The following is a 120,659-nucleotide window of genomic DNA, read 5'->3' as shown; positions in this document are numbered from 1 at the left end:
ACACCACTGTCACTGCCCCCATGGTTCGTGGGGCAGGATGCAGAGGACCCCGGGATGCTTGGAGAGAGGCACATGAGCTGGAATGAAATCATGGAGGGCAAAGCTGGTCATCAGCATGGAGGGCTACGTAAAGGAATGAGCTGGGAGTTGGGTGGGTTCAGCAGTAGAGGACAATTCGTGAATTCACTAAGCTGCATAACATTTAGCCTCTAGGTCCCTCTCCCCACAAAGAGGAAATGGGTTCGACGTTTTTTTACAGGGATGTCTGATCCTTTGGGAGTGGGGTGGCCAGGCTGTTTTAGGAGGAGAAGGTGGCCCTGGAGGAGAGGGCAGGCCCTTCACCTGGGTGCCGGGTAAAGTTTTAGCGACGTCAGAGACCACTAAGGAATGGCCAGGTGTCAGCATAACCAGCAAGAGTCCTCTGTTTGCCTTGCAATGAAACAGCCTCTATATTAAAACCGACTGTTTGCATGAGTCCTGACTAAACGTCAGGACTCCCTGGTCTTCCTTCTCCTACCTTACCCAAGCCCAGCGAGCCATCTAGGGGTGGGAGCGGTGCTTGCCCTCTCCAGGGCAGAATACCCCAGCGGACGCACTTATTCCATCCACTCTCAACCCCCTCACTCCCGGGGCACCCCCGGTACCCTCCCCACCTCACCCCACTCAGTGTTGTGGGCCCAAGAGTTGGTTCAGTCATTACCAGACTTGAAGGATGCACAAAGACTGAAGATTTTCTTTTTGTGTTTGAAGACTAGGGCATTTAAAAGAAACTGGAGTCACTAAATATTTGGTGAGTTTCCTCTCTGTGCTGGCACTTGGCCAGGAACTCAGATGGTCCCGAGAGGATGGAAGAAGTCGGGGACAATATTGGTCCTTGTAGACCTAATGCCCTTAACAGGGAGTTGAGATGTGCAAAGCCCATGCCTTGCTCCCCACTGTTCTCCAACCTACCACATCCCTCAAGCTTCTGGTTCCTGCACATGCCATTCTGGGCAATTCGTACTCTGAAGTCAATGTCTCTGTAAAGCCCTCCCAAGCCGGGAACTACCTATTCTTTCCCTCCTATGAGTTCCCCAAGCCCCCTGAACATTCCTCCATGACACTTAACATACGATGTTCCAATTCCGTTTCTCTCAAGTACACAGACCACATCCTATTCATCTTTAGCCCAGTGCCACTGCTAGTGCTTGCCCGGTGAGAGGTCCTTGGAGAGTATTTTGACAAAGGACTCACACTTCCTGTCCTCCAGGAGTCTCTGTCTCTAGAGAGCCACACTTCACACAAGCACTTGAAATAAATAATAGCAGTTACCGCTTCTGGAACGCCTATCCTGTAGTTCTTGGACTGTGTGTGTCCCAATGCTGAACTCTTCACCTACTGCCCCAAGGCCATTCCTCACTGTGGTGGGCAATCCCGCAAATGGTGCTTCCCTGTACTCTGCTGCTCCAGCTAGAAACCTGGGAATTACCCTACGCTCCCCACATGGAATATAGAAGCCCTGGTTCTTGGTTTCTCCAAATTCATCTCCAATTCCTACCCCCTCCACTACCACCCTTAATACAAACCAGTCTGGCTTTGCCCGGAAGGAGGAAGCCCCGGGAGACTTCCTTGCTTCCCATCTTATTGCCAGACCTGGCCCATCCATTCTTCACTGGGAGCCCGAGCTTTTAAAATGAGAAATTGGGTCATGCCATCCCCTGCTGGCCACAGTTCAGCTTCTTGGGATAAACCTGACAGTCTCATGAAGGCCTCCAAGGCCCTGTGTTCTCAGGTCCTTCCCCCTCCAGCCAGGCTTTCTTGAAGGCCCTCACATACACACAAAGGACCCCCTTATACTGGGGTCTGTCCCTAGGCATCCCCACTGTCTGAACGCTGCCGCCATCCCTTCACTCCTCCTTGGACTAATTCCTCATTGTTTTTTGTTGTTGTTTTCAAGATTTTATTTTTTATTTATTTGACAGAGATCACAAGCAGGCAGAGAGAAAAGGAAACAGGCTCCCTGCTGAGCAGAGAGCCAGATGCGGGGCTCGATCCCATGACCCTGAGATCATGACCTGGGCTAAAGGCAGAGGCTTTAACCCACTGAGCCACCCAGGAGCCCCATTCATCATTGTTCAAGTCCTAAAATACAGGCCCTTCCTCAGGCAGGGTCCCCTCTAGTTCTGCTCACACAACTTGTCCTTTTCCCTTCGTGGCACTGATCACAATTAGAAATCACATGTATTGGTATCTGTCTCCTCCAGAATGCAAGGTCCACATCTTTTTTGTACAAATAAGCATTGGGTACACAAATCAGGCATTCTGCAAGGCAGATTTCCTTCCACAATTATTATCCACCCCCTGCGATGATAAGCCATGTGCTCAAAGTTATACAGGAAATGGCAGAGCCAGGATCTGAGCCCAGGTGCCTTCATGCCAACACCCAACCTCTCCGTGCTTTACTTGGTCTACACCATGATCACACAGACAAGTCTCAGGCAGAATTAAGACTTCACAAGGAATTCCAAGGGGCGTGTGGGTGGCTCAGTCAGTTAAGCCTCTGCCTTCCACTGAGGTCATGATCCCAGTGTCCTTTGATGAAGCCCTACGTTGGGCTCCCTACTCAATGGGAAGCCCAATTCTCCCTCTGCCTGCCGCTCAGCCTACTTGTGCTATCTCTGTTGAGTAAACAAAATCTTAAAAAATAAAAAGAAAAAACTTCACAAGGAATTCCTTTTTAGTGGGGCCAAATGAGTTGGTAGGAAGGAAATTTCCGAGAACCTGCCTCCATTGTACCAGTCGTCTGGGAGGCTCCTTCCAGAGATCATTTTAGGAAATGTTACTGTCTTCCTCTAGGAAAACTCCCACAGGGAGGATGTTTTGAGAAGCTCTGAGGTCAAGAAACATACTGATACTTTTTAACTTAGTGTCTTCCAAGTTCTAGGACTACAGTATCCTTTTTGCCCATACTATTGTGTTCAATGCAGCACACTTGGGGGTAGGGGTGCTATTGGAAGTGTTGGATTTCCCAGCAAAAACAGGAAAGGGGACAGATGAAGGCAGCTGCACTTTGAGACTAGGTATCGTGGAGTGATGAAAGCTAGGTAGGCGGAGTCCACTTATGGACAGACTTGAAAGCCAGGATCTGGGACCTTAATGCAAGAAGCACTAGGGGGGCAGGGTGCCTGGGTGTCTCAGTGCGTTAAGCCTCTGCCTTGGGCTCTGGTCGTGCTCTGAGTGTCCTGGGATCGAGCCCCTCATTGGGCTCTCTGCTTGGCCGGGAGCCTGCTTCTCCCTCTCTCTGCCTGCTGTTCTGCCTACTTGTGATCTCTGTCAAATAAAATCTTAAAAAAAAAAAAAAAAAGGCAGCACTGGGAAGCTGTGTGGTTGAGCAGGGGTGATGAGCCAGGTCTAGAGGGCAGTATATCCTTCTCTTTTCTGATCCACTTCTGTAAGAAGTAGCTAAGATTCCCAGGCCAGGCAGGGACTTTAGAAGCAATCTGAGTGACAGTGAGACAAGCTGAATGGCCAAACAGGGCTGGAATGGGTTCCCAGGCTCCCATTGTATGGAGTAGGAAGAGCGCCCCCTGGAGTTACACAGGGTAGTGGCCCTCGCCCACCCATTTGGTTCCCAGTCACATGCAATCAGCTGACAGAACCTCTGGGGCCAAACTGAATTCCAGCTCTTTCGTTTCAAAAGTTCTCCTCCTGCATTTCCCCATTGCTGTGCATGGAGCCATCCCCAAACAATGAACGGCTTACAACAGTCTTTCTCACAATTGCGAGGTTGGCAGGACTCAGCTGCATTTCTTTAGCTAACTGTGGGGTCAGCAGGGGTCACCGCTGAGGCCGCACTCAGTGGGGAGAGGTCTGGGATTCGGGTGCTATCGTCTGCAGCTTCTTGGTCCTCTCCCTCGTGGTCTTTCTTACACAGCCCTCACTGTTCACAATAGCTCAAACTTCTGCTTTCGAAAACATTTCTGGTTTCCAACAGCCAAAGTGGAAGCTTGCCTGAGTATCACATTCTATTAATCACTCGATTAATCAAAACAAGTGAAAAGTCCAGCCCATCCTCAAGAAGGAAAAAAGTCTTACTGGGAGGAGCAGAACACATACCCAGAAACGGGAGAAATTGCTGGTGGCCTGCTCTGGAGAGGACCTACCACACCAAGTTTGTGTGAGTGTGAGTGTGTAGCTTTCTAATAACTCTGGAATACACACACAGTGCTGTTCCCAGAAACCAGCACCTGGTTAAGAGTAGCTTCTTGGACTGAACCAGACTTGTAGAGGATAAAGGTGTTTACATCTCACGGAGAGGATATGGGAGGGGCCCCTAAGCTAATGTTGCACAAGAGGCATGTTATTTTCTCCACTTCTGGGCACAAATAAACAAACCCCCCAGCCCCCAAAGGGTAGCAGCAGGACCTACATGGACAGGGACTGCATAAGGCAGGAGAGACAACCAGCACCTGGGACATTTGTCACCACCGGGGAGTCCTTTGTCTCCTTCTCGGTGACATTCATTGGCATTTTGTTGGAAGATGCCACAAAGGAAGTGGGCAATTACACTGCCCCCAGCAGCAGGAAACAGTCTGGAAGAGGCGGTCAGAAAAGTCTGTAGCAGACAGTTCTGGGGTAAAACCTGTGGGTCTAGTACTAGCATTCCAGGATCCCCGTAAAGAGCAAGATAGTTTCTAGGATTCCTAAAACACACCATACATTCAGCAAAGGAGGTTTCACTTTATTCTAATAACATGCAGAACCCTGGGCTGCATTTTGTATATACACACACTTGTCAGGCCGTGGGAGGAAGTGGAGAGCCAGGGAGTCAGGCCTGCTCCCCTGGTGGTCACTTGGCTTCACTAGAGGGGACCTGTCATTTCAGCCTGCACATATAAGCCCATTCAGGGCCTTGGGGTGAGCTAAGGCAGGGATCATACCTGCTCATGATCACTTTCTGTTTCAAACCAAAGTTTCTTTTTTTTTTAGAGAGTGCGACAGCAGACTCCTCACTGAGCAGGGAGCCTGTGACTAGGTCCCAGGACCCTGGGATCATGACCTGAGCCAAAGAAGTCACTTAACCGAGCCACCCAGGTACCCCAAACCAAGGTTTCTTATATGACCCCAGTGTAGGAATGGACTTCAAAGGCTCAATTTTCTGAACAAATCTGTGCCTATTTGCCTCATGTGTGTTCAAGAAGATCCAATGCTAAGGCTCTTCTCAGAAGTTCAGAAGAAAAAAAAAGGTAGAAAGGATCACTGCCGAGAGCTACACTGCTTGATCTGGGCACCGCTCACACAAACCCTGCTTTTGGAATGCCTTTCGGCTTATCGATTGCTCTTCAAATACAGACAGGTTTAAAACTTCCCTTGAAGTTACTAATATACCTCTAAGATGCGCTCCACTCCACTCCGTCTTCCAGAAGGAACGTGTACTAGAAGCAAGCTGTGGTGTTTTCTACTAGCCTTTCACATGGAGCCCCAACCTTGACCTGAACCAACTGCCTTCACATCGATGCCATTCAAGGCCGTTCCTAACTGGAGGCAAGCAATCTGCCCAGAACTGCAGGGACAAAACAAAGCCAAGTCAAAAGCGTCCTCCTGCTCCATAAAGGGCAAACCATCTTGTTAAATAATTCCTTGCCTCCCTATTCTGCCTCGAGAGACATGGAAAACACAGCAGCGTCAGAGGCCTCATTACAGCATCATGAATGGGTTTGGAACCTGAGTCAGGGCCGGCTTTCCATAACCCAGAGGCAAGACCTCTGGGCCTCCAGCTTTTCCATGACTTAGACGCAGAGAATACCCACCTTACAGAGGTGTGGGGAGGAGAGGAACCGGTCAAGCGACAGTGCTTACTGAACTGCTTATTCCTGAATCAGCAGCAGTGTCAGAATGGGGAACAGTGGCTGCTTCCTGGGTCTCTGGTCCCCCCAGTGCTACTTACAGGATGGACTAAAATCTTTCATTTGAAAGCTTCCACCAGTTTCATCATTCCCCTGGTAATGGAAGCCTCTAAAAGCACAGGGGCCTGTGGCTGAAACCAGGAAATCTAACTAAAAAGGAAAGGATGATTCATCACTACAGAACTAAAGTAGAGAAAGCAAAGAACAGAGAGGACGGTGAAGTGCTCAGGGAGGACAGACCAAAGGGAGTTCTCGGCCCTCACTGCTGTCACCTTAGGCTCCCGGCCTCCCCGTGCCACTCCAGTGCGTTTCCACCGCGCCGGGGCTGACATGAGGGTCAGAGGCAGTGGGAAGGCACCCAGCATGCCAAGCATACAGGAAGTGACCAGCACATGCCAGGGTCCCCTTCTTCCTCCAAATACAGAGTAGGCATTTCTACTTCAAGGGTTTCAGAAACTCCACCAGGAATAGCTCTGGACCTGCTCTAAGGAAGGAGGGCTGCTCTCCTGCAGGTAGTCAGTTACTTGCTACGGAAGTAAACACTCTGTTCCCATACCTGAGGGATTTAAACCAGAGAAACCTTCCTTTTATTTTTCGGTAAGTAAAGTCGGATGGCAACAGGGGGTCTTGGGGGCCCGATGCACAAAACTTCAGGTGCCCTGACCTCTCAGCACCCAGTCGCATGGTTAAGATCACCTAGCCCGATGTTTTTGAAACATGAGGCAGAATTTCCCTTTGATACAAGTATGCAGAAGAGGGAGATCTGGGCATACATCAACCTCACAGTGTAAAAAGGGTCTTTTTGTAACCTCATGCTTCTCTTCAACCTGGTCTCTGCCCCTAGTACATGGCATACAGGACTCTAAACTTACAAAAGAGAAACTTTATTCACTGGGATGGGTTCTCAACCCTTCCATGGTGAGCAAAAACCACCCCGGCAAATCCAACTTCCAGTGTCCAGATAAGTGCTGGCCCCAACTGCCTGCCCTGGGTAAGTGCCACAAGACAAGGGGTCTTTCAGAAATCCTCTCAAGCAAAGAATCCATGACTGGAGGGGACAATGCTCACCTAATGGCAAATGAACTCGGAGACAGGGATAAAACAGCCTGCACCCCATCCCAAGTATCCGCTGTACTCCGTCTATCCTAACTTCCTGCTGTGCCTATGCCCTTGAAATCACATGAAAATGAGCTCAAGATTGAGTAACAAACACAGAGGTGTGAGGCTGGCTCAGTCGGAGGCACATGCGACTCGATCTTGGGGTTGTGAGTTCAAGTCCCATGTTGGGCATAAAGATTAAAAAAAAAAAAAAAAAAGGAATATGGTCTTGTCAATGCTATGTGTACCTCTTAGCTGCAACCAAGCAAGGCAGAGAGAATTCATCCCACCAACTAGACAAGTTAAGAGTATTGCTCTCTATAGCCTGCATCAGAGCAAAATTCCACAGCCACAAACCACATCCGTCAACAGCCAGCTCACTGCTGGGGAAGACAAACGCCAAGCATGCTTGCCATCAGCAGCACGTTGGCTGCCCCATTTCCAGACTTAAGGAAGAGCTCCCGAGTGCAAAAGGCTTGAGCAGAGAACATGCTTTATTGAGGAGTAGATAGAGAACAGCACATTCTACCACATGTGGGGAAGGGTTAGCTTCGGTCAAAGACCTTTACCCCTTAAGAAAACCCGCAGTGAAGTTGCTTTTGGATAAACGTTAACAGTGACACTGAAACTGGCGGGGAGCTGCCACCGAACATGCTTAAAAGGAGCTCCCCGCAACCCACAGTGAGTATAAGTAGTGTACAGAGAGGACAAGAGAAAGGCACAAATGACCAGAGTCGGGACCGTGGGGAGGGCTCCACACTCGGACAGCAGTGTTGGAGGAGACCAAGTCGGGAAGGGGAGCACATGTCCTACATCCAGAGCTGCCCCAAGATAGCGGGTTATAATGAGCTGGAGAAATTAGAGGGAGCGGCTCTTCCTTTGCTTGAGACCAAAAATAGGAGAGCAGAGACCCGGGCGGGGAACGGTGTCAAATCCCAAAAAGGAAATGGAGTTCTTGGAAGGGCAGGAGCACTTCGGTTCAAGGGAGGGCGAGGCGCGGTGGGAGAAGCAAATGCTGGGTGGGGGTGGGGGGTGGCTGTGGCACTCTGCCTTGCGGAGTCAAGGGCTGAGAGGAGAGCCGGAAGTCAGGTGCAATCATTTCCTACTTCTCTGAGGAGGTTCGGGCAAAAATCAATGCAACTGAGGCAGAAATACAGGTGTGCCAGATCCAAGCGACAGGTATGGGGGGTGGTGCGGGGAGGGGCAGTTTCTGCAGTCTAATGAACCCGTTAGCATGCAGCATGAGAGGGAGAACCAGACACTGTTTGGCCCCTGCAAATGACAAAAGGGGCAGGGGATCTCAAGAGAGGAAAACACTTAGGGCTGGGCACTTTCTGGTGAGGCAAAAAAGGACTCGTTCCCTTCCACCAACACGCAGCCCACCGGTAAACTCAAATCAAAGTACAGAATCACCACCTGTCAATTCTCCTCTCCATTTCATTAGGATAAATTATGTGCAGTTGCCAAGACGAGTCCCTGGGAGAGGCTAAAAAAATACTGGTCTCTTGTAAGCTTGACACTGATCAAAACCCGGACTCTTTCAATAAAAATGGTGGAAAAAAAATTTAAAGTGAGCTAAACTCCGAAGGGAATGGACCCCTCCCAGTACACAGAGTCAGAAATGTTATCTCTTCCCTGCTCTCCCCCCACCCCCCAAAAAACCACATGTAAGGAGGAACTGGAAAGGTCCTGGTGGTGGCAAACCATGGTCTGGAAGTCTGGTGACCCGGCAGCAAGAAGCACTAGTACAAAGTTTAGAAGACACAACACAACCTCGTGGGGCTAGAGGACATGAGGAGAACCAGTGACTGGACAGGTACAGTACCAAACAGAACACCTTGGGTCAGTGCTACGAGGGATCTGCTCTCAAGTCTAACAGAGATCCCATCCAGGCAACCTCACTGAGGCCGAAACAGCAGTTCCTCAGAACCAGCGTCTGCAGTGAACACGAGGGTCGGAGCCAGGACAGTCCTGAGGGGGATGGCCTTCCCAAAGGATACTGTACTTGCCAATCACAAGAGCAACAGAAATGACAGACAGATCCCTAGGGTACGGATTCCTACTGCTGGGGTTCGCTGGCTCAGAGTAACAGGTCACTTTAAGTGCCCTTGGGAGGGGTCCATTTTAAGCAGCTTGGATCCATGGTTTTATTGGAGTTGGATCTTTTGGCCTCTTTGGCTATCCACTCGTCAATCAGGTCCTGCGGGAGAACAGGAAAAATGACTTTACACATTCAACGAAAATGTCTTTATATACGGATTCCAAAATGCCTGTTAGTGAAGGAGGAATCTCCAAAGGCTTAACGATACACTATGGAGGGAAACAGGTATAAAAAATTATCTTTTGATTTAGAAAATGCTTTCCTACAAATAAATACCCATTGCTGCCGACTCTGTCCTCAGAAAAAACTGAAATTATTCACCTTTCCTTATAGGTTTGTCAACTAAAACAAATTAAAAGCACTTACATGAGGGACACCGGGGAGGCTCAGGAGGCTGGGCAGCTGACTTTTAGTTTCGGCTCAGGTGGTGACCTCAGGGCTGTGAGATCAAGCCCAGCATCAGGCTTCATGCTCAGATTATATATATATATTTTATATATATATATATATTTCAAGTGCACTTCCACAAAGATATTTTAAAATATTTTAAAGTGCACAAGCCCTGGAGTTTGTGAGGATTCCCTTCAAACAGGTGGGGAATTTGCTCCAATCTAAGAAAATCTTTAGGACAAAAGTGCTGTGTGACACAAAGCTGCTTAACTGAGCTGCTTTGCTTGTGTCATCCAAATCGGAGACAGGAGCTTACTCAAAGCTTCAGATAAAGGGTAAGATAAGAAGTAAGCCCAACAGGCATCACTGCATGCTCAAAAAAAAAAAAAAGAGAGAGACCCTATAAAAGGTACATGTAGGCAAATTCCATTAAGAGAAGGCTAGGGACACCTGGGTGGCTCAGCTGGTAAAGTGCCTTCAGCTCAGGTCACGGTCCCAGGGTCCTGGGATCGAGTCCTGCTTCTGGCTTCCTGCTCAGCGGGAAGCCTGCTTCTCCCTTTGCCTGCTGCTCCCCTTGCTTGTTCTCTCTGACAAATAACTAAATAAAACCTTAAAACAAACAAACAAACAAACAAAAGAGAGAGAGAGAGAGAGAGAGAGAAGGCTACTTTTAGGGTATTAAGGCCCAATTTTGCTCTGCTACGTCTCAAGAGACATTCAGCACTGAGCCAGCAGCTGACAAAAAAACTTTACCTGTCTCTTTAAAACTAGGTGTTTTCCTTTCCAGTACTTGAGCATCTGAAGGGCTTGCAGAGTGCTGACAATGTCCACAGGATTCACAGCTGTCTCCTGGCTAATTTCTGAAACAGAAGTGCTACTGAGAACCAGGCCAAAGTACAGACCCACACCTCCACTGACCCCCACCAACCCAAGCCCCTCACCCCGCTTAGAGGAAATCCAGATGATTGGAGTCATATACTTAACCCAACCTGCTCAGAAAAAGCTTACAAAGCACTTATTTGACGGATCCTAAGAACTATGAAAGAGAAACCCAACAGCAAGAAATCACTCTGACCCGTACAGAAATCAAGGTCAAAAACAGACCTACTTTCTTCCACCCTTACATAAATAATACAGGCATATCTTATCAGGTCCTACATTTCCCAAAGAATTGGGAAAAAAAAATTCACATTCTTCTTCCTTCTGGACTTTCATTTAAGAACTAGTGTTAACCACTCCAGGTTTGTGAAACCAAAATCATATGGCCATTCCCAAAGGGCCAAATGCTCTGGAATCCTTTGGCACTTTTGGGAGGGTCTCTGCAGTGGCCTGCATCCAGGGGTCATCTGTTCTCCTGTTCAGATGAAGCACTGAAGGGAAGCTTTCTCTTTGCAGGTGACCAAGCCGACCAGGGCCAAGGAAAAAAGCTGGAATGTCCAGTGCCATTAACATCTTGGGTACCAATGATCCTCAAGAGCCAAAAACCAACCTTTGATAGAAATCTCTTTGCCTTGGAAATTATGCAGGTAACGGAGAAGCACTTCTTTCCAGTAACTGCGATAACTTATGAGCCCCAGGTCGGAGAGGGGACGTTCCGGGGAGCCAACTTTTTCTTCCACTTTGGAAAGCAAATAACCTACCGAGGAACAAAATGCAGACACTGTATTTCATCCTAATGGCAAACACTGCTACGCCAACACAGAAAGCTTAAGGACAAGCTGCTTCATGGTACCAACTAGGGGTCAGACATTCAAGCTGGGACAGTGACGTAACAGAGTGCTGCCTTGGGCTAAGCCAAAAGGGAAGAATGGTGTGTTCGCATTTAGCTGTAATAGACATTAAGAAAACTCTGGAAGGCTTCACAAGATAAAAATGTTAATAACAACAGTAATAGGTAGGTGTGCGCTGGAACAGAGATGGGGAGCCATTTCATTAAGTCACTTTTTATGTATTTTGAAATTTTTCAATTTTAAGAATAGATTATCTCAGTACTGAGTATCCTGCAGCCTCTGGCTCTAATATCTGAACGTCTAACATTACATATTATGGAGACGCAGTCCGCAAAATGCATGCTCTGCAAAATGCTCGTGGAAAACTAATGGGCTTTTGATAAATAAATAGGAAAGAAATACAAGAGATGGGAGTGGGAACTTTTCAGATTAAAAGGGATTTACAAGCTACATCTATCAATCCCAATGTATCACTCTACTTGGAGCTTAGTAAAAATAATTACATGTGCGTTTTCTTTAAAAGGAAAAATCACAAAATTGGGATAATTTGAACACTGTAACTTCGGCTATTAAGTAACTTGGGGAGGTTTGGATTTTTTTTTTTTAACATGAAATAGAACTTATCTTTTAGAGATGTGAAAGTAACAGGTTGAGAATAGAAGTAAAACAAGACTGACCATGAAACGTTAATCATGCGTTACAAGGGCTTTTATTATCTAACTATTCCACATTTTTTTTTTAAAGATTTTTATTTATTTATTTGACAGACAGAGATCACAAGTAGGCAGAGAGGCGGGCAGAGGAAGCAGCAGGCTCCCTGTTGAGCAGAGAGCCCAATGCAGGGCTCGATCCCAGGACCCTGTGATCATGACCTGAGCTGAAGGCAGAGGCTTTAACCCACTGAGCCACCCAGGTGCCCCTATTCCACACTTTTATGTATGTTTGAAAATCTACATAAAATCAGGTTTATAAAATAGGCGTCACCTGTTCCAAGATATAGGGCCCCCCTCCTCCGTAGGCTGTGTCACTTCCTGATTTCATCACTTCTCGCAGCTGGAAGGCAATGGACTGGAAGACTAACTCTAAGAATTATAATTCTGACTAGAGTGTTGTAGGACAGGGAACACTGAACAAAATACAGTTGACTCGCATCATTTATACAGGTGTTACGTTCTGCAAAGTCATGGCAAGCACTGAGTTAGCGAACACTGAACCACTGCTCCTAAGGGAACCCGTCATTATGGTTACCTTGTCTTAGGTGTTTCTGTTTAACAATACCTTTTAAAATATACACGGTTGACTCATTAGCATCGAACTCCCAACCAACAGCACAACAACCTGTCGTTCTGGCACTACACCTAGAGGCCATTTAAAATTAGCAACAAGGGACTCCTGGGTGGCTCAGTCAGTTAAGCATCTGCCTTCAGCTCAGGTCATGATCCCAGGGTCCTGGGATGGAGTCCCACTTCGAGTCCCTGCTCGGCACGCAGTCTGCTTCTCCCTCTCTGCCTGATGTTTCCCCCTGCTTTGTGCTCTCTCTCTGACAAATAAATAAAATCTTTAAAAATTATTTAAGTAAGTAAGTAAATAAATAAATAAATAAATAAAATCAGGAACAAGGGCACCTGGGTGGCTCAGTCTGTTAAGTGTCTGCCCTCAGCTCAGATCATGGTCCCGGGGTTGTAGGATCAAGTCCCACACTGGGCTCAAGTCCCACACTTCCCTGCTCAGTGGGGAGTCTGCTTCTCCCCCTCCCTCCTCCCTCCCCCACCCTGCCTCATGCTGTTTCTGTCTCAAATAAATAAAATCCTTTAAAAATTAAAGGGGCACCTCCACAGCTCAGTGGGTTAAGCTTCCACCTTTGGCTCAGGTCATGATCTCAGGGTCCTGGGATCGAGCCCCGAATCAGATTCTTTGCTCAGCAGGGAGCCTGTTTCCCCCTCTCTCTGCCTGCCTCTCTGCCTACTTGTGATCTCTCTCTGTGACAAATAAATAAGATCTTTAAAAAAAAAATAAAATAAAATCAGCAAAAAAATGGACAAAAATATGAAAAGCATGGCACTAACACACTGAAAAAAAACATGTGTTTACATGGAGAGCCAAAACAAGGCACCTGCTTGTTTGACCAGAGCAGAGAAAATGTGGGGACTTCCTTTTTGCAGCTGTATGCACGTCCACAAGTGACTGTAGACGTGCCAAGAGTACAGATTTGGGGATTAAAAATAAATTCAAGTAGGCAAATTCCCAAATACAGAATACACTACTAAAGAGGCCCAAGGCCTTTATCAGATCCATGGATTGCCACTGGACTAGTCCTTACAAAACTGAAATCCCTAATCCAGGAACAGATTTGAAGCCTTCAGCATACATGTGCTGCTCCTGGTCTCAAATGGGGACAACCTTCTGTCCTATCCCCTACATGCCCCACCATCTGGTAGCGACTGAGGCCTGCATTCACTGAAGGTTCCAGGTATACCAGCTGACCCGGGACCTTCAGATTCTGTCCACACATTTGTCCTCTTGCTGCGTGCCAGGAACCAGAGACCCAATTGCTCTCATCACTCCCGCGGCTTGCGGAGCTCAGGCCGCAGCAGTCGAACTTACTGAAATCGATGAGCATCTTGCCATAGCCCTGTCTCATGTACTGAGGCATGGTGAGGATACACGACACGTTGTAGTTGAGGAATGAATTCTTTTCCTATAGTCAAGAGCAAAACAGATGAGAGAACGTTAGGAGAGCTTGGAACCCAAGTTGTCAGGAGTCCCACAAACAGAAAATAAGGCTGCTGGCAAACTCTCTGGTCAAGGAAACCAGGGAAGTGGCTGTCACACTCACAGCTGTTCCACCCACACTGGTTACAACAATGGCCAAAGCCAGCCATGCCAGGCTCCCCCTTGCTCAGAGACCAGTATCAATTTAAGGGGGGCTGACGGAGTTCTTTCTAGTCAGAGCAAGGCCAGGAGGGGCTGACTGTGGAGTCGGTCAGGGCATCCCTCCGTAAATGTAATTTTTCAAAAGGGGACTGGCTAGTGCTAAAGAGAGGGATCCCCACCAGGAAGCCTCCAGTTTGCAAGGGAGTGAACAAACACTCCCATCACATACTGTCCAGTTCCGTTTATGGAAAATGTTCATGACAGGCAAACTCCTAGAGCCAGGGGGCTGGCGGGGGCTGGCAGCGGCTGAGGGGCAATGGGCCGGCCTGCTTGATGGGGTAAAGAAAACAGAGCAGGGGGCTCTGCGTTGTTGCTGCGCTATTCTGGCAATACAAAAGCCACTGAGGTACAGGCTTTAAATGAGTGAAGTGTGTGGCATGTGAATCAGATTTCAACAAAGTTCCTACTAAAAAGTCAAAAGCAAAACCTGGCCTTCAGCTTTCAAAAGCAGAGTGGTGTTATCACAGAATAAGCCCAGCTAGAAAACCAGGCAAAAGGAATATATTCCTGGTTTTAGGCTAATAACAGAGAGCAAAGCCAGGAGCGTTGGCCTGACTACAAAATGTGGGCTTCGGGGTTAGTAGGCAGGGCCTTGGCTGGTAATTAATAGGCAGCTCTAAGCCACAAGTCCAGAAAGGAATAAACCAGAAGCTTTTAATAAAGAATTGCATACTTCCATTAAACAATCTTTGATACATAGATTTCTGTGACACCTTCCCACCCAGTCCTTAAGAGAGGGCTGTCATCATTGCCCAGGGTCCGGCCTCTTCCTGTCAGTGATCTGTGTCCCCAAATGCCAACATCAATCACCCTTCTGGGGCCAGTAGCTTCTTAATCTCCAGATCCTGCTGACCTTGGAAAAATATCCAATCAGGTGACAGCCGGTGTTGTCCGCTTCTGTCATAACATAAAACAGGAAGGGTTCCACATCATAATATAATGTCTTGTGGTCCAGAAAAAGCTTGGCCAACAGGCACAGGTTTTGGCAGTAGATCTGGAAGCAGAGAAAGAGAATTCATGCATGGGCCAGTGATTCCTCAACTTATCAGATAAAGGCCTAAACCTAAAGATCCTATCATCGTTGTTGATGAGGCAGAAAGTGTGCTTTGGTCAACAGCAGAGTCTTATCACCTCTACAAGGGGGAGATGCGAGGTGGAACAAACTGCTGCTGGGACCTGTGAATATACACCCTTCACCACCGCACCTGCTTACCTTGTTTTTCTTGCCGTCCACTTCAAACACGGAGATGGAGCCTTTCCGATAGATCTCATCGCCAGGTGGGTGTTTCCACACACATTTAGCCTGCAAGAGAATGGAATTCGTATCAGGGGAAAAAGCCTTCCCCAACAAGACTGCTGCTTAAATGGAAAAATGAATCAAAGGTCAAATTTAGTTAGCAGAGATGACAGACAACTGGACACACTTGAGAACGTACGCAAGGTTTTTTTTTTTTTTTTTTTTTTGGTAAAACAATTAACAGCTTCTAAAGTCATAGGAATGTGTTTACAGTATTTTTATAGCAGTTTAGAACAAGTTTTCTAGATCATACTCTGGCCCTGTTTCAACCCAGGAGATTAAAATCATCTACTAAGTAAAAGCCAGATAAATAAAAAATACCCTCGATTCTAAAACGCTCTGTGCCAAGAGGAAATTCTTGAGCAGCTTATTTCCAGCAGCTTAAGAATTGCTAAGCAAAGGCAGGAACACTTCATGTTCGCCTTTACTAGTAAACTTTGCAACCGCCTCACCGTCAATCTTTTCTTCCGATTAGAAAAGACACCCACGACAATAAAGACTAACCCCCACACCTAAGTTATCCCTTTGTTATATAAGGAAGATGAGGACGCCCTTCCGTGGCTTAAAAAACAGGCAAGGTAGCTGGTTCCAGAGCAAGAAAGTGTGGAGGTGGGTGGACAGCTGGCCACAAGGGGGCACAAATTCCCCCTTTCTTCACCCTCATTTGCGAAAGGATTTAATGCAGCCAGTCAGCCCTTGCTGTAAATATGTGAATTCTTTTAAGGTTTTATGCAAACACATTAAAAAACATCATTTAAGAAGCATATGTATATGGAACATTTTCTACTAAGTTTTATTCTGACTTCTGGTCAACACAAGAAAGGCCCCATTGCTACCTGTAAATCAAAACGCTAACTGGAATCGCTTCAAGAAAGCTCTGACCCCAGTTTGTGGCTGGATCCACCTGCTTACTCATGCTGGCTCTTTCCAACAACAACCCAACTAATGCAACAATTGTTTAGAAACAGAAGCCAAGGGGCGCTTGAGTGTCTCAGTGGGTTGAGCCGCTCAGGTCATGATCTCAGGGTCCTGGGATCGAGTCACGCATCGGGCTCTCTGCTGAGCAGGGAGCCCTCTTCCCTCTCTCTCTCTGCCTGCCTCTCCACCTACTTGTGATCCCGCTCTCTTTGTCAAATAAATATATAAATAAATCTTAAAAAGAAACAGAAGCCAAAAATGGCCCATTTCAGCGATTACTCATGAAGCAATGGGAATCAGAAGTGTAGACGAAAAAAACGGGTTACCATTACCTGAAAATCGATTTTTGTACCTCCCCCTAATACAGATCCTCCAATATTCAAAATGTTTACTTGACCCTCAGATTTATCCAAACCCTCCGTTTCCCCACCTACTACTATGACTTGCCCTTTTGGGCTATTACATTGGTTAGTGCCACTAAGTAACCCGAAACAAAAAGCAAAACCTAAATAAATGGTCAGCAGTTCACATCAGTCAAAATACCTTTCACATAGAAGAACTAGATTTTAGTTTATCTCCATGGTTTACCATCACGGAGACCAGTCCTCTGCTACCCTCACCCCTGTGGCCCCGCCAGTCCTCCATCCATTCATCCATTGGGGCGCCCTGCCCCCAGGCAATTGTGCAGGAGTCTGGAAGGCTGAACTCAGCGGCGAGTTCTAGGCTGCAACACTACATTGTGTGTGTTCCAGAGAACACAAAATGCAGTTATCCTCCAAACCAACTGGGGACAAGAGGAGAAGGACATGGGGCGCCCGGGTGGCTCAGTCATTAAGCATCTGCCTTCAGCTCAGGTCATGATCAAGCCCGCATTGGGCTCCTTGCTCGGTGGGAAGCCTACTTTTCCCTCTCCTACTCCCCCTGCTTGTGCTCCCTCTTCTCACTGTGTCTGTCAAATAAATAAAATCTTTAAGAAAAAAAAAAGGGGGGGGGGGAAAGGATGGGAACTCTGGGAAAGCCTGGGCCGCAGAAGCTCAGCACACAGAAAACCTGGGAAATAAAAGTGGAAGGGGATGGAAGGAGGTACACCCTAAAAGGTCTTAGAGCCAATTACGCTGGGACGACAGAAATAGGAAAATGAAGGTGCCTGCTGAAACGCTCCTTCCTCTACCCCATCCCTGCTCCCAGAAATTCCCTTATTTAGGATGAGATTTTTCACTCTACAGCTAGGCAACAAAAAAATGGCTTAAAACTACAAAATACCTAGTGAGCATATATATATGGACAATAAAAGAAGTCTTTCTTCCTATCTGAACAAGAAGGACAACATTCAGGAACCAGAAAACACTAAACTTGGGAGAAGGCACCAAAGGAGCCATTTTGTTAATTCAGTATTTTGTCTCCTTTAAATACGCATTCATTCAGCAGTTACAGGGCACTTCCTGCCCCCACTGGTTGCTAGGGATATGAAGTGAGTCACGTCCTTGCCCGGTCTAATGAAGTCCACTTTTTTTTTTTTGAGTTGGGGACACATAAAAACTGTGGGCAGAGGTAATTCGTATCCCAGGGAGAAACGGTACCAGGCAGTAAGAAAAAAAGACAAGGCAGTGTGTGTGACAGGATGTGCCCCCCACCGCCAGGCCCCACCTTGAAATGGGCTTGCCCTTTCCTATGCCTCTGTGCCATTCCTATGGACCACTGAGAGAGGCTTAGAGGTGGAGGACATCCAGGTAGAGGTCAACATCCAGAGCTCCACCGTGACGATCGCAGAACCCCAAGATGGCATACCATGTGTCGACGGAGTATCGTTTGGCTCTTCATGTACTTCAAACAGAATTCGCACATGTAGAGCCGTCCCAGGCGCGCGTATTCTTCGGGATAGGGAGAGTGGTACCACGTATCGAGCTCATAACGACCAAAAGCAATTGTTTTAATCATGTTGCTCCCCTCTGTGATTTGGCCTTGCAGCCTTAGCTTCTCCTATTGTAGAGAAGAAATCAGAAAGTCAGAGGATTAAGACTGATCATCATTATTTTCAAAAAGTCTCTAGTATGCTTGTTCGCATGTCACCATGCTAGGCTAGGAGAAAAAAACAGAACTGACTCTAGGGGCGCCTGGGTGGCTCACTGGATTAAGGCCTCTGCCTTTGGCTCAGGTTATGATCTCAAGGTCTGGGATTGAGCCCTGCATCCAGCTCTCTGCTCAGCAGGGAGCCTGCTTCTCTCTCTCTCTGCCTACTTGTGATCTCTGTCAAGTAAATAAATAAAATCTTAAAAAAAAAAGAAGAACTGACTTTTAATGCATGAAAAACTTGCACTGAAACGGGCTGCCCACCTGGACACAGATAGTCAGGATGGCTTCTAGAAAACTCACAATCTACACTGCCTGGAAGTGTAGGTCTCAACAGACCGCAGCTTTCCTCTGCTCCCTACCATGCTGTGGGTGGGCCTCACCTCCAGAACTTCAGTACCAAGTCCTTGGTAAAATTTTGTTTCTCATCAGCTGGCACCAAACCACTTGATAAAGGCAATCTACCACAAAGAAAAATGCCCCGCCCTTACCAGACATTTAAAACCAACCAGGAAAGATGATCTAGAATGTGCTTTACTATCTGCCTCTAAAGCTGTATGGATCTGTGTGACGTAAATCCACAGGTATACGGGGCCAGCCTGTCAAAGCAGTCCCTGAAAACATTTTTGAAACATGGACAGTGCTGTAGTACTGGACTCTACTCCAGATGAGGCAGAAAATATCTCTGGATATCACTCCCCAGTGGTTAGGACCTGACTATAGGACAATTTTTCAAGCCTAACCAGGTAGAGAGCTGTGACAGGAAATACTCGGCTACAGAACAGGAAGGAGAAAAGCAACTACCAAACCCTGCCCCCTCCAAGGTTCCAATAAGTCTCTCTGAGGATTTGTGAATCAAGTACTTGACATAATTTTTTAAAAAAGGTAAAGAGGATATTCACTCTACAAGCTAAGTTTCCTTCAACACATTTCGTCTGTTAAATCACAGGTACCACAATTTTTTTTAAAGCAATCTTGTTAAAAATTCTGCCTAGGGTATGAAAACCGAGTGAAACTAACTGTAAATAAAAATCAGAATAGTAAATCACCTTCATAGACAAAACATGGCTAAGTCAAAGATTAATTTCCTTTATAAAACGTCTGACCACAGCCTTTTCCATTACTCCTCTATGCTTTTCTCTTAATTCTTTTGAAGTTAGAATGGAGGGCCAAGCAAAGCCTGCAAAGGCTAGCTCCTGGGAGGGGGGCGTTAAGAGAATAAGAGAGGCTTAGCCACCAATAAGAGGCTCTCAGAATTGCAAATTGCCCGACTGAGACCGAGGGGCACCTATTGTCTAACCCAGGCCTCAACACTCCCACCAAACAAGTCCTTCTGGGAGAGGAGATGGAGGGAAAAGTGGTCAGGAAAAAGAAAGGGAGGAGGGGAAATTATGTTTAAATATGAATGGGAAGCAAGATCAAAGATCATTCTGATAAAGGGTAGCTGTGGGAAGGTAAAGAGATTTTCATTATTTCCCATCAACTGATCGATCACTATCACTTTTCTGGGAAGTTTACAAGACTTTCACAAGCAGTCCATAAGCTTGAAGATCTTAATACTCACCAAATCCTCTGAAGCCCGGGCTTGTGCTCTTCGGAAAAGATCCAAGTCATACTCGCTAGTCAGGTTTTCCAAGAGAGGTTCCCGAGTGTTCCCATAGGTCTGTCTGTGTTCCTAGGAAAATAATCAGAACGTGAGTCTTACTGCTTCTAAGAACTTAATCTATTTTATTTCAGTCAATGCCAACCAGAGGGCCAAACACAACTATAAGCTATTTATTTAGTGCCTACTATATGCCAGGCATTATACTAGGCACTGGGGACTGAGCATAAGACACACTATTACCAGGTTAATGCCAAAACAACCATTATCCACCCTAGTGAATCTGGAAAGAAAATGCTCCTACACCTTCAAAAGGGAGTTTCATTCTTCTCTCTCTAAATGAGCTCCTCGAGGGTCAGAATTCTATGACTCCATTTCTTCATCTGAAAATGTGCATGACAATACAAATAAATAAAATGTAACAAAGCCAAAGGCACTACAAATCCTAGAATCTTGAAATCTGGAAGGAACCTCGGTGGATACTCCCGTGTTTAAAAGCAAAACAAAGCAGAACAAAACAAAATACACAAAATCTCTTGAGACTTATAGAGTCTCACATTTTAGATGGAAAGGAAAAGTCTCAACGAGGAAGGGGTATCCACACTGAGTGGTCCTTGCTAAGTTCCTTCCCCGAAGTCGCTGCGCCCCTGACGCTCTTCAGCCCAAGGCCTGAAGCTACCACCTGGGATCTCCAGCCCTGGCGCATGGGAAACACAGGCTGGCCCCTTTAAAAAACACTGTGCTAAATATTAAGCAAGGAGGAGGAGACAATACTCAGAAAATCAGAAGCATAAAAGTAAGCCAGTTCTCAGTAAGTATCAAATCTTACCATGGCAGTCTTAACAAATATCCTGGCACCGGAAAGAAAGGCCACAAGGGAAACTTCCCTTTTAAAACCTCTGATTTTAGCCCTTCCCACTCCATCCCAGACTCCACCTCCCACCCAGAGAATAGAAGATAATGGTTGTGGATGGCTCATCCCCGGGAGAACATTACAGAATTCGCATGTATATTATCATATGAAAAAACTATTCACCAGTACCTCAACCCCTATTACAATCTCTTCCGGTTCCTCTGGGCCCATCTGACCTGTACCTTTTGCATCTAAGATTCAGGTTCTTAAATATGAAGTTTTTTCTTCTAGTTTCATAATCATTTTTTTAAGCTTATAAAAAATATCCTAGCCAGCATTTTTAACAGGAAGGTTGGGTCCAAATAACCTAGCTCCAATTTTGGAAAGCAGATGTTTGTAAACTCAATTTCAGGAGCTTTTACTTCAGACATTCTTTCTAACCCCCATATGATTTCTGGGCAAGTTACTTCTCGAAACCTCCGTCTTCTTATCTATGAAATAGTTAAGACACCGCCCATGACAAAGAGTTGTCAGAAAAATGATGGGAACAACATAACCATGCCTAGTGCCTACGCACATAAGCACTCAGTAAATGCCACTATCATGTTTACTCCTTCCACATCTACCTAATTTGTAGATAGAAACACTGAACAAGGCACAGGGAGGCATACAACTTTGCACCTGGCAATCCACTACTAGAACCCTCCCCTCTACAAACCCAACAGTCTGGTGTAGGCGGTTAGCTAGGTTAGCTACCGATCCACCCACCACCCGTTTCCTGCTGGGCCATATCCATCTCATTCATAATATTATCATTTTCAAGGCAGTGAGGATGACCAAAAAAGTAAATACATGGTTTGGTATATTCTTGCCTTAGTGCAGTTGTGCTAAATATCCACAAGCCATACATTAAATAACTTAACGCCTAAATAAACCAATATTCCAATTCCTTGAAAGGATAAAAATATGCATCAGGAAAAGCCTGAGAGATCTCAGCAAAACACGCAGCACGGGAAGGGGCTTCTTATCTCAGAGGGTGATTTTTATTGGAATTTTTCTTCTCTAATATTTTTGGTATTTTCATTAGGAAGCATTTAACACATTTATAAATATGAGTCACACATATTTATAAATCATGTTTACAATAAATCTTTACTTAACAGTTAAATTTTATGCAAAAATTTCTTGAATTTTTATGAAATGAGGAAATTACAATTCAAGTTATTTAAGTGAAAACACAGAATCCAAAGCTGTGCTTACAGTAAAATCCAAATTACATAAATTAGGCATTTGTAAAAAGCTAAGAAGAAATATCCCCAAATGCTAACATGGCTACTTTTTAGGTAGTAGGACTGATGCTTATTTCTGTATACTTCTCTTTGTGTTCTGCATTTCCTACTACAAATGTGCATTACTTTGGGGATACCTGGGTGGCTCAGTCAGTTAAGCATCTGACTTTGGCTCAGGTCCTGGGATCAAGCCCAGCATCGCTGGGCTTCCTGCTTGGGGGTGGGAATGGGAGGATTCTGCTTCTCCCTCTCCCTTTCCCCTAGCTCATGAGCTCTCTCTCTCAAATAAATAAAATCTTAAAAAAAAAAATCATTATTTTTAAAACTAGAAAAAAAGTTAAAATACTACCCAAAAAATCTTCCTATAGAATATATCACCCAATACTTTATACTATGCAGAAATTTTGTTTTCCCATTAAAATATACAGACCATCACTTAGTTTGAATACTTTCCCTTACACAGACATCTCCGACATCCTGCTATTTGTTCGAGTGGCTAAATTTAACCCTTTACAACTAAAGTGAGGTTTACAAACAAGTACAGGACTGAATTTTTTTTCATCTAAATTCTAATGGCATTTTGTCTTTCGAAGCCTCCTGTTTCCACTCTTAACAACCCAATCTGGGGGTGAGGGGTGATTATGGCAAACTCTAAGGGCCAGAGGTGGGCCCTTCCAGGGTATTCTCAAAGGCAGGGCTTAGAAACCAAAAGCAATCAAATGCGAATGCAAGAATTCGTCTTAACTATTTAACTTTTTCTCACCATGTATTTCTCTTTCTGCTCTTTGCTCAGCCCAGAATTCCTTTTCTTCCTGAGTTCAGCCACCTTTTCCTTATATCGCAGCTGCCTCTCTGTTGGTGCCTGAAAGGCAAGAAGAGGACACTGAAAAGCTACCTGGAAAATGCATTATGTCATTCAGTTTCAAGATGAAAAGTAACAACACAAGACAAACCACAACCTGGTCAGGGAAGGAAAACATGCCCAATGTGTGACAGCCACCCCGTGTACTATGGCGATTTTAAAATCCCAAACTGGGTTCCCGGGCCACCACGGTTACAGTCAGTTAATATGGCTTCAGGAATGTACTTATTTTAGTATTAAACCAAACAGAACATAAATTAAGGAGGGATGTCACCACCAAAGGGGCAGGAATAAAATAAAGGTGTGTCAATTCAATAAGCATTTCTTGAATGTTTACTGTTTTCCAAGCACTGATACAAGAATGAATAAGACTTTTAAACTGAGTCAGACTAGAAGCCCAGATAGACCATGAAAATAAGAGCAGCTACAACTTACGGCAAGCTTATTACCTGCCAAGTACCAGGGAAGGGGATTTTGTGGGTGACTACCATACTACGTAGTTATTATTCACTCCTTGTTATGAACAAGGAAATAAAGTTAAAGGAGGGTAGCTGACCTGTCCTAGACCACACAGCTAGTATCACAGAATCACAGTATTCAAATCCAGATCTGTTTCGCTCCAAATCCCAACCTCTCCCTCCTCACCAGGCTTCCTCTGCTAGCTACCTATAATCTAACCACAAAAACAGACACCGCATGATGAGCTACGTATATATAAGATGAAGACAAGGGCTAAACCAGCATCCTGAGAACATTACAACAGAACACCTATAGAAGAACTGCCTCAATGGTAGGAGGTCTGAGAAGAATTTCTACAACAGCTGAGAAGTACAGGGATTGAAGGCCTTGAAGGAGAAATACAATCCCTTCTTGGCACAGAGTTAGGCAGAAAAACGGCAAGAGCAAAGACCCAAGGCAGTCACGAAGGAACAAGAAATTAAGCGTCATCAATGAGCAGGAATATTCAGAGAAGCAGAAAGATTAGGGCCAAACAGCATCTTGGAATCCAAGGCAAGAGAGAAGTTGAAGAAAAACGACACCATCCCCGTGTCAAATGCTAATAGCACAAGTCACTGGCGACCTTGGAACCATGCCAGCACAGCGAGGGGGTTTGAAAGTAACAAAAGGTTAAAAAGGAGATGCGACATGGAGCAGCAAGTGCCATCTCAGAAATCATTAGGATTGCGTGCGATAGATAACCAGTATTTTCATAAACACCACGATTTCTTCATTTATGAGGCAGAAGTGCTCGTTTCATGAAATTTTACTATCTGGAAAGCAAATATGCTCCTGAGTATACAACTGAAGGCGAGTTAAGACGAGTTACTCAGAAATACCACGGGGAACAAGAGACTTGGAGAGACCTAACGCCCGCTCCTGGGCCGAGGAGAGCCAAGACTTGGCCCCCAGGCTGCGAGCGGCCGGAGCTTGAGCGAGGCCCGTACCTGGTGCCTGGTTGCGTGCCTGTTGTCATCTTGCCTGTGGGACAGCGTTCTCTCTTCTATCTGCTTATCCCGGCTCTGTGCTCTCACCTGCAACCATCAACAACGTCAATAAATCCACCTGCTTCTAAGACTAGGTTTATGTAAAAGAATAAGAATATCATGGAAATCCCCTGAATTCACGCTGCGGTTTTACTTTCAAAGAGTCTTCACGTTTATTATCACCATCTCTCCAAGAATGAGGAAGGCAGGCTTCACCGTCTGCTTTCTCGGCCACTAACTGAGAATCAGAGAAGTGCACTCCTCGGGGCTACGTGGTGACAAGGCGAAGATTTTAATGAAGTCTGGGGACTCGGAGACTGGACCCTTCCCGCCGCACAATGGGTAAGAAACAAAAAACCGTGAGCAAGTGCAAGAACGGGGTGAAGATGTGCACAGGCAAAGGTGGATAGCTGGAGGGTCAAGTCTCCAGGGAAACTGGAGGCAGTTATGCGTTCTTAAGGCAAACCACATCAGCTCTCCCAACAATTTCCGCTTCACCTTCTGGAAGTGAGGGCTCACATCTAACCGCCTGTTCCGCTTCACACCAAAACTCAGCACGGCCAAAACACGATGACTGGTATTCTCCCACAGATCTGCAACTCCCAAACATTCCCTCTGTCGACAGACAGTAACACTTTCTAAACAACTCATCAGGTCAAAAACTTGAAGGTCGTCCTTGCTGCTTCTCTTTCTCTCTCCTCATGACATCCATCAGCAAGTCGATCAGGCTGCTTCCGAGATACATCCTGAATCCGATCAACTCCTACTATCTCCGAGGATATGACGCTAGTCTGGGCCACCAGCCACTGCCTGAGCCTTGGAGCACCCTTCCAACCAGTTGGCCTGCATCAAACTCTTGCCTCCAACCAGTCCACTCTCCATACACAACAGTTGTGATTTTTAAAAAGCATTTAAGAAATTATATTACACCTCTGCTAAAAGCCCTCCAAGTGCTTCCCACCATCATCACATTAAAGACACACTCCTTGTGCCAAGGCCTACAGGTCTTTTGGGATCTGGATCCTCCTTCCTCATTTCCCATTATGCGCCAGTCACACTGGCCTACTTCTGGCCCCTCCAACCCAGCAGCTGATCTCTACCTCACAGCCTTTGTGCCTGCCCATCCTTCCACCTACAACTCTTCTCCTAGATCAGGACACAACAGTCTCTTTGCCCTCAGCCACGACTCAGGTCAAACACCAACTCCTCTGGAAGGTCTTCCTTAAGGACCTGCACAAAAGCAGTGCCGTACCCATCACCCCCCCCAAAACAGCCATCACCCCACAAAACAGCCACTCTGTATCTTTTTTTGTTGTTGTTTCTCACAGCATTTATTACTGCATGAAATTCTTCTCTACTTATTCATCTGTATGTGCTCTGCCTCCCCCCATGAGAAAGTCAGCTCATTGAATGCAGTCTTTTTATCTCATTCAGAGAATCCTCAGATACCTGTCACGGTATGTAGTCATGGCAATCTGTAACGGAATGAAAATGGCAATATCCTTGACTGCAAACATTTACCAGGAAACTCAAGGGTAATCACATATATGCAAGTAAATTAAAAATTACAGAGCTTTCAGTAAATGCAGGAATTAGTCTAATTTTTCCATTTGGGATTCTAAATGTTAATAAAAATATAGATCTTTCAGAAATTCCCCAGAGCCACCAGGTTCCAGCAGTAGAGATGGATTATGTGGAGCCTCACTGCTCCCGTGAAGAAGAAAGCATAACAAAGGAAAGACTCAAGAAATGCTTTCCTTTTTTTTCAGAATTTTCTTCCCCAAACTGAATTCTTTCTTCCTCTTTTTTAAAAATAAATTGCTTAACTTGTTCACATTGCCACAAGCCAACAATTTACAAGTTGTACTTCAGGAAGACTTCTCTGTGAGACTATCCACAGTATCCCATCATGATACTTAAAGACAAGAGGCAGAGGACAACTCTCAAAAAGAGATCATGGTTCATTTCAGAGAAAGAAAGACCTAGTGCCTTGTCGGCATCTGATGCAGATGTTGGCCAAGCTGTTCCTGTCTTGATCAGGTCTCAGGCAAATGGCAAGATAATGGGAAGACCTACCACTCGTTCTTACACGGAGCAAAAGAAATGACCTTCCTTACACAAGAGATTTGGAATGAAGAAAAATAAGAATGTTTTCATTAACCTTAAAATCCATATAAGCATTCAAAGTACACTACTTTGCTGAAAGAGTAAACACATCAAGAAATGTCCCATAGTGTGGTCTAGTTGTGAATAAGAAACCAAATTCCTGACTCAGAAAGAACTAATGTTGGCTAGGGATTCTAATTTTTCATAGGATGAAACTGGCTCAGGCAGGAATAAATCTGTGACCTTGGCATTGTCAGAAAATAACAGCCACAAGAACGACAGTTAATACTTTGATCCAATGAGCTTGGATAACCTATCCAAATACTACCCACGCAAACAATTTAATTAAGAACATTTCGACTCTTGCTTCCCTATTATTAGTTCCATCCTTGGTAGCAGCAACCCATACAGGAACATGTAAAAGAGGATCCTGGGCTCTCCCCCAAAGCCATTACCCCAAATTCCAAAGGTTATTTAGGACTATAGTCCTCAAGAATTTAAAACAAGAATTAGCCAAGAGTAGGCATGACTGAGAATAACAAAAAAGGGAAAATATTCCACGGAAACAGAGAAATAGGAAAATAATTCTGAAAAACTTTAAAGAGCAAAATGTCTTCACAGATTCATGAGAAGAGAACCTAAATCATAAATATTGAGATCACATATTTATGCAAATTAGTTCCTAATGAAAAAGGTGCCTGGTAGTCGCTGAAGTCTATTTTCAAAGCAAAGTATCAAGGCACTAGAAGATGATACTCCAAATATTCCATATATAATCTCCCTATTAATTCCCTTCAAAGCATTCATTACCTCATAGAATTCTTTTACATTTAACTATTTTTTTTAACTGTATTTTTATTATGTTTCCTCCACTAGAATATAAGAAAAAGGACTTTGCCTATTTTGTTCACACTGGATCCCCAGGGTTTAGCCAAGTGCCTGGCAAACCTTACGACAGCACTCACTGGGTAAGTACACGTCAAGTAATGACTACAATTACCTTGCATTCATCTGCTGAGAGGTTATGATAGAGCGGGCATCCTGAGATGGAGAAATGTCTCTCGTGTTTTCCTGTAAGATGTCCTGTTAAAAGAGGGAAAAACTCAATCGCAAGATAAAAGATTTAAGCTCATCAAATGATAGTTTTCTGTACATCAACCATGTTATTTTGCTGTATCTTTTTTATCCAATATGTATCTGATCACAGATTGAATCCACCAAAGAGGTAAATGACGGGCCATAACTTGCACCCATAATAAATTCTTTTCTTCCACAGGATGGATCTGGCAATCTTTGAACATACTTGTATATGTTCAGTATCAACTGTAGTTCCTTCTGTTCTTCTGATAATGTATTTCTCAAATTCCAAAAAAGTCATAAAGCCATACATTTATAATAAAGGAACAAAAAAAATGAACATTTCCTTTCAGTGAAATCTAACTTTCCTATGCTAAATTTTCAAGTTATATGTATACTAAGTGTTCCTTCTTTTCTATTATGCAATGCTATCCAATCTGAACTGAGTTCTCAATAATCAAAAGAAACTTATGGAAAATAAAGAAAATGGACTCCTCTAATCTACAAATAAGCATATTTTGATAATTCTGAACCAGATTAAATATATTTATTTTCTTGGCGGGGGACTGATTTTGTTTAAAGATTCAGGCTTCTTGGGCACCTGGGTGGCTCAGTGGGTTCAAGCCTCTGCCTTCGGCTCATGTCATGATACCAGGGTCCTGGGATCGAGGCTCACATCGGGCTCTCTGCTCAGCAGGGAGCCTGCTTCCTCCTCTCTCTCTGCCTGCCTCTCTGCCTACTTGTGATCTCTGTCTGTCAAATAAATAAATAAATAATCTTAAAAAAAATTTATAAAGATTCAGGCTTCTTCTGTAATCAGACTTTTAAATAGGCAGTTAGTATTTTCAATAGCCAAGATATAAAAGCAACTCGGGTGTCTATTCATAGACAAACGGATAAAGAAAAAGGTGTTCTCTACACACACACACACACACACACACACACACAGTGGATTATTTGGCCACAAAAAAGAATGAGATCTTGCCATTTGTGATACGGATGGACCTAGAGGGTATTATGCTAAGTGAAATAAGTCAGTCAGAGAAAGACAAATATCATATGATGTCACTCACATGTGGAATGTAAGAAACAAAACAAAGGAAAAAGCAAAGAAAAAACAAAACCCGACTCTTAAATATAGGAAACTGGCAGCTGCCAAAGCAGGGAGGGGAGAAAGGGGTAAAATAGATAGAGGGGATCAAGAGTACACTTATGTTGATGAGCACTGGTTCATATATGAAATGCCGAATCACTACTATATACCTGAAACTAATCTAACACTGTAATAAATAAATGGGAAGTTAGCACAAGGCACTCTTATGAGTGGACAATGTTAGTAAATAACAATACAAAAAGCTCATTTTATCTAACGGGTCATCTCACTTTTCTATTTTTCATGTGGCTTTGGGAAACACACAGGGAACTGAATGTCACTTCCTTTTTACACATCTCTTTAACCAAAAGGTTTAAAAAGCCTTTGGGTAATAGAGACATTGGCATTTAAAAAATCATACATGATTTATGGAGTAAGCTTTACAGGATGAAATTAATCCAAGTACTGGGGGAGAGAGGAATTAACATATGATATGCAGGCTGCCATTTCTCCAGGACTGTATTATTAAAAAATATGATTTTAGAGATCCATTCAATTTATCTTGCACAGAAAAAACTACCCTCAGTGATCAAACACCATGTATAAAATGTAAAGCATCGATACTACAGAAAGCCTTCTTTCTATAGATATTTCTTAAAAAAAATACTTCTATAAGTATTTCTAAGATATTATGCATCTATAACTTCTGGGTAAATTATTCAAGTCATGTCTTATTCTGGAATATATAAACTGAAACCGATCTAATGTGTCTATATCAAAAGTGTTAAAAAGGATAACCAGTCTATTAGTCTAGCAGTTCTACTGCTACAAATTTATTCCTACAGGTTTTCTTAGGAAGATACAAAAATACACACATACAAGGCTATCCACTACAGTATTATTCAAAATAAATAAAATGAGAAATAATCTCAAGATCAATCCATACGGGACAATGTAAAAAATTTATATAAACTATCAATATAATAAAATTCTCTGTATTCTTTAATATTTTTTAAAAAAGATTTTCTTTATTTATTTGACAGACAGAGATCACAAGTAAACAGAGAGGCAGGCAGAGAGAGAGGAGGAAGCAGGCTCCCCACGGAGCAGAGAGCCCATTGTGGGGCTCGATCCCAGCACCCTGGGATCATGACCTGAGCCAAAGGCAGAGGCTTTAACCCACTGAGCTACCCAGGCGCCCCTCTTTGTATTCTTTAAACAGATGAAACTCTGAGAAAGGTAAAATATCCAAGATGCCAAACCATCGTACTTTCCCTTTTGTGGATAACAAAATAGAAATATATGTGTATATACATGTGTATGTGCTCGCATGTACACACAAACTTACTGAAAGCATTCATAAAAAGCTACAAGAGGGGCACCTGGGTGGCTCAATGGGTTAAGCCTCTGCCTTTGGCTCAGATCATGATCTCAGGGTCCTGGGATCAAGCCCTGAATTGGGTTCTCTGCTCAGCAGGGAGCCTTGCTTCCGCCGCTATCTCTCTGCCTGCCTCTCTGCCTACTTGAGATACCTCTCGCTCTGTCAAATAAATAAAATCTTTAAAAAAAAAAACAAAAAAAACCTACCAAGAATAGTTTTATATCCAGGGATATGAGTGAAGGAAACCTTTATGCATTTCAAGGCTCTTGCAGGGTTTTAAGTTTTCACGAGCACAGACTACTTTTATACCAAAATTATTTTAAAAAATTAATGATGTTATTTTGCTGAACAGAAAAAGAGTAGGACAGGATCAAAAATAATTTCAGCAATTTTTTTTTAACTAATCTCTATGTCCAACATGAGACTTGAACTTACAATGCCACGATGAAGAGTCACGGGCTCCACTGAGCCAGCCAGGTACCCCCTTATCAAAAATAATTTTGGAAGCTCAGGTTCGTACCTTTCAAACTTTGCCAGTACATTAACACCGAAAGTCAAAGTAAACTTTCCTCTGATGCAACAGATTTACATTTATCCTCTCATCTACCCCACTAAGGGGGGTTAAGTACTGAGCATAAATAACATACAGTTAGGCCCGACTCTGACCTCGTCTCCTTGTGCCCATTCTGGTTGCTCTGCCCTAGGTATACTGGCCTGTAAGTGTGTCTCAAACTGCTTAAACATTCTCTTGCCCCACAGCCTTAGCACTTGGCTGTGTGAGAGTGAATGAGTGTGTGTGTGTGTGTGTGTGTGTGTGTGTGTGTGTCTGTGTGGTTGTATATATGCACAATACCTTACCCTCTCAGCACTCCCTAATCTTCCTTCAAGGAAATATCTCTAGTTGACGTATTACATATCCACCTGGTTTGCCTTCCCCAGTTAAGACTATAAGCTCCAGAGGGTAGAAACTTGGACATGTTCCCAGCTACACCCCCAGAACCTAAAACAGTGTCTGGCATGTGGCAAACAGAGCACATGAAAGTAACAATTTAGGGAAGCAGGGAGAGTGACAAGTAGGGCCTGAGTCTCTCTGCCATCTGGCGAGTAGATCCCCTCACCCTCTTGAAGCATTAGCTAGCACTCAAATACCAGTGTTTACATGATGATGTCTATGCTTAGTTTTTCCACCATTTACCCAAGAAAACTCATTTAGGCTAAAATGATTAGCTTCTTCAAGTGATGACTGGTGTGATGTTCAGGGGAACTTATGCTCTAGGCATTCTGAGGAGTTGAGATTATCAGAGATACTGGTCCTAAGACCAGGAAAAGATCCAAATACATTAAATGCTAGGGAAAACATACTGTGGGCCTGTAAAGCAACAGCTTACTCTGTTCTACCTTTTTTGGGAACCTGATAGCCCTGCTGAAAAGTTCACCAATTTGAGAGGTAGACCCAGTGGAGAAAAGTCTGTAATCTCCATGAGCACCTTCTAGCTCTAAACGAAAGCTTAATCCCAACGTCTGCACAGAAGCTTGCCTTAAGGACCACTGGTTTAAACAATTATAAGAATCTGCCAGTAGAGGTAAAGGTCGTAAGAAAACACTGAGATATTCTTCTATCTGAGAAGAGATACTTGTCCGGTTTATACTTATCAAGTATACAAAGCCTAAAACCACTGAAGTCACAAAAGTCCAGCATCTTATCTGCGCCCTTTTACGTTCACGACCACGCAATAAGAACTCTGTTTTTCTCATTTTCTTAGCAGCTCTGGCCACACAAGCAGTACTTTGCATTAGTTACACTCCTCATGAAGCACGAACTGTGCACCACACAATGAGCCATTTAGAGACAACGGTCTTCCGTTTTGTATCTGCAGGAAAAAGGAGGAATCTTATCGCAGGGAGAAACTCGCAGGAAACTGATTGGTGCATCACACTTCTTGTCCTTGCAACCAAGAAGCAAAAATACTCTCTACTCGAGTGGGCAACTCAGTGATGCTCTCAGCGCCACCGAAGAAGCCAAGAAGCTAAATCACAGGAGAACACAGAACATCTCCTCATGATCCTAATTCCAGAGGGCGAGAACCATGGAACACAGGTGTTATGAAGCCAGTCACACTCACCTAGAGAGTTACAGCCTGGAGTAGGACACTTCATATTGAAATTGTAGCTTTCGTGGAAGCGACGGCGCTTGGGGCGATGAGAGAGATCGCTGCCTGAGTCCTTCAGGGACATGTCCTTGGCAATGCTCTCATCATGAGACACGTTGGGGCTAGAGATGTCTATATCAGACTCAGAAGAAGGGGCATTTCCAGTTGGAGTTCGAGGTGGAGACTCATCATGATCAGCTGTATTTTTAGTTTCTAAAGCAAAAGCAATTGGTAGAAGCTCATAAGTGGGGTTCTTTTATTTAGAGGTTTACTATTTGGAAGAGTTTATGGGCTTCTCAGATCCTCTATCATTTAACCAGTGACTTTTAGTCACTTATCTGCTGTAAAGCTACAAGGAAAATGAAAAGAAACTAACAATTACTTTGTGTGACTTTACATTCTGAGTAAAATTCAGTTTGGGATTTATCCTAGTACATTTCACTTATCTGTGTTTCTCATAAGCCCCCCATCATGGGTAATCAAAACTGGACAGAAGAAATCTTTCTTTAAAATGACCATCCAGGGGGGCGCCTGGGTGGCTCAGTGGGTTAAGCCGCTGCCTTCGGCTCAGGTCATGATCTTAGGGTCCTGGGATCAAGTCCCGCGTCGGGCTCTCTGCTTGGCAGGGGGCCTGCTTCCCTCTCTCTCTCTGCCTGCCTCTCCATCTACTTGTGATTTCTCTCTGTCAAATAAATAAATAAAATCTTTAAAAAAAAATAAAATAAAATAAAATAAAATGACCATCCAGGGCGCCTGGGTGGCTTAGTGGGTTAAAGCCTCTGCCTTCGGCCTAGGTCATGATCCCAGGGTCCTAGGATCCAGCTCCGCATTGAGCTCTCTGCTCAGTAGGGAGCCTGCTTCCTCCTCTCTGCCTGCCTCTCTGTCTACTTGTGATCTGTATCTGTCAAATAATATATAAAATCTTAAAATATATATATATAAAAAATAAAATGACCATCCATGGGGCACCTGGGTGGCTCCGTGGGTTAAGCCTCTGCCTTTGGCTCAGGTCATGATCTTAGGGTCCTGGGATCGAGCCCTGAATGGGGCTCTTTGCTCAGCAGGGAGCCTGCTTCTTCCTCTCTCTCTGCCTGCTTCTCTGCCTACTTGTGATCTCTGTCAAATAAATAAAATATTTAAAAAATAATAATAATAAAATAAAATGAACATCCAGGGGTGCCTGGGTGGCTCAGTGGGTTAAATATAGCCTCTGCCTTTGGCTCAGGTCATGATCCCTTGATCCTGGGATCCTGAGCCTGCATCGGGCTCTCTGCTTGGCTGGGAGCCTGTTTCCCTTCCTCTCTCTCTGCCTGTCTCTCTGCTAACTTGTGATCTCTGTCTGTCAAATAAATAAATAAAATCTTTTAAAAAAAAATAATAATAGAATAAAATAAAATAACCATCCATAGGGTGCCTGGGTGGCTCAGTTGGTTAAGTGTCTGCCTTTGGTTCAGGTCATGATCCCAGGGGTCTGGGGTTGAGCCCCACTTCGGGCTCCCTGCTCAGGAACGAGTCCACTTCCCCCTCTCCCTCTGCCCCTCACTAACACTTGTGTGGTCTCTCCCTCCCCCCCTCAAATAAATGAATAAAATCTTTAAAATAAAATGACCATCTAACTTTCCTTCCAGGAAACACACAGAATGGAAGATTAATAAAAATGGGTGTCCTTCTGGATGATATACTTGGTGTGAGTGTGTGAATGAACTTGACTCCCAAGCTAACCTGTTAGTAATCTAACAATTCAGATTATAAATCATGGGTTGTATGCCAAATTCGTACAAGGGCTGAGCAAGGCCAAATCGAGAGCTGACTGTCCACCTCAAGACAACTACTGGGGCACCTGGGTGGCTCAGTCATTAAGCGTCTGCCTTTGGCTCAGGTCATGATCCCAGGGTCCTGAGATCGAGCCCCACATCAGGCTCCCTGCTTAGTGGGAAGGCTGCTTCTCTCTCTCCCACTCCCCTTGCTTGTGTTCCCTCTCTCGCTGTGTCTCTCTCTGTCAAATAAATAAATAAAACCTTAAAAAAAAAAAAAAGAAGAAGAAAACAACTACTCTTCCAATTCAGTCAATACAGTGAGTGAATGACCACCTCATGTTCTCAGAGCTTTCCAGGATTTATTTGTTTTGTTTTGTTTTTTAAGATTTTATTTATTTATTTGACAAAGATAACAAGTAGGTATAGAGAGAGGAGGAAGCAGGCTTCCCTGCTGAGCGGAGAGCCCGATGTGGGGCTCGATCCCAGGAACCTGGGATCATGACCTGAGCTGAAGGCAGAGGCTTTAACCTACTGAGCCACCCAGGCATCCCAGAGCTTTCCAGTTTTTAAAAGAAACTAGTAACCCAGGTTTTCTTCATTTTGTATGAAATTCTGTATTTCCAAATACTGGCAACAAACTTTTAAACATGTAAACACTGGGGCACCTGAGTGGCACAGTCAGTTAAAAGTGTCTCTTAGTTTCAACACAGGTTGTGACCTTGGGAATCCTGAGATCAAGCCTGGCGAGTCTGCTTGTCACTCTCCCTCCCCCTCTGCTTCCCCACTCTCTCTCTATAAAATAAATAAATGAATCTTTAAAAATAAAAATAAAAAAAGGTAAACACTATGCAAGCAAACCAACAGAGCATGTTGGCAGGCTGGGTGCCCTAGTCTATAACCCGTGCTCTAAGGCATCTGATTTGGGCTGGTGAATCACAATCTCAACAGCTCACAACCCCCATTTCCAAGGTCACTCCTCCTCAGAAATTTAGGGGTAAGTGGACTGACAAGCATGACTATAGGAAAATCTGGTGCAAGCTTTCTTCATCTATGGGTAAAAGGTCTCCAGTCCCTTTTGCCTATTATGGGTTCCATCTAATTTATGTGTTACTCTAGACTTTAAGAGTACTCTAGTACAGAACTGTCCTCAGCAACACATTCAAGAAAGGAATCAGGCAAACATCATTTACCTAGCTGAATATTGTCAGTCGTGGGCATCTATCTGCAGTGGCCTCAAGCCTTCCTTAAGAGGGAATTGATGAGATCCTCTCTGTAATTGACCAAATGATCCTATATTCACTCACCTCTATCTGAAAAGTCAACCACTTGCTCAGTTTCTGAGCCAGACGAACGAGTCTGCCGAAGAGGGTATTTTTTCGGAGTCACCGGGGTAGGCTGCTGCTGACTACGGGTCACTCTTCTGGTAGAATAAGCAGGCTCCTCAGTGCCAAAAGATTGCAAATTTCGAACAGGACTGGAATCTGATCCCCAATATTAAAGATAATATTAAAGAGAAAAGAAGAAAATTTGTTTTATTTCTTATCCATATGATTTATTAGCATGCATGCCCTCCTCTTCATACTTCACAAAAATCTAACAAATAGTTAACATATCTATTCTATTAAATAAAGTATAAGCTAAAGAACCTAGATCAGAAGTAGAGGTGCAATACAGTATAGAATTAACAGTTTAGATTCTGGAATCAAGACTGATTCCCATTCCATGCCACTCTACCATACCGCCTAGCTATAGCATCTTGGGCAAGTTCACCTCTTCAAGCCTTTTCCCTGATCTATAAAAAAGGTAAAACACTAGCTGCACGTTCCTCATGTTTACTGTAAGAAGTGAGATACTTCATATAAATTTCATTGAATATGATCCCTGGTACCTAGTCTAGTGCTTTCTAAATGTTAGCTGCATCCTCTCTTTCTTCCCTTAGTCCAACCCACCAAAAAACACATATTTTATTTACTACTAAAGGTATAACAATATACAAATATTTCCTTTCTTTAGGGATCTCTTGTGTTCTTCCTGATCATGCTGATACTCTGAAGCAAAGTTATAATAGGTTTACAAAAAGTGAGGCCAAGAACATGGTTTTGGAATTTTTTAAGATACCGAAACCTATTCTGAAGCATCTGGCAGCCTCGTTACATCTCTAATTTGATGATACTTTAAAAAGAACTAGAGAGGGGTGCCTGGGTGGCTCAGTTGTTAAACGTCTGCCTTCAGCTCAGGTCATGATCCCAGGGTCCTGGGATTGAGCACCGCGTCAGGCTCCCTGCTCAGTGGAGAGCCTGCTTCTCACTCTACCATTCCCACTGCTTGTGTTCCCTCTCTCGCTGTGTCTTTCTCTGTCAAGATAAATAAATAAAATCTTAAAAAAAAAAAAAAACTAGAGAAAGATTCAAAGCTGAGATTAAACCATATTTTAGATGACAAAAGATCTTTAAGGTAATATGTAAATCTCACAGGTTCTCTTAAGAACAAAACTAAAATTCTCAAGCTTTTCAGTAAAAGAATTCTACACAGAGCTAGGCTATCAGCTTGCATACCTTGAGAAGGCTCAATTTATAACAGAGCCTACATTTTGCTTTTGAGAAGGCCACCTTACATAGACTACATTGTGAACAATGCCCCTGGGAGTTGTGCAAGTCTCCAGTTATGATGTATAACAACTAGGAAGAGACCCAGGGCCCAGGTATTTCCTAGCTGTTTTGAATATTTACAACTTTTAGGTGTCTGGGGCAATGACCAATTAGAATATTATAAGAATATTATAACCCTTCCTTTGCATATAGTTTCCTCTGCCTAGAATAACATTTTCCCATCTTTCAACTTGTAAAGTCCTATTAGATCTTTTAGGATACACCTTGGAGACCTGTCTCAAATTGCCGGCCCCATCTCTGAGCTTCCAAAATATGCTATGCCAACCTCTCAGAGCCCTTACCACAATGCACGACCATGATCGACTGACATTTCTGTATCTTGCACTAAACTGTGAGCACCTTACGGGCAGGAACTCTGATTTTTCTATCACGGCATTCCAGTACACAGCATAGTATCTGAATTACAGCAGTCATTTATCGCTATTCCCACTGTGCTCAAAAAATAAACACAAACTGAGATTCAAGAGACAACAGCGTGACTTCAACTGAAACGTTAAATTCAAAAATAAAATAAAGAACACCTGTGGAGAATGTTCCCGTTTTCTTGCTTGAAAAACCGTTTTTTCTCTATTTTGCAATGTGCTCATGAAGCAGTGACCAAATGGGTACTATTTAAGTGCTTGAAGCCTATTACAGTTTCCCCCCTTCCCCTTAATCTGTTATCACCTATTGATTACCAGCTTTGTGCATTAACTGCAACCTTCTTCCCTCCCCAGAGAATCCCAGAGCAGAACCAGGAGGGATTCAGGGGTACCCTCCAAATCTAAGCCGAGACAACTCAATTGCACAAGAGAGCCTTCAAACTACCTTCCAACACAGAGATTTTCCATTCTGTACAACCAAAGCGAAATTCTAGGTATTTAACAACTGACAGTTGGGTGTAACTAATTATATCTAATAATTGTGTCTGACTACATTACAGAATTAAATGTAAGTTTTGGAAGTATGGAGAAGTACTGAACCTCCTCAAAAAACAAGTTCAAGAGACTATTCTAAGGCCCTAAGTCTAAACCATTCCAACAGGAAGTGAAGAGACGGCATTCCCATTTTACTGATGGAAAAGCTGTAGTCCAAAAAAAAGTGAAGCGACTTAAGACATCCATGTGTCACATAGCCATTACATCAGACATAGTTCCTTTGGGTCTACAGATTAGACAATACCCCCAATAGAACCAATTTTTAAAGACATGATACTTCTGCAGTCATTCACTCTGCATTTTACCAGATTCTGTCACCTACACCACGCCAATGGACCAGTTTCCATATTAACACAATAATATGATGACCAGTGAGCAGGCTGTGAGGTATGGTCAGGAAGAATGAATTCTTATACCTTGGGAACTCTGGCTCAGCCGGGCTGAAGAGCGAGTAACTCGGGCAGATCGCCGGGATGTGCCATCACTCTCTGAACTGTCTGTGTGCTCGAGATCTGTAGAAAAATCGGAATCTTCGGTTCCATCTGAACTACTGCCTGCATTCCTCTGTAACACCATAGATCCAGACATTAGCACAGAAGCAATTATTCTGTGGGTTTGTGTTAACACTGGAAATAAAATGAACCATGATCCCGAAAACACGAAGGAAGGATTCCATCGCCAAATTCCCTTTACTTAAGGCATTTAAACGGAACAACCTACAAATAATGCACTTTTCTTAAATGAATGAAAGAGAGCATTCTTACTTCATTAACACTAATTCTGACACAAGGCCATTTATCGGTCAGCACTACAAACTGGAAATAAAAGTACCAATTCAAAATGGTCTGGCCGACAGTACTAGGCACTTAAAGTCCATGGTGGTAGGAAAAATATCAGTGCTAGTCTCCTTTTAACTTTAGAGTAGTTTTTGTTCAAAGTCTCCACGAAAGGCCATCATGTTTTTTTAAACCATATACTATTTCTAAATACCATGATCCACAACTCTGATCCCAAGAGAACTTAAAGAAGAAGACTAAAATTCTTCTTTCTTATGTTATCTACCCATGAAGTTTCTCCACATGTACCAAATGTGCTTTAAAAAAAAAAAAAAAAAAAGTAGCTTGCACATGAAGACTTGTAGATTTTTAAGAACAGAGATTTTTATCATCTCTTCAATTAATAATTATTTGTCAATTATTAGCTTCCTGAAGCATGACTAGTCATACAGACAACTTTTAACGATTGAACATTAACACTATACCCTTCCCTAAGCCAGAAAGGGGAAGAGTATTTGCTTAGAAAACCCTACAAAACTTCAAGCTAGAAACCCCCTCGTTTTTTTTTAAATTCAAAACCCTTAGGGCCAGTTGTGTCTGAAATTCGTAACTTTTTGGAAAGGGAACATTTTGCATATATCCCGCAAGAAACACACATCATCAAACACATTAATATTTCTACAGCAGAATATATAAACAATCACCCAATGAGACACACAGAAACTGTAAGTAGGCTCAGGATAGTTTAAGACAGGTTTTGCCAACCAAATAAGTTACTAAAAACACTTAAATTTTCAAAAGCTCTTTGTATTTGGGAACTGCAGAAAAGGGACTATGGACCTATTCCAAGGCACCAGTACTATTCCAGCATTTGGTGAGCCTTAACATAAATACTACCTATGAGTGTAGGCCATTTTAGGAGAAAACAAAAGGTACAAATGTTTGAACACCTCTGTGAAAAGAAAGATTTCTGCAGAAATGAGCAAGAATACCACACAGCTTTCCAAATATTTCAAGCGTAATCTGCCCAGAAAAGAGCAGAGGCTCCAGTCATAGAAATTCCACAGGATGAAGAGGGAGTCTTAAAGGTCGTCTAGTCCATTACCCAGATACTCGAATCCCTGTCCATTCCCTCCTGGTCTGACTCTGGAATTCAGCTCTCCTCTCTAGCTTTCACCATCTACTCCCCATCTTACTCCACAGCAGACTTAATTGCTCCCTGACTTCCCTCCCACAATACTTAGCATATACCCCGGAGTAGAGAATTTACTAGCTCCTTCTAGTTATTTATATGTCTGTTTTCCCCATCTGACTGTGATCTTCTTAAGCCAGGGATCGTGTCTAATTAATTCGTGAATCTCCAGCAACTAGCACAGTAGCGAGTAGTTAATAAACATGTGTTGAATCGAATTAGATTTGCTTTGCAGTCCTGGCTCCATTATTGCCTAATGGGAATGGCTTGGGGCACTCCATTACATCTCTGTTTGTTCAGCTGCAAAGAAAAGGAATGGGGGTGTCCCTAGGTGACCTTACAAATCCTATCTAGCTCTGGAAAGTTTTAGCCTTTTGGAACGCATTTTCTGTCCGCTGTCCAATTGGGCAAATAAGGAAAAATTACAGCTTAGATGCAACAGGCCTGAGTGGGATCCCTAGGGAGTGGGCGCTGGTTCCCAACCACCCAGTCCTCTGCTTTGTTGTGCCCCCCGCCTGGAAAGGAAGGATGCTCCAAAACCCCGCCTATGCACCTATCAGCATCACCGGCCGGAAGGGCGGGGATTCGTGCCACCCAATGGCGCTACTGCTACACCGCGCCCCCACGGGACAGACTGCCAAGCCTAGCCAATCAAGAGAGGAGGGATCGTTCTCCACAGCCAGTCGCAGAGCCGTAGGGCCCGGCCCCGACACCGCCCCCGCACGCGGGGAGGTGACCGTTGGACCCAAATGGGCGGTGCCACCAGCCAATCAATACGCTTCTAGGTGTTCCAGCGACCAATTAACGAGAAGAACGCCTCCGAGCCAGGCAAGCAGAGGGCGGGAATAGTTGCAAGCATAGGCCGAGGCCAGGATTGGGCCCACATTTTTCTGTTGGGTATGGACAGAAGAGAAGGCTGCTGAGCTAGGTTCGGGGGAGCGGGAAGTTGGAACCCAACCACTGTGAGGCGTGGCCAACTGCGTCACGTTGCTCAATCGACTGCCCTTAGACACCCGCCATCCCTTCTGTCCCGTTCCTCTCACCTTCCTTCGCGGCATTGCCGGCGGCTGCGGCCCGACAGTTCCGACTCGGGCAGCGGCAGCAGCAGCAGTAGGAACGGTGGCTCCGGCGGGCTCCGTGGCGGCCTCTGTAGCAGTCCCAATCCTGCGGACGATCCCAAGTGCCTCCTGCTTCACAGCGTCTAGACCCTTCTGCGCAGGCGCCGCGGGCTGAGGCGCTTTTTCCTTCACTTCCGGCTGGGGCTCGCGTCACCTGACGTTGAGGGCCAGAGAGGATGCTGGGAGGTTAGCTCCTCCTGGTGAGGCTAGTGGGCGCCATTTTGGAACTGGGCAGGTAGTAGCACAGTTGTGGAAATCCGGGCCAGCCATTTTTAGTTAGGGGATTGGCACCTTTTGTGGACGTGGGCAGCCATTCTTGTTTGGGGCTGAAGCCTGACAATTGAAGTTAGCCGTTCTCATTTTTACCTTGGGCAAAATTTCCCTTCCCGGTCGTTTTAATTTCTGAAGTCGAGGAAGGAAACCCCCAGAATCCATCAGGTGGCTGAGGTTTAACCCCTTCGTTGCCTAATTGGCTAAAGGACATTTCTGTTTATCGTATAAATTCCAAGTTGGGAAGGGATATTTTGCACAAGAAATTGTATCTTGAAAGCCATTCTGTATCTCAAAGTGGTGGGAATGGGGCTTGTAAAAGGAACTAAAGGGTAGCGTCCATTATCAGGAAGTTCGTTTGTCTGGTAGAGGAGACATTGTCCTTGCCCTTAGCGAACAGCAAGTAAGTTAGCCGTTCACGTCGCGGAAAGAGGTAAAACCATTCTCCAGAAGCTGTAGCTCCAAAGAATCCCCAGTTTCACTCAACGGTGAGCGCCCACCTCCTTCCCCCGTTCTGTCTGGGTTTGAGAGCCCTGGGTGGCCCGCGGGAGTGGGGTGGGTGCCGGCGCGGTAGCAGAGTCGGAGAAGCAGTGAACTCCATTTAGCCCAAGTGATCTCTGGAAATCAAAATGCTTGAGCCCGGAGTTGGGGGAGGGAAGAAGAGGAAGGAATATTTTTAGTGAAGCTGGCTTTTAAAAAAGGCAATGGGTATTTAAATAATAACAACGACAATAATAATAATGGGGTCGGTTGTGAGAGGAAGGAAAAGCTGGTCAAGGATGTCAGGCTAAAAAAGCCATTTTTAAAAAGCTGAGAAGTGGAGAGCAGGCGTTGAGGATTTAACCTTGCTGGAGGAAATGCTTTCAGAGTCATTAAGTTAGAATCCTGGACCCCAGTTTCACCTGACTTTCCCCCCACCAGCCAAGCTAAAGAACAAAGCAGCAGAAAGTCAACATCTGATTGTTGAGAAAAACAGAGGACTCTGAAGAGTTCAAGTTCCAGACCCTTAGCACTGCCCTTGTCTGGGATATTCTGGGTTAGTGGTAAGACCCGCAGCTTTCAGTATTTAGTATTTAGCTTTAAGTGTTTCATATAAATACCTCTGAATAACCTACCTAAGCTTGAACTGTACATAAGAACTTGTTGGAAAAGGGCTCACGTTTCTTCCTCTTGTATCTCTTCAGCATTTAATTTTTCACTATTACTGTTATTTTGCACTACCTGGTGTGTTCCTGAGGTCAGTCGTGGATGCTCTGGCTCCCAGACTAGGGTAAGAAGATCTTGTGTTAAAACCTTGTCTCAGTTTTGTGTGTCATCCTTAATAGTGTGCCCAGACCATGCTACGCCCACACTAAATGCTTGCCAGTCAATCAGAACATGTTTACTGTTCCACAGTATCTGAATGGATAGCACTCAAAGATGATGAAATATCCCTCCCTGGAAATTAGTATTTTAGAATAAGATCTTATTGGGTCACCTGGGTGGCTCAGTGGATTGAGCCTCTGCCTCCGGCTCAGGTCATGATCTCAGGGTCTGGGGATCAGGCCCCGAATAGGGCTCTCTGCTCAGAGGGGAGCCTGCTTCCCCCCACCACCTATGCCGCCCACCGCTCTGCCTGCTTGTGATCTCTCTCCCTCTCTGTCAAATAAATAAATAAATAAATATCTTTAAAAAAAAAAAAAAAGATCCTATCCTAACTTAACCATTCATCATACAAATACCAGCATTACAGATGTTCAGCATTAATCGCTTACACTGAATTCTCAAACACTACAGCTGATGCCGAAGAATTTACAGTTTCATTTAGACATGGTTCTTGTCCTTGGAAAGTGTGCACTCTGGTGAAAAAATACTAACATCAATAGGATAATAGAGAGATGATCAAAAGGAAAATGTATACTTAAGAGAAAGTAGAACAGCTAGTTATATTTAGAATGGGGAAGAGGGAACCCTAAAAGCTTTTTTTTTCCTTCCTTTCTTTATTTGAATCAAATATAATCTTTACTTTAAAGAACATTTTCATCATGGCGCAATTAGCTCCTGAAGCAGGAACCGATGTTGGTTTCAAAGTTTCTTGGCTAGTTGCCCGGGCCCAGCCTCACCACCAGATTTCACAGGCTGCTCAGCTCCACTGTTTCTCCTGCCTTTACACTTCACACAGGCTTTTTTTTCCTGCCTTGATACGTCTTTCTTGAACATTTACTTTCTTCAGAAAGCTTTTCCTGATTGGGGCACCTTGGCATCTTAGAAGGCTGTGTCTGACTCTTAGTTTCAGTTCAGGTCAGGATCTGGTGGATCCCAGGATAGAGCCTACCACGTCAAACTCTGAGCTCAGCAGGGAGTCTGCATGAAGATTTTCTCCTTCTGCCCCCCCCCACCCCCGCCACTGGCCTCTCTCTCTCCAGCTCTGTCTCTGAAATGGATAGGTAAATCTTAATTAAAAAAAAAAAAAAGTATTTCCTGATGTATTCATTCTAAGGTAGTAGGGCATAGTGATACATTATTTTACATTTACTACTATATTTATACAGTTTATACAGTTTGGTTGATGTTCTGTTCCCCTTTCTCCTTTCCAAACAGATAATAGGAACTCCTATTTATTTTAGTCATAGCTCTACTAGTACCCAGTCCAGGGCTCTGGTGTCAGATCAGGAACTGGCTTTCAGCTCTGCCACTTTCTGTCTGCATTGCTCTCTGACAGGTTTTTTAATTCGTGCCTCAGTTTTCCTATCTGTGAAATGGACACACTGACAGCCGCTTCCTAGGTTATTGTAAGGATTCAAGGAGACAGCTGTCGTAAAGCATTTAGCACAGTTCCTGCTGCAGTAAATACTTTGTAAATGGCTGTCGTTAGTGATATTTATAGTTCAGTCACCATAGCCATGGCTAACATCCTACTGTTAGTGAATATATCTTTACCGGGTCTAGCGATTGTTTGCCTTTGTCTGTTCAACCTCACCTCAGCTCAAGAAACATGGAGTGATAAGCCCGGGAATTCTGTCTCAGGTTTTGGGCCACATCCAATAGGGGCAAAACACCATGTGTCCCCAAGCCAGTAATCTCATGGTCCCCAAATACTGTGGAAAAATAAAAGGACGAGTAAGGGTCAGACCTGGTACAGAGGAGGAAGTAGAGTGTTTTGTCTGGAGGGTAAAGGAAAGGGTTTCTAGAATAGGTGAAAGAATGGGGTTTCATGGGACAGACAACTTTGCCAGCAGGTAAGAAGAGGGGCTTTCAGTGCAAAGGGAGCCAGCAGTGTGCAGGAAAGTGCAGAGGGACAGAGCAGCACAGTATGCGGTGGTGACTGACTGACTTGAGGGCAGGGTGGAGTTGGGTTTGCCAGAGAAGAGGCAGGAATGGTTTTGGCAAAGCTCTGCTGAGGAGCCTGGACTGGAGGTGATGGGACATCTCTGAAGGCCTTTAAGCAGAGTAGTCCCACGATCACACTAGCACTTAAGAGATCTCTTTCTACAAGCTGTGAGGGGGACTCATTAGAGGGGCAGGGAGACCAGTGAGAATCCCTCTGTAACAAAAACTAACCATATCCAGAGTTGAGGAACTGAACTGGGCAGGGGGCGGAGGGCTGATCTTTTGTGCATTCTTGCTGTCTTGTCTTTCTTGTATCTATATCTTGTCTCTTCAGTCCCATTTGTAAGCTCCCTAAACGATCCCTCAGTTTCCTGTAAAATGCTCCCCTTGGGGTGCCCGGGTGGCTCAGTCATTAAGTGTCTGCCTTGGGCTCAGGTCTTGATCCCAGGGTGTTGGGATCCAGCCCCGCATCAGGCTCCCTGCTTAGGTATTTCAAATGCAAAGTGGTGTTGTTTGTTGTTTGCTTCAGAGGTCTGGGAGCTTCTGGAGGTTGGGAGCCTTGCCTGGCCGAGTTACCCCCACCTCCCCTAACCCCCAACCCCGTCTCCAGCTTCGCCCTGGCCGCCTGACCTCTTCAAGGGCTTAGGAAATGCAGTGGCCACTGCCAGGTGTTGGCTGGTTAGGTAAGACTTGCCCAGAACCAGCCACCCTCTCTCCTTGAAGCCTGTTTTTGACCAGGGATATGCCCCGGAGGGGTTAGAGATGGTAGTTACTTTGTGTGCAGACCACTATCCTATCTAGCCATCCACCTATAAGGTGGAGAAGACTGCCTTGCCTTTGGGAGTGGCTAGCATAGCCAGGCCAATCTCGTGACTTCTCAGTAGAAGCCTTGGCCTAGTCTCTGGCCCTTTGGGAGACCCTCGGAGGTTGCTGATGGGACCATAATTCATATTCAAATTTTTCCATTCACAGCTGCCTTCAACATGGAGTCAGCACAGTCACTAAGGGTCACTTCTGTCTCGGAGGTGGCCTGGAACTTCTCTTACCTTCTTGGCGCCTTGTGAATTTGGTTTCTCCATCAGCCTTATCTACCACCCACCCCCAACCCCACCCCCGGGGGAAGACATGGGACAGATCCCAGCAGGCTCAGGCACAGCTCCCCGCCTCTGCAGCTGGGGTTATAAATAACCACCAAAACTAAACAGTCAAATAACTACATTTTGAGACTTGCTTAAAAAAAAAAAAAAAAAAAAAAAAAAACCACCCTAATCCTGATTCAATAGCAATTCTCCCTCTCCTGACCTTCACCTCCCCCCTTCCTCCACTTATCTACCTCCCTTCCCTGATCTAAGCTCCCTAGGGAAGTCAGTCTGCGCACAAAGGCTGCGGGTGATAAAGACATCCTTTTCCATATTTGACAGGGCCAAAGCCCTCCAGGGCTGTAGTTATAGTTACATAGTGTTGTTATGGCAGCAAAGGCCTCAGGGCGACATATGTTCCTGGGTGGTAATTGGGTTTGCTTTAGCAGACTGTCTCTCCCTGGGTTCTCCAAGCCCAAATTCACTTATCAAAAAGACAGGGGAATTGTTCTTATGGGTGGGCCTTCATTTTTTTAAAATTTATTTTATTTTAAGTAAGCTCTAAGCCTGGTGTGGGGCTTGAATTCATGACCCCGAGATCAAGAGCTACTTGCTGTACTGACTGAGCCAGCCAGGTGCCCTGCATTCCTTTTTTCCTTTGAGCAAAACCAAATTCTTCTTCACTCCCCAAATGGAACATGCCCAGTGATCCCAGGTTAAGACTTTCTGGACGGCAGGCACTTTCATTTATTCATTCAACAAATATTTACTGAACCTCTGATAAGTGCTAGGATTGGGCTGGGAGCTGAGTGCAACCATGGATAAGCAGATGTGGTCCTTCCCCTCCTGGAGCAGAAGATGTAGGACAAGTGTGTATAGAGGGGGCTGGGAGAGTATGACTTTCACCTGCGCTAACCCCTCCACCTTTTCAAACATTAACACAACAGAAATACAGTAAATAAGGTGCTTGAGTATTTTTTTTTTTAAGATTTTATTTATTTCTGAGGGAGTGAGAGAGAGCATGAGCAAGGGGGAGGGGCAAAAGGAGGGGGAGGGGAAGAAGCAGACTAGCTGCTGAGCTGGGAGCCTGACATGGGGCTCAATCCTAGGACCCTGGGATCGTGAACTAAGCTGAAGACAGAGGCCCAACGGACTGAGCCACCCAGGCACCCCAACACTAAATAAGTTGTGAGAGAATAAGACCTTAATCTCGCCGCTGTCACACAGCTAGTTTTCTTTTTCACAGATGACCTTTCACAAATGTGTTCCATCACATGAACACATTTTATTATCGTGCATATTTTTGTATAGATGCACCCATTGTTTACATGAAATTTTATATTTACATATTCTCCACATGCGCCATGTTTCTCTATGGTCTTCATAATTGTAATTATGATCATTGTGTGACGTCACCTTATGGTACTGTGACATATGTGCTTAGTCCCCTGTGTGGGATTACTGAGGATCTTTTACATCAGGTAACGCTGCCTCGAGCGTCTGCATGCCTCTGTAGTTCTCTTTTGTGTTTATGTCTACCCCTTATGTATGTATCACTTTTTCTCTTTCCCCAAAGACTTGCCCAAATGTGAAGTGTCACCATCATCATGTGAGGTGCCAATTTTAAGACATTATTCCCAGAAGTGAGTGTTACCACTTCATAAAATCTTGCAGTTTGGGGTGCCTGGCTGGCTCAGTCTAGAGTGTGCAACTCTTGATCTTGTGGTTGTGAGTTCGAACCCCACCTTGGGTGTAGAGATTACTTAAAAATAAAAATCTTTAAAAAAAAAAAGATCTTGGGCGCCTGGGTGGCTCAGTTGGTTAAGCCTCTGCCTTCAGCTCAGGTCATGATTCCAGGGTCCTAGGATCGAGCCTCGCATTGGGCTCCCTGCCTAGCAGAGAGCCTGCTTCTCCCTCTCCCTCTGCCTGCCGCTCTGCCTACTTGTGCTCTGTATCTCTGTCAAGTAAACAAATAAAATTTTAGAAAAGAAGAAGATCTTGCAATTTTAGTCAAAATGAAAACTGTGCCTCCCTCTGATGTACTTTGGATTTGATTCCTGGTAAGGATTTACTTCCGTCTCTCCCATGTGTTCCTTTACTAGTTCTGTTTCCTCTTCCATGGAATCCTACTCATTACCCCTTTCTCTGCTGGGGTCTTGAGGATTTTCTTTTTGAGTCTGAACAAGGGTCAGATGGATGGATGGATGGATAAATAGATAGGCAGATGCTTTGTGTGAGCCCCGGTTGGTTACGGAGTCAGTGTTATTAAGAACGCAGAACCTTTGCTTTGTAATTCTTGCCCTAGTGTTTTCTCCTGTTTCCCTCTGGCTTGCTTGTGACCTCTAGGGGTAAGTTCCTAGTCAAGTGTGCAGGCTACTGAGAGAGAAGGGCCCCTTGAATGGAGTGTGGAGGTGACAGGCATGAAAGCCGTGAGGAGGCAGTCTCCATTTTTACCTCAGCAAGCGGCAAGGGGCCACTTTAAAAGAACTCTTGCCTTGAGGCACCTGGGTGGCTCAGTGGGTTAAGCCTCTCTCTTTTCGGCTTGGATCATGATCTCAGGGTCCTGGGATCGAGTCCCACATCGGGCTCTCTGCTTGGCAGGGAGCCTGCTTCCTCCTCTCTCTCTGCCTGCCTCTCTGCCTACTTGTGATCCCTCTCTGTCAAATAAATAAATAAAATCTTTAAAATAACTAAATAAATAAAAGTTAGTCTTGCCCATTACAGGAACATTGAAGATGGTTATGTGAACAGCATTTTCCCAGTGACCTAGGAGAAACCGAGTCCCAGGAAGGGGAAAAAAAAATTCCCAAACCAATCAAGCTTCGGGAGGATGAAAAATGACCCCGAATTTTGCCATTTGTAAACTGTGGGTCTTTTTATTTTGTTGGGAGATGCTTTCCCAGGAATGGGGGCTAGGAATGGGTCCCTCTGAGTCATATACACACGCTTACCCAGTCTCCCTTGTGACTAACTGTAGCCAAACATGAACCAACTGGCCAAAGTTAGGGAGGCAAGCTGCAACTAGGAAAAACATTTCTCTGTTTAAGGCAAACCCACACATATACGGTCCAAACCCACAACTGTGGGCTTCTTAGCCTTGCTCTAACCAATATCAAGGGCTTCAGATAATTGGGTTTTTGTTTGTTTGTTTGTTTTTACTAGTCTAGAAATTACTTGAGGATAAGTGGGCATCTATCTGGTCATCAGCTTACCTGCCTTGCTTTGCCAGTAGATGTCACTACACCAAACCACATTCTCCCAAAAATAGTCCAAGAAAGAAGGAGAGGCCTTCCTAAAGGCTAACCATCCAACCATCATGACCCTTTACTCCCAGGACTTCCAGTAATACCAGTGCAAATCTATCAAGGGTATGTAAATATACATGGTTCTAGACAGTGCTGAGGTTGGAACTCAGCAGGTCAGAACCCCAGGTTCTGGGGAATCAAGAGTTCTTATCCAGGGGCCTTCCCCAGATTGGGTGGGAAGAACAGCTGTACAAGAAGGGTGGCAGGGTGAGCAGGCCTTTAAAAGGGGGGGCGTACATGATAGAGTTATCTAGGAACAAGAGTGAAAAGTCTTGGGGCTGTTCCAGATGTCACTGCAGAGCTGATACCTCAGGCAAAGCACTCCACCCACCCTCCACCCTGCTCCTCTGTCCACATGAGCAGGGGCCATCCCTTGCCTGGAGGGCTGCAGGGCTGTGGGGCCGGCTGGTGAGTCCTGGGCCTCCCCAGTACAGAGAGAGCCACACCATGCCAGGACACTGGGAAAATTCTTAGCACTTCAGGCCATTATTACTATTCTCCTTTAAGACAAGTACGAACAGCATCAGTAATCTGGGGAAAACAGCCATTCTTAGCTCTTTTTTTAAAAAAATTAAATAGTTCTGTTTTTTAAGATTTTATTTATTATTTGAGAGATCACAAGTAAGGCAGAGAGGCAGGCAGAGGGAGAGGGGGAAGCAGGCTCCTCACTGAGCAGAGAGCCTGATGTGGGGCTTGATCCCAGGACCCTGAGATCATGACCCGAGCTGAAGGCAGAGGCTTAACCCACTGAGCCACCCAGGTGCACCTCTTAGCTCTTTTGTAGATTTTTGTTTCATGTACTTCTGGAGAATAAAGACTAGAATCCTTACCTGGCAGCTGGAGTCCTCATCTCACACAACCTTATTCTCTGGTTTGTAGCCTCATTGGCCTCCCTGCAATTCTTCTGGAGGGCACTGGTTCCTTCTACCTCAGGACCTTTGCACTTTACTCTGCCTGGAATGTTCTTCCTCATACTCTTCTTCACCTATTTCCACTAATCATTCAGATCTCAGGCCAAATGTCACTTCCTGAGGGAACTGTTTCCTAAAGCTTCCAGACTAGATTCAGGTTCCATTTCTATACCCTTAGGCACCCTGTACGTTTCTTCATAACTCTCGTCTCCGTTTATAGGTACACATTGACTTGTGTGACTTCTGGATTCTTTATCTTCCATCCCCTAACATACACCCCAGACCACAGTATCCTCAGTACCAAGCACCGTGCTTGATAGGCACTCACCCTGTTTCATTCTTGGGTGTTTGAAAGCATGGCCAACAGTTAAATGAAGGAAGTTAGAAAACGTTGTGTTACCCGTGTATATACATGCATATCACATTCGTATACAAAATATAGTGCCTAATTCCTGTCACTTGCCTCCCAAGGAAGACCCATCAGAGTCCAGAGAAAGGTCATGTCAATTATTAGCCAAGGGAAAAGTGGGAAAGTCACCCTATGAGGCAAACTTTAAAAGACTGCGGAAGGAGGGAGGCTGAGGAGTTGAGCCCCACATGTGAAAATGGAAAGCAGTTACCTGCCTTCTGGATTACCAAATCCCAAAGCACAAAGGAAAATCCGTTGAAAACTAGACTGTGGACTCAACAAAGAAGTGAACTATGTGTGTAGTTCACCTCCATCCCCCTAGCACCGAGTGTGATGCCTGGCACATAGTAGGAATTCAAGAAACATGGGTGAACTCTCTTGTTGTTAAAGCTTAAAGGCGGTAGACTCGGGTCTCTGGACAAGGTAGCGTGGAGTTATTCACTTGGGAAACTCCAGAGGCAAGAAAAAGAGAAAAAGTACAGAATAGGGTCAAGAAGGGTTCCTTTACATGTAGAGACAATAGCCGTACAATAGACTGTTTCAGGGACATTAGGGCTATTCAAGGCCCATCCCTTGACCTTTTGAGATCACACTTATGAAGGACATTACCGGGCGCTCTCACGGAAGGCGTCTTCTTCCCACCAGCCAGAACCAAACTGTAAACTATATAAAGCACCTGTCTCATCGTACCCCACATTATCTCCTTCAATGCCCTCCAGACTGTTGGGCACATGCCCTGTGGGTCCCTGGGGCATATTGTGCTCTGGTTTTTCACCAGAGAAGGGAAAGTCCCAGAAGGTGGTGCCCTTCAGTCAGGAGTAAAAATGGCTGCATCTCTCAGGGCAACCAAAGCCTGGGCCTGGCATTCCCAAGCCCACAGCAGGGAGGCCATTAGCCCCGATTCCAAGAATCCCTGCAACCAGCATCTCTGGCTTTTAGCCTTCCATCCCTGGCACTTAACCCCCTGGCCCCTGAAGCAGGGACGTTTCAAATAGTTTTTCTTGGAACCATGGAGGGTTCAAAAGAATTCTTGTACATGAAAAAAGGGAATCCTCTAAAAACAGCTATTGAGCTGCTCGACCTCACAGATTTCTTCTAACCCCGGCAGTGCAAGTCTTACAGAAGAGCCTGCAGATTTAGATGTGGATCCATTAGTTTCATTCTAGCCAGTTCCATGAGTCTCAGCCTAGATGGTACCCAAGCCTTGGGCCCCAGGAGGGGTGTGGGCTCTCTCTGGAAACTGAAGGCACAGGAATCAAGAAAATACTTTGACTCTTGTCCGTGGTGTACTGATGCGTCATGGAAACTAGTCCCAGGGGCTTCCCCTCACAGCTCCCCCCCCCCCTTCCAGCAGCCTATAAATCACAGAGTATTAAATACTGTCTGGAGGACCCTTTTTACCCCACCCCTTTCTGGAGCTCCCTGCCAGGCAGAAGTTTGCAGCAAACTAAGCAGAGAGAAGAGAGAATGGGCACCAGGCAGGGGTGCTCATTATTTATCTGCCAAACACCGCAAGTCGGGTACTGGTCCCCAACACGCTCAGACAGGCTGGACCAGCAGTGCGGCCAGTGTTTTCTGGCCTCGGAGAGCACCTTATTTGGCTGCCCCGCCCCAGAAGTGGGGGAGATAGAGTCAAGGGGTAAGGCCCTTCCTTTTGTGATCACGGTGGTTTCAGAATTAAAACACACTTTCGGTCCTGGATCAGCTCTTGCCTTCTTACCACCCTTCTCTGCCTAGTGTTCCCTAGGGCCTCCTCTTGTTGCCTCTCTTTTGACCCCCACAAAGAGCTTTCTCACTTTACCTGCCATACTGCAGAAATTTCTTGAGTCTTGGCTCCAGAACTCTGGTGGCCCTGCTTAGAGAGCAGCACTAACTAATGCTTCCACCTCCTTTTATTTTCTCTCCTTTCTCCTAATGGAAATCCCCCAGCTTCCCCATCTCTCTTTCTTCCCCCAAGCTAGGAAGCTTGGAGGAAGCAAATGGATTTGATACTAAGCTAGTCTACTGAAGGAAAGACATGCTTTTGCCAAGGAAAAGTTCCAAAAAGTGTTCAACTCCCACACCAGGAACAGCTGGAACCTGCTAGACTCACCTCCATAATTTCTGAGCACTGCTTCCTGCAATATAAACAAAGTCAGAATTCTAGTAAGTTTAGGGCTGGGGAAGTGGCAGAAAGGCAGGGGAGTGGGTGGTCTGATGGGTGGCATGACTGGTCTGGCCTGTATTCCCTACTCCAACCTTTGACCTCTGGGTAAGGGGTGGTGAACCCATGCCCCATAGTGGTTATACGCACAGTCTTTGAAAGCAGGTGGACCTGTCACTTTTAGCCATATAACCTTAAACCCATTTCCTAACCTCTCTGAGCCTCAATTTTCTCACCCGTGAAATGGGGTAATTATACCTTCTGTATAAGGTATAAACTATGAGTATTAAATGAGACTGTGTGTGCAAATTGCATAGCCTATAGTAAGCACCCAGTAAGTGGATGTTTTCTTCTAGTGCTATGTAGCAGGGGTACATGGCCTTTGGCATCCTGATTATATTACTTCCTTCCTGGGGGGCTGATGTTAATGTCTGCACAGGTGGTACAGACTTCTGGGGCATTTTGAGGAATGCAGGCCCATCGCTGGTTCAGGGATCCCAGAATTTCCAATCTGCCTTGGGAAGAATTCAGAGTTGAGTGTATAGGGCCAAGAAGTTGACAGGGCAGTTTCTAAACCCTTGCTTGATATTCTGGGCAAACACCCAGGAGGTCAAAGAATTGGATAGAGCTTCTGGGTGGGACTTCCAAGGAAAGTGCCAACTTGCGTGATATTATCAGAGTGGCATGGAAGAAGCAAGGCCCAACTGCTCCCTACCCCAGCAGAATACAGGCTACTTTGTAGACTACCAGGCCTTTGCCCAAGTTGATTGGAAGCAGGGGTCACAAAGGCCACTGGTGGAATGTATTGGAACATTCCAGGCCCTTCCACTGTACAGGAACACAACTCCTCAAGTCTTTGAGCCATTGGGGGCTTCTAGGATTGAGCACAAGCTCATACCCTCCATGATGCAAGCAGGAGAAACCACCTGCTCTGAAAGGTGAACGGTTCTAAGTGTCATGAAATTACTAAATGGGAAGAGCGTCAACCCAGCCCTTTGGGACTTTCTCATGAGATAGACAGACTTGGCTGCCAAAGCCATTTTGTTGAGCCAGAGCCATCTTGTGGAATGCATGTGTTGGGTATAGGATATCCATAGGAAAACCAGGAATAGGCACCTCATTTAGTCAGGGCTCAAGAGTTGGAAGGGATATAACCAGACTTCATTCTTCCAATCAGAAACAAAGCTTACCATGAAGCTTAATGAACCTTTAAGAGTCTGATCCCCTCCCTTGCACAGAACTCTTCTAGGGCCTTGTACCTAATTCTATAACTTCTTTACTCCTTAACTTAAAGAGGAACCCCAGATGATAAACATGAGTCCTCAGAAAACCTGGAGACTTCCTTCCCTCCTTTCGGTCAGCAGGACTTTTAACCCCAACTTCCAAGAGTGATCAGGAATATTCAGGAGTTCTTGAACATTCAAGAACATTCAATAAGTTGGAGAAACAGTCTTAAATAACCAATACTGACTCACCACTGCCCAGAGCAGTGCTCACATTAGGGGCTGACACGAAATACAAGAGCGGGGGCACCTGGCTAGCTCAGTCATTTAAGCATCTGACTCTTGGTTTTGGCTCAAGTCATGATCTCCCAGTTGGTTGTGGATCAAGCCCTGTGTTGGGTTCTCTGCTCTGTGGAGTCCGCTTCAGGTTCTCTCCCTCTCCCCCTCCACAACCTCGAATAAATAAATTTACAAAAAATATGGCAGCAAATGGTCCCCCTTCCTCCGAACTGGGGAGAAGGGACAAATATATATGAAATGACTTAGCAGACGTAAGAAAGCTACCCGTAAGCTCAGACAAAATAATAGGCAGCAAGTTGAATGCCTAAGTCAATTACCTAAGTGCTGAGGGAATCATTAGCGCCTGACCAGGTTGGCTGAGGAATGTTTGGAGGAAGTGAGGTCTACCTGGAGGTTAAAGCAGATGGTGAAGAAGACAGTATTGCCAAGAGGCAGGCAGGGTCAAGGGCAAACCTCATATACCAGAGAATAAAAGTGAAAAACCTCATATACCAGAGAATAAAAGTGAAAAAAACTGTCTGGTGATAATTCATAGTTATCTATTACAAAAACCCTTTAGAGATAATATTTTGAGCTCTGAAAATAAGCTCTGGAGCCTGTGCCCCGGATCTAAAGGAAATCAGACTGCAAACCAACTTTCTAATCAACTCCTTCCTTCTGTTACATTTACAGTCTTTTTTAGTTGGATCTCGTGATACTTGATGCCTGATTCGGCGCATGGTGGGAGGCAAAGGGAGAGGGATTGGATGTGGAATCAGATAGAGAATGTTTATGGTGATGTAGTTTATTTGCTCCCAGATTTTTGAGGCCAATTTAAGGTAAATGGGAAGGGAAGAGAGAAGTCAAGGGGGCTGAGGAGTGCCTGGCTGGCTCGGTGGGTGGAGTGTGTAACTTTTGATTTCCGAGTTGTGAGTTTGAGCCTCACGGTGGGTATAGAGATGACTTAAAAAAACACAAATCTTTAAAGATATATTTATTTTAGAGAAAGGGAGGAGCAGAGGGAGAGGGAGAATCTTCAGCAGACTCCATGCTGAGCGTGGAGCCTGATGTGGGGCTCGATCTCACAACCTTGAGATCATGACCTGAGCCAAAACTGAAGGTCGGATGCTCAACTGACTGAGCCCCCCAGGTGCCCCCTCCCAAAAATACAAATCTTTAAGAAAATAAAGGGAGCTGAGACTCTGCAGTCTCCTGGAAGTATGCATAACCAAACCTTTTTTTTTTAAGATTTTATTTATTTATTTGACAGACAGAGATCACAGGTAGGCAGAGAGGCAGGCAGAGAGAGAGGAAGGGAAGCAGGCTCCCTGCTGATCCTACCCTGGGATCACAACCTGAGCCAAAGGCAGAGGCTTTTACCCACTGAGCCACCCAGGCACCCCCCCCCCAACCTGTCTTCTTCAAAGACTCTGATCTCTGAGAAGGCCTGGTGGTGGGGGTGGGGGCGGTGGCGCAAACTGTTCCTAGGAAGGCACGGCTCTAGATACCAAATGATTTTCCAAGGCACCTGTGATCAGATGACCTGGCAGAAGCCAAGTTCATTTTTGTGAGACCCTGCGTGCATGTCAGGCCAGCGCTTGCTGAGTAATGAGAGTGATGACCAAGACACACCTGTTCTCCTTAGGAAACTTCTCTAGGTTAGAGAGGAGGACATGTGTAACAAATGAAAAATGCCAGCCTGAGTGTTCCATAGGCCAAAAAGCCAAATCTTATGTCTTTCACAGTGACCTTTTATTTATTTTTCATTTTTTTAAAAGATTTTATTTATTTATTTGACAGAGACATAGCAAGAGAGGGAACACAGTAAGGGGAGTGGGAGAGGGAGAAGCAGGCTTCCCCCCGAGCAGGGAGCCCAATGTGGGGCTCGATGTGGGGCTTGATCCCATGACCCTGGCCTGAGCCGAAGGCAGATGCTTAATGACTGAGCAACCCGGGTACCCCTCACAGTGATCTTTTAAAAGGGAAATAATGAGAGTAGCTCTGTTTGTTTCCCGAGACATTCCCTTAAAAGATGAGCAGGGGTTGCCGCACATCCGAGATCCCTCATTCATACACATATCTAGCTCCTCTTTTTTAGGAAACAGCTTGATTGAGGTATAAATTACATACCACAGAATTGACTTATTATATATTTATAGCCATGGGATTTCCTTTAGTAAGTTTCTAGGTTTGTGCAACCATCACCACATTCCAGTTGTGGGTCCTTTCTGTCCTCCCCAAAAGTTTCACTGTGCCGGTTCAGGTAATCCTGGTTCCTCATCCCAGCCCTAGGCAAGTCCTGATCTCCTTTCTGTCTCTATAAATTTGCCTTTTCTGGACATTTCATATAAGTGGAATCCTATAATACATGGTCTCTTGCATCTGGCTTCTTTCACTTACCATCATGTGTCTGAGGTCTATGTATACTACCGCATATTGCAATAATTGTTCCTTTTCTCTGCTGAATAGTATTCCACCTAAATCTTGTTTTGAGACAACACTGAACAGCATGCAGGAGCCCTGGTCTCTGACCCTGTGTCGGATATCCTGAGTGCCCTCTGACCAGCCCTTCTCTTGTTAGGGCATCCATTTCTCCATCTGTAAAATCAGAGGACTGATCAGGAAGAGTCTCTAACATCTCTCTCAATAATTCTTCTTCTTCTTCTTCTTCTTTTTTTTTTTTAGATTTTATTCATGCATTTGAGAGAAAGAGAAAGAGAGAGAGAGAGCATGAGTAGGTGGAGGGGCAGAGGGAGAGAGAGAAGCGGACTCTCCATGGAGCAGAGAGCCTAATGCAAAGTTCAATCCCAGGACCCCAAGATCATGACCCAAGCCAAAGGCAGATGCTTCAATGACTGAGCCACCCAGGCGTGCCCTCAATTCTTAAAAAAAAAAAAAAAAAAAAAAAAATCTACTTTGTATTTTTCATGGAGTGTCACTAGGACCAGTATTCCAAAATTTTGACGTCTCTGACCCCGCATTTACCCTTTACCTGTTTTAGAACTTCCACCATATCCTATATGGTTAAGGATTAGGAAACTTCGTTTTAAATAGCTTGCCATTTAGCAGGAAAGTTTGATTCCCACTGAGAGGAAGAGTGAAGGAGTGAATGTCATTCAGTCTGAAAGACAGAAAATGAGCACTTGAGAAAAGTATGCCAGAAGACAGGAAGTGGTGGGCCACAGCAGGGGATGATATGTGTCAGAGGCAGCCCCCAAGGTCGAAATCCAGGCCAACGAGTTACCTTGGGAGTAAGAAGGAAGGGAGAGAGGGAGAGAGAGGCCACCACAGTGGGAGAAGTGTTGAGGGCTGGGACCCCTCCCTACTCTGTTCCCATAACCTCATTCATTCCCTCAACCCTCCTTCCCCATCCCTCTCCGGCTGCTCTGCTCCTTCAGTTCTGACCCCATTTCCTCAGGATCTCATTTCCTGAGGAGCCGGGCCTGACATTTCAGACAGAGGCTGAGGAAAGGAGGTAGGTCGGAAAGAGACACAGTGTGTCTGCGTCATCTTATGTTCTGTTTTATTATTTGGGAACCTGAGGCCCAAAGACGTAAGCACTTGGACATTTACCTGAAAGTGCAGAGACAGTCCGCCAGGTACCCAGGAATATCAAGAGCTCTCTATTCTCTGAACAATTGCTATGAAGTGTCAGGTTTTGGAGGGTAAAAATGGTGGTCTGGAATTCCCATGCTTGTTTGTAATTGTGGCACAGAGGAATAGTGTGAGGGTCAGGGTGCCCTGGAAATAGGGCCAGACAGCACCATCAGAACTAGAAACCTTCTCTTGCTTATGAGGACCCCAGCCTTCTCTTAATTCAATAGACAGCAGGATAAGACCTCCTTGCTGATCCTCTGATCTGCTAGAATTCCCTCCAGTCTTTGGTCGTGGTACTCCCTGAGACTCCTGCAAGTTATGGCCATACTTCGTGTATGTAGTCCTCCACTTTTGCTGTTTTTGAGTGCCTGCCTCTGACCCAAACTCTCTGAAGGCAGGAACCAGGTCAGGTCTCAATCAGATAGCATCTAGCCAGGTACCATTTCTGCATACAGGCTTCAAGGCCTGCTGGGTTGTGACTTTCAGCATAGGGACCATGTTTCTGAACATTATTGTCATTCCTTAGTGCCCAGCTCTGTGTCCAGTACCTAGTGATCATTTGAATAAATTTGTACTGAGTGAATTAATAACTATCATGTTGATAAGGATGACAGGGGGAAGATAACAAAGGGTTGTTTTGTTTGTTTGTTTGTTTTGCAAGCTACAAGATGCTTTGTAAGGCAAGGCATCTCCGTTAGCAGCACACAGCCTCCTCAAAGCCATGGTTTTCCTTCAGTGGAGGAAAAAGACAAGGGTTTATCTTCAGATGAGGTCTTTATCCCCACCATCAAGCCCATGGCAGGAGAAGCTATCGGTGATAGAGAAGGGAATAAGAGACAGCTGCTTGGGCATGATACTTGTGTAAGGAGGAGACGGGGATCTCCTATGTAAGCTTGCCTTCTCACTCCGGCTAGGTCAACTTGAGTGTCTCCTGCCAACAACTTATCTGGAAGGACCATGACTCTCTGGACTCAGAAGATCCAATTCTTCAGCTGTGCCATCTCCACTGGTTCTTCTTCCACTGTCCTGGTCCTCAATTCCTGGTGTTTTGGCTTTAGAACAAAATTTAAACACCATGTCCTTGAGACTATCCACGTTAGCCTTCTCTCCAACAGAAGAATGCATCTGCCTACTACTGTGCCATATTATCTTTAGAACCACTCTGTGAGGTTAATGGAGGTGATTTTTGCAGAGAGAAAGGATGCCACCTGCCCAAAGCATTTCAAGATTCATCATTCAGGGCTTTGCCCTCTAACACACACTGTATGGCTTAACCAATAAAAATTACCCATCATCTCCTAAGAGTGCCTGAGAATTTACATGTTGAGGGGTCCTAAAATGGATCTCAGGAAAGAACAGATTTCAAGAGATCAACTAGCCATCCTTTGGCTCTTAGGTAGGCCAATGGTCTAGAAGTTGAGCATTGGTTGGGAAAGTACTTCAATTTGGAGTCAAAAGACCTCGGATATAAATCCTGGGTCTGCCATTTACTGAGTGGATGATTTGGAGGAAGTCACCTAACATCTGTGAGTTAGCCTTCTATAAAACAGGGATAATAATGTCTGCATTTTTTTTTTTTTTACTTTACATACCCATTGTGAAAATTAGATGATGTATATGAAAGTTGTAAAGTACTAGGCAAATGTTCATTTTAACGTCTCAGGCAAATTTGCATCTTTGGAGACTATGTAAAATACAAATAGTAATCCATCTGTGTTCATAACAGAGTTTTACAAAAATAGGAGTTCTGGTCTGGTGCCTGACTGCCTGAATAACCTTGGGCATGTTATTTCTTTCTGAAACCTCATTGAAGAAGTCTCATTGAAGACCATACCATCTCATAGGTGTGGTCATGAGCATTAAATGAGAGAACATACCTGGTGTAAAGAAAGAAGCCAGTTGGGGTGCCTGGGTGGCTCAAAGGGTTAAGCCTCTGCCTTCGGCTCAGGTCATGATCCCAGGTTCCTGGGATTGAGTTCTGCATCTCTCTGCTCAGCAGGGAGCCTGCTTCCCTTCCTCTCTCTCTGCCTGCCTCTCTTCCTGCTTGTGATCTCTGTCTGTCAAATAAATAAAATCTTTGAAAAAAAAAAAAGAAAGAAAGAAACAAACAAACCAGGGAATGTTATAGCTGCTACAATTGCTTATTTTATTCATGGAGAGATGGGGACAGGGTGGTCCAATAAAATCTGATAGAGATCTTTTGATCCTTTTGAGCTAGAAATCAAAAGGACTCACTTTTTTGGGCCTCGGTTTTCCTACTTGCTCTGTAATAAAAGGCTACAATTTTCTTCTTCCAGATTGTCATAAGAGTTTAAAAAAAAGAAAAAGGTATACGAAAGTATATGAAGTATCTGAAGACTTTGAACTGATTGGACTTGAAGTACATTATAAATTGCCAGATTTTTTTTTTTTAATGCTCTATTATTTATTTATTTTATTTTAAAAATTAACATATAATGTTTTATTAGCCCCAGGGGTAAAGGTCTGTGAATCGCCTGGTTTACACACTTCACAGCACTCCCCATAGCACATACCCTCCCCAATGTCCATAGCAAGATTTTTTTTTTAAGAACTGAATTAAGTCTATAAAGGCTTTTACTCTTTATCATCCATCAGTTTTTGTTGATCCCTATCTGCCAGTATTAAAGTCATCCTCTTCATGGAAAAAGAATACAGCATTTCCCAGACAATAAAAAGATTTCAAATGCCAGATTTTTTTTTTAAGATTTTACTTATTTATTTGACAGAGAGAGATCACAAATAGGCAGAGAGGCAGTCAGAGAGAGAGGAGGAAGCAGACTCCCTGCTGAGCAGAGAACCCAATGCAGGGCTCTATGCCAGGACCCTGGGATCATGACCTGAGCCTAAGGCAGAGGCTTAACCCACTGAGCCACTCAGGTAAACCCTTTGAATCTGCTAGAGCACATACACTCTTTGTTCGCAAAGAAAACCATACTTTAGGATGTTCCATTGCCTCACATTTGTTGTGCGTATGTAGGGTGATTTTAATATTCAGCCAATGCTTGAATTTCTGCTTTGGGTATTAAGTGTTTTCAATAGGTAATCACAGAGTGACCTCTCCTTGCCTTGCAGGATGCTCCCAGATTACCTCCTTTTTCTGATTAGTTAGGATGGCTTCAGGGAATACCTTCATTTTAACATTAAAGTGGGCAAAAACAGAAATAGAAAGATAAATCTGTAGCAAGACCAAAAATAGAATTCATAGCTAAATATAAATCTGGAGGGAATTATCCAATTATTTGTATGGTCCCTTATGGCAGAGGATCCAGGGTTGATTGCCTTTTGCTTTTTCCTTATATAGAACAAAATGGTTAATAAATACCAAGAGTAATACTTTTTTTTCCTTTGAAGAGTAATAGTTTTTAATAGTAACTAAAATGTTGTTTTCCTTCCCAAATGTCCTCATATATATTAGAGCATGTGATCTTTTCAACTGCATGCATTCTCTTTGGGGACCATCTCATTGTAGGTCAGAGAGCACTGAACTGGGAAGACCAGGATTTGTTAATGGAGTCACTGTACAAATTTGGGCACGTTTCTCAGTCATTTTGTTCCTAACACTCCGCTGAGCTAGACTTGGAATGGACGGCTCTGAAGGGAAATTCCCTGCTCCTTTTCAGTCTCAATATAATTTACAGGCTAGCGCTGGGTGTTTTTTGGGGGCGGGGGGAGTTGGACCCACACCAGCCAAGGACTTGGAAACGTGGAGAAAGACAAATGTGGGTGTCACATGAGGCACGGTGGCCATTAAGTGCATGAATATAATGCAAATCGCATGCAAATATATGCAAACTTTGCATTAATTTGTAGAATCTTACTTTGGAGCTTGCGAGCAGCACTGAGAGCCTATGAGGACTCACGGCTAATATTTTTAGGTTAAATCAAAAGTAATGCTTTTTGAAGTTACCGCTTTCTCGGTGCTTGCCGGGCTCAACTGCTCAAAGTTTGACACTCTTCTCTACCCCCCATGATGATTTCACTAGTGCTTGATTCCATCTTCCAGCCGGCCCCACCCCCGCTTAGCCTGACGTCACGTGATAGTGTATTTGCATACTACCTGGGACTGGGTGTGACGCTCCCCTTTTCTGCGTCTTCTCATTGGCGGCACCGGAGAACCAGCCCTCTTCCGGACGGGCCAATCAGCGCCCCCTCGGACTGAGGAAAGCGGGAGGGGGCGGGATGAGGGTGGGGTCTTGGGTTGGATCGCTAGGTATATCGGCCAGTCATTCTCCGGAATGGGAAGAACAAGCTAGGGATTGGTTGGGGGGCGGGGTCTGGGACTCTGTAGGCCAATGAGAGTTCTGGGCTGAGGGGGCTGGTCTCCGCCCCGCAGAGCAGATAAGCGGCAGCAGCGGGGGTTGGGGGGCTGTGTGGGGCTCGCTGTGGGGCCGGGGCAGGCAGGCTGTCGGGCGGGCGATGGCGGGGGCCGCAGCGGGCGGCAGAGGCGGAGGTCCTTGGGGGCCGGGGCGCGGAGGGGCCGGGGGGCTCCGGCGGGGCTGCTCTCCCCCAGCCCCCGCCGGCTCCCCCCGGGCTGGGTTGCAGCCGCTCAGGGCCACGGTCCCGTTCCAGCTGCAGCAGCCGCACCAGCGCCGGGACGGGGGTGGCCGCGCAGGTGAGCCGGGCCTGGAGCGGGTACCGGGGGGAGGAGCCGTTGGGGGAGGGGGGGCGCGTGATGGGGGGAGGGGTCCGGGGAGAAGCGTGAGGGGAAAGTGGATGGGAGCGAAGGAAGAAAAAGGGGGTCGCGCAGAGTCTGCGAGGGCGGAGGGAGCGAGAGCAAGGAGCGGTGAACACAGGGTCTCCTGCTGGGACAGAGTGTGCAGGGAGTCGGGGGCCAGGAGCTGAGGGGAGGGACATGGCAGACGGAGGCTGGCTTTGGGGGCGTAACCGAAAAGTGGGCAGAGGTGTCGTGTGGGGGTGAGTGGAAGATGCAGGGGTGGCAGCGAGGTGTGAGGAAGGAGTGAGTGGCGCGTGATGGGGGCGCCCTGTGCCGGCTGGCTGCGGAGCGAGGAGCTGGTGGGCGCTGGAAGTCTGCATGGGGAGGGGGAGGGGCATGGAGGAGAGCCCCGTGGAGCCATGTGTTACTTCTCCAACTTGAGTTTGGCCCCGGCATCCCGCTCTACGGCTCTGGAGTTCATCCCCCTCACTACCCGCTTCACGTGCACTTCCCTATATTGCCACCTTCCGGAGCTGATTTCATCCGAGCCGTTGGAATAAGTTAGTTTAACGGCTTTTACTACGGTACAAACGCTCTGCTCCGATTCCCTACATTCCTCTTGGCTGGCCCAGAAGTTGTATGTTCCCAGATCATTGACCTGCTTAATATGGCTGTCTCATTCCAGCCATCGTGTGCGTGTGTGTGTGTGTGTGTGTGTGTGTGTGTGTGTAGGGCCTGGGCAGTTTGCCCCCGGCCTTTCTCTCCTACCCCAACCCGGGCTATTTAGTCCTCGGCATTGCCAGCCAACGTGGCAGTGGGGTGAGGGCTACAGTCAAGTACACTGTGGCAAATAACCCCACTTTCTGAACAGCCCTGAAACGGCTTCTTAATAGCAGCTTGCCGTGCTGGGTGTGGGGAAACGAGGGAGGAGCAAGATTAACCTTGCTTTCACACTCAAAGCTGCGATGGATCCCCCGCAAAGGCAGGCAGTGAGGAATGGGAAAAGGAACCTACTTGCATGAGGAGGTTGGCAGTAAGTTGAAAGTGAGGCGTGCATTTGATTCACACCAGATGTGAAAAAGATCATTGCACACTTCCAAAGCCTCAGAGCCTACCAAATGTACAAAAGTCATGGTCCCCACCTTCTAATGGTTAATGACATTTTCCACACCAGAATTTCTTGAGCTTTTTGTAATTACTAGGCTTCACTCCCTCCTGAAAGTATAGCTGCTACAGTGCTTTTCTAGGTAGGAATGGGGTTAAGAGGGTCTCTGAAGTAGAAAGGCCAACTCTATCTGGACCTCACTGTAAATGTTAACCTTGCATATTGGAATGCAGAAACTTGGTCAAATCTGGTAGCAAGGTGGTGACCAATTAGTCAAAGTATGCCTAGACTCTGGTGGTGGAGAGCAGAGCAATGCCCAGACTCATGCCTATCATGAGCTATAAAGCAAACCACAAGATTACAAACCTGTTGGTTTTGTTTGGATTTCCTTGGAGTCCAGGGAAGTTTGTAGTAACAGCAAGCACTAGAACCTTAGTCACTTTTAGTAGAAATCAACAGAAAGCCTGCCTATGCGATAGCTGGAAATCTATTTGCAGTCATATATATTTTTTTAACAATTTTATTTATTTATTTGACAGACAGAGATCACAAGCAGGCAGAGAGGGAGGCAGAGAGAGAGGAGGAAGCAGGCTCCCCGCTGAGTATAGAGCCCGATGTGGGGCTCGATCCCAGGACCCTGGGATCATGACCTGAGCTAAAGGCAGAGGCTTGAACCCACTGAGCCACCCAGGTACCCTTAGCAGTCCTATTTTAAGGGCAGTTATTTTATATCTGCTATAGAACCGACATGAAAGGCACAAACAATGGTGGATGCTGTGGAATGGAGAAGAGTGTAGGTTTGGATAACTGAGTTCTTTACATGGCCTCTTCCTTTTTATAGGGACAGGGTCCTGAAGATCCTAGTAAAAACCATAGAAGCTAGAGTTCTACCTAACTTGTTGGATGATTCAGGGCAAGTTGAGTGGTCTCTTGTGTATGAATTGGGCCGAGGGGTGATCCCTCCACCTTTTAGTATCCAAGAGGACTTAATGAGGCACTTACCTGGTGTATATTATCTATTATCTGTAGATTATCTATAGATTTTCAGTGAGGCAGGAGAGGAAAGATAGAAGGAAAGAGTGGTCAGAGCCTGTGGACTTCCTCCTGAGCACGCATTAAGGGAAGGTACCTGGCCTTTGATTTGGGAGCACATCGGGTCTTCTACGCGTTAACTTTACTCCTTGTGTGTTCAGATTGTTTCCATTCCTTGCACTTGAGAAGTGGCAGAAGTGGTTTCCTCTAGGTCAGGGGCGTACTTGATAGGAGGAAACGCGTTACGTTCATAAACCCTTAAGAGAATCCTCCCGGTGTTGGGGACCAGGATTCCTGAATTTCAATTCCAGGCTCTGCCATTTACTAGGTGTGTGGCGTGGAAGAAGTTTCTTAACTTGTGTGTCTCTGTTTCCTTATCTGTTAGAATGTGAATCATAACTATATCCTGAGTTAACAGTTATAAAGCGCCGAGGCACCTAGAAGATGTCATCCGTGTTCACTGCTGCTTACATCTTCTCTCCACCCCGCCAACGTGAGAGAGCATTGTTGGCCAAAACCCATTGCCTTTCAGGCTTCAAAGAGCAAACCCATATTGGTCTGAAACCAGTACTGCAGGTTTTAGAATTTCAAGGCCTCCTCTTGCACTTGTATTCCCTCATCTTTTAAAATGAGCTTTTCTAATCAGGGCTCCAGACCCCAACTGTTTAAAGAGGCATGTGAGCTGGGACTGGGTTTCAGGGACAGTTAGGTGTTGTCACTGTTTCTTTCCCATCCTAAAGTGCCGAAGTGCCCTGGGCCATGCACTTACCTGTACCACATGCCCTGTTACGTTCCTGACAAGATATGTTAGACCTTGTAAAAACAGAGTGATGATGGAAAGAACAGGATTTACCTTCTGTGGCCATTCATCCATGCAGGATGTCTTTATAAAGTGAGGAATGGCTTCATTTTTCTGAGCCTGGGCTAGGGGTGTGGAAGGCAAAAGAGAACAGCTAGAAGAATAAAGGTCAAGTCTAAGAAAGCTAAGATTCCCCCCGTGGGGAGTAGCAACCCAGGATACATTTATTACGGCAGTTCCCCCTTTAATTAAATTCTTGTTTATGTCTTATGTCTGTTGGAGGCTGCTACTAACTTTTATGTTCTAGGATTACTGATGGACAAAACGGGACTGGGAAAATTGTTCTGGGTTCTGGTTTTTGCTATCCTGTCTAGTGTCTCTGTCTCCATACTGCCATACTCCATACTCCATATCTCTAGAAAGAAGATAATGTTTAATTGAGCTTTACAAATTCCTCCCTAGTGGACCAGCCTCCCAGGGGTCAGCTTGGTCCTGGGGGAGCCCCATGTTGCCTCTGTACCTTCTCTACACACCAGAACCTTCTTAGACCCAGGGTTGGCAATTATGGCCTGCAGGCCAAATCTAGGCCTCTGCCTGCTTTTTTAATTAAGATTTTTTTTAATTTTGAAAAAGATTTTTGCTTATTTATTTGACAGAGCACACAAGCAGGGGGAGCTGCAGGCAGAGGGAGAGGAGGAAGCAGGCTCCCTGCTGAGCAGAGAGCCTGATGCTGGGCCCTATCCCAGTACCCTGGGATTATCACCTGAGCCAAAGGCAGACACTAAACCGACTGAGCCACCCAGGCACCCTGTAAATAAAGATCTGTTGAAACACAGCCATGTCCCTTCATTTAGTATGGTCTGTGGCTGCTTTTGCACGACAGTGACAGAGTTGAGTGGTTGTGAAAGAGACCAGAAGGCCATTAAGCTTAAAATATTGACTACCATGGCACTTAACAGGAAAAGTTGGCCTTACCTTGTCTTAAACAGTGTTCCTTCCCATTATTCCTATATAGAGAATGAGTTTCAGTGCGTGTGGCGTACACCTTCTCAGAATATTCTAAGGGGATAAAGAAAAGTAACAAGCCTGTATCCCCACTTCTGTTTTAGGTGAAAAGAGAAGGGGGGGTCATCAGCTTCCAGTCAGTTCTCAGTCTTTGTGGAGGATCAGCACATGTGAATGGAGGCTGCCTCCCTGCCTGCTCCCCAACCCCCAATGTCAGGTGGCATGTGTTCAGTAGACATAAACTAATTTGGATTTACATAAAAGCTTGACTGTTAGGCAAATGTGCACCCTCTCCCCTCATAACCCTTCCCAAACCATCCACAACTGCAGCAAACACATTTCAGATCAGTTGGAAATGGCTTTAGGTTTATGTCCTCTCTGGGATTTTTCTCACTACCTTTTATTTTTCCAAACAGATCACTGACGCCGGCAGTAGTCTTAAAATACTGGCTTCCCCACAGGGATGTAGGATGGGTTTATTTCAAACACGCATTCGATTCTCCAGGATGGCCAATTCAGTGAATATAAGGCAGCATTGCTATTAGCAGTGCTATTGGTAATTATTAAACTCCTTTCCTTGCAATGCTTTGAAAACTTAGTCCTTGGGGGGTGGGTGTTTAGATAGTTCTGGAACCACATAAAGGAGGGCCCTTATTAGGGACTTTGAGAAAAAGCCCTCCTCAAGTCATGGTCCTCTTGGACTCTGGAGCTAGAAGTAGTCCAACTTCTCAATGCCAAGGACCCATCTTGCTATGATGAAGTCTGGGAATGCATTTAAAAGCCTTTAAGAGCTACTACCGTCCTTGAATGCTCTGTGATTGAGGCAGCCTCTGGACTGGGAAGCACTGGACATTGCTTAGCCTGATGTTGCTAGCTTGTTTTTGACAGCTTCGCTTGCCCCAGACACACGTGGTCCCCAGGAGGTACTGCTGAAATCTGTCTTAAAGGTTATCACCAGGGACGGCATCCTTTTGAGTTCCAGAGTACCTAACTGCTTTATCCCGTCGATATCTAAAAGAGCATGGGTCTGTGTGTTCTTCGGTGTTTCGGATAGCAAAGGATTGTAGAGATGGGAAGCTCTCCACTCATGTAACATAGAGCTGGGATATTTTAAACCATCTGAGGTCAGTGGAGGAGGGGTGAGAACAAAAGTGGGTGTGGTGGTAAGAGGACATCATTCTCTCTGATTCCAAATATAGATGGATCTCCAGAAGATTTGGGGCAGGATTACAAAACTTCAGTTACGGTGGCCATGTGAGTGTTGCCAAAGTGGTTGGTGGGCTTATTGGCAGAGAACACTTTACTCATAGTTTTTGGCTAATTTATACTGAATGTGGCACCCACGCCACACTGTTCTTTGATCTTGTTTTTTTTTTAATTACAGTATTATGTTAGTTTCAGTTGTACAGCATAAGGACTTAACGGTTCTGTATTACTCAGTGTATCCCTCGATCTTCATGGAACTGTTAGAAATCAAGTGTCCTCAGGGGCGCCTGGCTGGCTCAGTCAGTAGAGCATGCGACTGATTCTCTAGGTTGTGAGTTCGAGCCCCACGTTGGGAGTAGAGATTACTTTAAAAAAAAAAAAAAGAAAGAAAGAAAAGAAATCAAGCATTCTCCTCTGGATTTTTATACCTCTCACATAGAGCCTTTGTGCCATAAGGATTCACACTTTAGGGTGTGACCCGTTCTGGAGGCAGGTCTGGTTTTGAAACCTCACTGACACTATCTCATTTATCAGTGCTATGTGACACCAAGCTCCAGTCTTGCCTGGGCTTACCCTCACTCTGTAGGCAGTTTGGAGCCCTTTGAAGGGGCTGGAAGGGGAAACCTTGTGTTTCCTTTCCAGTTCAGGATGGAGATGGGTGCCCACCAGCACGTTCGCTAAGTGGGAATGGACAGTCTCTTGCTGGGTTAGTAAGTTTTGGGTTAGTAAGTTTTTTTTTGTTTTTTTTTTAAGATTTTTTTTTTTTTAAATTAGGGAGAGAGCGCGCACAAGTTTAGGGGAGAGGCAGGCAGAGGGAGAGGGAGAAGCAGCCTCCCCTGCTCAGCAGGGGAAGCCCCATATGGGACTCGATCCCAGGATTCCAGGATCACGACCTGAGCCGAAGGCAGTGGCTTAACCAACTGAGCCACCCCGGCGCCCCCTGGGTTAGTAAGTTTTAATCCCACTTCTAAGGGGATAGAAGAGGGGCTGGGAAGAGTGGAAACACGAAAGATGAGTGAGAAACCCGGTCCTCATCCCCGCCGCGCCCCGGCTGAGGGCCGAGTTGAGTCTTCATAGAGGGCTGCACTATTTGCTTTGCAGGGTTATGAATTAACCAAACACCAGCCGAATCTATTCACATTGTTAGGTCGAAAACAAATCCTGATCTCTCAGAGAGAAAAGAGTTTTGGATTCTATTTGAAGTTCTAAATTATCTGTGCACCAGTTCCTCTCCAGCGATGTGGAGCTTGTGAAGGGGCCGTTGTTCTTGGGAACAGCTGGATGGAGGGAGTTTCTCTACAGCTGGCTGCCCACACTCCAGTCTCCAGCTCAGGGTCCCCACCAAACCTCCTGGTTTGGAAGACTCTTCCCGGCACTTGGCTCTCCTCCTCCGCGCATTTTCCTCAGGGTCACTACAAAGTTGCATGCTCAGCTGAGAGCCATTTAAATGTTTATCCTCAGGCCCAAATAAGCCTCAGTGGACTTCTACTGTGTCAGAAAACCATAGCCAGCCAAGGGTGGCTTTAATGAACTTAAAAGAAGGCTGTCGAAGTATTTCATAATAGGGAATCTATTAGCACCAGCCCTTGGGGAACCTGGAATTGAAGTTGGGGCTCTGGACATCTCCCATATGCCCTGCTTGTGCGCCCCAGCCGGCTGATGTTGGGGATGGATGGAGAGCCTTGGGCTCAGCAGTGCCTGTGCACAAGCAGTTTCTACTTCCAGCTCCTTAATGGGTGGAGGTTGGAGAAGGCCTGGGAAGATTCATATTAGGGCTTTGGTTGCTCTGAAGCAGTAGGCCTGTGATCAAGGATGGTAGAGTTTTCTCAGAGGCCGCCTGGATGTGGCTTCTTAGAATATGATTTGGCGGGGCAGAGCTGTAAGTCTGGGATGCCTCTTCTCAGACCCTGAGCTCCCCATCTTAGGAATGAGTGTGGCTTTTCGAGGTGGAGAGAACTATGCCAATATGCATAGGTTTAGTCCCTCCCTAGCTCTGTTACCTGAATCCCCTGTCATCTGATCCTCAATGAAAACATGCAGGGGAGCACTGAGGTCTCACCTCCTTAAGAGAGAAAGGAGGATAAACATAGGACTCCAAAAGCAAATGACTAACACATCCACAAGTGGATAAAATTTAATTCAAGCTGGAGGAGGCATAGAATAAAGGGATATTTATTATTCTTGTGTTAGGTAGGGTTAATTGGAGAATTAACTGGGATATTTCCAGTAAGCTTTTTTTTTTTTTCTTTAATTGGCCAGTGTGTTTTTCTCCCTAAGGTTAAATGAAATTTTGATGAATTCCCTTCCCTTCCCTTTCAAAAGTGGCATATTGGTGTGGCCCTGTCTAGTCAACCATGTTTCTTCACTTTTTCAGCACTCTTGAGTCTCTTCAGCCCGTGCTGCAAATTGTGTGCCTGCCTTTTTAAAAGGTAGGCACCTCATGTTTCAAGTTCAAGTGCAATGGAACTCACGCTGCAGCTTGAACAGATTTGAGTGTTTTTGCAGAGGGAGGGCCAGGGCAGATGGGGAGTGTCGTGCTCAATAAATACTTGTTGGATTGAGTTGCTGGAAAGGCAGCAGGGGTGGGGAGAGCGAGCCACACTTCCCCCAGTCTCCCTTGAGATGGTTTTTCCCACTTCTGGTCCCCACACACTGTGCCCCCTTTATAATCCCCCTCTCTGCAGCTACTTCCAAGGCAACCTTCCCCCACCCCCACTGAAGTGTTAGTGTTCTCTCTCTCTTTAAATCACTGGTCTCCTATTCATCCTGGTCATTGGGCCTGAAGCCCAGCTGGTGGCAAAGATGTGGCATTTCCATGGATGTCATTGCTAGGCCTGTAGGTTCCCTTCCCCTCGCACTTAAAGCCAGAGGGGTGAGCTTGGGCAGTTGGTTACCAGGTTGATCCATGGAAACAGCCAACACCTAGGATTTTGTTAGGATTTTATTTAAAAAAAAAAGCCAGACTCCCTGGCTTTAGGCTTAGAAGTAGATATGGGTGACAGGCCAAGGAAAGCAAGACGAATACTGGGTTTCCTTTCACTCCAGGTAGATTTACAACAAATTCCTAGTAGGGCTAATGTATAGGAAAGGGAAGCAGAAAAATGAAATCTGCATCAGTGATTTTTCTAGGCTAGGGAACAGAACTGTCTATGGGCCTTAGGGGAGGCTTCAGGCTTTCTCCAGAGGTGTGATCAGGCTGGAAGCCCCCTTTCCCAAGCCAGGCACTATCCTGTTTCACCTTCTTTCCCCATACCTGCCCCCCCAACCTCCCCTGCTCCCCCCCAGCAAGTTGGGAAATGCTGGAAAGAGATGCTTATTAGCATTCCCCACCCCCTGAACACATACACTGCCATCCATGGGGCTCACGTTGTCCTGTTGTTTGGGTTGCCAACCACGGACCTGGTAGCTTAGTCAGGTGGTTTTCTGAACCTGCCCAGCTGGAACAGAGTAAAACTGCAATTGAGAAGACGGAAAGAGCTCTTCTCTTACCTTGCCCTCCCTTCTCCTCTTCCCTGCCCCACACACTACCTTCCCTTTAACGAGTTTTCTGTGCTCGGTGTGTGTTTGATCTGTTTGATCGCCCACATCGCTTTGAGAGAACCACGGCTGATAACACGTGCGCTCCCTGCCCCACACCTGCAAGCTGGCGCGGCCTCCATTTAGGGATTGTCTTTGTAACTCATACCCATCAGATAGGACGTGCCAGGGCTGAGGGTGGGGGCTGGATGCCATTTGGCGAGCCCAGGGGGATGCAGCCAGAGAGCTGTCGCAGGATTACGTGGTCCGGGGCAGCGATTGGGAAGATGGCAGTGTGAGCCCCATCCGAGTGGTGCGTGCGCTCCTGACCGCCCAGAGTAGCGCCTGGGCTCTCTGTTACTGGGACCACAGTCCTCGGTAGCTGTGCGTTCACGGGAGAAGGCAAAAACAGCTGCTTCAGTGGAAAGAAAAAGCTTGGGAATCACAACAAATTGTACTTTTCAAGGAAGTTGAGCATATAGATAGCTTTCGTTTTAACAGTGTGTTCCATTCATTTAGCTCTTTGTGGCTCCTGGTGGGAACTCTGGAATGTTTCTCATTTATCCTCCTGACATGCAGCTGCAGGTGGCATGGACTTGTTTTTGCAGAGAAGTTACATGAGGCCTAGGAAGGAAGTGACTTGCCCAAGACCATATGACTCTAGAGCCCTTTTGCTCCCAATCCCAGAGCTCTTCCCACACATGCGGGGCGAGTCTGTTGTGAATGGGCTCCTGAGCTGGCATCGTCTGTGTGCCGGCCCAGCACATGCCCAGCCCGTGTTTCCCTTCTGCTCACATGCCTGGATCCCAGGAGCAAAAAATCATCTGTTCAGTTGACCAGAAGAAAATTGGAAAGGCACATGGGCAGCAGCGAAGTCTGTCGTTCCTTCAGCGCCCTTTAAGTGACTGTTCTCTTGGTGTGGCTAATTGGAAGGTGACGGTTGTTACATTAAATGTGTGACACGGTGGCGGCCCTTGAGTACCTCCCACCAGATTTGAGATACGCAGTTTCCAGGTGGAACAAGAAGCTAACCCCAGGGACAGATAGACCCAAGGAGGGAGGCAGGGTTTTCCTGCTTTTAAGAGGGGAGTCATGGTCATGGTTACTGGGATCGGGGCCATGTCAGGAAGATAACGCCAAGATGGAGCTTATAGGAAGGGGTGTCTCTCTTCTATGTGGAACCCCAAGGAGCATCTGGGGATAAATGTGGGTGGTGCATTCCTCTGACGGGGGTAGGTTCAGGTGGCGTGTCATCTTGATGACAGCTTAGTCTTCCATGTAGGGAACCTGTAGTGCAAACCACCCCCACCCTCCCTGCCACGCTCTGTTTTGAGTATGTCCCCTTTCCTAGCTTTAGGTTAAGTGGAAGTAGAATCACTGTGGTACATGGTAATGCCTTTATGAGACAAGCGTGTGCCTAGTAGAGGGGACTAGCGGGAACTTGAACTCGAGAGAAGGCTCCATCTAGGGACTTGGTATCATGGGGAATTGCTTGGCCTGCTTCACAGAGATTACCTAGCCCTCCTGAGAGGATTCCAGGCAGCTCTTACCCACTTGCCTTTCTTAGAAAATCAGGCTCTGTATAGAATTCTTGAATGTCCTGGTAACCATAGGCTTAGGCACATCCTTTCTTTGCCTGTGACCACTCCACTTCATCAGGTAAAATCCCATTATAACGAACGTTATAAAAAAACAATTCTGTATAATAAAGCTATTTCCATGGTTCATATCAATGCTTTGTTGGTTTTGTTTTGTTTTGTGGCTTTTGTTGTTTAAAGAGAAGAGGAACTAACTTCTTCTGTATCAAGTACTTTCTCTGGTCCCTGTCCATGTGATGTCCATCCCTAAGTCAGGGCCCCCAGCACTAGCCATCTGCCTTGGTGGCAGGGAGGAGGGAGAGGAGCATTGGAGCCATCACCAAGTAGCAAGGTTCCCCCTCTGTTTGCATTTCATCTCAAACCTCCCACCGTCTGGTACATCCTTGTTTTCCAATGGAACACCACACAAAACCCAACAAAGGATGTAAGAGCGTGTGTTTATCTGAATGTGAGTGTGTGTGAGTGTGAGTCTTGAGTGTGAGTGAGCATGTAGGTGCTGAGTGTGAGCATGTGTGTGAAAAAGTGCATGTAAGAGAAAGAAAGCCAGTGACAAAGCAGGTGGGACAAATGTTTGCCTGACGGTGAATCTGGGTAAAGGTTATTATGAGTGTCCCATGTACCGCTCTTGTTCTCGTATCTGGAAGTTGGAAGTTACTTCCAAATAAAAACTTTTAAGTACATGCTAGACTAATTCGATGGTGCCAGGAGTTCTTGAGAGTGTGAGTTCTCTTCTCTTCCTCTTATAACATCTCTTATTCTCCCCATGTAACAGACAACAAAACTGAAGCCCAGAGAAGTCAAGTGACCGAGTTCATGTAGCACCCCGGGGCCGAGGCGGGATGTGGGCCCAGGTACTGACCACTGTGGTAGGCCACCCCTCAGGAGACTAGACTGCTGCTTGCCCGGACTCCCTGAGCTGGACCTGGGGGTGGGGGGCGTCCAGTGCCAGGAACAATTGGGTACCTGCTGCGGTGTGTGCACGCCCTGTGCATGGCCCGTGCTCCCCCAGGAGGGGGTCAGCAGGCGTGCCCCAGTCTGCCAAAGTGTGCCAAGCGCACACAGGATGTCCTGGTACCTTCTGGGGACAGCTGCTTCATTATCCTAAGAAACACTCTTACTCTGCTGTTCACTTGACTCTCTTTGCTTCTGCAACAGCACGAGATGAGAACCCTCTTATGCCAGAACCACAGAGTGCTTCTAGTTTGAGCTTTTATGTCCGAGATGGATGGGTTAAAAGCAGTCGGGTTTGGCATGGAGAGCAAGGCCAGAGTGTGGACCCCGGGCCAGAGAGCTTTCTCGACCGCGCACCCATCCCGTCTGTGGAGGTACAGGAGCCTGAGGGAGGATGTTTATGTGGTTTCTTGTGGCAGATCTTACCAAGGGGTTGGGAGTTACAGCTTCATCCACAGAGGGAGGACTCGTTGTCAGGGAAAACTGCTAACCACAGGTCCCAGGGAGGGATCTGATGGTCCTGCTATGCTGGCGGCGGAAGGAGAGGTTCAAACACGGCTGCTTGTTTCCTGGCCCCTTTTCTCTAACACCAAACCACATGGCCTCCAACTTTCTGTGCTGGAAGGCACTTAAATCGTTCCTGACAGTTTCGCTTACTGATACTTCCCTCCAGCTTCCAGAATTAGGGTTGAGTGAGAGTCTGACTCCGCTTCTTAATAAAACAGTTTTGGGAATCTTAGTTTTAGCAAGTGTCCTTTATCTGCAGTGCCTTCCTAGAGCCATGAGGCTGTGGTTAAGTTGGCTTCAAAGGATTTTTTTCCCCATGGGCTCCAGCCAGTTACGTGAAAGAGACCCGTGAGCATTTACTGTATTATTACCCCTATACTGAGATCACTTGTCTTTAGGCAGTTATCCTGTTTCAGGCTGTCGCCTCTATTCTCTGATTCTTCCTGGTTCTGTTCTGCCCCAGCATAAGTTCTGGGTGGATGTATCTAGGGGCAGAATAGGGTGCAGCAGGATGAGGAAAGGCTGCCTGCCTGATTCCTGATGACTCGTGTGCAGCATGGAGGTGTGCAGATGGCCAGAGCCATCTTTATTTTTTTTTTAAGATTTTATTTATTTGACACACACAGATCACAGGTAGGCAGAGGGGTAGGCAGAGAGAGAGGAAGGGAAGCAAGCTCCCCGCCAAGCAGAGAGCCCCATGTGGGGCTTGATCTCAGGACCCTGGGATCACGACCTGAGTTGAAAGGCAGAGGCTTTAACCCACTGAGCCACCCAGGTGCCCCACAGAGCCATCTTAAGATGGGACGGCTTTGCGTTCTGGTTCTTAGACGTATAGGTAGGATGGATGTCTTGGTGATGAACATCCCTCACTGTTTGCTGGATCGAATTCTCCTTTGTTTCAGGAGCCTCAGCCTTTTCTTTGCCTGACTTACAAAAGAAGAGACTGGTACTGTTAAGCCCTTGATTAAGAGCAGACACAAAGCCCTTCATGTACTTTGTGGAGGGAGTGTAACTTACCCTCTAGTGATGGGTGTTGTCCTGCCCGCCTCTGCCTCTGCAAGCACATGGAGAGAGGTGACCTGACCAGCGTCCTTCTGCTCTGAAGTCCTCCGTGGTCTTGGGTGTACACTGATGGTAGGAAAAACCTTCCCAATGTCATGTCTTTCTAGGCTGTTTCTGGAGGGGGACCATCTGATTGTACTTTTCAGAAGAGGTTTACCCTGGAGGCACTGCATAACCTTTGAGCCTCCCTTAAGAGATTGGAACAACTGGCAAGACCAAGGCTGCCACGAAGGGGCTGCCCCGGAATATTGCCTGGCATGCTTTGGGGTTTTTCCAGTGGTGGGGTGACGGCTCAGGAATTTGCCTGGGATTTGAGGTCAGGCTGGGTCAGGTACGGGATGTCGGAGGCCATGTGGGATGGAGCGGACTTGGATGTCTCTCCCCATTGCAGCCCGGGACACAGTAGAACCTGCGGAAGGAGATGGAGGTAACCAGAGAAGGCTTAATGCAAGTCGGGCAGCATGGTCCACACAGCTTTGTAAGGTGGCCAGGGCTGGGCAGAGTGACCCTAATAGGATTTTAGACCCTGAAGGCAAAGCAGATGCTGTGACTACAACTTCCTGGTCCTGAATAATTGAGCAACTGCTTCTTTTTTTTTTTTTAAAGATTTTATTTATTTATTCGACAGAGAGAGATCAGAAGTAGGCAGAAAGGCAGGCAGAGAGAGAGAGAGAGAGGGAAGCAGGCTCCGTGCTGAGCAGAGAGCCCGATGCGGGACTCGATCCCAGGACCCTGAGATCATGACCTGAGCCGAAGGCAGCGGCCCAACCCACTGAGCCACCCAGGCGTCCCGAGCAACTGCTTCTTATGGAACTCCTCTCCCCAGCCCTCAGCCCCAAGCAAGATGAACCTGAGTCAGTGTTCAGAGCAGAGAGCCTGACAGGTTCCAACCTAGTGAGGTGTAGCCAGTGAGCCAACCCACCCTCTGAGCTCTGATGTCTGCTTGCCCAGTCATGTGATCAGCCTTCTGCCTGTGGCTAGCCACAGGTAAATTGAGTGCTGTTTATACCCTCCTGCTTGGTCTGGGAGCCCACGGCACAGCTGTCTAATCAGCCTAGGTAAGGCAGATATCCTTTTTTTTTTTTTTTTTTTAGATTTTATTTATTTATTTGACAGAGAGAAATCACAAGTAGATGGAGAGGCAGGCAGAGAGAGAGAGAGAGAGGGAAGCAGGCTCTCCGCTGAGCAGAGAGCCCGATGTGGGACTCGATCCCAGGACTCTGAGATCATGACCTGAGCCGAAGGCAGCGGCTTAACCCACTGAGCCACCCAGGCGCTCGGCAGATATCCTTTTGAATTTGTGCCTCCCCCACCTTCCGACTGAACTTCTCTCACCCCAGATAATAGCCCTGAGCTTTCCATTAAGCAGAATTGGCCATCTCTTGTTTACCCTATAATGAGACTTGGGGAATTCTAAGAACTAGAGGAGACTCAGACTCCTCTGCTGTACTTCCCTGCCTTCCCGGGGGGACTACTGAGCCATCTGGGGGGGCGCTTGTCATTTTCGCTCCCCAGAGCTGTTCAGGGCAGACTCTACGTAGTCGCCTTCCTCATCTGACTGGGATCAGCAAGAAGGTCTTCCTTTTATCTAGCTGAATTCTCTCCTAACTGAAGTCTCTTATCTTCCCTTCATTTTTTCATCCATACAGAAGACTGATAAATTCTAAGACCTTCACCTCGTTCCCTGCGACTTACCTACCTACGTTCCTGTCAGCCATGTTTACCCATCTTCCATGAGATCTCACTGCTTTCTCTATTCCTGTGGCCAATGAATGCCCAGTGCTAACTTTGCCAGGCAGAGCCAAGCTCTTGTCCAGTTCAGCTGTGCTTTTGGACCTGCAAGAGCCCTTTCATTCTGCCCACAGTCTTGTGGTCTTGGTCTTGCTACCGGGATCTTGTCACCTTTCTTAATTTATCTTTCTTAATTTATCATCGCCTCCTTCCTTCGGTATCTTTATTCTACCTTGTCCTGATTTACATCTTTCAATTCCTGGCCTCAGATTAAGCTTCATTCAGGGTTTCGTTTCTTCCTGCCTACCTTCCCTTTCCCCAAATTAGAAGTCCAGAGCAGTGACTCAGTTGAATTTGACTACAAATTCTATGACTACAACCTGCCAAGATTGAAACGCTAAAAGGTTTAAATCCTTGCTGAGGAGTGAACTGAATTTCCATCCTTCCAAATTAAGCCGGTTCCTTTTTTTTTTTCCCTCCCTCACAACTTTATTTTGGAAGAAATTCAAACCTACAGAAAAGTTATAAGCACGGTGCATACCCATTTATCTTTCACCTAGACTCACTGATCACTTTTTGCTGCATTTGTCAAATCTCTTTTCTCTCCTTCTGGGGATTACATATGTGTGTGTCTAGACTTACATATGCATCTGTATGTGTGTTTTGTTTATTTGTTTTGAATTGTTTGAAAATAAATTGCACATGTCATGACACTTTTTGCCCTTAGCCACAATGGTATCCGCTGAGAGTAAGGGCATTCTTCTACATAATCATGATAACATTATTACTCTAACGGAATTATCTGTAATCCCGTATCATCTAGTATCCAGTCCATTTTCAAATTGCCCCTCAGATTGCTCTTTTGTTTGTTTGTTTGTTGTTTATTTTTTAAGGTTTTTTTTTTTTTTTTAAGCAATCTCAACATCTGACGTGGGGCTGGAGCATACAACCCCAAGATCAGGAGTCGCATGCTCTACTGATTGAGCTGGTCAGGTGCCCCTTGTTTTTGCCTTTGAGCCAGAATCCAGTAAAGACTCTCGTTTGGTTATATCTTTTTATTTTTATTTATTTATTTTTTAAAGATTTTACTTATTTGAGAGAGTGAGAGAGCACAAGCAGGGGGAGCTGCATGCAGAAGAAGAGGGGGAAACAGGTTCCCTGCCGAGCAGAGAGCCCCACATGGGGCTGGATCCCAGGACCCTTAGATCATGACCTGAGCTGAAGGTAACCGCTTCACCAATTGAGCTACCCAGATGCCCCGGTTATGTCTTTTTAAAAAGTTTATCAAGAATTCCCCTTCCAGGGATGCCTGGGTGGCTCAGTTGGTTAAGCAGCTGCCTTCGGCTCAGGTCATGATCCCAGCGTCCTGGGATCGAGTCCCACATTGGGCTCCTTGCTCCGCAGGGAGCCTGCTTCTCCCTCTGACTCTGCCTTCCACTCTGTCTGCCTGTGCTTGCTCTCGCTCGCTCTCTCTCTGACAAATAAATAAATAAAATCTTAAAAAAAAAAAAAAAAAGAATTCCCCTTCCACTCGTGTTTTTGGTTTTTGGTTTTCAAGGACTTTGAAAAGCATGAACCAGTTCTGCCTTCTAACTCTCCCACATTCTGGATTTTTCTGGCTGTTTTTTTCATGGTGGCATTTAGCTTGTTCCTCTATCCCCTGTATTTCCTGTAACTAGAAAGTTAGGTGTGGGGCCTGATTTGGTTCTGGTAAAACACTCCTGGCAAGAACATTTCATGGGTGAAGTTGGGTACTTTATATCACTTGAGGAGGTATATTAGGTCAGAGTATCCCTTAAGAGTAATGGCTAACCTTGATCACATGAGGTGGTGACCACCAGCAGATTTCCCACTGTAAAAATACATTCTTCTTTTGATAAGTGGCTTTTGATACTTTGGCGTTTATTTAAACATTTTGTTCACTGTAGTGTTTCTCCCAGTGGCTTGGCACCCACTGGTGGCTCTTCCTGGCTAAGAGATTACTTTGAGAGTTGCAGTAAGGCTGGTTCTGAATTAGCACTAATGGACATGCGTATGGACATGAGAAGTTCAAAAGAGGAATAAAATTTTTTTTTATTTTATGGAAATCATAGGTTGGCGGGGGAGGCAACAAAATGGGTTCCATCAAATTCTGTCAAAGACTAGGTGTTTTGTATGGCTTGGTATTGATACTAAATTAAGAAATAGTTGCTTACAACTATTTCTATCTGGCAGTCTCCTTCAGGTCAGGGGAAGGCAGGCTGGATGGAGCTAAAAATAAGTTGGTTCACAAAGCAGAAATTTTTTGACTATTTGGGAGTTAGCTGTAATTCTGTTCTCCTTTTCTTTCTTTTATGCAGTTTCCGCTCTCCTCACTAGAAGAGGAATCTCTTGTTTTTTTAATTGTCTTCTCCCCCTAGACTCACCCAAGATGCCCAGTGGGTAAAACAGGATTCCTGAGAGGCAGGTATGATCACCCTGGTTCCTAGCAAGGGAAAGGACTAGAACCCTTCCAGCCCATGGACTAGTCCCTGAACCAAAGCAGCCAGCCAAGGGGTCATGACAGTTGAGTCTGACAGTGGAACACAGGGGTGGGGATCCGATTGTCACAAGTCTTCTGAGGAAGAAAGATCTGTATCACAGGCCCCCACCTGTGACCCCTTGGAAGCTCTCCTTTCTCTTCCATAGATGAGTTCATGAGTGTATAGGGTGTGTGCTGTTAGAGTAGGAATCTGCAAGTTTCAATCACAGCTGTCTTCTCACAGGGTTTATTTTTTTATTTTTATTTTTTTAAGATTTCATTTATGTATTTGACAGAGATCACAAGTGGGCAGAGAGGCAGGCAGAGAGACAGGGGGGGAAGCAGGCTCCCCGCTGAACAGAGAACCCAATGCAGGGCTCGATCCCAGGACCCTGAGATCATGACCTGAGCTTAAGGCAGAGGCTTAACCCACTGAGCCACCCAGGCGCCCCTCTCACGGGGTTTATTAATGAACCTCCTTGATCTCTGTTTCTGCCTCTCCCTCACTTATCTTACTTATCTTCCAAGACTACCTGAGGGCTAGTAGGATGTCTTGATTTCTTCTTGCCTTGATAGGAATCAGACTGTTTTGAGAAGTGGAGATCCTCAAGGGTTTATGCCTGCCCTCTGAGTTTAGAGATTGGTCACTCCCAAATAACCATCAGTGGGGACTTTTTTTTTTTTTTTTTTTTTTAAGATGGAGAGGGCCAGGCTATGTGCTATTTCTGTTCTTCTTGCAGAGGCCAAGGAACAGCTCCCAAAGGAAAGCCTGCTCCAATCACTAACTGCTAGTATTTTGTTTTGTTTTAAATATGTTGAAATCCTACAGAACTCTTCAGAGAATTCAGATAAAAGGTGAAGAGTTCACACCACTTCCTTCTCTTCTAACTGCAGCTTCTTGAGAATTGAACAACCGTCTACAGAAATGCTGTCTGTTCCTTATCCATGCACGTGCGCACACACTTGGGATCGCCCTTTTCCCTCCCTGTTGATACAGACTGTGTGTTCTTTCTTTCTTTCTGCACAGTGACCTCTCTAGATGGGTTTCTACTGGCCCTTCTCTTCGGCTTCCCATAGATGTGCCTGCGTGCTAGGAAGTCAGACACAGAGCCCAGAAAGGCTTTCGCATGAGCTGCACCCTTAACCGTGGAATTAGTCATTAATTCAGGGCCCAGCTGAGTTCGTTTTCCATGCGTATGCAACTATCATCACTCTTCTCTCTTTAGAGAAGCCTACTTGGTCAGGGAAATGCGATGTCCCTCTTGTTTCCTTCTTTCTTTTTAACTCTCGTTTCTGTAGCTGCTTCTCCCTGCTGTGGCTTAAGTGAGCGCTCTGCTTGGTGTTGAGAGTGCTCGGAGCCCCAGGTGTAATTTTCCCAGCTGGGATGGATGGGGTCTCCTTGGGCTTTCCAAGGAGGGCTTCTTACTCTTGTACCGTCATAAGTGGGGATTTCAGTTTGACCACAACTTCCCTCCCGAACCCACATGTCCCTGAGTTAAGTGGTTCAGTGGCTCTGGATCACACATCGCTCAGAAGATTGCCCGCAGTGTTTAATCCCAACACACGACTGAAATGGAAAAAGAATCCCTGTCAAGCTGCTGGAAGGAACTTCCCCTACTTACTGCCAATCTGTTAACTGGGGGAATGTTTAGAAATTCTGATGCCCTGGTTTACTTTGTTCCTCTCCAGATTGACATATACCCCCTCCCTCCTGGGCCCCCAGCAGAAGTAGTACTGTATCATAGCTGGGGTTGGTGGGGGATGGACAGGGCAGGGCCTGCTCCCTTGTTGGCCAGCCTTGTGCCCGGCCTCCACTTCCTAGGCTGCCCTGCCCCTGCCTACTCCTCTTTTCCAAAGGAAGATCTGTGATGGAAATAAGCAGATGGCAGAAAAATACATATAATAGGATCTCATTTTATTAAAAAGACACATGTACATGTGTGCATGGGGAGAGACCAGGAAGGATGTGGACAGGCGGCGATCTCAGGCCAGGGGACAGGCCCTGTTTTTATTTTTCACTTCTTGCTCATCTGCATTTTCTTATTTCCTCCAGCATAGGTACAGCTTCTGGTACCGCGAGCTATCTCTGAGAGGTGGAAGGCTGGTGCTAATAGTGCTTCAGAGCCCCCACAGCGGGAGAAAGTGACTCGTACCTCCTTTGTTAGACCAGTTAACTGTTGTGTTTGGGCCACACGTATGAGCTCATTGGCTGTCCTTCTTGGGTATTTTGGGTGGGGGAGAGTAGCCTTGTCTCATTTCCCAGGTTTCTGTTTTGCTTCAGAGGTGGTAACGGGAGTGACATCGCCCCCCAGCTGGGACCCTTTGGCCAGAAGCCGCTTTCTCCCTGTGAGCTGCCAAACCTTCACCCCACGCTCTGTCTCTGGCCAAGCTGAGAAAGGCAGCCCCAGAAGCCTCACTTCCTGCCTCGTCTGCTGCCTTCCCCTGACCCCCTCCTGCCCTTCTTCTGAGTGCTGTTATCCTCCTCCTCCAGTTCCTGGGCTTGCTGGCGTGGTCCCGGCCTGAGCCAGGGACAGGAGGGAGGTGCAGAGAGAGTTTGCTGGTCCTTCTGAAGTGTCATTTGCTGGGTGGGGGGGGTCCCCAGGCTTTGTGTCTGGTAGCCTGGATCCTAGGGATTGCAGCGGCCTCAAGCACTTCACCTTCGCTGGCCGCTTCTGGTGTTCCTCCTCTGGTGTCAGCAGTGGTTGTAGACGGGCTCAGTGTGGGTACTCAGAGTCCCGCCATTGGAATCGGTCGATCCCTGGTGGTGCGCTGGGCCCCTCTTGGCCGCTTTCGGTCCAGTGTCTGGTCTGCTCTTTGCTTTGTGCCCGTGGACTCCTCCCCCAAAGCACAGACACCTGACCGCTGGCTGTCTGCATTCAGAGCCCCTGTCCCCTCAGCCTTACGCATGCAGCAGTTGGGAAACAGAAGCGGGTGGCTCTGGAAGATAGCACCCAAGGCATCTTATCTCTGGTGTGTGCTGTTTTGTTTTGTTTTTTCCATTTGCTTTTGCCCAAGAACCCCAGCATCCGCCGCTGCTCCACTGCCTGGTGAAATGGCCTGGCCCAGTGCCAGGGTGCTTCGCCAGGTGGTTGGGCTGTGGAGGCGGCTGCATGCGATGGGCCGATAAAACCCCACCGCGCCGTAAACAGGACACTCCACCCTCCCGCAGGCACCCAGCCGGGGCCCCTGCAGCCTGCTGCTTTGTCATGGCCTGGCACGATCTGGGCGTCCCTGCTCAGACAGGGGATCCGATGGTCCTCTTCCCCCCCCACCCCCGTTTCCCAAATCTGAGAGAGGGGTACTTTCCAGAAATGAAACCAGTTCAGCTTCCAACCACAAACAGCCGTTGTGACTTCTCAATGCTTCTTCGTTGACCATAATCACAACAACGGCGGGGCAGAACCCAGTCCTCAGATCTTTCTGGTATATTCCATGAGGGAGAAGCCCACGAGCTCCTGTTTGAACTACGCTCACTTGTGAGTTTTCTTTGGGGACATTCCCCACAGAGTTAGGGCCCCCGTGGGCAGCACGGGCACACACAGACAGCCTCTCCACCAGTTCCTCAAGGCGGTGTCCATGCTGGGGTAGGCGCCACTCCGTCCATGTGTCCCAAGGGACAGTGTGGCTGGAATTCATTCTATGCATCTTTTCTGGGCTGAATCCTTTTCTAGGTTCCTTTACCTGACTTTGTATCCTAAAGAATTATGGAGGAGGGAGGGTTTAAGTGATGTTAATTGGTTCGACATAAGCTTTCTAGCGAAGTCTTCAAGCAGCTTTGCCTCTCACCCTCTGTTCTTGAGAGCATCGCTAGGAAGTGCCCTAGACTGGGCATGAGCTCCCACTTGCCAGATGGGAGAGCAGGCCCTGGGAGGTTGGGTGGTGGTGGCTGCAGTCCCATAAGGAGGAAGGTCAGAAGTGGGTCCTTTTGGAGCCTTGGTCAGAAGTGGGTCCCTCGAAGTGTCTGGGTGGCTCAGTGGGTTAAGGGCTCTGCCTTTGGCTCAGGTCATGATCCCAGGGTCCTGGGATCGAGCCCTACATCGGGCTCTCTGATCAGTAGGGAGCCTGCTTCCTCCTGTCTCTCTGCCTGCCTCTCTGCCTACTTGTGATCTCTGTCTGTCCAATAAATAAATAAAATCTGTAAGAAGTGGGTCCCTCACATCTGACCTCTTGGGGACCACACTGCTCACACTCCTCACACTCCACTGTCGCCCCTTGGAGGATGGCACAAGACCCGTCACTGTCAGATTCTAGCTTTGGTTTGTGTTGTACTTGGGGGGAACTTGACACATGGGTTTAGCCCTTCATCGGTCTCAGCGCCCACATCAGCAGGTGCTCGCCAAACCACTTAGGATGAGGTTTCTGAAGTAAGTGGTGAGTTTTCGTTTCCTATCAAAATTGAATTTTTCAAAAAGTGCCCCTCTCATTTTCTGGGCATGAAGGAAACATGGCATTTTAACTGTCTTCAGAGGTGTCAGGACTGCCAAGAATTGGGGGCTGGGGAGGGGAAGTGGGGACTTGCTGAGGTGTCTTCAGACAGAAGGTGATTCTGTCACCTTGTGACTGGTAGGAGCTATGCCAGTGGTAGGATGTGGTCACCCTAGAAATAAGGCTGAGGCCCAGCTGCCTCCTTGAAGGAAAACAAACTGGGGCAAGACCTCCAGGTTTGACTTGGATGCAGTGAAGTCCTTGCAGGTCTGGCAGAGAGAATGGCAGCAGGGGTCACTGGTCCTGGATTGGGGTCCTCAGTTTCTCTCCATTCCTATTTCCCACCCCCATGTTTTTTTTCTTCCTTTTTTGTGTGTGTTTGTTTCTTCGTGTGTTTGTGTGTGGGTGGGGGTGTTGGTATATGGAAGAGCAAGTCAGGACCCATGACCCCCTCAGAGTCTTTGTGAATCACTTTGGTCAAAGGTAGCCAGAAAGCATGTAGAGTTGACCAGAGTGGGTGGTTGGATTCTCACCACATATTCTAGGATTCTGGGTCCTGCCTTACCCCAGGGGTACTGAGAGTATGGTCCCATCTCTGATTGCCACCCTTAAGCTTGGGTTCCTACTGTAGCTCATGAGTAGGGTGGATTATGAGGGGTAATGTGAACAGTTATCAAATGGGTGTGCTTTAAATTATCCCTGGGAGATCGTAGAATGCCAAGGTTTCAAAAACTTCAAAAAAAAGAAAAAGAAAAACCCAACCAACCTGAAAAACAGAAAGTCAGTACAGACACCTGGATAATGCCTGCCATCAAAAGACTCCCTTCCCCAAAAAGGTGCTCTAAAGACAGTCCTTCCGGCAGGTGTCTAGGCAGGTGTCCCCTGCAACCTCAGAGAGTGTTTCTGATGCTGAAGGGCCAGGAGCCCAAATGGGGTGATTGAGGAGGAAGGAGACTTGGTTTAGGTGTAGGACTGCCTCAGACCTCATGGGCAACCGAGTCCAGTATGAGACTGGCCCACTCTGGGCCTCAGTTCCCTTACACCCCCCCCCCACCCCGTTTGGGGCTGATGGGAGAGTAAAGACCCAGAAAGGACTTTGCAGATGGGGTGAAATTTAAAAGTTCTCTGTAGATACCAGAGAGCCCTCGTGGTCTCCGTGAAAGAAAAATCTCCAGGAGGCTTTTGCAGCAGTTTCTGGGGGAAGACTGGGTGAGGCTGTTCCCAGAGATTCCCTCCTCACTGTTTTCCCTGCCTAGGAGTCCTGGCCCTCATTTGCACAGCGATGAAGCAGCTGTCAGGATCACCACGTTCTGGCCTTTATGCCAGCCTCTTCCTCATCGGCTTGCCACCTGCCTCTCTACGGCTCTGTCATGTGATCCCATAAACTCACTTTCGGGGTCTGCCGCCCACTTCATTCCCTAGGCTCTCCTAAGACAGTTTTGGAGGCCCACGGGGCAGCGGTGTTGTGTTTGACCAGCATGCATCAAAACCTCCCCAAAACATCTGGATTACCACCTTTTATTCATTTATTTATTTATTTATTTATTTATTTATTTTTAAAGATTTTATTTATTTGACAGACAGAGATCACAAGTAGGCAGAGAGGCAGGAAGAGAGAGAGGAAGGGAAGCAGGCTCCCTGCCGAGCAGCAGAGAGCCCGATGTGGGGCTCGATCCCAGGACCCCTGGGACCATGACCTGAGCTAAAGGCAGAAACTTTAACCCACTGAGCCACCCAGGCGCCCCTGGATTGCCACCTTTTAATCTTAAACCTAGGATGGGAGAAAGAGTGGCTGACTGCAAATGGGGGACGTGAAGTTGGGACTTGAAGCCAGCATGCCTGTCACTGACTGACTGGGTGATAAGGCCCAGGGAGGAGAAGAGAGAGGCCAGACCTTCCTGAGCCAGAGAAAAAAAGAGACAAGCAGCCATGGGGGCTTTACTCATGGGGAGGGGGTTGAGCATGGATGCGCCAGGCAGACAGACTTCGAATCTCTGATCTGATTAGAGTAGATTCCCTTGTATTAATGGTTTTTAAATTTTATATGAAAACTTAGGCATCTGCCAATCACTAGCCCTGTGTTCTCAGCACTGTGTGGGGTACAAAGATAAATTAGAGACAGTCCTTGGCCACAGGTTGTTTATTATCTAGGAGTTAAAATATCCATAATCCAAGAGAGAGGATTCTAGGTACTAAAAGAGTACAAAGTGCTGAGGGAAATCAGAAAATTCTTCCAGGGAATCCAGCAGGCTTTGTGGAGGTGGAGACAATTAGGCTGGCCCGGGCACATGGGGCAGATACCGACTCTGGGCACCTGTGCAAAACGTCAGAGGAAGGAAGGCATAGGACATGGTGGGAAATGGTGCATTTTACAGCTTGTCCAGGACACAGAGACCCTGAGGAAGAGTGAAATGTGCAGGAAAGATAAGTGGGACCAGGACATAAGGCCTTTGGCTACTGTCTTTGAAAACGAAAATGAACTTTTGAAGAGTTTTAACAGAAATGTTAAAGATCTTTTAAAAAGGTATCTTGCAGGCCAGTATATACTATTTGGAAAAGTGTTTATGTAGTATAAGGTGAAAACATATTGCAAAATCATATGTACGGCATGATCCCATTTTTTATTTTAAAGCACACACACAGCAGTCTGACGGACAAAGGTGTATCTCATAGCATTGTGGGGCTTATCTCTGGGTATTGAGAGTCGAGGCTTTTCTTTTTGTTTGTGTATTTCCTGACTTTTCTGTAGTTCACACTTAACTACTTTTGCAGTGTGTCATTTTCTTCTTCTTCTTTTTTTAAAGACTTTATTTATTTATTTGACAGAGAGAGATCACAAGTAGGCAGAGAGGCGGGCAGAGAGAGAGGAGGAAGCAGGCTCCCTGCCGAGCAGAGAGCCCGATGTGGGGCTTGATCCCAGGACCCTGGGATCATGACCTGAGCCGAAGGCAGAGGCTTTAACCCACTGAGCCACCCAGGTGCCCCATTTTCTTCTGTTTTAAATGAACACATATGATAGCTCAAGGAGAGGTCTCAGAAATATCCCAGGAATTAGATAAAAACAGTCTGAAAGTTATCCAGGTGGTAACATTTGTGATGTCCAGATTGTGGGCAGGAAGACCCTTCAAATATGGGATAATAATGTGGGAGTGGTTAAGCAGGCAACTGTATACCAACCTAGTGGGATGTTATGTAGTCATTGGAAATGGCAAATAAGTAGATTGTTGATACTTGGAAGTGGGTATATGAAATGGGTAGAACAAAGCAGAACGTAATGTATATTTCATGTTGATTTAAACTATGTCAAAATGTGTATAAGTAGGTAAACAGGTTTAGAGAATATACAGTGTGGTTAGCATCTACTTCTCTATCATGGTAAATGCTTAACATAAATTTTACCATTTAACCACTTCAAGTTCATTATTCAGTGGCATTAAGTACGTTCACAATATTGTGCAAACCTCACTACCATCCATTTCCAGAACATTATCATCATGCCAAGCAGAAACTCTGTGCCCATGAATACTCCACATTCCCTTCACCCCCTAAGTCCCTGGTAACCACTATTCTACTTTCTGCCCCTATGAGTTTGCCTTCTAGAAGTGGAATCATACAGTATTTGTCCTTTTGTGTCTGTCTTATTTCACTTAGTATAATGTTTTGAAGCTTCGTCGTATTGTAGAATGAGTCCGAATTTCATCCCCCTTGGAGACTAATGGCCCATCGCATGTATACCCCACAGTTGGTTTAGCCATTCACCCATTGATGGACATCGGGTAGCTTCTACTTCTTGATTGTCGAGAATGGCGCTGCTATGAACATGAGTGACCAAGACCCTGCTTTCAGTTCTTTTGTATGTTTACCTAGAAGTGCAATCACTGGATCATATGGTAATTTGATGTTTAACTTTTTGAGGAACTGCCAACCTGTTGGTGTGTTTTTAATATAAAGCTCTTCAAGTTTATTTATACCTACGATCCCTAGTTCCTTTTGCTCTGCTTGATGCACACACGAACTATCAAGGGATTGCTACAGATGTGAAAACGTTTTGCTCTGTTGAAAGGAAAGAGCCTTTACAGATCTTAAGATAGTAGAATTTTTTTTAAGGTTTTTTAAAAAAATTTATTCATTTGAGAGAGATACAGAGACAGAGAGAGCTCAAGCAGGGGGAGAGGGAGAAGCAGACTTCCAGCTGAGCTGGGACCCCTCCCCCACCCCTTGATCTCAGGACCTGGAAATCATGACTGAGCCAAAGGCAGACAGACGCTTAACCATCTGAGCCCCCCAGGCACCCCAAGATAGAATGTTCTGAGTGTGGCTGTGGAAAGCAGGGTCAACCCAGCTGATTGAAACTTAATAGATGATTCTGGAACCCTTAGATTTTATCAGCAGCCTCAGTTTTTACCATCTCCCAAAAAGCTTTAACCAAGGTAAAATTTAAAAGGATGGATTTATAATTGCTTTATTTTTGTCCAATTTAGCCAGAAGAGGGGAGACAGAGGAGGGAACCAAAAGAATGATTTTCCTAAGCTAGATTCCTCCATCCCTGATGGTTGAAAGGAGTTCTATTGTTCTCTTTGTCTTAGTCACCTAGGTTCCCTGAGCTAACCAGTCATGAAGGAAATGTGAAGAGTCCTTCAGTTAATTGGGTTGAATTTGTGCAGTCCTCAGGAGCCCTGCAGTGGGTGCCAGAGAGAGGCAGGGCAGAGGATAAAAGCTTGTTTTGGGGGCCACTTAGAGTTCCCTCATTAATGATGGGAAACAGTCTTGCCCTCGGGTACTTCGAGACTTAGGAGTTCAGGGCTCCTGGTCCTTTAGGAACAGGAGAAAGAAGACATGTATAATAAAATCACCCCTTGTCTGAAGTAAAATGATGTAAATCGTTTCCAGTGATAAAGACCAGCCGTTAAGTCAGGATACCTCTGGTCAGACTGTATTTGCTTTTATAGGTCTCTTCAAATAATCTTTTAGGATGGAGGTGGATACAAGTGAAGACATGGCCGTCAGGTGAGGCTTTCCTAGGAGACAGGATTGGTTACTTGTCTCCTTCCTCCATGCTGACGTCAAGGTGTGCGGGCTGTGCTTTCTTCCAGCCAGCGTCCCATGCTCCGTGGCCCCAGAAAAGTCAGTGTGTAGGCCTCAGCCGCCCCAGGTCCGGCGTACATTCTCCCTGGACACCATCCTCAGCTCCTACCTTCTGGGCCAGTGGCCACGAGATGCCGATGGGGCCTTCACCTGCTGTACCAATGACAAGGCCACCCAGGTAATGACGCGTTCTCCTAAGGGGATAGGGATGGGGGTGGGGGCTGGCTCAGGAGGCCTTTGGTCTGCTTACCAACTCTCAGTCACTGACATGATCTGTCCTGGGTTTTGGCCGTATGTCTTCACCATGTGGCTTCTCAGCATCTGATACTTACCAGCTCAGTTCTGTCTGTAAACCTACCATGAAAACGAGCTTGCATCCCACCTGGCTGGTGCAAGAGAGAAGTCAGTCTGGGTTTCCCAGTCTGGCTTTGAGTATTTGTGTGTGGGTCAGCAAGAGTTGACTTTGGAATCTCTTCTAGGTTTTCAAAAATGAGATTTACCTTTCTAAAATTAAGCAGGCCAACATTCAACCGAGTTTACATTCCCCAGACAACTGGGAAAGGGGGCCAGAAAGTGTCTTGAGCTGGGATAGATCTCCCTGGAGCAGTAGGAGTGGAAAGCTCTCAGATTGTGAAGACTCCAGCCCTAGCCAGCAGCCCATTGGAGTCCAGTGGGACCGTTTGAGTCCTTTGGAGCCCAGGTCCTCTGTCAGTATTTTTTCCTGGTGGTCTTTTCACTAAGAATCCTGAACTTCAAAGGAAACTCCGCGGGTCACCTGGCCCCTTGGCCAGTTTTCAAATAAGATAGTGTTCACCTGAGCAAGGGGTCATTTCCTATGTAAAATTATACAAAGATATTTCTTTCTTTTCTTTTTTTTTTTTTTTAAGATTTATTTATTTATTTGGGGGGGGGGGAATGCACACGCAGGGTTGGGGAGGAGTAGAGGGAGAGAGAGAATTCCAAGCAGACTCCCGCTGAGCCCAGAGCCCAGCTCGGGGCTGGATCTCATGACCCTGAGATCACGACCTGAGCAGAATCAAGAGTTGGACTCTGAGCTAACTGACTGAGCTACCCAGGCACCCCATACAAAGATACTTCTTAATCTGATTCAGGACTTCACCATTCTTAGCAGTTGAGTCCAATCTTTTCCCTTTTGATACATAAACCCATTCCTCTTTGACTTCAGAACAAACGACTTGTTCTCAGGAAAGAGGAAACAGGGTGGGTAGCGTGGGGCCTCAGAAGCAGGCCTGCATCCTGGGGGGTCCTGGGCAAGTCAGCTCTTCCTTTGCAAGCCGGGAGTGTGTACCCGCTCGGCTTGCTCGCAGGTGGGGTGACAGACAAGTGTGAAAGTGTTTCGTTCCCTCACATCCCCCTGCCTCTTCTGTGCACATCCCGTTGGTCCCTTGCTTTTATTTATTATTATTTTTTTTAGTAAGCTCCACTTTCAAAGGTTGCTAGTGAACGTCTGAATGCCCAGTACTGTTCTCGGCATGTTGGAATGAAGGATAAGGAAATGAGAACAAGATTTGGCCTCTGTGAGTCTGGATGCCAGTTCCATGAAGGCCAGTGAACAGACAGCCAAGAGATGAGATGAGGCCAAATGTTTGGCATGGTTTAGAGGAGAGAAATTCTCATGGGAATGCCCCACCTTGAACCAGAAGGAATTGGCCACAGCTGAGATCAGTGGCCCTCTTTCGATCTACGGACAGAATGTGAAGGGAGGACATGCTCCAGTGGTGGACAGCAGGGGCCTGCCTCCTTGGAGCCCCAGGCATTGCTGTGCCCTGTATCCTTGGGAAAGGCTGAGTAAGACACCTTCTGCTTTGCCCTCACAGGCCTGGAGTACACACTCCCTTCTCTTCGGAGAGGAGGGTTTAATTCAAAGAAGGTATCTAATCAAGCAGGGCTTCTAGGAGGACAGGACCTGAGGCTCCTTCCAGTGTGCAAGCTCAAGTGTGACATGCCCCTTTGTCAGGTGCGGGCTTCCCACCTCTCCCTGCCCCTGTCACTTCCGGCTACCGACCTTCTAGGAAGCCTCTACCCCACTCCTTGGAGACCGTTCTCTTTGTCAACTCAAGGGAGGGTTGGCCTCAGATGTTCCCTGGCGGGATTTAGAGGCCTGGGCTCTAGGCTGTGTGTTTTTGCTCGGGCTCCAGCTGCAGGCCAGATCTTTTATATAACAAGTCTGGGCTTCTTGCCACGGCGAGACAGAGGTCAGCGATGCGCCTCCGTGGGTCTGGCAAGGCCAGGCTGTGCAGCTTTCCTCTTTTCCCGGGATGGGCTCCAGCCCTCGAGGAACTCTTAGCAACCTGTCAATATTGTGGCCGGAGTCAAGACGTGGGAGAATTCTGATCAACGTAGGCATCCAAACCAAAGTATGCAATCCTGCCCATCTTTCAGTCCTGGCCTTCTGGGAATTTTCGGTTTCTAGACTTGGGGCTCCAGTCACATTTTTGCTTGAGGCCCCCACTCTACCCCAGCCTGGCACGGGCTACCTCCTTCAACACTGACATTATACCGGGAAGCCCTGAGACTCTCCTGCCCTCTCCCTAAGTGATTGGTGTTCCTTCTCTCTGCAGAACGGGCATATCCCCAGAACAGACCAGAGATGAGGGAGAGGTTTTATTGGGGAGCTACAAGGGAGCATGGACAAAGGTAGAGGGAAAGTAAGGAGGCAGGATTTACCAAAGTCCTTGAAAGCTTTTATGTTGTTAAAAAAAATAATAAATTGAGGCCAGCACCCTTCCCTCCTTCCTCTGAGCCCTATCCCTGCCTTTTGCCCCTTCTCTTCCAGACACACCAGTGTTAGGACTCCTGACTCCTGTTGTGTCTGGCAGACACAGTTTGCCCCCTACCCCCCACCCCAGAGCCAGCAGCTAGAGTGTATGTGTTTGGAAACCACGTTAGCCCTGGTGTTCCTGGGGACATGCCTTGTAGTGAAGGCAGTAGCCGTTGTTAGGCTGAACATTCTAGAGGAAGCAAGAATGTTCCCCGTTCCAAGCAAGTTTCTGACCTAGGCAGGAGACATAGAGCACCTGTCATTTGGATAGCCGAGCATGCTGCATTCTCAAATTTTTCTCACAAGATGGTTACTCAGATTATTTGGGTCAGGGGAGGAAGAGAGGGGGATGAGTCTTATTTGGTGGAATAGGGTGTTCTGTGAAGCTCTGCATGTTCTGAGCCCGGAAGAGCCATGGGAGAGAGCTGCCCAGGTCTCCCAGAGACAAGCTGGGTGAGCCCAAGGAAGGGCTTGGGTACGGTGGGAGTAGGGCACAGAGCGGCCAGTCAGGGAGGACTGGCAAGGGTCCTGGATGGAGTCACCATCATCAGGAGGAGGTTCTTCGTGTGTTAGAGGACTTTCTTCAGTTTTCTTCAGGCCAGTATGAAGATGTTTTCCCCTCTCTGGACCACCGTGTCCCCAGGTTAGCTGACAAACCCAAGCCAGCCACCAAGTGCTCTGGGCCGGCCCAGCTAGTGGCTGGGCCAGGGCTGGGTGCTGTCTCCACCTCCCTTCTTGCCGTGCAAAGCCCTCGTGTCTCCGTGTGCTCTTCTGCAGGGAGGAAGTGGTCTCACCACAGCTGGAATGACTGTTTGAGCACAGTTCCCCCGCTGGTCTCATCCTGCAGACACACGGGACCCTGGGTTCCCGCTCTGTTCGGCCCCCCATGCTGCTCATCCCAGCCCTGGGTGTGGGGCCTGGGCATGGTGCCTGGTTTCCAAACTGGCAAGCAAGACCAGTTGTTCAGCAGATGGCTTGACAGCAGCACAGAATATTTGAAAATGGGTACGTGCTGGAAAATCCAAGGGTTCCATGGTCACTGGAGGGCCGAGGCCAGTGTCTTTGGCCACCTCCAGCCGGAGTTCCTGGCCTGGTCCGGTGGACCACCCTCAGAGAGCCTTTTCCTGCCTGTGTTTCGCCAGAGTCCCCCGGGGGCTGAGTCCCTTCTGACTGTCATGTTCCACACGTAGTCACTGAGCATCTGTACCGGGCCAGGCACCACGCTGTTCTTGGTCCCTGCACAGGTATGCAGAGCTATGTTCCCAGGGCCTGCCAGGCTCTGCCAAGGTTCCTGGAAACTGCATGGCCAGGACTCTTGCCTGGAAGTCCAGGTGGAAAGTGAGTTGGGTTGGCGTCAGAGAACCGGGTTCCAATTCGGAGGGTTTCGGCTCCCTCCCGCCCCTGCCTACTTGTTCTGTCAGGCTGTTCTTTGGAAAGCTGCCCTCCATGCCCACCCCCAGTTAATCCTCTGGCAGCTGAGATGCCCAGGCAAGGCTTCCTGGCTTTGACCCCTATCCAGGCTGTCATAATCTGATCAGCGTCCTGTACAGTTTGGTGATGTTGCTTATGGCTAGTACGTGGTCCTGCTTTTCTCTCGGCTACTCCCCGTGGGCCAGGGTGTTAAAATAAATCTGTTCCAGTGCCTGAATCCCCTTGATGAACATGATGCTTTGGCCTGCTGAGCTGAAGCTCCACTTCCAGAGGGTCATCTGGAAGCCGTCCTGCTGCATGGCTTGACCCTTATTGTGCAATAAAAGGGGGACTCTTCGAAAGGTAGGCTTCCTTAGCTGTGTCTTTTCTGTGCTCCAGGAAGACCTTGGCTTAGACCTCTGCCGTGAGACCCAGAGGTGAAGCCGCCCGTCTGCCCAGATGCACTGGAACTAGGGAGCAGGGTGTGGGTCCCACTCTTGACACACCCCGTTCAGTCGGAGGGGCCAAAGCCCACACTCATGCATGGGCTTGCTTTACAGATGCTCAGATGTCCATGGCTTCAAGCACAGGATGACCTGCTGTCTTAGGTTCCCAGAGCTGGTGTGACAAATGATCTCAAACTCCGTGGCTTAAAACAACAAAACTTGATTCTCTCACACATCCACAGGCCAGAAGTTAGAATTCTGTTTCACTGGGCCAAGATCAAGGCGTTGGCAGGGCTGGCTGCTGGGAGAGCCATTCCTTGCATCTTCCGGCTTCTGTGGCTGCCAGCGGTCTTTGGCTTGTGGCCACATCACTCTGGAATCTGTCTTTGTGGTCACATCACCTTATCTTCCTCCGTGTGTGTCTGATTGCCCTCTGTCTCTCTTATAAAGACACTTGTAATGACCCAGGTTGTGTGGATAATCCAGGGTAATCTTAGCATCTCAAGATCCATAACTTAATCACATTTGTAAAAACTTTACCATATAAGGTAACACACATAGATTCCAGGAATCAGGATCTGGTGTCTTTGTAGGGCCATTTTTCAGGCTGTCACACCAACTGACCTCACCTTCTCCTGCTTTGCCTCTTGCTCACACTGCTCCAGTGACACTGGCCTTGCCTCCTTATCATTCTCAAACAAACCATGCTCACTCCTGCCTTAGGGCCTTTGCACTGGCTGTTTCTGCCATCTGGATCTCTTGTACCTCAGATATCTGCCTGGCTCACTCCCACATCCCCTTCACTTTTTCCTTCAGATGTTACTTTTTAATTGAGGATGTCCCTGACATTTAAAATCATGTTCCCCTGTCTAGCATTCCTATCTCCTTTCATTGCTGTGTTTTTCTCTTAGTATGTATCACGGTGTCCCCAGCTAGAACATAAACTCAAAGGGAACAAGGATTTTTGTTGTTTTGCACATGGCTGTGTTGCCAGCACCTGGAGCAGTACCTGACATGCGGTGTGTGTTCAGTAACTGTAGGTTCGGTGTGTGGGTGATGTGTACTCTGAGTTGTCTGTACAGAGGAGACGAGCAGAGGAGTAGTCAGTAAGAGATACACAAGTTAGATGGGCTCCCCAAGGGGCAGGCCGGGAAGACTTGGTAGGGCAGGCCCTCTTAGATGGAGAGGGCAGGCTTAGAAGTCCAGGGTAAGGGGAGAAAGGAGGCAGAACTAGGTTTGCCTGGGTACAGACAGCGAGGGTGAGGGCCCATGGGATGGAAGGTAAAACAGCGACATCTGTGACCAGGACGTAGCCAGGTGTTGCGGCAAAGCAGTGACCTTGTAGCATAGTTTACACAGGGGTGGCCCTGGTTGCTAGAAGATGTGGCTGAGCAGAGAGAGGTGAGGTAAGATGGTCCGAGAGACATGATCCCTGTTTGGCGTGAATTTTCACATCCTTTCTAGACTCCACAGTCAACCCACGTGTCTCCTTCCACCCCCCCACACCTCTCCGAGGGAAGAAGGCAGTTGAAGAGCCTGTAGGAGATGTTAATGGATGGGGCTGTTGTGAGTGTGGTACCTTCCCGATGGAAGGGAAATGGGCATCATCACCATTGCCATCCCACCTCTGTGACCTGTATGCGAGCTCAGCTTGGATGAGTAGAGCTAACGATCTGTAGGGCTGGCTTTGAAGCCCAGGGCGGGGAGGTGCGTTTGTGTGTCTGCCGGGCCGAGGAGACTGTGGGAGAGGGGGACCTCCTCGTTTGCAGTCTGCACAGCAGCTCTCCTGAGGCTCTGTGTACTGGCACCCCAGTTCGGGGAGAAGCAAGCATTGGGAAGTCGACCAGCTAGCCGCTTGGATGCCGAATGCTATCACAGCTAGCTCTGCCTCCAGGGTCTGGGCTGTGGCCTGAAGGATGTGCTGCCTGCCCTCTTCCTGAAGGAGGGGGCCGTGGACTCTGGAGCCCCGGCTGGTCCTCCTTGTGGCGCGGTCAGGGAAAGAGGGTGGGGTAGCCATCTTACCCTGGCTGTGTCGCACAGGAGAGGCCCTGGTCAGCAGCTGGGAGAAGGAAGAGCCAGGGAGACTCAGCTCCCTGTTGCCCCTCCGTCCAGCTGTCGCACAGGGCAGTCTGCCCCCCACCCCCTCGCCGGCTCTTCTTCACAGCTGTTGGGTGGTGAGTGGTTGGGTTTTTTTTTCCCCGGCTCTTATCCTCCCCTTTTTCTGTTTGCAACAACCTCTCGGGGTAGGTCAGCAGATCTGCTGGAAGAGATGGTTCCCAGGCCCTCATGGTTTGGCAGCTCGTGCAGAGAACTTAGAGCTGGTTCCCCTGGAACATTCCCCCTTGGGCCCCTCCCTTGGAATGGAAGCAGGGGGTGTTGGTGGTGGGAAGTGATCTAGTCCTCCTTTGCTTCCTTCTTGAGCCAACACTTCCTCCCTCAGGTTGGGGCCCAGGAAATGGGGCGACCCCGTCTGCCTCAATCTTGTGCCCTTGGCCTTCCTATGCAGCCAGGGAGGGGGATATGGCCGACTGAGAGGTCTTTTCCCACAAAGGGCAGCACAGGGCCCAGGAGAAGGAGCTGTGATAAAGCCAGGAAGGGTCAGGGTCAGGGCTGAGTTCAGAATTCTGGCTTCCTCCTTGCTGAGAATGTCCCCTCCCATGACTATTCAGGAGGACTTTGGGGCCCCCAGCATTCAGTCCGTGTGGAGGGAAAAATCATGAAGCCAGCTGGAGACACTGTGCTACACGGAAGCCTCCTGCTTTGGTCGAAGATGGAGGATTGGGGACCCCTACTGACATTTTTCCTCTTTTACCAAGTAATGGTTGCTTACTGGAGTCCCGTCTAATAACTTGTTTTGCATAATGCTCCCAGGATCCCAGACCTGTGCCAGACCCATAAAGGGTCCAAGAATGAGGATGCCGGTGGTTCCCTGAGCCTGTGTTCTTCTGGGGCTGGTTGGGATAGGGAGGGCAGGACTTGTCCCTTGGGGAGCACCTGGAATAGCTGCGGCCAAAATCCATGTGTAAAGGTCACAAGAGTAAAAGCAGTTTGGCCTTGTTGGCTTATCAGGGAGGGCTTCCTGGAGGACGTCGACTGGGAGAGGGACAGTGCAGCTGGAGAAGCCTCAAAGAATAAAAGAGGCCGGCAGTGTTCGGGAAGGCTGATGACCAGACAACAGAGAAGCCTTTAGAGAGCCACCACTTCTGACCAGGAAGTGGCTGCTTCCCTGGAGCCTGAGAAGCTGCTCTGTCTCATGGGGTTTCTCTCCCTGCAGACGCCCCTGTGCTGGCAAGAGCTGGAAGGAGAGCGGGCCAGCTCCTGTACACACAAGCGCTCAGCATCCTGGGGCAGCACAGACCACCGAAAAGAGGTAACTGACTCCTTTGACTCAGTGCCCATTGTAGCTGCCTCCTGCCTAGGCCCAGCGTTGTAGATGCGTCTGCTCCAAAGTGGCCTCAGATCTTCGGTCTCACTTGCCTTTTCCTAACCTGTCAGTGTCATGGCCCAGCTTAGGAGTCCATACCTTTCCACCGGCAGGAGCTTTGCCAGGGACTACAGGTGCCCTCCAGCAGCCAGGCGCAGGGTGGGAGCTGCCACTGTTCTCCGTGTGCTTGGGGGTTGTATCTGGAAAATCCCATTCCAAGGCTGGAGGAAGACAGGGAGTGAGTTTCCGGGAACTGGAAGCCTCCAACCTCACCACCTACTTAACTATGCATCCAGCCTTAATTTTTTATTTTTTTTTTTAGATTTTATTTATTTATTTGACAGCACAATCGTGGGGGGGCAGGCAGAGGGAGAAGCAGGCTCCCCACTGAGCAGGGAGCCCAACACGGGGCTTGCTCCCAAGACCTTGGGATTATGACCTCAGCTAAAGGCAGATACTTAACCAATCGAGCCACCCAGGCATCCCATCCAGCCTTTTTTTTTTTTTTAAGATTTTATTTATTTATTTGACGGACAGAGATCACAAGTAGGCAGAGGAAGGCAGAGAGGGGGCAGGAAGCAGGCTCCCTGCTGAGCAGAGAGCCCAGTGCGGTGGGCTCAATCCCAGGACCCTGGGTTCATGACCTGAGCCAAAGGCGGAGGCTTTAACCCACTGAGCCACACAGGTGCCCCCAGCCTTATTTTTAGAAAAAGAGAAAAATAGTTGTGTGTTCCCACTTTTCGCTGGCCCTCCCCCCTCTCAGGAGGATGCCTGTCACTGAGGCCGAGTAGAGAGCAGCACAGACGGGGATCCTGGGCTGCAAACCACTTCCACCTGCCACACCAGCTGGCAGCGCCTGAGGGCCGACCCTCTGGGAGTCCCCTCGAGCCACTCTTGGTTGCAAGACCAGAGAGAAAATGTGAAGGGAATGCTCTACAAGTTAAAGGCTAGTGGGAAATACAGACTATGTGAAGTTTGGAATGATCAGTAAGCAAGGTGTTTACACTAAGCGTGGTCACGGTGTGAATGGTGCCTGAGAGGAGATCTAAAACCACTTCTTCTTGGCAGTGGTCATAACTTGTATGGCAGATCTCTTCTCTGGATCCTATTTAATTTGGGCCCGTATTTATTTATTTATTATAAATTTTTTAAAAAGATTTTTATTTTATTTGACAGGTCTTTTAAAAGATTTTATTTATTTGACAGAGACACAGCAAGAGAGGGAACACAAGCAGGGGGAGTGGGAGAGGGAGAAGCAGGCTTCCCGCCGAACAGGAATCCCGATGTGGGGTTAGATCCCCCATGACCTGAGCCAAAGGCAGACAGACGCTTAATGTCTGAGCCACCCAGGCGCCCCAATTTAGGTCCATATTTAAAAAGATCTGCATTTCCTGAGCCTTCGCCAGCTGAGGGCGAGTGGAGAATTACACATGTGACAGGGATAATAATCCAAACCATTTCTAATAATGCGTAATTGTTACAAGATATGGAAGTTAGGACAAAATCTGAGATTCCCTGTTGAGCATGGGCTCCTTGCTCGGTGCAGTCTCCTTTAAAATGAGGGGAAATCCTTCCAACCTTCCTGGTCCCAGGGCCTCTGAGATAGCTGTAAATGGACTTTGAAGAGTGAATTCAAAATCATCATTTCCCATTTCTATTAATAGCGTGGTATTCCAGGCCTTTGGAATCCGTGAAAGACAAAAATGGTTTCGGCATTGCGTATTTTGAATTTTTTGGAAACTGATCCATCTGATTCATTTTTCCAACTGATCCGTGGAATACATGAAATTCAGGAACCGCAAATACCTCGTTCATAAGGTCTCTGGCTTGCTCGATGAGCGTATCATCGGTTCTGAACTCACCGAGCTTTCCTGGGAAGTTTTCCATCTTCCTCTTAGGCATTTTGATGGGCCTTGGGCAGCAGCCGCACCAGGGAGGAGGGACCTCCGTGCCCTTTAGCTTTGCTTCACTTTCCTCTCCCCCCTCCTATCTCTGGGCTGACAGATTTCTAAGTTGAAGCACCAGCTGCAGAGGACAAAGCTAAGCCGAAGCGGGAAGGAAAAGGACCGGGGCTCCCCCCTGCCAGGGGACCATGCCGTGCGGGGAGCCCTGAGGGTATGTATATGTCTGCCCCCTTCCTGGGCCTGCGCCCCTTGTCATCGCCCCGTGTGGGCAGGTCCTCACAGGTCTTATGGTCGCTGATTGAGCCTGTCACACTGCCTGCCCTGTGGCCACCCGGTGCTTAGGTGGTTTACGCGCCAACTCGGGCTCGCTGAGTGAACCCGGGAGGGCCAATGGCTCTCCCCTCCACCCCCACACCCCCTTACCATTGACCCAGTGGTGAGCCTGCACACTCTAGAAGCACACTCTAGACCTCTCAGCGCACTAACTTCTGAAGAAAAAACCCCTGAGTTTTCCTAATGCAGTCGGCCCTGTCCCCAGATCCTTCTTGACCCACTTGGTTCTGCTGTGTAGACATGACCTTACCCTCCCCAGTCAGAACTAGTAACTGCGTGGCTTGCGGGGCCGGGGGCGGGGGTGGTCTGTGATCACTGTCTGCCTCCTCCTCAGGCATCCCCTCCCAGCTTCCCCTCAGGATCACCTGTCCTGCGACTCAGCCCCTGCCTGCACCGGAGCCTGGAAGGGCTCAATCAAGAGCTGGAGGAGGTGTTTGTGAAGGAACAGGGCGAAGAGGAGCTGCTGCGGGTGAGTGGGGCGCACCCTCGATGCGGGACAGCCAGCGGCCTGCTGAGGGTGGGTGCAGGCCGGCAGGATTCCAGCTCTCTGGGGGCCTCCGGGCCGTGGCCGTGTTGGGAACGCGGTGCAAATACCAGCCTGCACAAGGAACACAAATCGAGTTCATTAGATTAGAATAGACTTGGCCAGCAGGACAGCAGAGCCAGGCAGTGGAGCGGAGGTAGGCTTGTGGTGCTGGGTGGGAAGAGAGGGAGCCGGCCTCAAGTGGAGGGGAGACTCCACAGCCAGGAGGAAGAGTCTTGGCAGTGCTCTTCAGCTTACCAACCCTGCTCCCCACCTTCTCATCCCTGTCACCATCACTGTCCCCCGCCCATGCCCCAGTTGCCTGTGTCTCTCACCTCTCCCTCCATGTCCAGCATTCATCCATGTCCAGGTACCCCTGGGCAGCCTCCCCCACCCCACCCCACTCCAGGCAAATCATGTGCTGCGTTTTCTGCCATCTCAGGCACGTTCTTATACTGACACAGTACAACTGGACAGTGCCAGTTGGGCAGTATTAATATAATTCCAAGGGGCACACTCCTCAGTTTATGAGTTACGTGCTGGTTGGTTTTTAATCGATGTCTGTGTAGGATTTGATACCCACCCAGACACCTGCACACAGTTCGGTGAGCTGTGGGCACTAGTACCAGGGATGGTTAGTACTAATACTAGTACCTAGTACTAGGTACTAGGGTTAGTTAGTACTAGTACTAGTACCAGGAAGCAAGGAGCGGGTATTTCCTACGTGATAATGACATTTGTGCCTGTCCTGCAGGGGCTCGCGTGGTCAGCGGCCTGGTGGTTCACCCCTTAGCATGCTTCTCACATGTTCTTCATCTTTGTGTTCTTGGAGAATGTCCCCACCCTCAAGGCTTACAGCCTGCTGGTGGCGTCACCTTGACGAGACTGTACAAATAAGCATGTGATTCTAGATTGGGTTGCAAGGGCCAGGGGAGAAATAAAGAGGGGCTTTCCTTGAGAAAGCCATGTCCCAGTGTCGCTGTGTGTTAGGGATAGTGGCCAGAACAGTGAGGGGAGGAGCTTAAGGGACATTGGTGCTCTGCTGGCCCCGAAGAAGAGGGCCAGGAGAGTACTTCTCCACCCTTTTCCCTGGCAGATCCTTGATATCCCTGATGGGCACCGCGCTCCAGCTCCCCCCCAGAGTGGCAGCTGTGACTACCCCCTCCTCCTTCTGGAGCCTGGCAACCTTGCCAGCTCTCCCTCCATGCCCCTGGCATCCCCCCAGCCTTCGGGCCCGGCCAACCGCGAGGAACACCGGGGTACAGTCGAGGAGCAGGCATCCATCCCTCATGACAAAGGTAAGCAGAGGGGGTGCTGGGCAGGGCCCGCCTGAGGTCCAGGGGGCCCTCCCTCTGCTTTCCCCCTCTAATCAATTTCAAGCCTGGGAATCCTCCTTACTAACCAAATAGAATATCTTCATGGGTCGTCTTTATTCTGTGTGCCATACTTTCCACAGATTCTGATTTATAATTTATATAAAGTCTCTGCACCTGCACTTCTAGTCTCAGTGGGACCCAGGCAGCAGCACCTCTTATCCTCCTGTTTTGGCTAAGGTTGGCATGCGGAGTGGAAAGCCTATGGGTCTGTTTGGCTGGTCCACTGTGCCCATTACTAGCAACAGGTCTCAAGGCAGTTGGGAAAGATAGACAATGAGCAAATGTGGTCTCTCACCCCGGGGTCACACTACTTGACCCGGATTGAAACCCACCCTTTCCAACTCCAAATCTCTACTTTGTCCTGTGCCCTGGCTCCTTCCTGGGAGGAAAGACCCAAGCCCTTCCTCCCCACGATAATGACCCTCCTCTCCTATAGCAGTGTGGCCTGCCTCCTTGAACTGGATCCTCACAGCTTGTGAGGTAGGCAGGTCAAGGGCATGTCTCACACTACGCAGAGGTAAACACAGCATAGAGTAATAAGGAATAAATGACAGATAAATACAGATAAAGTCAATATTGGCAGCCTAGACCAAGTATGTTCACTGAGTGGAAAGGGAGAGGGATTTTATCCCATGAGTGGGGTTGAGTAAAGACTGTACAAGAGCTCTTCCTGGAGGAAGGGATAGCTTCACAACACTGTGGAGAGGACGAAGCTGTGATATGTTGTAGCAGGGCGGTGTGGTCTTGAAAGAAAGCAGGGAGACAGAAGTTAGGATTCCTTTAATGACGACTTGGAGTCCCAATTGTAGTCTGCCTCGTGGGAATACAGAATTGCTGTTAGACCTGATTTTTCCATCAAAACAACTATATTTAAAAAAAAAAGATTTATTTATTTATATATTAGAGAGAGCACAGAGCAGAGGGGCAGAGGGAGAGAATCCCAGGCAACTTCCCATTCAACATGGAGCCTGACGTGGGGCTTGATCTCACGACCCTGAGATCATGACCTGAGCTGAAATCAAGAGTCGGTTGCCCAACTGACAGTCACCCAGGCACCCCTCAACGATAATTTTTTATCCTGCATAACGAGGTATAGACTTTCATAAGCTGCCTCAAAGCTGTCTTCAGGTAAAGCATGGTCAGACAATGTGGATTATTAGCATAACTCTGCCAACCCCCCCACCACATGTCCTAGTCTCACCCCTTTACACTGAAGCCTGAGCCCAGGAAGGCAAAGAGCCTCCTTTCCTTCAGCTCCACTGACCTCAGCTTCACTCCTTTTGCAGCCTCCTCTCCGGGCCGCCCAGCCTGCCTTGAAGACAGCAGCCCGTCTCCGGTCCTTGCCTTTGCCGCTTCCCCTCGGCCCAATCATAGCTACGTCTTCAAACGGGAGCCTCCGGAAGGCTGCGAGAGAGTGCGTGTGTTCGAAGAGGCCGTGTGAGTACCTCCTGTGGACCTTGCACTGTGGACAGGACAGGTTGGGGTCGGGATGGGGGTGACACCCCTGCGTTGTCCTCTCTGACAGGCCCTTCTTCCGCCTTGGACTCTCTCTTGGCCTGGGGCCATGGTCAACTTCAGATGCTCGGGAATCACACTTTTTCCGCGACCAAACTTGTTGACATTACCTACTCGGAGCCCTTCAATCTTTGCTTATCATGATCTCTATGGAAACCTGCTCCCTGCCCACATGCCAGCCACAAGTGCTAGGGGAGCTGGAAAGGAAAGAGATCTGAAACCCAAACCCTTTGTTTTTTTCTTTTCTTTTTTTTCCCCCCATCCCTGGGGAAGGTGGGAGTTTGCTAGATGGTAGTCGGAAAGAGAGAGAACATACTAGTAGTTCTTTTCAGGCAAAGAGGGGAAGTGTCTTGCTCCCAGTGGAGTGGTGGCGGGGGGGTCTGAACAGCTTCCTCCCTGCTTCCCAGTCTTCACCCTGGGGCTGTAGTAGTTCAAATGTCATGAACTCCCAGACAGAAATTTCCAGTCCTTACAAGGAAGGACTGTGGAATATTCCCAAGCCAGGTGGGGCAATTCAGAAGTCATTCTGATGTTGACTGACTTTACCACAGTGCCTTCCCATCAGCAGAGAGGATCAAGGGCTGAACTTTTCGAGACGCCTACCCGGTCCCCCATAGCAGGCACCCCAAAGAGCTCATTTCCTTCCCCTCCCCAATCAGCTTCACAGTCAGCGGGACAGATTCTCAGTCAGGAAGACTTGGTCCTGGCCATGTGAGCTGAGATGTCGCTAGGACACAGTTGGAGCCTTGAGAGCTCCAGTCGTATCACAGGTGTGGGAGAGGACAGTGTGTGGTAGCGACAGAGGGTACAGCTCGAAGGCAGAGTGGGAGTTAGAAAGCATGGCCCCCCAGGCTATTTGCTCCCAGCTTCGCTGTCCAAGAACCCTGGGTCCTCAGGAGTGGTGTAGAGGAAAAGACCAGATCTTGCCCCTTAAGCAGACTGCGCTTGTGTGTCTCTCCCCAGTTCACGTTATGCTTGAGGAGCCACAGTCTGGGATTACTTGTGGAAATGAGGCTGGTGCCTTCCCTGACTCTTCTACACTCATGACTGCCAACACGGGTCTTCAGGCCATCTCCTCCGGCTTCCTGCCCCTGCGTTAATCCTTTGAGAGAGATGGTGACTCTTGGGGCCCTGGGTGGCTCAGTCGGTTAAGCATCTGACTCTTGATTTTGTCTCAGGTCATGATCTCAAAAACAAAAACAAAAACAAACAAAAAAAGAGGTGGTGACCTATAGATTGCTTTCCAAGAGACCTGGGAGAGAGATTCTCAGCTCAGTGGGGCCTCTCTCGTGTATCAGCTTGCCCATTGGGAAAGTTCTTGTGTTTCACAGCTCTTCTGTCACATTTTCCTTTTCTTACCTGCTGATCCTGTAAGATGGTCTGGATTTCCCAGGAGGGGAGTCAAGCCATTCAGGGTCAAACCATTCGCCCTCTTGTCCTTCGAGTGGGGCTTGGCCTCCTGGGGCACCTTCCCCACGTGGGCGTGCACACACTGAGAGCATTAACCTCTCCTGCCCATTCCTCACTGTCCGTAAGGTGGGATTCTTGTAAACCCTTCTTGGTCAGCGGAGACCTGGCCGCTGTGGACTCTGCTGGGACCCCAGGCCTTCCCAGAGACCCCCAGCACAGGGGTCTTCACCTTTTTCTTCCAACTCTTGCCCTGGGCTCACCCCTGCCCTTCTGCTGTCTCCCTCTATTTCCTGGGTTTGGAATTACTAGAATTCTGCAGTTAGAACAGTCATCAGTTTACTATGCTATACGCTAAGTGCATTTTCCTGTCTGTACATAATACGTGAAGAGGAAGGCGATCGAGGGATCTCCTGGTAACAGAGCTTCACCATCGCACCACACCTTGGCCTTCCTAGGAGCCCTCACAACCAGCGGCTTCTCAGCTGCTTCCCCCTTAAAGTACGGCCAGATGCTCCTCGTCTTATCATAGGCATTCATTACTCCAGAACTCCCTGACTTCCCTCCTTTTATCCTTCCGTTTCTTTCACATGATCAGAGGAGTGGGGTTGGGAGGGTGGGTCAAGACCACCTGTTGAGTTAGAGCCCAGACCTCCTGCGAAGGTCCGCCCGCCTTCTCACCCGGGTTGTTATCCTTGTGTCTGAGCAAGGGTTTTGGAAAATCACACTTTTCAAATGTGTTCAAGAATGAGATTCCTTAGGTCAGTAGATTTCAATAGGACACATTCCCCACCCTCACCCCCCCAGGAGACATTTGGCAATGTCAGGGAATATTTTGGGTTGTCACACCTTAAGAGAGGCACAGGTGCTCCCGGCTTCTAGTGGGGAGGTGCCGGGGTCACTGTTAAGCATCCTATAGTGTCCAGGGCAGCTCCCCACAACGACAGGCTCACAATGTCAATAGTGCTGATGCTGAGAGACCCTGCTTCGGGCTATGCAGTGTCTTAGGAAATCATTTTGCCTGGGTCTCTGCTTTTAGACAAGCAGTCTGCCCTCAGAACACTGTAGTGATGAAACCTCTCAAATTAAAAGATCCCATGGTCTCCTTTTCTAAAATCACCTCATCAGGAAGTTCTCCTTCCCATCTAGCTTCAGTCCCTCCTGTTTCTAGCTGAAGTAGATTTCCTGTTGTTTTGTTTTTGTTTTTTAAAGATTTATTTATTTGACAGAGATCACAGGTAGGCAAAGAGGCAGGCAGAGAGAGTGAGAGGGAAGCAGGCTCCCCGCTGAGCAGAGAGCCCAATGCGGGGCTCGATCCCAGGACCCTGAGATCATGACCTGAGCCGAAGGCAGTGGCCTAACCCACTGAGCCACCCAGGCACCCAGATTTTCTGTTGTTCAGCCATATTTCTCATAAATGGACTACTGAGCCTAAAGACTGGTTGTTGCTCCATGGCCTGGAGTTCTTTGAGTAACTTTGAGTAAGCACCCTGATTGAACAGAAACCCAGTTCCCCTGCTCCCCTGACGCCATGGCACCTCCCATCCCTTCTCACTGGCTGTTTCTCTCCCTGTGTGTGTGTGTTTCTCTCTCCAATCTCCAGGTCCCCAGGCCCTGACCTGGCCTTCCTGACTTCCTGTCCTGACAAGAACAAAGTCCATTTCAACCCGACCGGCTCGGCCTTCTGCCCCGTCAGCTTGATGAAGCCCCTCTTCCCCAGCATGGGCTTCATTTTCCGTAACTGCCCCTCAGGCCCGGGGTCCCCCCTGCCCCCTGCCAGCCCCAGGCCACCACCTCGGAAGGATCCAGAGGCCCCCAAAGCCGCCTCGCTGCCGTTCGAGCCGTGGCAGCGCACCCCGCCGTCAGAAGAGCCCGTGCTTTTCCAGAGTTCCCTGGTGGTCTGAGGGCCCCAACCCCACCACTTTGCCATGGAGACCAGTGCCTTGGTGGCAGGCCCCTCACTCGCTCCCCTGAGGTGGGGGATGAGGGAGCCCTTCCCTCGCGGCCTTCAAGCACTTTCATTGATTGTGTCAAAGCCCCGCGTCGTCCTCCTGAGGGACACTGGCCCCTCCGAATGTGAGGGGACCTGCCTTCTCCACTAGCAGCTGGGCAGCTCACAAGTCACACCTGTGTTCCTGCCGCCTCTCTCACTTGGTGGAAAATTCACCTGAAGGTCTTGTGTCACCCCACCCTGGGGTGTGAGTCCAAAGGACTGTCTGTGGGGCCCTTGACCTTGTCATGGAGCAAGCTGACCATGATGGAAGGAGAGGGAGCCCCACAGATTTCCTTCCCTCTCCTCCACAGACGTGGAAGAGGATATCTAAAGAGACAGCCCCATCCTCTCAGCCCCCAACCCTTTGCCTCCCTCTCACTGGAGGAGCTGACCAAAGTAGCCCTAAAGGGGCCAAAACACTTGACCAATCCAGCTGCTGGCAGAGGGGGGAACCAAGCGTTTTTCCCAAGTGGCATTTTCATCTCGCTTTCACTCTAAGATTGTCCTCAGCGGCAGCCCGGCTTGCCCAGCCCCAGGTGGGTGGTGGCAGAGAGGGAGAGCTGGCGTTCCTCCCGGTGGCAAGTGGCGACTCCACACATCCCCCCACCTGCCCCAGGACTGGGGTGGTTTAGAAAAATGCCTATTTTTCTTGTATCGATGTAGAAACTCTATTTTCTCCCAAAGACACTATTTTTGCAGCTGTTTGAAGTTTGTATATTTTCCGTACTGCAGAGCTTACACGAAACTGAAGAATGTTAATGTTCAAGTTTTCTTATCCTGTGTTTAGAAGTTGTTTTTTTTTTTTGCAGATCTTTGTGTTAATAGACCAAATAAATAAGTATTCCCAGCAGCTTGAGGTTCTGATAAACATTTTTAGGGGAGGGGAATGGGATGGAGATTGAATGTGTTATATTGAGCATCCTTGTCTTCAAGGATCCTTGTCTTTACTTAGCACGGGATGATGTGGATGTGGGTGTTGTATGCATGTGGGCGTTACGTGGATGTAGGCCTTACGCGGGTGTGGGTATTACATGGATGCACAGAGTCCCTGTCCTCAGGTCACCAGGGCTGGGATTCTTTAGATGGACGTCTAAGCAATAGGTCCACGGAAAGGCTGTCCAAAATGAAGAGCATGGTGTTGGTGGGGTGAAGGAGTCAGTGGGGGATGTCACTAATTCTCGGATGAGTGTGTGAACGCTCCCTAGGGAGAGTGGGTTTCAGAGAGGAAGCGACGGTGACCAAGTTTGACATTGTGGGTGCTCCTTGCACCGGCAAGGGGATCAGGACCAGGGAATGGTCATCAGGTTGAATCTCTTGGCCCAGTTTTAGGGAAGCTTTAGCCCTTCTGGAGTAGTCATTCCATCTCATGAGGACCCAGAACACAGAGGGGTTTGCGGCCTCTCCGCTTTATAGTGCTGCACCTGTAAGAGCTCAGAGGCTCTGGGGAGAACTCAGAATAACCATCCCGACATTCTGATAGCGCGTTATGATTTACAGACATTTTCACGACATATTATCCCCACTGTATGGGTGAAAAGTTGGACTACCCCAAGGTCAGGCATAATAACTACAGTCGAATCTATGTTAGAAGACCATTCACCGGCTCAATAAGCATCAGATACCGCATTAGTGCTTGACATAAAATGTTACCAAAATATCACAGCAACCCAATGAGAGAAATTGATAGATCCCACTGGACTGATGAGAGGACAGAAAGACCGTATAACTTTACCCCCAAGAGGCAGATAAAAAGTGGGGGCGCTGAGATGGGGAAGCAGAACACTTGAGTCCAGTGCCTATGCTTCTAACCACAGTGCTCTCCCACTTGTTACTATTTTCCCATTAATTTCAGATGAGGAAAGACTCAGAGGCTAAGAGAATTGTTGGAAGTCCCAGCTGGGGAAGCAGCAGAGCTGGGTCTGGAACCCAGGTTTCTCCCCCCAGCTACTGTATGGTGCCTTGGCATCACAGGCTGATTCCGTGGAATAATCCACTGGGCGAGAGAACAAATGTGGGGGCCCTATCCCCACTGAGATGGGGGATTGAGGATAGACCCTGTTTTCTATTTCTTACCCATCCCCCTGAAAGACGTTTGGCCTACCCCCAAAGCCTTGGTGAGTCAGGCCCGGAGTGATGGGTGTGGTGCTGCCCGGAGTTTCCTTCCTTTGCCTGAGGCTGTGCCAAAGAAGTGGGCTGTCAGAAGGGGAGAAGGAGCCTCTACCCAGATAGCAGCCCAGAGTCCACTGACTAAGTGGGTCTTGGAGGATGTAGTGGAACGTCCTGGGGTCTTGCCCTAGCTCTTGGGGCCCTCAGGTGGAGGCCCAACCCTTGGATGAGGGAGAGGTTCCAAAAGGAGGTCACGAACGGGAAAATCTGGAGGGCAGCATGAGGGTTTGTTCTACTGTTGGTGAGGTGTAACCGGAGGGAATCCGCTTCGGTAAAGCATCCATGTCCATCTCTAGGATGTGAGGAAGTGGGATCAGAGTTGAGAACGTGCAATGACTAATAATGTCTTAAACTTGCATAGCACGCTTTACAGTTTTTTTTTTTTTTAAGATTTTATTTATTTATTTGACAGAGATCACAAGTAGGCAGAGAGGCAGGCAGAGAGAGAGAGAGGAGGAAGCAGGCTCCCTGCTTCCGAGCAGAGAGCCCGATGTGGGACTCGATCCCAGGACCCTGAGATCATGACCTGAGCCGAAGGCAGTGGCTTAACCCACTGAGCCACCCAGGCGCCCCACACTTTACAGTTTTTGAACACTTTCACAAACCTCAGCTCATTTAATCCTCAGAACAGTCGAGAGGCGACAAGGGAGGGTGCTACTAATTGTCTATCCCAAGTTTCCGGGCTGGGAAAACTGTCTGCGACAGGCAAAGTGAACCCTTTGAAGCCTAGTGAGGGCCCTTAGAAGGAGGACGGCCCTCAAACAAACGCCGCCCTTGAACGCTCTTCTTGCAGAAGGTTAGGCGCCGACGCGGGGCAGCTGCTAGGGGGCGCTGAGGTTCCACTAGACTCCCTGGCGTTAGGACCCAGCGGAAGCCTTACTGCCGACAAGCGAAAAGACTCGGATTAGCCGAGCCGGCCTCCTTCCAGCTCACCTGTCTGTCTTCGCACAGCACAACCAATTGGTGACCTCCACATCCACATACGTTGTCACTCCTCGCCCGCATAGCTCCTAGGCCATCCCGCCTCGCTCCGATTCGCAGTTGTCCTCGGAGTTGCCTGATCGGAAGAGCCCAAGGGCTCGGCACTAATGTCGGGACAGTGGCTCTTTCGGCCATCAGGAACGAAGGCAAGGTCCCAGGGAGGGTGTCCTTTCCTTGGGAACGTTTTTTGGGTCTCGAAGCTTTTCCTTCTCGGAGGCTCTGAGCTGGCAGCTCTGGCGGTGGCTGCCGGGGCCTACTGAGCGGCGGTCGCATGCAGCTCCTATGAGGCCCCTGTCGCCGGTCGGCGATGTCCGGCTGGAGCTGTCGCCGCCGCCGCCGCCGCTGCCGCTGCCGGCTGTGAGCGGGTCTCCGGTCGGGTCGTCCGGGCGTCTCATGGCCGCCAGCAGCTCCCTGCTGCCCGACCGGCTGCGCCTGCCGCTCTGCTTCCTTGGCGTCTTTGTCTGCTATTTCTACTATGGGATCCTGCAGGAAAAGATGTGAGCAGATCCCCGGGGCGGGAGCGCAGACTTGCCTACCCCACCCCCCGCCCCCGTGGCCCGGTTTGCGGGCCTCTGGCCCCTGACCCGGGTGTTCCCTCTTGCCCGCCCTCCCAGCCCCCCCCCCCCCGACGACTTTGCAGCTGCGGCTGAGCCTGCTCAGATTTTGTCTCCGGATTCTCGGGACCTGGTTATTTTTCTCCCTATTGGTTCTAAGGGCTTGGGTTTTACAGGCTGAGAAGTCTACCTCCTACACAGGTTTCCTTGCTTACTAGCTCCTCTTTGCTACTTCCAGATGTTTGCAGACAGCTGGTTCTTTTGCCCTCGGCCTTGCTTGTGTTGCCCACATCCCCTCATCTGCTGCTTGGGGTACCTCGTTTTACTGTCCAATTTAACACGTTTCCTCTAGCTCCATCCTTTACGGATATTCTTTCCCTAGGCTACCGGATCAGCAGGCTGGGATGTCTGGCTTCTAGATCCAATAAAATCAGCCCCTTTTGTGAATGAGGCCAGTGAACCTTACATCCAGAGAAGCAAGATCATTTTAAAGCTTTCAGTAACTCTAGACATACTAGATGACACTGAATGAAATACACTAATTCTTTTTTTTTCCCCCTCATAATTTCATTCTTAGAACAAGAGGAAAGTATGGGGAGGGAGCCAAGCAGGAGACGTTCACTTTTGCCTTAACTTTGGTCTTCATTCAATGTGTGATCAATGCTGTGTTTGCCAAGATCTGTGAGTACCTCTCTAGTAATCTAGTGATCCCTATCCACCTTTAAGGTTTAACTTCCAACACTCCCACCTTCTTTAGTGCTTTCAAAGTCTCTCTGTTCAGTCTTCAGAACTAATGGCTTTGGAATGGGGTGAAATCCTATTTCCTTAAATTAGACCCAACTTCTGAGTCAGAAATGTGCAGAGAATGGGTATTCTGTGTGCCGGATCCCCGTTGAGAACAGTTAATTTTTTTTTTTCTTTCTTTCTCTTTGATTTTCCTTTATGTGTCTGCTTCAAACATGGTTTGAGCTGCTCTTTGTTCCCTAGGGGCTTCAGCAGAGCTAACTCGTCCCTTGAACTGAATGAGCCCCCATTCCTGCTCTGCATGTGGTCTTGTGTTAGGTATAGGTGAGATTGGAGAGTTGAATAACCTTCAGAGATTTCCCAGTCTAAGAAGACAGAAATAATTTGTGCTTCTCGTCTTATTTGACGTATTTCCTTTCACTTGACTTCAGCTTTGGCTCAGTGGCCCATTCCGGGCCCACCAGGTTTCTCTTACACGTTTTTTGTCTCTTCCCAGTGATCCAGTTTTTTGACACTGCCAGGGTGGATCGCACTCGGAGCTGGCTCTATGCCGCCTGTTCTGTCTCCTATCTGGGTGCCATGGTCTCCAGCAACTCGGCACTGCAGTTTGTCAACTATCCGACTCAGGTGAAACCTCAGGGTGTGATGAGGGTTAGCTCAGAAGTTGTTTGAAAAGAACTAAGAATTCTTCGCTCAGGTCTGTGACTTAAATGAAAGAGATTGTGTTGGGAGAGTTTCAGAGGCCAAAGAACCACAGATCTGAGGTCTAGTGGTGGTGGGTTGGCCATGATAGGCTGTGGTTTCTGGTGCAGACCCCATGTGACTTTTCTTAACAGAGTGCCTAGCACAGTGCCTGGCACATCCCAGAGGCTCACGTACTATTTGCTGAATTTCATTTCAGGTCCTTGGTAAATCCTGCAAGCCAATCCCAGGTAAGCAGAAGCAGATGGTCACCCTCTATCTACCATCCTCATTCTTCCTCTAGTAGGCTCTCTGCTCGTCTGCTAGAGTTGTGTGTCCCTTCCGATTGTCATCCCATCACAGCTATCTCCAAAGCCAGCCCTCCATCCCTTCCCCCTGCCATCCTGTCCTCTGTATCACTTCTGGTGGTGTTGGGTATACATGGGCTGGAAGCTAGAGGCTGACCAAGTCTGCTTCACATGCCAGTCATTTTGGTGTCCTGTGTGTTTACATTGTCATTAGATTTAGGTCCCATTTTGATCATCAGTTTCTTTCTTTCAACCTCTCACTTATCCACTGTCCCCACCCTTTCCCTTGTTTCTTCTTGGACCGTTCACCTTTGTTCTCTGCCTTTTCCCTGCCTTCTGCCCTTTGTTCTCCCCATTGCTCAACCCTGTCTATCCAGGTGCTAGCCTTGCACCTTCCTTATAGCTTCTGTAGGCCTTCCTTCTCAGACATTCTTTTCTCACAGGCTTCTCCTAAGAGGACAGTGTTGGGCTCATCAGTGCATGTGGGTATTTGAATTTTCCACTGTTTCTTCCCTGTAGTCATGCTCCTTGGAGTTACCCTCTTGAAGAAGAAGTACCCAATGGCCAAGTACCTGTGTGTGTTGCTAATTGTGGCTGGAGTGGCCCTTTTCATGTACAAACCCAAGAAAGTAGTTGGGATGGAAGAACACACAGTTGGCTACGGAGAGCTGCTTCTGGTATGTGATCCTGGTGGGAAAGGCAGCCTTTTCCAGTAATCACAACCAAGGAGCATCCCACCTGGGCATCCAAAAGGCTGGTTATGTGTCAAGAGAGAGATTGCGATGCTCCTTGCCCCCCATTTCGGGTCTTTGTCTCTTGCTGCATGGCCCCCGGCTCTGCTAAGGCCACAGCGGGGAGACTGAAATCTTGAACAACATCTCAGCTCTCCTGAGGGGTAACTCTGAGGCCTGCATTTAAGTGCTGGTGTGAGGCCAGAGAGACCTGAGAGCAAATAGGGAAGGAATGGCATGTTTCTCACTGTGGCTTTCTGAGAAACCTGGAAGCCAGAGTTTAAAAATAACACTGGAGTGGCTCTTGCTTGCTGTGTATTGGGCATTGTTCCCAGTGGTTTACCTATTAGTTAATTTTTTTATTTTAAAAGATTTTATTTATTTATTTGGCAGAGAGAGACACAGTGGGAGAGGGAGCACAAGCAGGGGTAAGTGGGAGGGGGAGAAGCAGGCTTCCCGCAGAACAAGGAGCCCTATGCAGGGCTCGATCCCAGGACCCCAGGATCATGACCTGAGCCAAAGGCAGACGCTTAACGACTGAGCCACCCAAGGCACCCCTAGTTGGTTAATTTTTACAACAGTAACCTTATAGTATATGTAGTATTAGTTCCATTTTCCGTATGAAGACACAGACAGAAGTTAAGTCACTTGCCATAGTCACACAGCTGTGAAGTGGCAGAAGTACTGGCTCACTTTGCCCAGGCTTCTAATCCTGGGCAGTAGATGCAGAGAATCTAGTCCAGAGCACTCCTCCAGGCCAGGAGGCTACCAGGCCAGTACCAGGTGTCTGTTCTCTACTCTCCCGGGAAAAATACGTGGCTCAGCACATGTTCCAAGCTTCATGGCACTGCCTCCCATCCCACTCTGATATATTTACTCTGTGGCTCAGATAGTTCTAGTGCCTGGGTGGGGCAGTGGGCAGCCAGCACGGTCTCTCCTGACTGAATGGTAGCAGTTTGTTCTGAGGACTCTGTCTTAAGACAGCAGCTTTGTGAGGAGTCTCAGAATAGTGAGAGTCCTGTGTCCTGGGTTGGGGAGGGGCCCCGGTGGCCTTCTCACTGCAGGGTGCACCCTCTCTTTTCCAGTTATTATCTCTGACCCTGGATGGACTGACGGGCGTTTCCCAGGACCACATGCGAGCTCATTACCAAACAGGCTCCAACCACATGATGCTGAATATCAACCTTTGGTCGACATTGCTGCTGGGAGCCGGTAAGGAGCAGCTCTGCTGTTCTTTCCACACATCACCAGAGGGCAGACTGTCACCCTCCAGCAGATCCCTAGCTCAGATGCCGGTTGCAAACTTTGCCCAGGCTAAAGGACTGTCTTGGCCCTAAGATACCCTTCTATCCAAGCCCCTGGAAAAACCTTCCTGGAGAACAGTTCCCGGCAGGCTCTGCTTCCTACTCCTGACTGGCACGGTCATAGGCAGACCTGTGACATTTTCCCTGGGAGGACATGTGGTAGCAGGTCACAGGGGTGCTTCAGGAACTCGCCTTCTGTGAGAGTTGAGATACCGGTACTTGGCGTATACGGACTGTACTTTGAATACGAATGCATGTGCTTTAAAATCAGTGCTTCCTAACCTCTTTTCAAATCTGGGCACGTGTAGGAAGTATTTTTGTACAGCACAGTGGGGTTAATGGAGGAGGCTGCTGATGGCTAGAAGTGGCCAGCACTTGGGGCTGCCTTGAGCTGGGGTTGTGTGGGTCAGTGTCTTCCCAATGCCTGAGGATCTCTGCTTCCAGTGATTTTGGCAGAAGTAGCTAATCGACTCACAAGCGTTTCTGGGAAGAGTCTTCAGTTAGTTTCTCTCGTCGGGAAACTAGGAGCAGGATACCTAGTATGAACTCAGTCCCTGCATTTGTCCATACCTCATTCTGTGGGGTCCTTTCCCAGGCTGTACAGACACGGGTGTCAACACAGGCTCCATGCTCCGTTCATCCTTTACCATTTCTCCCCAGGAATCCTGTTCACTGGGGAGCTCTGGGAGTTCTTGAGCTTTGCCGAAAGATACCCTACCATCATCTATAACATCCTGCTCTTTGGCCTGACCAGTGCTCTAGGTCAGGTGAGTACCTCAAGACTGGGTAGCCTGGCTTCCCTGAGAAAGACCGACCCGGGAAGATGGCGGCAAGACTAGCTCTGATGTACTGCCACAGATTTTAACCTTGGGGCAGAGCCCCAAGAGCTGGCCTGACCCCATTTTCTCGGTCTTTCTAGAGCTTCATCTTCATGACAGTTGTGTATTTTGGCCCTCTGACCTGCTCCATCATCACCACAACTCGAAAGTTCTTCACTATCTTGGCCTCTGTGATCCTCTTTGCCAACCCTATCAGCCCCCTGCAGTGGGTGGGCACCATACTCGTGTTCTTGGGTAAGTTCCCTGCGGAGCTCACATCTCTGGGCACATGGAACAGCAGTCACAGAGCTTGCTTTTTCCTTTTTTGTTTTAATTAAGTTTTTTTGGGGTGGGGAGCGAGAGGGAGGAACAGAGGGAGAGAGAATCCCAAGGAGCCTCCTCGCTCAGTACGGAGCCCAACTTGGGGTTCAATCTCAGGTCCCTGAGATCATGACCTGAATCAAAATCAAGAGTCGGATGCTTAACTGACTGAGCCACCCAAGTGCCCTGCGACAGAACTTTAGATATTTTTTTTCCTGAATTATGTATTTATGAAATTGATTTCTTTCATTTTATTTTATTTATTATTATTATTTTAAAATATTTTATTTATTTATTTGATAGAGAGAGATCACAAGTAGGCAGAGAGGCAGGCAGAGAGAGAGAGGAGGAAGCAGGCTCCCTGCCAAGCAGAGAGCCCATTCGGGGCTTGATCCCAGGACTCTGGAATCATGACCTGAGTTGAAGGCAGAGGCTTTAACCCACTGAGCCACCCAGGCATCCCTGATTTAGTTATTTTAGAGAAGATGTTTTTAAAAAGGAGAGGAAGCAAAAAAAAAAAAAAGCAAGCATTGCTCCTAATCCACCCTTCCTTTTTTTTTTTTCCATAATCCACCCTTCCTAATGAGCATTTCATTTTAGTGATCTTCCTCCAGCGACTTGGGTGTCCTCAGACACTGAGCAGATAAAATTGTTGTACTTATTCCCTACCAATCTGTGTTGCTATGGATGAGAGGAGAGAACTAGCTAAGAAGTACTGACATTTTTTTCTTAAAGTTTTATTGTATTTTATTATATATATGTAAATATATATAACTTTATATATACATATACATACATATATATATATATATAAATACATATGTAATTATCTATATTTTGGTGATTTTTTTCATTTGATGCCTTACTTTTTCTCTGAGGGAGTTCTATAAAACCAGTGTTTGGAGTTAGTTTTATTTAAGGCCCTAATTTTGGAGAACCAAGCTGACATTCCCCTCCCCCCATGCTACTCTCAAAATCATTGGTAGGTTTCATTTCTCATCATAAAGCTAAGCCCATCTTCTCCCTTTTCATAGGTCTTGGTCTTGATGCCAAGTTTGGGAAAGGAGCCAAGAAGACATCCCACTAGGAAGAGAGAGACTACCTCCACTTCGAGAGTATTTAAGTTATTATCTCAAATACGGACATCTCTTGGGCAAATGGACACAATAAGGATAAAGGACTGGGTTCCAGTCTGCTTTTGGTTTTTGTGGGGTTTTTTGTTTTGTTTTGTTTTTTAAGAAAAGGAAGCAAAATCACATATTCTGTAAAAAGCACTTGGATTTTAATAAGACAGAGTTGGCAGTTTCTGTTCTGGACGACCTGGAGCACAGCCTAACTCGAGGGGAGGAGGGGGAGGAAGAGGCAGAGGCTGGTGCTCTGTGCCCAAACTCCCACTCAGGTGCAGGAAACCTGGCTGGGTGGCTCACTCCCCCGGGAGCCCAAGCGTTGCAGGGAAGACCTTGAATAGATTTGCAGTTGGCCTTGTGGCCTCTGTTCCCGCAGGTGAGGGTCTGAATCTGCCAGGACAGGTGGCTGGCTGTTAGAGCCAGAGAATGTCAAAATCACTTTATCTGTTCAAGCTCTGGTGGGCAAATATTTCCTTAAGAACTCCCGATACAGTTTTTCCTCAGGAAACCTCCCTTGAGGTTGGGGGTGGGGGTGGAAATGAGCCCAGAGCCTCAAGAGTCTGCTGTGCTTCACATTTCCCCACGGCCTCCTCTTCAGCCAGAGCTCAAGCCTGGAGTGCAGACCCGGTGTGGTCTGTGCTCCACCAGGAGTGGAGAGCCGATGTATATATCATGAACAGCTTGGGAAGGTCGATTCCCTCCATCCTGTCTCCCGAATCTGTTCTCAGTCCACCTGGTCTCCTCCTGGGGAGGCTGGATTAATCCTATTCCCCTGTTCCTTTCGGCTGCTAAAGCGTTGCAGTCCTCTGCTGTCGTGGCCCTGCCAGCATGTCCCCATGCCAACTTCTGCCTGTTGAAAGGGATGCTGGTGGAAAGCTTGGTGGCAGGGTGCTGGCACAGAGCCCCCATCAAGTTTCCTGGGTGGCAATGGGGGGAGAAGGCGGAGCATGGAGCGGAGCCACCTGCCCACGGCCGCCTTCAGAGCTGGAAATCACAATCCTCCACGGACCAAACTTTACACATGAAAGTGCATTTCCACCAGCTGCAACTTTCTCTCCATCTGTTCCGCAGCCCCAGCCCCGTGGCTCTCCAGCTGGGAGCCCAGCCTCCTTCCTGAGCGGCTGCCTTGCCACCCTTCCCCAGCCTTTCAAGCCAGCCTCACTTGAGCTCCTGTCGCTCTCTAGGGGCGCTGGTGTCTCTGCAGCTCTGCCCCCAAAGGCCCCCTCTCATTCTGAGCTCCTTGAGAGAAGAGGTTTAAAGTACATCTGGCTGAACTTCCTTCCTTCTCCACCCCCTTTCCCCTCTCTGTTTTTTTGGGATTTTTTTTCATCCCAAAGATTGCATCAATTAGCCCCTTCCCTTCTGGATCATTAGTTCTTCCAAGCTGTCTTCTGCGGCTTGGATGGGTGGTCAGAGCGTGCGGCCAGTGCCAGGGACCTAAGGGCCTGCTGTCCTGACCATCGGACCAATCCCTTCCACCTCCAGTCTCTGCCCTTCCCAACTAGCTGTCTCACAGATGCTTCATGCTAGGCACAAAGAGCAAGACAGAATCTTCCACAGCCCAGTGCGGCTTACACCTGCTACTAGAGCAAGTGCGTCCCACCTACCATGTGCCAAGAGCCTGCTGCTGGTCTATCTTCTCAGCACCCATCTTAACCCATCACTCCTGTGTGCTGCGCACCGTGAACTTGTTAGGAGTTCAAAGCTGAGTAGGACCAGGGCTTACCCTCTGGGGAGGTTCACAGTCTGGTAGAGAGACGGGTAAATAAACCATTGCATCTCAGACACTTGCAGAGCTAACAACCAAGTGTTTGGGCAAGGCGAGGCTTGAGCTGCAGCGTGTGGGAAGATGAAAGGTGGTGGAAGCAGAGCCAAGTGGGAAATGGGGTTTTCAACTGCCTGGCCTCTTCGCTTGCTCCTGCCTTCAGTCAGGTCAAGTGGGAGCAGTGGCTGTGCCCTAAGGCTGTCATTCAGCCCAAAGGGGAGCAGGTGAAGACATGGCGTGAGCTGTCGCTGCGCTTGGTGATGTGCTTACCTACAGGATCTCGGGAGCCCAGTGTGCCAGGTTTGCTCAGAGTCAGCAGCGCTCTGTTGGGGCATAAGGGCTGATAAATGTGAAATACCAGGCAAGTTCCAACAAAAGTGGTGTTGATCGCTAACCCTGGGCGGCCCGATGCCTCAGGTTTGTCAAGATCAAAAGACTTTTCATCTGTAGTTAATTCTCAGCTATGTGTAGAAGCTGGGGGGCGGTGGGGAGCCAGTGCACCAGTTCCCCAAACACTGTATTTTTAGTTTGGCGTGTACTATACCTGATGCCTATTTTGGTCAAACCTTAAGGTTAGTCTCCTCAGTTTTTGGTGCTCAGGCGTATGGAAAAGTGGTCTGTCCATCTCATGTGAGGGCAGTGACCCACCAATGTGATTTGGGGTGAAAACAGGGCGGGGGGGGGAAGCTCTTACAGAATTAAACATTAAAAGAAAGAAAGAGTATGTTGTTTTTAAAGGGACAGAAATTAAACATTCCCTGTGGACCATCTTTCAGACAAGGCATTTAAGAACAGATGATGTGTTTTTCCACAGCCCTGTGACACCCTTGTGAAGAGGACCAAGCAAGCCCCTCTGTTCTTTAGAGAAATGGAAAAACAGGTTAGGGAAGGCTGGCTGACCTGCGGTAGGTCCCTGGGTATGTGCTTACGAGATGAACTAGTACGCAAGGTTCCCTGAGTCCTAGTAGCATCTTGGACCTGTGCCCTCAGAGGGGGAGAGGCAGAGCTCCTCAGGAGGCCTATTGCCTGTGCTGTCTGATCCCGCTTGTCAGTGGAACAGTTTGCACATTTTATGAGTGGTGGTGCTGGTCACTTTCTCCAGATGCCGCGGCAGAGAAATTATCCTGGGTCTCTGCGGGATCATTCAACTCTTCCCACTGAAAACACACCAGCTGTCTTCAGGAGCCACAATCTCACATATTTATTGAACTCCTTTCCCAGAGCTCTTTAGTTCCCGAGAATTTGTCCTAGCAACCCTCCTGGGGAGAGCTTAGGCCAGGACAAGTCTCCCCACATTTGGGATAGGGAACCCAAAACCCGCTGGAGTACATCAGCCAGAAGTCCCATGGCTGTGGGAAGGCAGGGCCCGAAAGTGAGTCTGCACTTCCCACATGTCCGAGGTCAGAGAGCTAAGCCACTGGTTCCTAGTCGTTTGGATTTCCTGGTCCAGTAGAATTTCCAAATAATATGGGGGGGGGGGTTCGTTTTCTACTTTTTTTTTTTTTTTAAGTAAGGACATTAAAACAAATCTATCACCAATATGGCTTAAAACAAGCCATTTAACTCCAAAAATTTTAGGAAGCGCTCTAAGATAAGGACCCTTCTTCCAAAGAAATTATAGTTGGAAATCATGATGGTGTAGATGAAATAATTTTTTAGTTACAGAAAATGTTCAACATAAAATACTCTTCTATGATAATACATTGTAGGATATATCTTTATGATTTTTCACACAATACAACGTGGTCATTTTGGGGGCTGTACTCCACAATGCAGTCCACTGACCCTGGAACGTCACACAAACATGCTGACAAAGATGGAAGCAGCCCACAACTATTTTACATCATTTAGAGCATTCGGAGAGTCTGAAAACAACATCCCCCTGACCTGGGCCTCTTCTGCCTTCCTCTATAGTGTTAGGAGGAGAGCAGGCTGTGGGGATCAGAGAACTTTCCAGTAACTGCTGTAGAAGGGAAACTTGGAGAGTTGGAACACCCTGCTCCAATATCTGCTCCCAAAATGTTCCGGCCATGGCTTTGATCACCCAGCTCAGAGCTCAGAATTAACTCTGGAAGGTTTTCACCTACTGATTAAAGGCAATTTCTGACGCACGTAGTCCTTAGAACCAGCAGCCTATGCCTGCCATGGCAAGAAGGGTGGGAAGGGGAACAAAGAGGGTCTTGGACTAGGGAGTGATTTCATCCAGTGCCTTTCGCTTGGCTGAGGCACGAGTCCACAAGGGCTGGTGGGTTTTCTGTCCAAATAGGCCTGATTCTCTGTTCTTTCTGGGAGAAGCGGAAGAGGAAAGAGGTTCATGGCATTTACGAAGGGGAGGGACTGAATGTTTCTTGCTGCCCACTTCTGTGTCTTGGTATGTGGGTGGCCAGAGCTAGCAGAACCACCACGTTTCCGTTTAGGTTCTGACTGGACACCATTTCCTCCTACTCAGGGTCTAGAACTGCCACATCGAGACCACAGCCCTAGAAGGAATGTGTCACTCTTGTGTGAAGGCTTGGAACTCCCTGAAATTTTAAGAAAAAGTGTCTGTGCATGAAAAAATAAAAGTGTCTGTGTGTGCATAATGGTATAAGTGCTAATACATATGTTAAGCTGGTTGGTTCATTTTTCTGTGAAGAGTCCACAGCTCTCCAGATTCTCAAAGGGGTTCATACACAGTATCCACCATCATCCTGGGGCTCATTTAATCCAAAGCCATTTCCCAAATACAGTGGTGTACCTGGGCACCACTACAAAATGTGAGAAAGCGCCATCCCCAGCTGTGCTTAGAGGAGGGGTGGGGGTGAGGTTGCAGAGCTAGAGTGATCCATTCAAGGTCATTTCTGTTTTTTTCCGGGCCCCTCCACACACTTTATCTGGGACTATCCCATTCAGCAAATAGAAACACAGGATGCCCAGCTAAGTGTGAATTGCAGATTAACAACACTTTTTTTTTTTTAAGTATAAGTATGTCTCATCTAATACTTGTGACATACTTATATTCTTTTTTAAAGAAAGATTATTTATTTATTTGACAGACGGAGATCACAAGTAGGCAGAGAGGCAGGCAGAGAGAGAGAGAGAGAGGAAGGGAAGCAGGCTCCCTGCTGAGCAGAGAGTCCGATGTGGGGCTCCATCCCAGGACCCTGGGATCATGACCTGAGCTGAAGGTAGAGGTTTTAACCCACTGAGCCACTCAGGTGCCCCTGACATACTTAAATTCTTAAATCACAAATTATGTGTGCAATATTTGAGGCATACTTACATGTGTTGTGTATCTGAAATTCAAGTTTAGCCAGTGTTGCGTATTTATCTGACAAGCCTGTGGCATTAGTCATTATTACACATGTTCTCGCTGGCCTTTCTTTTCCTCTCAGATACATCACCCCTTGCCATCCTGCGCGGAGAGCCTGCAGGTACTTTTTTGCTCAGGGCCAAACGTAGAATTCCCCTTTTGGCCCCGGGGAGGTGCAAGCCTAGACCTCGTCGGCAGGGGGCACCATTTTCTTAAAATAGATCCCCAGTGGCGCTTCCGGGGCCTCGGAAAGAGAAAGTGGGGCATTGAATGGAATTCTAT

At 47.4% G+C, this 120,659-nt stretch overlaps 3 protein-coding genes and 1 long non-coding RNA gene across 9 annotated transcripts; 3 read left to right on the top strand and 1 right to left on the bottom strand.

Moving 5' to 3' along the window:
* Positions 1-7,459: 7,459 nt before the first annotated feature.
* On the bottom strand, positions 7,460-40,852 carry KAT7 (lysine acetyltransferase 7). 3 transcript variants are annotated; one of them, XM_004764793.3, is made up of 15 exons: positions 40,676-40,852; positions 38,081-38,228; positions 35,383-35,559; positions 32,295-32,534; positions 27,621-27,703; positions 24,476-24,562; positions 22,932-23,030; positions 19,988-20,098; positions 18,142-18,333; positions 15,352-15,441; positions 14,992-15,132; positions 13,809-13,902; positions 10,964-11,110; positions 10,228-10,334; positions 7,460-9,183 (listed from the first exon to the last, which is right to left on the bottom strand). In XM_004764793.3, exons 1-15 carry the CDS (start codon positions 40,688-40,690, stop codon positions 9,082-9,084), a joined length of 1,833 nt encoding a protein of 610 aa, XP_004764850.1. In that variant the 5' UTR covers positions 40,691-40,852; the 3' UTR covers positions 7,460-9,081. The 3 variants fall into 3 exon arrangements, with proteins under 3 accessions (XP_004764850.1, XP_004764851.1, XP_044926162.1); XM_004764794.3 differs by lacking the exon at positions 24,476-24,562; XM_045070227.1 differs by lacking the exon at positions 38,081-38,228.
* An 89-nt stretch (positions 40,853-40,941) lies between these two features.
* LOC106007062 lies at positions 40,942-58,577 on the top strand. The gene is made up of 3 exons (XR_001181570.2): positions 40,942-41,508; positions 42,205-42,290; positions 58,190-58,577. It is a non-coding gene; the product is annotated as an uncharacterized LOC106007062 (long non-coding RNA).
* Positions 58,578-61,697: 3,120 nt separating this feature from the next.
* FAM117A (family with sequence similarity 117 member A) lies at positions 61,698-106,435 on the top strand. 3 transcript variants are annotated; one of them, XM_045070228.1, is made up of 8 exons: positions 61,698-61,908; positions 88,481-88,650; positions 96,385-96,480; positions 98,539-98,649; positions 99,106-99,240; positions 100,391-100,592; positions 101,957-102,107; positions 105,196-106,435. In XM_045070228.1, exons 1-8 carry the CDS (start codon positions 61,713-61,715, stop codon positions 105,494-105,496), a joined length of 1,362 nt encoding a protein of 453 aa, XP_044926163.1. In that variant the 5' UTR covers positions 61,698-61,712; the 3' UTR covers positions 105,497-106,435. The 3 variants fall into 3 exon arrangements, with proteins under 3 accessions (XP_044926163.1, XP_044926164.1, XP_012917989.1); XM_013062535.2 differs by lacking the exon at positions 61,698-61,908 and adding an exon at positions 87,009-87,277; XM_045070229.1 differs by lacking the exon at positions 88,481-88,650 and having other exon boundaries at positions 61,747-61,908.
* A 2,558-nt stretch (positions 106,436-108,993) lies between these two features.
* Positions 108,994-115,479, top strand: SLC35B1 (solute carrier family 35 member B1). Of its 2 annotated transcripts, XM_045070104.1 has the most exons (9): positions 108,994-109,229; positions 109,864-109,967; positions 110,527-110,657; positions 110,932-110,962; positions 111,539-111,696; positions 112,836-112,962; positions 113,715-113,821; positions 113,974-114,127; positions 115,228-115,479. In XM_045070104.1, the coding sequence occupies exons 1-9, from the start codon at positions 109,015-109,017 to the stop codon at positions 115,278-115,280; spliced, it is 1,080 nt and encodes a 359-aa protein (XP_044926039.1). In that variant the 5' UTR covers positions 108,994-109,014; the 3' UTR covers positions 115,281-115,479. The 2 variants fall into 2 exon arrangements, with proteins under 2 accessions (XP_044926039.1, XP_044926040.1); XM_045070105.1 differs by lacking the exon at positions 109,864-109,967 and having other exon boundaries at positions 109,069-109,229.
* The last annotated feature ends 5,180 nt before the right edge of the window (positions 115,480-120,659 follow it).

The sequence above is a fragment of the Mustela putorius genome, unplaced genomic scaffold (assembly GCF_011764305.1).
Source record: "Mustela putorius furo isolate JIRA1106 unplaced genomic scaffold, ASM1176430v1.1 tig00003962_pilon_pilon_pilon, whole genome shotgun sequence".
Taxonomy (NCBI): Eukaryota; Metazoa; Chordata; class Mammalia; order Carnivora; family Mustelidae; genus Mustela; species Mustela putorius.
Note: the sequence above shows the minus strand (reverse complement) of the source record. Positions and strands in the feature narration are given on the sequence as shown.

What these genes read in the sequence shown, in the direction of transcription:
- KAT7 (XM_004764793.3), bottom strand. An exon ending in TCCAGGCTGTAACTCTCTAG is followed by an intron (nt 27,704 to 32,294) that starts GTGAGTGTGACT and finishes CTCTTTTAACAG; the next exon opens with GACATCTTACAGGAAAACAC. An exon ending in CCCGGGCTTCAGAGGATTTG is followed by an intron (nt 18,334 to 19,987) that starts GTGAGTATTAAG and finishes TCTCTACAATAG; the next exon opens with GAGAAGCTAAGGCTGCAAGG.
- SLC35B1 (XM_045070104.1), top strand. Translation starts at nt 109,015, where the DNA reads ATGAGGCCCCTGTCGCCGGTCGGCGATGTCCGGCTGGAGCTGTCGCCG. An exon ending in TGCTGTGTTTGCCAAGATCT is followed by an intron (nt 109,968 to 110,526) that starts GTGAGTACCTCT and finishes GTCTCTTCCCAG; the next exon opens with TGATCCAGTTTTTTGACACT. An exon ending in TGACCAGTGCTCTAGGTCAG is followed by an intron (nt 113,822 to 113,973) that starts GTGAGTACCTCA and finishes CGGTCTTTCTAG; the next exon opens with AGCTTCATCTTCATGACAGT.
- FAM117A (XM_045070228.1), top strand. Translation starts at nt 61,713, where the DNA reads ATGGCGGGGGCCGCAGCGGGCGGCAGAGGCGGAGGTCCTTGGGGGCCG. An exon ending in GGACGGGGGTGGCCGCGCAG is followed by an intron (nt 61,909 to 88,480) that starts GTGAGCCGGGCC and finishes GCTTTCTTCCAG; the next exon opens with CCAGCGTCCCATGCTCCGTG. An exon ending in ATCCATCCCTCATGACAAAG is followed by an intron (nt 100,593 to 101,956) that starts GTAAGCAGAGGG and finishes CTCCTTTTGCAG; the next exon opens with CCTCCTCTCCGGGCCGCCCA.